General features: G+C 41.8%; 12 protein-coding genes across 22 annotated transcripts in view; 8 read left to right on the forward strand and 4 right to left on the reverse strand.

Moving 5' to 3' along the window:
• The first annotated feature begins 3,049 nt into the window (after positions 1-3,049).
• kcnn1a (potassium intermediate/small conductance calcium-activated channel, subfamily N, member 1a) lies at positions 3,050-26,273 on the forward strand. 5 transcript variants are annotated; one of them, XM_031563062.2, is made up of 11 exons: positions 3,050-3,354; positions 12,404-12,853; positions 15,406-15,501; positions 15,759-16,177; positions 17,318-17,326; positions 22,365-22,506; positions 22,755-22,865; positions 23,246-23,373; positions 23,854-23,862; positions 24,816-24,885; positions 25,100-26,273. In XM_031563062.2, exons 2-11 carry the CDS (start codon positions 12,491-12,493, stop codon positions 25,382-25,384), a joined length of 1,632 nt encoding a protein of 543 aa, XP_031418922.1. In that variant the 5' UTR covers positions 3,050-3,354; positions 12,404-12,490; the 3' UTR covers positions 25,385-26,273. The 5 variants fall into 5 exon arrangements, with proteins under 5 accessions (XP_031418922.1, XP_031418918.1, XP_031418920.1 ...); XM_031563058.2 differs by lacking the exon at positions 3,050-3,354 and adding an exon at positions 4,917-7,433; XM_031563060.2 differs by lacking the exons at positions 3,050-3,354; positions 23,854-23,862 and adding an exon at positions 4,917-7,433.
• A 5,440-nt stretch (positions 26,274-31,713) lies between these two features.
• LOC105900460 lies at positions 31,714-41,258 on the forward strand. The gene is given in 13 exon segments (XM_042703711.1): positions 31,714-31,835; positions 32,311-33,527; positions 34,272-34,465; positions 34,653-34,824; positions 34,961-35,011; positions 35,179-35,325; positions 36,922-37,680; positions 37,969-38,130; positions 39,375-39,517; positions 39,730-39,945; positions 40,026-40,224; positions 40,351-40,392; positions 40,562-41,258. Coding segments are annotated over 12 exon segments (3,324 nt in total). The 5' UTR covers positions 31,714-31,835; positions 32,311-32,390; the 3' UTR covers positions 40,664-41,258.
• On the reverse strand, positions 41,111-47,893 carry nr2f6a (nuclear receptor subfamily 2, group F, member 6a). 2 transcript variants are annotated; one of them, XM_031563057.2, is made up of 5 exons: positions 46,812-47,893; positions 45,831-46,482; positions 45,220-45,314; positions 43,813-44,415; positions 41,111-43,264 (listed from the first exon to the last, which is right to left on the reverse strand). In XM_031563057.2, the coding sequence occupies exons 2-5, from the start codon at positions 46,097-46,099 to the stop codon at positions 42,987-42,989; spliced, it is 1,245 nt and encodes a 414-aa protein (XP_031418917.1). In that variant the 5' UTR covers positions 46,100-46,482; positions 46,812-47,893; the 3' UTR covers positions 41,111-42,986. The 2 variants fall into 2 exon arrangements, with proteins under 2 accessions (XP_031418917.1, XP_031418916.1); XM_031563056.2 differs by having other exon boundaries at positions 43,813-44,418.
• A 2,707-nt stretch (positions 47,894-50,600) lies between these two features.
• Positions 50,601-55,349, forward strand: plvapa (plasmalemma vesicle associated protein a). Of its 3 annotated transcripts, none has more exons than XM_031563220.2 (6): positions 50,601-51,244; positions 52,207-52,282; positions 52,416-53,125; positions 53,253-53,451; positions 53,482-54,159; positions 54,265-55,349. In XM_031563220.2, exons 1-6 carry the CDS (start codon positions 50,858-50,860, stop codon positions 54,306-54,308), a joined length of 2,094 nt encoding a protein of 697 aa, XP_031419080.1. In that variant the 5' UTR covers positions 50,601-50,857; the 3' UTR covers positions 54,309-55,349. The 3 variants fall into 3 exon arrangements, with proteins under 3 accessions (XP_031419080.1, XP_031419081.1, XP_012683433.2); XM_031563221.2 differs by having other exon boundaries at positions 53,542-54,159; XM_012827979.3 differs by having other exon boundaries at positions 53,253-54,159.
• Positions 55,350-57,811: 2,462 nt separating this feature from the next.
• Positions 57,812-66,968, forward strand: ano8a (anoctamin 8a). Of its 2 annotated transcripts, XM_031562810.2 has the most exons (18): positions 57,812-58,650; positions 61,311-61,421; positions 61,574-61,706; positions 61,805-61,943; positions 62,040-62,136; positions 62,310-62,426; positions 62,543-62,670; positions 62,786-62,947; positions 63,045-63,197; positions 63,453-63,579; positions 63,774-63,829; positions 63,927-64,001; positions 64,150-64,839; positions 64,995-65,189; positions 65,358-65,489; positions 65,623-65,733; positions 65,998-66,181; positions 66,275-66,968. In XM_031562810.2, the coding sequence occupies exons 1-18, from the start codon at positions 58,632-58,634 to the stop codon at positions 66,607-66,609; spliced, it is 2,964 nt and encodes a 987-aa protein (XP_031418670.1). In that variant the 5' UTR covers positions 57,812-58,631; the 3' UTR covers positions 66,610-66,968. The 2 variants fall into 2 exon arrangements, with proteins under 2 accessions (XP_031418670.1, XP_031418669.1); XM_031562809.2 differs by having other exon boundaries at positions 65,998-66,968.
• A 404-nt stretch (positions 66,969-67,372) lies between these two features.
• Positions 67,373-71,334, reverse strand: LOC105900634 (DET1- and DDB1-associated protein 1). The gene is made up of 5 exons (XM_031562813.2): positions 70,788-71,334; positions 69,715-69,795; positions 69,326-69,377; positions 68,866-68,927; positions 67,373-68,738 (listed from the first exon to the last, which is right to left on the reverse strand). The coding sequence occupies exons 1-5, from the start codon at positions 70,794-70,796 to the stop codon at positions 68,634-68,636; spliced, it is 309 nt and encodes a 102-aa protein (XP_031418673.1). The 5' UTR covers positions 70,797-71,334; the 3' UTR covers positions 67,373-68,633.
• Positions 71,335-72,108: 774 nt separating this feature from the next.
• mrpl34 (mitochondrial ribosomal protein L34) lies at positions 72,109-73,375 on the reverse strand. Its single transcript, XM_012827870.3, has 2 exons — positions 73,113-73,375; positions 72,109-72,607 (listed from the first exon to the last, which is right to left on the reverse strand). The coding sequence occupies exons 1-2, from the start codon at positions 73,163-73,165 to the stop codon at positions 72,289-72,291; spliced, it is 372 nt and encodes a 123-aa protein (XP_012683324.1). The 5' UTR covers positions 73,166-73,375; the 3' UTR covers positions 72,109-72,288.
• A 226-nt stretch (positions 73,376-73,601) lies between these two features.
• On the forward strand, positions 73,602-81,171 carry trnau1apb (tRNA selenocysteine 1 associated protein 1b). Of its 2 annotated transcripts, none has more exons than XM_012827836.2 (9): positions 73,602-73,777; positions 74,736-74,833; positions 75,104-75,203; positions 75,615-75,667; positions 75,979-76,110; positions 76,605-76,724; positions 78,761-78,998; positions 80,153-80,198; positions 80,287-81,171. In XM_012827836.2, exons 1-9 carry the CDS (start codon positions 73,742-73,744, stop codon positions 80,424-80,426), a joined length of 963 nt encoding a protein of 320 aa, XP_012683290.1. In that variant the 5' UTR covers positions 73,602-73,741; the 3' UTR covers positions 80,427-81,171. The 2 variants fall into 2 exon arrangements, with proteins under 2 accessions (XP_012683290.1, XP_012683291.1); XM_012827837.2 differs by having other exon boundaries at positions 80,156-80,198.
• A 571-nt stretch (positions 81,172-81,742) lies between these two features.
• Positions 81,743-84,625, reverse strand: fitm1l (fat storage inducing transmembrane protein 1, like). Its single transcript, XM_031562811.1, has 2 exons — positions 82,809-84,625; positions 81,743-82,521 (listed from the first exon to the last, which is right to left on the reverse strand). The coding sequence occupies exons 1-2, from the start codon at positions 82,985-82,987 to the stop codon at positions 81,831-81,833; spliced, it is 870 nt and encodes a 289-aa protein (XP_031418671.1). The 5' UTR covers positions 82,988-84,625; the 3' UTR covers positions 81,743-81,830.
• Positions 84,626-94,695: 10,070 nt separating this feature from the next.
• On the forward strand, positions 94,696-106,179 carry LOC105900516 (myosin-7-like). 2 transcript variants are annotated; one of them, XM_031563376.2, is made up of 39 exons: positions 94,696-94,803; positions 94,995-95,055; positions 95,241-95,448; positions 95,772-95,915; positions 96,011-96,167; positions 96,260-96,287; positions 96,524-96,629; positions 96,743-96,835; positions 96,926-96,989; positions 97,195-97,293; positions 97,396-97,499; positions 97,691-97,829; positions 98,054-98,172; positions 98,260-98,409; positions 98,505-98,675; positions 98,779-99,088; positions 99,228-99,292; positions 99,433-99,638; positions 99,935-100,058; positions 100,147-100,283; positions 100,394-100,649; positions 100,757-100,999; positions 101,097-101,273; positions 101,388-101,533; positions 101,642-101,732; positions 101,837-102,226; positions 102,331-102,457; positions 102,546-102,664; positions 102,773-102,969; positions 103,120-103,303; positions 103,442-103,607; positions 103,688-103,812; positions 103,907-104,215; positions 104,303-104,506; positions 104,600-104,896; positions 105,176-105,280; positions 105,385-105,480; positions 105,565-105,699; positions 106,052-106,179. In XM_031563376.2, exons 3-39 carry the CDS (start codon positions 95,248-95,250, stop codon positions 106,070-106,072), a joined length of 5,805 nt encoding a protein of 1,934 aa, XP_031419236.1. In that variant the 5' UTR covers positions 94,696-94,803; positions 94,995-95,055; positions 95,241-95,247; the 3' UTR covers positions 106,073-106,179. The 2 variants fall into 2 exon arrangements, with proteins under 2 accessions (XP_031419236.1, XP_031419237.1); XM_031563377.2 differs by having other exon boundaries at positions 99,231-99,292.
• A 4,938-nt stretch (positions 106,180-111,117) lies between these two features.
• On the forward strand, positions 111,118-122,951 carry LOC105900517 (myosin-7). Its single transcript, XM_031562798.2, has 36 exons — positions 111,118-111,342; positions 111,593-111,736; positions 111,822-111,978; positions 112,248-112,275; positions 112,837-112,945; positions 113,036-113,128; positions 113,407-113,470; positions 113,571-113,669; positions 113,758-113,861; positions 113,959-114,097; positions 114,181-114,299; positions 114,400-114,549; positions 114,657-114,827; positions 115,543-115,863; positions 115,957-116,013; positions 116,117-116,322; positions 116,424-116,547; positions 116,675-116,811; positions 116,925-117,180; positions 117,275-117,517; positions 117,659-117,835; positions 117,982-118,127; positions 118,214-118,304; positions 118,429-118,818; positions 118,895-119,021; positions 119,253-119,371; positions 119,563-119,759; positions 119,986-120,169; positions 120,255-120,420; positions 120,513-120,637; positions 120,751-121,059; positions 121,281-121,484; positions 121,963-122,259; positions 122,347-122,451; positions 122,574-122,669; positions 122,775-122,951. Exons 1-36 carry the CDS (start codon positions 111,133-111,135, stop codon positions 122,934-122,936), a joined length of 5,826 nt encoding a protein of 1,941 aa, XP_031418658.2. The 5' UTR covers positions 111,118-111,132; the 3' UTR covers positions 122,937-122,951.
• A 6,603-nt stretch (positions 122,952-129,554) lies between these two features.
• Positions 129,555-139,903, forward strand: part of LOC105900463 (myosin-7-like) — a 13,492-nt gene continuing 3,143 nt past the window's right edge. Inside the window, exons 1-29 of the mRNA XM_031563378.1 lie at positions 129,555-129,755; positions 129,843-129,986; positions 130,072-130,228; positions 130,310-130,337; positions 130,459-130,564; positions 131,701-131,793; positions 131,874-131,937; positions 132,021-132,119; positions 132,220-132,323; positions 132,421-132,559; positions 132,652-132,770; positions 132,871-133,020; positions 133,128-133,298; positions 134,197-134,503; positions 134,631-134,698; positions 134,805-135,010; positions 135,171-135,294; positions 135,373-135,509; positions 135,595-135,850; positions 136,060-136,302; positions 136,387-136,563; positions 136,657-136,802; positions 136,896-136,986; positions 137,084-137,473; positions 137,566-137,692; positions 137,784-137,902; positions 138,188-138,384; positions 138,579-138,762; positions 138,847-139,012. Of these exons, the coding sequence (XP_031419238.1) occupies positions 129,555-129,755; positions 129,843-129,986; positions 130,072-130,228; positions 130,310-130,337; positions 130,459-130,564; positions 131,701-131,793; positions 131,874-131,937; positions 132,021-132,119; positions 132,220-132,323; positions 132,421-132,559; positions 132,652-132,770; positions 132,871-133,020; positions 133,128-133,298; positions 134,197-134,503; positions 134,631-134,698; positions 134,805-135,010; positions 135,171-135,294; positions 135,373-135,509; positions 135,595-135,850; positions 136,060-136,302; positions 136,387-136,563; positions 136,657-136,802; positions 136,896-136,986; positions 137,084-137,473; positions 137,566-137,692; positions 137,784-137,902; positions 138,188-138,384; positions 138,579-138,762; positions 138,847-139,012 (4,513 nt within the window). The remainder of the gene's footprint in view (positions 129,756-129,842; positions 129,987-130,071; positions 130,229-130,309; positions 130,338-130,458; positions 130,565-131,700; positions 131,794-131,873; positions 131,938-132,020; positions 132,120-132,219; positions 132,324-132,420; positions 132,560-132,651; positions 132,771-132,870; positions 133,021-133,127; positions 133,299-134,196; positions 134,504-134,630; positions 134,699-134,804; positions 135,011-135,170; positions 135,295-135,372; positions 135,510-135,594; positions 135,851-136,059; positions 136,303-136,386; positions 136,564-136,656; positions 136,803-136,895; positions 136,987-137,083; positions 137,474-137,565; positions 137,693-137,783; positions 137,903-138,187; positions 138,385-138,578; positions 138,763-138,846; positions 139,013-139,903) is intronic.

A 139,903-nucleotide genomic window follows, 5' to 3' on the forward strand; every position in this document is an offset into this window, starting at 1 on the left:
CAAATGTGTCACCATTCCTGTGCCAACCTGACCTTTTCTACATATACTATGCACACAGCCATATATCATCTCTGGTCATCTCTCCTCTCTTCTTCTCTCTTCTGAAGTCTGAGTATTTCACTGTAAGGAAGAGCCCTTCCTCATTGGATAGTCCTGCACAGGAAATACAAAGGAACTTGTTTTGCATTTACAAAAGGCTCCTATACTTTATCTGGAATGGGAAGTAAAAACATGCATGGCTGAGCAATGCGTTTGTGTCTGTAACCTGTGGCTGTTTTTCATTGGGTTTCAAAGGACTTCAGGGCTTTGTGAGAGATGAAGGACGAATAATTCACATGAACTGATTTGTCACAACTATACGGCTGTTTGACTGGCAAGGAAGACAAGCCATCACTGGGCTGCTGCCCTTCACATTTACTGTGAAAGTCAGTGGCTCATGGGATAAGCTATATTGGGACAGATCAGCACACACACACACTAACACAGACACAAATGTTGATGCATACATACACACATGTGCACAAACCCATCAGAAAATACATAGACACACACTCTTGATATTCTGTCAAATGCTGTCAAATGGTTGGTGCCATGTGTACAGTTAAAGATTAAGTCAGTGATTTTTGTTATAAAAATAAATTGCTTCTCAATCTCCAGTGGTAAGAATAATAGCTGACAACTGTTCCAATGCTGAGTTGGTGGTGGATTTACTGACAAGAGGGCCCGGACATGTAAACAAATAAATTAAAAAAGAGATTGAAACAAAGAATGCAAAAGTTATGGTCATATTGGGGCAGATTACTGTTCATTTGTCATGCATTCAGAATTACAATATGATTTTAAGTCCAGAAGAATTGTCACGTTTTGACTTACTGTACCTTTAATGTCATTTTTAGATGTTTGAGACACACATTTTTAGGCTGAAATATTTTACAGATAGTGAGTCTACAAATAAAAGCAGACACTCTCATGTCCTTTCCATAATCTATTTTTCTTGTATTCAGATTCTTCAGTCCAAAGTTACAATACCTTTACCATAACACTGTAGATGCACACTAATGGACTATGCTTTTGATTCTTTCAGACAGTATGGACTGTTTGTAATTATGAAATAAAACAACAATGTTATAAAAAAGCTTTTTGATAGCTCTTCAAAGCCATGCGCATGCTTCAGATTATATCTGAGCACACACTACTTAAAATCAGAATACCGTTGTAGTTTCATGACCTCACCTACTCATTAACCTGACCTCATTTTCATTACAATTGTGAGTGTGTGTGTGTGTGTGTGTGTGTGTGTGTGTGTGTGTGTGTGTGTGTGTGTGTGTATTTGTGTGTGTGTGTGTGTGTGTGTGTGTGTGTGTGTGTGTAACCTTAACCTTAACTTGGTTACTTGTAAATAAATGACCTCAACCAACAGCAACATATGACTATTTAAATGAACCAATTTGTATTGAGCTGCATGTCATACTCTACGATGGCATAGCAGTTTGTATCCTGCTGTTATCAATTTTTTCTGCAAAAATAGCAAAATATTTATTGTAATCTGTGAACAACAGCCCCATCCTCATCCCCAGCCCCAGCCCCAGCCCCAGCCCCAGCCCCAGCCCCAGCCCCAGCCCCAGCCCCAGCCCCAGTACCAGTACCAGCCCCAGTACCAGCCCCAGCCCCAGCCCCAGCCCCAGTACCAGTACCTGCCCCAGCCCCAGTACCAGCCCCAGCCCCAGTCCCAGTCCCAGTACCTGCCCCAGCCCCAGTACCAGCCCCAGCCTTTGCCGTCTCCTTCATTTCTTTCCCCGGTGTTCTCTGTGCGTATCTACCAGAACAGGAGTCATCCTGGAGTTCATTAACAAAAAACAATGCCTCTTAATTACCATAGATTCAGTTTCTATATTGAGAAGCCCAAAGGTGGTCTGGAGGATTAAAGGCCTTAATCATCCTACATATTTTTGCTTAAATGATTGTATTACAGAAGTGCTGTGGTTTAGATGACACTTTATATAAAACTAATTATAATTAAAATGCATAAACTTACCTCCTTGGGGTTGAGATGTTTCCAGAAATTTTGCAACATGAATGTTGTTGCAGTAAATCTGACAGTGACTTACATCAACAACCTACTCATTCACAGCTCTATCCTCCGAATCGGTGTCACTAAAACGCCTCATCTCCGGTGTCCTCCGTCTTTTGCATTTTTGCAATGTGGTGTCTGTCCTCAATGAGATATCAGTTGCTAGAGGGTTGTGTCAGAGGACAATGTTTTTTGCACAGAATGCTGAATGCTGTTTAGATAGGCATGGAATGACTGAGTAATATTCTTGTGACATCAACAACATTTATGTGTTTTTTAGGATTTGTGTCACGATATCAATATATTAAAAAAATTAAAAATATACTCCTGCTGTGATATTCAAATCATTTTAGGTGAACGGTAATGTACTGAAATGAACACCCCATCCTGCTGGAAAAGAGTTGTCTTTTTTATGTTTTTTACACGTTTGTGCATGCTCAAAAGGGGCGAAAATAGATAGGCTAGTATACGCTCGGTCGTGACTCAGACTGAGGTATCAATATTGCAATGGTGGGGATAAGGGTGGATCCAGAGTGGGAATATGCCAGAAATCCCCACAACCGTTTGACTTCTCAACATTCTAACATTTCTGGGACACTCACATTGAAAGCGCATCTGATTTGTGTGTTCTTTCCCTGTGTAATTCCATAGAAAATATCCGTAAAAGCAAATAAGCTTCCCGTTTTTCTGTCTCCATGTCAGTGTGTGCGTGAGGTTTTTTTCCCCCTCGCTGCAGTTGGAGGCTGAGTGGGAACCCCCGCGCCCCCACCTTTTCTCTCCACCCCCGCCTGTCTCTCGACAACCAAGCGCTAAAAATAGAACAGGGATCCCCCCCATCAATTTACAACACGTCACAAGGTCATATACGCCGCCTCTCTCGATTCACGATCATTTCTCAGAACATTTGTCTTGTGTCGTAGTCTAGGGACATCAATCCTTTATCCTCGGCCACTATTCTTTGCGTGCCTCAAATTGCCTTGTTATCTATGCGATGCGGTGTTTGGAAATTAAATTGCCTTTTCAGTGAGCTAGATACGTCTTCTTTTTTTCCGTCCACATGTTATACTAAACAGTTTGCACATCAGAATGTTAAAAGCTCCGCTAACTGGACCTATCCTTCAGTGCTGGGCTGTCACGTATACCATGTGAAAGGGAAACGTGTACGACTTTTGAGAAAAATAAATCCTTATGTGGTTTCCTACAGTGATCTCCTATTTTACTTATATTATCTGGCGGGTATTTATGATGCCATGGATACAGAAGAAACCTTCAAGCCTTAAAGGGTAAGCAAAACCTTACGTTTTATATGTAACTTTTATGCCAAGAAACCTATTCCTTACAGTCAGCTAATAATGATGTATACAATTACAATCATACAATTAAATAATTCAATTTAAAACTTTGATGTCTCTTATTTTCATACTGTAACTTTTAGTTCAGAAATTTGAAATAGAAGCCAGTAGCCTATCTCACAGCTTATCCAAGATGGTAGGAATTGCGTTTGACGCAAAAAGAAACAGCTCCATCGATTTCCAGTTTCCAGAACGTAAGGCCATTCCTACCTATTCTACTTCCTATGCCTGTTTGTTTTCTCAATACATTATGAATGGGCAATATCTGATGTAAGCCAAAGTACATGTCTGCCTTTTTACACACACACACACACACACACACACACACACACACACACACGCACAGAAAGAGAGAATCCATACTCGCATACACACAGATATACATAGATACAGAAAGTCCTCACAAAAGCAACACTAGTGGAGAGTGAACAAGATAATGCTGGTTTTCCCTGTTAAGAGCAACGTATGGAACTGTTCCTCGGTTTTGGCTATCCATGTCTGCAGGTGAAATAGTCGTGCATGATCTCAGTACACTACAGATAGGAAGCAAATATTGATTTGCTTTATCGTCATGACAAATGCCTCCAAGGAATTTGGGGGGAACTGTTCCCGTGGTCTTTCTGCAGCAGACTTGGCCCACTCATAAAGCATTTTGAGCAAAAAGGCCGTGGCTGCAACACGACTGTCGGTGAAGAGTAGCACATTCTTTATATCTTGTCGCGTTGGTTATGTTTGTGTTGTTGTATTTTCGAGAAGCGTAAATAGATCTGTGAGAGTCATGGTGATATTCTGACATGTGCAGTCTAAGAAAACCACCTATACAGTGATCAATCGTTTTAATTTCGAGTTGCTTGTGGGTGTTCTGTCAGTTTGTGGACTACTTGTAAGTTACTATGTTCGACTTGCCATTATTTGACTGACATTGCACTTCACGCACTACTGACATGCAACTATTTCCTGACAGTGGAATAGGATGCTTGGTGCAAATGCATAATCCACTGCAGTAATTCACAATACTAACATGCAGCAGGCAGACAAAATCAATCGTTCTTAGCTACACTACCTGGCGCAGCATTTTATCTGTCCTCGCCACATAAAACCACGACTTTTCTTTTCCTGGCTGCACCCTTCCAGTCCATTTTGAGATTTTTTTTGAGGCATTTTTGCCTCGTTGCTCTAAAGGCCGCGTTGCTGACATTGCTGTAGCTTGCTGCTCATGACTGTTCCAGCAGACAGACAGACACTCATACATGCAGCTTCAAGTCATGCTTGTATGAGTGTTATCTGACAGACTCAGTTTGGTCTTGGTTTGTTTATCGATTGGAAGTAACCAGGAGGTATTGGATACCATTTACCATAATCTTAATATAGGCCTACATACGATTGATACTAGAGCAGAATAAATTAGGAGTGTGGGCGAAATTGAATGGTTATGTATGTATTGTTGGTTAACATTGATTCAATAATTAATGTAACATTGCAATTCAAAACAGCAAATGAAACTTCATCTTACTCGGGCCCCATACAATACACAGTGGCTAATTACTTGATGAAAATGATCAGGTTTCTACTGCCGAGGTGCTCTATGACTGACTCGGCGTTTCTATGTCAATGACTGTAATTCTGGTCATGATGGCAAAAACTTAACATCCGAGTGTATTTCTTTTCTTTTCTTTTCTTTTTTGCAGAGAACAATGAAAAATGTACTCATTAATACATGTGCTACATATTTAATTAGTTAGTTTAGCATGTATGGATTGATTTGGTCATAAATTAATTCGCTCATTCATTCACTTGTTCATGAACCAGTAGGCCTCTCTATATTGACATGTAACCATAATGTGAGCGTATTGTGTACGTGGGCATTATAAACACTGTCGAGGCCTTGCATGTCTCCTCCCAACCAAATAGTCATGTAAAAACATTTTAGGCAATATTCAAAATGGGTAGTGTCGTGTCTTGGTCATTAGCCTATACCCTGTAGTAGCATGTAGTGTTATTGTATGGCTAATAAGAGGATATTTGATCGTTTGGTCATATAGGCGAATGTTCTTGAACACACACACACACCGATAAATGATCTCAGCACCATGGAGAGGTTTTGTCCATACGGTTAGTCGATGTTGTCCTAACTAACCAGGAGTTCCAGAAAAAAGAAGTTCCTCCTTTACCGAACCCTGTCAAAAGTGTTCCGATATCAAAAGGATCTTCATGCGTCTGTTTCCATGTTGTATCTGTAACACAAAACCTCTTGATGTGATTAAATATTTAAGTCGTACAAGTAGTCAAATAAACACACCTGGTGACCAGTTAATTTGCCAAGAACCTCTTAATCATACATATACAGATTAAGGAATATACTCCATCTCGATGCACATGTAGTATTGTAACTAAACTGCATGCATCTATGTAGACACTGTGACATGTTCCGTGCGGTCCAAACACATGTGTTCTCCACTTTAACACAGTAATTACAAGAAGTGTAATTACAGGACACCTAGTCATGACCTGCAGCATTATATATGATAGTCAAGGGCTGAATAGTGATATTGGTTATGGATAGGATACAACTTAAACCTGCATTTCGGTTTGTGTGTGCATGTTTCACACATAATACAAAAAATAACAATACAGTATCTGGTGTGTTGACGCGTACGTGTTTCAAGTTAAATGTACGGCCAATTTGCGAACGTGAGGAGCAATAGGCGGTGTTTTAGCCAGGGAGTGACGTTATGAGGCTGGTCTTGGTGAAATCTACCAATGAAACGAGCCAGTTCGATTCATCTGGGGTTGATCGCTATGAACGGGTGTCGGAGGTTTACAAGGCAAAGGAGCGACCACAACAAGACGCGGCTATTGAGGGGATGCGGCATCGATACGCGGGAGCTGTTCACCAGCACCAATTCCCCGACGCAGAACAACGCAACGCTCAGAGCAATTCAGCGACTTCTGAAAAAGGAAATTCGAGTCCAGTCGCACCCCTTTTCAGTTTGCCACCCCCTCCTCCATCGCAGAGAGAACGATCAACCTCCTCCTATCATCAGAACCACGATGACCTGCCTTGCCAGAATCAGTCAGCTACGCAGGCTGTCCACGTCCGTCAGTTGCAATTCGGCAAGTCCCCGTCTTTGACAAGTCAAGAGATTGTTCAGCGACCTGCACGCCAGGGTGGTCCATTTGAAACCCAGCTTACGCGGCCGCATGAGTCTTCTGGAGCATCGGTAGCCTCAACGCAATCGGAGGTGTTCCTTCTCGAGAGCCGCCACTGCAGTTTTTCTACGGAGGCGAACCATACTCATCAGCGCGAAGCCCACATTTGCCCGCAGCCCTCCCCTTCTCACCTGCCGCCGCCTCTGTTTTTGCAAAATCCTAGTCCGAGAGAGAATTTTCAGTATAGCGCTAATTACCAACACGGAGCCATTGCGCAACGGAAAGCGGGGGTTTTCGAGCACCGAGACCAAAAGCAATTGTTGCAGCAACAGCAGTGCAGCGCTATAGGGCTTCAACAAAAGAACACATTCTCACAATCAGTCACACAAAACTCATGTCATGGACAAATTAATGTATGTGAGCCAACGGTGACGAATCAGCGATTTTTTGAATCTCCGGCTCTGGACTTGCAGCAGCAACAGCCTCAATTGCGAGCTCAGCGTCAAATACTAGTAGGGAGCAGCCTCCCTATCAACTATTGCACCAAAGGCGCGGGAGAGCTGTGCAGAAATAACCAAGCACCGCCACTGCAACAACATTGGCAAGAGGACGTACGCGGACAGCATCTCCATTCGCTGCCGCAAATTCCGCAATCCAGTGGCCATGAGAGTGGCGAACTAAACGATACATTCAGCATACGGCAGGGGCAACAGTACCAGGCACCTGAACATATACGTCGACTGGTGAGAAACTCATCTGACACCAGTAGCAGCAACAGCAGCCCACCGTACGGATCCAGCAACCAACTGTGGCCAGAGCGCCATTATCAAGAGCGAAGGAGTCGAACCGATAAACAAAAGGTAAATATATATCAACTTCACCCGAAATAAGTCTGTGTTCGTATTGTAACCGAATAAACTGATTTAACTCGTAGCCACGCCTATCACACGCCGGGACACTTGTGTGTACATCATGATGGGGAATTGACACTCTGCTTTCAAAGTTAATGAAGGTATCATTTTAAAGAACACTCATCCATCTAAACGTATCTAATAAATACTAAATGTCCATTTCCAAGACATACAAACGTATCCCTCTCATACACACAGCCACACACTCACACATGTACACGCACTCACACATACCAAAATAATTATGCCTTAAAAACCTTTAGAGTTGTTCATATGATTCTCTGCTGTTCTATTATTCTCATTCAGACAAGGCATTTCTTATCTTGTTGATGTTTTGTCACAGTTAGGTCAGCAGTGTTCTGCAGGGCCTGGGTTTTGTCTTAGTGAAGGTGATGGATGAAGAGTTATTTTCCTTCTCTGTTAACATAATTTTTGTATGCTCATTCTTAAATGCTCACAGTCTCCTTGAAATTACTGATAGAAAATGTCAAAATATGGTACAAAATATGGTTTAATTCCACTCCCTTTAGATTAGAGATCTTTCCAAACACCTCAGACATGTCAGTTTCTTACTTCCAAGTGAGCCTGATATTTTCAGCCTGTTCATTTAAGTTCAAAATTGTGTAAGTTTTGTCGTCTTGCACAAAAGTATTCCCACATTAAATTCAGCATCATCCCTGTGAGCACCGGCAGTTGGCAGTGCCAGGTTTGCGGACTGTTAACTTGTCTTGTTGCCAGACCCTGCTGGAGGTCTATGTAGGTCTTGCATCCGAACATCTGGGAAGCTGCTCCCCTGCCTGTATGAAAGCCGGTGCGCCCCAGGCCTGCTGCAGTAGGCGAGCTCCAGGTGCTGAAGGTGCTTTACAACCATGCGCCCCGTGACACTTCTGTCTAAATGTCCGGAATAGCTGTGTGCAAATAAGCGACAGGTCAGAAGTAACGTGTTTTGTTTGTGTGTTGGGGTGATACACACAATACTAGGCACAATTTTAGTCGTTTTTTTTTTAAAAGACGCTGTTGGTCTTTCTGTGTATCAGTAGTGACTGAGTTTAGTGATTATCATAGTGACCCAGGCTGAGACTGACATGACAAACTAGTTGTGCAACGCAACTGAAATGTATACCATTACAGTATCCTGTGACACACAGTGAAACCCAATAGCCGTGCTGTATTGTTGAATGTGTGAAAATGTGTCCAGCCAGAGTGACACTATGATGTGAAAGGTACATTGCTGTTGCCATTGTGATTCATATGTAAGTACTCTTTAATGCCCATTGCAGATTAAAAGAGCTTCTTTAATGCTGACCTTCGGTCTGATAGGTGCCTTTCTAGAGCAAACTGCAAACTATGCAAACTCACTGGAAAACTGTAAAATAACAACCCTGTCCTGTCGCTTATTTGCATACCATTTTGTTTTGCATACCCATTTGTTTGTTTCTCTGATCATATGGATTAGAAAGTCAGACTAGTATTCAGAATGGCGTGATGCTCTGTTGGTAGAAAGGAAACCCATTTGTAGAAAAACCCATTAGTTTGGTTGGACCTCCTTGATCCTGTTGATGCACCAAATAAGAATGCTTACTTAATGTAAATGTACTCTGCACAGGTAAAATATATAAGATGTATGTACAAGAACCCATTTCCCGATATACGGACCATTCCAAGATACTTTAAATAAAATAGATTGTATAAACCTGTAATTTAGCTTACTCAATAGACGACATGAACCTCTATCAGAACATAGTGTTGGCTACAATGTTTGCAGAGCTGTTTTCTAAGTTGATCAGCTTTTGTACAAGGAAATTACTTTCTCGATTGTTTTTTAACCTTATTCTGCAATCAATTCCCATTTCTCCCCTTTTAGTAGCTCCTAAATAACTCTTAGACTAACTACCTTCACATCCAAGTCCCTCTGCGTAGGCAAGCATGCTTTTCTTCTGTGTTTATTGTCTTCCCAGGTTCTATGCTGTCCACCTGCTTGATATTTTTCCAGTGAGGAACAGTAGTCAGAGTGCTATCTGTTAGATATGTTAGTATCAGTAATTAAATGTACTGTCCACGATTCTGGCGAAAGGTTGTTAATACGTGAGTTCAATAGCCAATTAAATTACATGCTGTCTTACAGCCTCTTACAGGGTAATGTGTTGAATGAGTGAAGTTTGGGGGGGTCTATGGTTGGTGTACAATTTACAACCATCTTTCTGCTAGTTGACAGACCTTTTCCAAGTGAAACTGAACACTGAGTCAAATTCCCCACAAAAGAAGGCAGGGAAACTAGATGGCTCCAGCTGAATGCCTCTGAGGAGCATCTGCAAGGCCTGTTTGAATATGTGTGTGCATTTCCTTGCGTTGAAAAATAGACTCAAAACCTTTACTATGACTTAGTTCAATCAGCCTGATTACATCACCATTGATCACCTTTCTCTGATGGATTAGATTAGAAATTCAGACTAGTATTCAGAATGGTGTGATGCTCTGTTGGTAGAAAAGAACCCCATTTGTAGAAAAACCATTTGTTTGGTCGGACCTCCTTGATCCTGTTGATGCACCAAGTCTTTTTTCTTTTGTTCTCCGTTTATGTAATTCTGCAACCGGTGTCATCTGCAACCTACAAAGGCTGATGTAGCGGGTTTTGAGCCAGTCATATTGGTATAGCAAAAATGGGTTAGACAGGATTGTACAGCCCTCTGTGAAACCCCTTAGAGATCCTGTTGACAATGTAATATGTTGGTGGGACCGTGCAGATTTCTTTGGGTGGTGTGACAGATGCTCGGCCCATTTAGTTTCATCTTGAATGTGACTTAAAAGTGGAATGCTGACATTATGAAGTATGTTTGCCATTCAATTCCATCTCTTTTTAATTTAGTTTGTCCTTTGCAAATGGTGCCAAACAAAAGCTGCTACATTATCAGCGTCATCTCAGCTGGGTTTGAAGTCATTATCACAACCAGGAATTAATGTAATTATTAGGCGATTAGATGCAGTTTATGTATCTAATTAAGGATTACTGGGATTATTTTCCACAAATATCGCCCTAATGGTCACAGTGAGGCATTCAGTCCACAAGTATTCACAAAGATCTTTTTTTATGTGGACTTGCTCTTCCAGAGAGGCATAGCAAAGGCAGTCTTTTTGCTCTGTGTCATGGTCCCTTTGAAAGTAAAATTGCTTACTCACCTCAGGGCCTGCACCTGCGCCGAATCACTTGCTTTTGATTTACCCCAGAGCTTTCTAGTAAACGGGCCGTGTATCTCCAGAGAACACAAACGTGTTAGAGGGAGACAAATGACTGCATCTGCCTGAAAGAAACTGCTCTACTCTCTAAATCTTTTTTTTTTTTATGTTTGTTGGTTTGCTTCCTGTATTTTTTTTGCTTTTGCTTTTACACCAAAGGTTTCAAATTTGGATTTAAATCACATTATCGGGGCGAAGCAGGGCTGCACTTTGCCATCTGATTCACCCTGATATCATTTCACAATGAACCCATCCTGTGATCACCAAGGGCCAAAGGCTTCCCTGTTTCCAATAGTAACCCCCTTTCTGATTCTATAATGAAAGGAGACTGCAGAGGTCCAGCTGCGATCAAAGGGCATTGTAGCCTTTAACCCTTTAAAGCCCAAGAAAGGCGATTAATAACGTTTTTGTACCATTTACATTTACAGGCAATTTTCTGTGAAGCATCTTCTTAGGATAGCAGAACACATATTTGAAGTATGTATGAATAACCGTGACAGATGCTGGCCATGTAATGCCTGGTGCGTACGTGCTGTAGAGCCTTTATAGTAGCCTGGTGCAGGAGGCCCTTAACTCATCTCCTATGGCGAGCTGGAAAATCTGATTTAGTAAATGGATTCCCTTTGGAGGTGTCATTACATGTAAGTCACCATAAAAGGAGTGTTACTCATGGATAGATTTTTATATCGACTTCACCTTCATCCTATTTTTTGTATTTTACGACACAGTTTGATACGATTTGGTATTAATTTTTTTATTTTACTGCGCTAATTTTATGATATAGAAAAATGAGAAGACAGTGACTGCGGTATGTTTCTCTCCACTGTATATCTGCCTTTTTTGTGAGGCTCTGGCTGCCTTTTGCAATAAAAAGGGCAAGTGACATCGATGATCCAACTGTATTTTTATTTGTTGATAATAAACGTAAGGTAATTGACTATTGGCTAGACTTACTGAGCTTTACAATGTGTTGTACCAGCAGCAGAGAAGCTGTGAGAGATTGCATACTAAAATTCTGGGGTACATTTGGTCTCGTGGCGGAGTTGTTTTTAGATTTTGGGTTAAGAGACTCTCACCACATGTCAGCATTGACTGCTTACTATCCAAACCCCTGCCATTCGATACGTGTTGAGCTTCTGGAGGGCGGGCTTAGATGGCGGGAAACGTAGACCTACGTATATAACAGTGGATTTGTTTACCGTAGTCTTCATTAATGCTTAACCTTCCGATGCATTCTTATGAAAGGAGTCAGTGTCAGGTGATAGCTTCCAGTGGCTTTACGGGTTTCCGCTGTTGTGCACTTGCAAGTGGAAAAAAAAGCAGGGTATTGAGGGGGTGTTTTAGATTTATCATTAGTTTGTTGCTGTTGTATTGGGTTCTCAGAACACCATTGATGAATGAACTATTAATCAGCTCAACTGCTGTCGTATTGTTTCAGCATTTCTAGTGGCTGTCTCTGTGAACACCCTTTGACCCCAGTTGAACAGACACAACGGCACTTGTGCACTTTGGTATTAGTCAATGATAAATAAGACTTTACACTTTACAAATGACAAACAACCAGAGTACGGGTACATAAGCACAAAGGAGTATGTTTGTCATATTGTCCAGTCAGTGGTGACATGGCAGTGATGAAGTGCTGTACCCTCTAACCCGCTTCGCCTCTGGCTTCCTCCTTTGGACAGGTCAATGCTGAGACGACGAAGCTGAGCCATGCCGGATCCAAGCTCTCAGTCTCCGCGAGCAGCAGCCACTCGTTGCCTCAGATAGCCATGAACAGCTGCAAGTACAATGGGGGAGTGGTAAGACCACTGGGCAGCGTGGCGTCGTCACGGCGCAACCTGGCAGAGCACGACTCGGAGACCCAACCGCTGCAGACGCTGCACAGCTCCGGCCTGGAGGTGGTGGTCTCCAAGGGCAACAGCGATGAAAACAGCAAGGCGTCCAACGAAAGCCTGGTCGGAGAGGGCAGCGGAAACGGAAAGAAAAACAAGGACATCGGCTACAAGCTCGGCCACCGCAGGGCCCTGTTCGAGAAACGCAAGCGGCTCAGTGACTACGCCTTGATATTTGGCATGTTTGGGATTGTTGTCATGGTGACAGAGACTGAACTATCTTGGGGGGTTTATACAAAGGTAAGTGATGAAGCTGATCAATGAATCATTCTCTTTAAAATTTGAAGTATAAATATGAAAGTATTTATGGGTGTTCTGAGTGTAATACAAGGTGATCTCAGTTTGATGAAATCATGTTGCATATTATCCAACTCACAGACACCCTTCATTGCTCAAGAAAGCTATATAGTCTCTACACACAGTATATCTTATGTAATTATGGTGGGTCACATACATATTCCTGCCAGTCTGCCACGCATCATGTACATGAAATAACCTAGCACACATGGTCCCATGCTCTGTTAATACACGCATACAGAATTACAGACAGGGCCTTCCCGTGTAAATTAGCTAATATGCTTTGTGTTTTACTCTTAATTAGCTCTGAGCTGATTACTTGAACACCCAGCAGTGTCTTTCAACCTGGCACTGTAGAACAGCACATAAGGAAGATGCCACAAGCATCATTTGACCTTTCATTGGTTTTGAGCTGACAAATTGAACATGGCATCTGCTGGTGGGTCAAACTGATAGCCTGTATCAAAACACACAGAGATTCACACAGAGAGTTTTTATATCAATTTTGTTTTTCCGCTTGACATTGTCAGATTGTTATAAAAGGGTGTCTTACTAAAACAGGGACTTAGTAATGACAGTGTACTTTGCATGTTTCCACACCCTTGGGTAGGATTTACATAAAAAAGGGACCTTTGGGATGGCAGTCTTCAGACTAATGACAGGTGAATTAATTAGTTTATTCAATGTTATGTCACTAGGGAGGCTCAAAACAATTTCCCACATAATTGTGTCCTGAAAGACACTTGGGACCAGAGGTTAGGTGTGGGGAGACCAGGGGAGCAGTCTAGTTTCATTGTTAAAAATAAGTCCCCTAATTGGTAGGCTTTTCTGATAATGAAAAAGAGTCTTTGCATTTATTGAGATGCCGACAGCACCACTTGTAATTTCAAAAGAGGATAATATTTCCCTGGAATTGCCCTAAGTCCTAAAGCTGTGCAGTTTCCCTCAGCATTTACTGCATCTCTCAGATCTCTTTGCCTGGCGTTTCTGTCCAACTCGTTTCCAGCGCCTTTATTGTGGTTTGGATGCCCTCAATAGGGATTGGTTTGGGTTTGGGGCATTGATTATGGGAAAAGTCAAAATGGTCGAATTAGCTCGTAGTAAACTCGCCAAATGAAGCGTTAGGACTCAAAAAAAGACACCATGACCAAGACACCCTTCACCATGCCCACTCAAGGCTCCGCAAATATTAATTCACGATTACCATACACTTCAGATACAACAAACAAAAATGTGGCATCTCAAGTCTGCTTCAAGAGCTTTTTTAAATGGCTAGCTGATTTGCAAATGCTAATTCTTTGCGACAGTAGCGTGTAAATAATGGGTGTCCGTCAAAAATAGCTGTTTTTAACAAGATAGAATGGTTGAAAAAGAGATAGAATGGTTGAAAAAGATTGCAGTTCATTGTGGCTGTGGCGCTGATCTACCCACAGAACCATTAGACAAATTAGTGTCCAATACACAAGCACACCCATATTAAATTACATTTAATTGACAACAATGTCCTTTCTTCCCTTTTAGTTTGAATCTAAATTGAAAACGTTAACCGCATGTAAATAGAAAAGGGCACTACAAGAGAAATAGTAATGTGTGCTTTTTTATGCTCAGTTTTTGCTTCCTTACTTCCTTAATGCTGTGGGCCAACCTAACACCTACACCTAAACATGCACAGTGAACCATCATAAAAACACTTGGAGTGCAATGCTAACTACATGCACACCATATTAACCAGACAGCAGGGCTAAAAGCTAATCCATGAAGTAGCATTTAAAACTAAAAACCCGTGGAGTCTGGGGACCAGTCTGCCACTCAGCTCAGTTCTGCTATGATGTATGGGCCACACACAGATGTGCAGCACTAGCATATAAACCATCCAATTCATCACATCCCCCACCAGCCGTGATGTATTCCAGCTCGTGGAGCGCAGTGCACCGCAGAGGGGCACAGCGGTGGGGGAGATAAATGTTTGTGCCACAAGTAGATTCCACATTTTACAGTTCACTCCTCATTGTACACGGCCGTATTTCAACCGGGGTATTTGACTGAGCTTGGCCTCTTTCCAGGGAATACCGGCACGGAGCGAGGGTCATGATTCTGTCCCATGTTCTCTCTACACATACTGTCCATTACAGCTATATATCTATGGAGTAATGTCCATTATAGTTTCATTATGTATGGCATTCATCTAATAAAGTGTCACAGGGGGGGAGTGTGGCGAGCTGGAGTGGTTCACTGCCTCAGGGAACTCAGGCCCCCTTGGGGTAAGCCATTGCTGATGCAGATGGTTTAGACAGCATGCCTTAATGGAGGGAAATTACTGTATATAATTTGTGTAAAAACTGTCAGCTGACTTGACTGTGGCTTAACGACCACCTATGTATCATATTGTATATACTAATTAGGGAATTCTGAAGCACCATAAATTAATTGTTTCATCTCTTTGTTTCGGGCTCTTATTGTGCGCGTATGTTGTGTGTTTTTATCTCTCTCTGCAGGAATCCTCATATTCATTTGCACTGAAATGCCTTATCAGCCTCTCCACTGTTATTTTGCTTGGTCTTATTATAATGTACCATGCCCGGGAAATCCAGGTGAGACTTACCAAAAGACCAAAGATCACTTGTCCTTGAAATGTATTCTTCGATATATATTTATATACTATAATACATACTTCTAAGATGAGTGGAATTAAATATAAATAAATCTTAATACATCATAATACTACTTTTTCTAAATGAATGTAAATAAGAAAAAATACAATATGGAGAAAAGGGGGGTGAACTATTTCCATAAAAGTGCTCAGGTGAAATTCTGTGTCTCCCCCTTCCTGCTCTGTCCTCCCCGTCAGCTCTTCATGGTGGACAACGGTGCGGACGACTGGCGGATCGCCATGACGTACGAGCGCATCTTCTTCATTGTGCTGGAGCTGCTGGTGTGTGCCATCCACCCCATCCCGGGACAGTACGTCTTCACGTGGACGGCGCGCCTGGCCTTCACCTATGTGCCCTCGGTGGCGGACGCCGACGTGGACATCATCCTGTCCATCCCCATGTTCCTGCGGCTCTACCTGATCGGCCGCGTCATGCTGCTGCACAGCAAGCTGTTCACGGACGCGTCGTCGCGCAGCATCGGCGCGCTCAACAAGATCAACTTCAACACGCGCTTCGTCATGAAGACGCTCATGACCATCTGCCCCGGCACCGTGCTGCTGGTCTTCAGCATCTCCTCCTGGATCATCGCCGCCTGGACCGTGCGCGTCTGTGAGAGGTAGGTAGCGATGTGCGATTCGGCCCTCCGCCGTGATCCGACTGGCTACCATCCACCCACCGATCTACCAACCACCCCTCCATCTCTCCATCCCCCCATCCCTCCTCTTCTTAGCTCTATCCTTCTCCCACTCCTCTCCACCTCCACCTCTCACTCACTCACTCCTTTCTGCCCCTTCAGGAACATGAACAGCTACCGCCTCCAGAAGGGAAAGTGAAGGGGGAAGTGGTGGTGGTGGTGGTGGTTGTAGTCGTGTCTCATCCAGGCGTTGATTGTGTAAAAAAAAAAAGAAGTCCTCTCTTGTGTTGTTTAGCTGTATGAGCAGTCTATCAATAATTCATGAGTGTCTAACTGGTTGTTTGCTGAATGGTTTGTTTTGGTAATGCTGAACAGCCCCAAGGATGCCTATCTCTTCATCACGTTTCATCTCAAGGGGGACGGTGCAAATTTTAAAACTGATCTCTGCTCAGCAGGCAGAGGAGTTGAAGCAGTGCTCGTTTAAATCTTTTGCGTTGTTTAAACCAGAGGTCACCTATAAAGATTTTGCATCATGTGACTCATCTGAAATAGATTCATTTCAGTTGTCATGGAGAGACGCGTGTGTGTAGGTGAAGTATGAAATGGTGAATCTCCTTTATTTAGTTTTTTTAATTCTGCCGTACGACTGCAATTTTCCGCGCCTGCTTCGCCTCCTGTGGTTTTCCATCTTTCCACCCAGCTACCAGTCACTACTTCACCTTAACCACTTTGCAGTCTTCACCATGCGTCACAAGAGGCCAGAGAGAAGCCTGTTTCTAGCCACTCTATAGTTGAGGTGTCACAGAATATGACCTCCATGCACTGACCCCCCCCCCCCCACACCCCTCCCTGCCCTGCCCCTGGTGCCATCTGCAGAAGTGCACGCTAAAAGGCTAGCTTGCTTTTATTTAAAAAAAAAATGTGTGTGAATGTGAGTGTGAAACGAAGTGAAGTGTGTGTGTGCATAGGCGGGTGTGTGTACATACATTAAGTGTGTGTGAGTGCGTGTTTGTGTGTGTGTACGTGTGTGTGTATGTGTGTGTGTGTGTGTGTTGGTGTGTGTGTTGGTGTGTGTTTAATTCACTGTTGTACTTTCTATTTCCCCTCTATGCTGCTCCATAGGGATACCATGTGAGTCCTCGCTCTCTAGCCGTGGAGAAACCAAACCTACCATTGTTCATTGAGCTGGTGCCACTGCTACTCTCAAAGTTGGAGGGGTGGGCGTGGGAAGCTACAAACGGCAAAAAAAAAAAAAAACCTTTTAAAGAAACCATGTGCAAATGTGGCACCATCCTCATGAAAAGGACAAAGGGATGTCGATGGAAAATGCATTTGGGCTCTCGGTCACTCTCAGCGTAGGGGAACCTTTTATTCGAGCAGCACTGTAAATCAAGCGTCTTTTTTTAAATGGCTCTGTGATATATAAAGGAGGAGGCGGGAGCTCGTGCTAAAATGGAGCAGCTCCTTCAAATCACCTTCACAAACAGGCCTCAGGGTATATCAGCTATTATTGTTGTTCCTAAACCAATTATTAGAGACAACCTTAGACCTCAGAGACCTATTTCAAGAATAAGATGTTAATCTTCACGGTTTTGGTGTACTTTTGTCTTGTTTTTAACCTTACAACATTCTCAACATTCTTGTAAAGTAGAATGAGTAGCAAATCCATGTTTCTGTCAAACATATTTCAATATTTTCATGACAAATTGCTCCCATTTTACTCACGTACACACACACTCACACACACACACACACACACATACAAACACACACACAAACACACACATTCACTTTGATGTGAATAAGTTATGTGATTTTGGTTCATGCCGTGTGATCATGTGAGAGAATGGTGAGGGTAATGCTGTCCATTTTAGAACAAACTCTCAGGCAAAGGATAGAACTGCAGTGAACAGTGTTATATAAAAGCTCTCCTTTGTCCATTCTGTGCTTCAAACATGGTTTGAAAATAGGCTGGGTGCTCACCTTTGGTAAACAATGAAACAGCATGATGGTCTTCATGTTTACTTTTGTCAAGTAATTGCAAAGAGGCGTTACTTTAAGTGCTGCGGAGCTGGGTGGGTGGGTGTGGGAGTGGGGAGGGGGGGGTTGCAAGTGCTCTCTGCATCTATTAGCGTAAGCACACTGGCCAGCCTCAGGGCAGAGCGGTGTGAGACTGGACGAGCACGGAGTCCATCTGGAATGCATCTACAGGGTGGGAATGTGGAAAAGTTTCTTGTCGGGGTCTGGAAAATATATCACAAATGGCTGCGATAACAATGCCCATCACTTCTCGCGCCATTAGCTTACGGGAGGCCTTAACACGAGCTTATGACTACTGGATATGTGCCATGTAATCGCATTTTCTTCTTGTCTTGTCTGTTGTTCTGTTCCTTGACATTTCTTCACATTTCCTCTAGAAACACATTTGACAGAAGGAATAAATGCTATGAAATGTCTGATGGACATGGATGGCTAGCCGCCCAGGATTTCTCTCTTTCTGGATGGCCTACATAGCTACAGATCACTGAGAGAACATGTGTGTGATTGTAATTTGGTCTAACTAATCCACTAATAACCAAATGGCACTCACATTGCTTTGACAGCAGCGCCCATGAATTAGTTCGATTAGCGATGTACTACATGTGTGTGAACTGAGGAAACCTTGATGAGCTTCATGACAGGAGGTACATAATCTGTGATGGTATCCTGTGAAGTCCTAGAGAGACGCTACATCTCGCTACCTCGTCCACTTAATTCCTGGATTTAGGCCTTTTACTTTCAGTCGCTCACTAAAGAGTGAACCGGTAAACAGCAGCCCGGTAAACAACACGGTCCATTCTAAGTGTCTCAGCTTGTCTGTCATTCAAGTGAATGTCATCAGTAAATATTCATACGTTTGTGATATGTGTTTGTGTGTTGGTGTGTGTGGGTGTGTAGGGTGGGCTGATCTGTAGGGTGGGTGTGTGTGAATGCTGCCCGAATCTGTGGATCCTAAAAATACCCTTGGAGTATTGGTATGTGAGGATAAATATAACATCAGAGTATCAAAAGCTTTAGTCTTTCCATGCTCACAGGCTTTAACCATGGTGATGTGACCAGCTGATTAAAGTTGACACCAACTCTCTGTGGGAGAGGATAACTCATTTAGAAGCAGTTGCAGTTGTATACCCTAAACCACCCTGATCAGGCAAAACTTCACATGATTGTATCTTGGTCATCTGCTGGACCTCTGGATTGATCTCTCGTCCCAAATAATTAGATGAGAGAGAATATCAAGCCCATTTCGCACTCTTCTGCATTTTTAAGTTAAATTCAGACTATCGTCTACTGTGTCATGAGTATCTGAGTGTGCGAGTAAGGTATTACGGGTTGCCACTAAAAAACCTCTTGAAGGGATAGTCCACACTTCAGCTGTTTCTGTTGTTAAACTTGAGCGTTTTGCATTTCTGACGGATTCAAAACACGCTTAGGTTGTGCTCTCCTTCCTACCCTCTCCCTGTGTAGCGCCTGTGTCCTATCAGGGATGGATTCTGTACTAGTCTGCAGTAGCTCACAACAACAAAAAACATTCTTCTCGATTGATTGGGGAAAGAATCACATGGGGCTTTCAGGGAAATTCCTTAAGGTGGACCGTCTTTGCCAACGCTTACAATTCTGATCTAAGTTGAAGGTGGTGCCAGCTCTTCTCCATTTTATGCCAGAACTGCATACAGTATATTGAGAGCTTTGAATGTTAACCCCGAAACCTTACCCCTCTGTTCAAACCTGCAATGAGGCCATTTGTTATGTAGTAGCCCCCCTTGTTTAAAGTTAGCAAGCGATGGACCTTTCAAATGTAGGAAAAGAGGAATATCTTTATATTTTATAAACTGAAAGCAACATGTCAGCAGACTGTTATTGATTCATCTGTTTTTTTAGTTACCTCCTATGAATGAGGTCAGTTCATCAGTGTCAGGCAGAGCTTTGGGCCAATTTGACCATTTTTGAAAAGGCCCTCCTTGTAATGTCTAAAATGACAGGCCAGAGGCAGTTTAAGGTGCCCCCCTCTTTTCACGATCTAGGTAAGAACATGAAAAGCACAGGGAGATTTAACTAGAGTTAATCTCTCATAGATATACTAAGGTTGACATATGTGAACAAAAGCATAGTGGCGCTCTTTAATTTATGACATTCCAAAAGTGTCCCCTGTGAAGTGTTGCTTGCCTGACTTAGACAGACACTGACAGAGAGAGTTGGAGTGTAGAAAATACTTCAGTACTTCAATGGCAGGACCTAATATAAGGAAACTTATAACTTGTCCAGCATTTAACTGAAGACAGCGAGCTAGCTCTACCCTGAGATCTGACACCAGCTTCAAAAGAGATCAGCCCCTTATGGTGCAATTATGACATTTATTTTACATTATATGTGATTCTGGATCTTGCAACACAGTTTCACTATTTGGACGTCAACCACACTGTACAGTCAACATACGTACATAGACTTTAGGCCCGAATCTCTATATATCTCGTCAGCTCTGGTGGTTAAAGCGCACTAGCTGTTTGGTGGACTGCCCTGAGCAAAATGCCTTTTTTTAGAGTTTCTGGAGCTTCAGCACTGAACTGATTCTCTGTCTGAATTCTATTACTGACACAGTGTAGGGAATTCCAGATGAAGGCACACTGCCGAGATTTGTGTTCATTGGGCTTCCATTTTGACAGTGTCTAAGATGGCTTCCATTAACACCTTCTAGGCTTGATCATTTCCCCCATGGCTCTCAATATACTGGACTTTATCTCAGCATGCAGGGTGTGGAGATCTTTTTTTAAATGCCTGCATGGTATCTACTGCTTCGTTCGCATGTTCAAACTGGGCTTTTTTTTCCCAATCACTGTCTGGTTTTGATAGGAAACACTGTCTGGTATCTTCTGCTTCGTTCGCATGTTCAAAACTGGGCATACTTCCCCCAATCACTGTCTGGTCTTAATAGGGAAACCGGAGGTTGCTCTCACTCTCAGAGCATGTTTGCGGTGTCAGGCTGGGACAGAAATAGATAGGTCCAGCTAATGGCATGATACATCATGTGTGGAGAGTGAACTGTCTAGGAGGAACAGTCCAAGGAGGCTCCTTTTTAGAGACCCATTTTAAAATTCCAACCGAATGCAAAACCGTCTGCTCCAGGTGTTTTTCACACCATTTCACACCTAATTAAATCCAAATTTGTGGCCAATGCCAATTTACATGGTGGGTCACTGGCGGTCAGACTAGTCATTGGCAGTTCTCTGGCATGTTAAATTGCTTGTGCTGCACTCAAAGAGCAACTAAGTTTGCTTTTAAATATGCTCACGTACCACTATAAGACCCATTATGTGTCTCATTCAGAGTGCACTCTGATTGTTATTAATTGCTCAAAGCGAACCCTTATCCCCTGGTCTCCTTCTTGGACACATTATTGATCTAAGTGCGTAGCGCACTGGCGAGGTTGAGGTGAAAAGGTTGAAATGGGTTGTGTGTCTCCATCTTGGGCCTGTCCTCACTAGGCACAATGAATGAATGAAGCAATACATAGATAATTGAATGTCGCTGGATGTCCTTTTCGCAGGTCTTCTGTATGGATGCTTGCCATTTCTGATGCTCAACAAAGTGATGGTGTTTGGACCTTTGTTGGGTTATGTTTGACACGATTTTTTTGGGAATGCTTTTGTACCATCAGCACTGTTCATCCTATGCTTTATGTCAATCACAGTGGATGCTTGAAAGTTTTCACCACAAATGCAACAAATGCTTTTTCTAGAACTCATGTCTGTTGTAGCAGTCAAACATTATTCAGTTAGTTGCACATTAATGAAAAAAAAATTGTTACTGGTTTGCAGTTATTTTGTAATGCTACATAGTGTCCATAATACATTATGAAGGGTCTCTACCCTGCTACATTGACAGCAAAATGTGTTTTCTTTTGTTGTTACCTTTTTTTCTTCTTGTTTTTATTACACCAGTAGAATGTGTTAAGCGAGTTCAAACTTCAAGGATACTACATAGATACTCCTGTAAAATGTGTTATCACATTTTCATATCAATCGAAGGATTTTGTGTCCGGTTACATCTATGACCCTTCAGCTTCCCTGGCTACCTTCTCCAGTAGTCTGCTTCTCACCAACCGTATCTTTTGTCTGTCCTGTCACTATACCAGGTACCACGACAAACAGGAAGTGACCAGTAACTTCCTGGGGGCGATGTGGCTAATCTCTATAACTTTCCTCTCTATTGGCTATGGAGACATGGTCCCACACACATACTGTGGCAAAGGCGTGTGTCTGCTAACGGGAATCATGGTATGTCTTCTTTGGCCAGCATTAAAGGATAAATGAAAAAAGTAGTCATTATTTCATCACCAGAACATATAATGTCATAGATTTTGCTAGGGTTTAAACACATGCATAAATTAGGTTACATGCATAGCTTAAATCAGAAGTCTTTAAAAAAGAATGGGTGCTGTTTACGCACATTATACATTCACGGAAGAAAGGTGTGGTAGTTGATTTGGATACCATAACAGACATGACAACATGTTTTCCTACAGGGAGCTGGTTGCACTGCACTAGTGGTTGCCGTGGTAGCCAGGAAATTGGAACTCACCAAGGCTGAGAAACATGTCCACAACTTCATGATGGATACACAGCTCTGTAAACGAGTAAGCAACCTAAAGCACTGGTCTAGATTGGGCATCTGAAATATGAAGCGTTTGGAATTCCCCTATTGTAGAACACAACTGACTGTGTCTACTTGTCATTTTTATAACCATTGCACGGATGTTATCAGTTATCAGTGAAGGATTTGTTTTTTTCTCTCACCTGTAAGCTCTGTTACAGTCACATTTGAAGTTAATTTGAAGTTGAATCCTTCAAGATTTCTCTAAATCAGCAGTTATGTAATTAAGGTGGTGGTATCTAGTTCTCAGTGATACAGTGTCATTGCATCTGAGGTCTTTGACTTTTATTTTGTTTGTGTGATTTTCTCAGTGTATTTCCATATTCTAGGGACATGACTGTCATGTTCAACCTCTTCCTCTAGGTTAAGAACACAGCTGCCAATGTACTCAGGGAAACATGGCTCATCTACAAACACACAAAGTTAGTGAAGAAGATTGATCATGCCAAAGTGCGCAAACACCAGCGCAAGTTTCTACAGGCCATCCATCAGTGAGTATGACTCCGCAGAAGTAAAGAGCACAACGTCTGCTGCTGACAGTGCTAAGGGTGAAGGTGATAGTGATAACTTGATAGGGATAGCGTCTGAAAAGTAAGATCATTTTAAGGTTGACGGAATAGCTGAAGAGCAATTCACCTTGGAGAAATTGAGGGGTGGTAAACTTAATGACTTAATAGATTTAGCTACCTGTCTTCTTGCCTAGTGATTGAAAAAAAGAATTGTGCTCTTGCTGTTACCCCGAAACTATAGGGGTTTGTCGTCGGGTGGTGATTTGAAGCTGATTCACAGTTCATCTAGTTTATGTGTGATGTGAGAGTTGTGTTCTTTCCTCCCCCTCCCCTAACCCTTGCCCTGTGCTTATTGTGAGAAGTGTAATAGTTCATCGTGACTGTTGTTGTGTACTGAATGTTGTGGGGTTCTAAACTTGAACTGTGTTCTTGTTCTGTCTTTGTTTCGCTCTCTCACTGCAGAGCTCAGAAGTAAGTTGTGTCCTTGGTGTTCGCCCTTACTCTCTCCCTCGCATTCTCCTTTTCTGTATGTCACTTGCATGAGGTCTGAATATGGGCACCAGTTTTAATTTCCGACACACTCATGTTTTTAACGAATGAAAAATTCTTCCATTGCTCTACAGCACGTATATGAATACAAGCATTTTTGGCTTTAGGTTTGCTGTGCTCATACAAACACCATTAATCAGTGAGGTTGCCACTGTCTCCATATTAACTTGCACTCATAGCGGTGTTCTACTCATTTGTTGATGTCATGCTAAGGCAACCGAAGAGTAATCATACATGAGTCTTTAACGGTCAGATGCAAGGTGATATGGAGGGTTTAGTTTGCTTCAGAAAGAATACTGGCCCCGTCCTGCATTCAAATACATTATAAGCGTCTTCTACATTTCCACCAATAGATCAATTAAGAAAGATTAATTCACAAAAGGCAGGATAGAGTGGCAGACGTTCTTTCAATCTCACCCTGGAATGCAGAACATCCTTGCCTGCTATTTTCCTGGAAGATATATATACCCTGTTTTACATAGGAGTTAGAGGATACGTTAATATGCCATTCACACAAGTTTTCCCTTTGGTCTCATGTATGCCACCATCATAACTGTCTGCCGGTTCATGTGCCATCATCCATGAATGAGGCTCCCTGACATTCCCTTTTCGTTTTTTGGTGAATGGTTGGTGGACTGCAGAAATCTGACCTGATTCTATTAGCGTTTCTGAATGTGAAGCCAACAACGTTGAGTGGACTCTTTATGCTGCTCACTGCATGTGATGAAAAGGCCGAGAGGACTGTGAATGCTTGCATGCAGGTCAGACTCTCTCACCCACTGCCCCCTTTACAGCCCTCCTGACAGTACTGTGTTGCTCTTCCCCGGTGCCCCCGCCCCCCCACCCACCCAAATGTGCCCCCCACCCTTCCCCAGGCTTCGCAGTGTGAAGATGGAGCAGAGGAAACTCAATGACCAGGCAAACACCCTGGTGGACCTGGCTAAGGTAGACGTCTTAGCGTATATTTGATGTTGATTCATGAGGATGTGGTTCTAACACTAAATCTCAGGGTCCATATAGTGGATATCGCATATCAGAATATCAGACAATGCAACAAAGGCTTATCTCTCTCAGCTGCCTCTACATGTGCGTGTGGTGTTTTTAGTCAGATCATGTGTGGGTCTGTGTATCCCACCCTGATAGCCATTCTCTCCTGCAGACCCAAAACGTGATGTACGACCTGGTGTCGGAGCTGCAGGAGCGGAGCGAGGAGCTGGATAAGCGCATTGGCACGCTGGAGGACAAACTGGACTCAGTGACGGGCACCCTCCAGGCCCTGCCATGTCTCATCTCCCAAGCCATAACCCAGCAGCAGCAGGACCTCCTGGACAGCTTCATGCACCGCTACCGGCCTGCCTCGCTGGGTTCGGACCGCTCCTGGACCCCTTCTCGGCGCCGGAGGTCACCTTCCACGGCGCCACACACCTCCTCGGACAGTGGCTAGCCGACCCGGGATGGGTACTGGCACTGACACTGACACAGGGCGGATCGGATCTAAAGCTGCTGCAACTCCAGCACAGAATCTCCTACGACAAGCAGACAGCCAGCGACAACTGAGAACTTAACATCAAGTGACTGAACCCGATCATTAAAAAAATTTGTAGATTTATGGTTTATGTTTTGGCCATTGTATGGCTGTTCAAGTTAGCTTTTTTGTAAAGCCCTTGTATACCAATGGACTGAGTAGAAGTGTGCTGGAGAAAGATCTGAGGAAGGGATGAGCCGGAGGGAGCGTCCAACAGAATGGTCCAAAAAAATAGAAACAGGCAACAGCAAAGGAGGTTCACAGGAGGAGATCAGATCGACACACAGACTTCCCATCCATGAAACACACGATGCCGTTGTTTTCCGTGAGCCAAGGTGATGTGAGACGGCCTCGGACTTAAAGATAGGAGATGGCAGGAGGGGGAAGTACATGCCATTACTACTGCATAGGATATTTTACACAAAAATGCCAAGTTAAAAGGATTCTGTTCCCTTGTTCTTTTAAAGGGAAAATGGGGATGCGACTAACTTTTTTTAGTTATATATTGGCATGTTACTTTTTAGTGCCTGAATGTATAAAATTGTGGAGGGTTGTTAATTTACACATTTTTGGAGCGGGTTTTTTGTACACTGTTGATACGAGCATTGCATTCCTTTTTCAGATACATTCCTCTTCAGAGAACGCTGTCTTAATATGATGTTTACCATTACCTCCATTATGCAGTTTACTCTATGTTTCAAAATCTTTTTATATGTTTACTAACTGAGAGGCAAGGAAGTGAGACCAACGGAAAGAGAGAAAGAAAGACAGATTTGAACAAAGAAAGAAAGAAAGAAAGAAAGAAAAAGGTAAAGAAAGAAAGAAAGAACGAACGAAAGAAAGAAATATAAAGGTAGGAAGGCCATAGAAATGTAAAGTAAATGATCATCCAGTTTAACCTGAAACCTCATTGTCACAAATCAGAGCTTCCACAGGTCTTTGCATTCTGGCAAGGCTGCTTATTGTAGGCTACGGGAGTGCTCTTGGCTATGGTAGGCACAGATAAACCTAGCCCCAATGGCTACGGGAGTGCTCTTGGCTATGGTAGGCACAGATAAACCTAGCCCCAATGGCTACGGGAGTGCTCTTGGCTATGGTAGGCACAGATAAACCTAGCCCCAATGGCTACGGGAGTGCTCTTGGCTATGGTAGGCACAGATAAACCTAGCCCCAATGGCTACGGGAGTGCTCTTGGCTATGGTAGGCACAGATAAACCTAGCTCCAATGGCTACGGGAGTGCTCTTGGCTATGGTAGGCACAGGTAAACCTAGCCCCAATGCATGTATCAGTGCATCTTCGTGGTGAATGGCTACTTGATGGTTTTGGGGATATATTGTGTTAATTTTCTTGGTTGTTTTTTGCTTTTATACCAGGATCTTTTTATAAGTTTAGATTTGCAGATATCCTGATTAGAGGTGCAATACTGTGAGATCTAGCGATGCACCCTTATGATGACATTACTGAATTTGTAAGAGACAATGGATGTGTGTTAGCTGTAATGATCACTACGTTGAATGCTTCTGCAAGAGGATAAAGGACATCGCCCTCTTTTCTATCCCTTATTTTGATATTGATTGCTTTAAATGTGGAGGTATTCTGTTTAACTTTCAGGGTTTTGGATAACTCATGGTTTTTAGTTCGTTCATCTAAGGGCAGTATTTAATCGTTCTTTTTTTTTCAAAAAAGCCTTGTTAGCATCTATTACTTATTTTTGCTGCTTTTGCAGTTGAACACAAAGTTGGCTATGGAGAATGAATTACAGGGACATGTCAGTACAATTATTTAAACATTTTCTATGGCACTCACAGGGTAAGAGGTCTCGCGACAATGTCAAATGTCCCAAGGCCTTGGGCATGTATTAGTTTTTAAGTTTCCATAAGAAAGCAACTATCAGTTTCAGTGGAATCATGTCAAATTATGCATATACGCATACACCAAAACAAATCTTTACTTAAAGAATATCGGAAAGCACACGTGCACAGACGCACAAATTCCTACAAAGGCTAAATGTAATTTTGAGCTTTAAAGACATTTGAAGATATCTTAACGTTCTCACGGAAGGATCCTCTTATAAGGCCTCGGCACATGCTACAAATTGCATTACTCCTCTGGTTTGTCTTCAGACCCCCCCCCCCCTCCCTCCCCCCTTGTCAATAACATGAATAGCAAGCACACTTTTGAAAAGGATGTGGTGGAGATCTCGATCAATCAAACGGCACATAATCAATCGTGTCATGTAGGGGCAAATGAACCCCCTCACACCGTTTGCACCCAACCCCATGTTTCCCACTTTAGTGTCTTAGTTTTACAGTCACCAATTCCAATACGGTGACCCAAATCTAAGTAGTACAAGGACCATCCGAGGGGACCCTCAGAAGACAATGAGTAATTTCACAACTGATACAGGAGTGAGAGGAGAGAGTTAAGTGGCTCGTGTGAGGCTTAGTCTATTTTTATCTTTAGAATGACCATCTTTGTGACCTTCCTACAAATGGGATTGTGTAGAGCAAATAGTTTCTGATGTTCCCAGGGTACATGTACATAACGACATGAAGGCTTGTGATGGGGTCTCATGTCTTAAGATCTGTGATTTTGTACTTGCAGGAAGACGCTGCCCAAGAGACTTTGCCATACGATATGTTTCAAAGAATTACACATAAGTAACTAAATATAATGACTAAATGAGCCAATGAATAAAGCAAACCTCTTTGGAATGTCCATCTAGCAGGCGGTGGAGACTGGTAATATGTTTACATTATAGGCCATACTAAAATGGGAAAGATTCTTCCCCAACTCCCTCATTTTTACATTCCCAGTGGTTGACTCTGTATGAGTTGTAGGTATTTGTTGTTCTCTGATCTGTATAAAGACGATATAGAGGACTGAGTGAGCAGCTACAAAATTCAATTTCAAAAACCAAACTCTGATTAAATTAAGCAAGCAGAAAAAGCTCAGTCCCGTTACGTGAACGTAATCCACTTTTTACACTAAGGGATACTGAAATAGATCCATGCTTCATTTTGAGTGTTTCTGGAAGGGTGTATTTGCCCTCTATGAGGGCTTTTAAGAGTATACATTGGGGGGTGGGGGTGTCCTGAAAGCTTTACAGTATCTTTTGTTTAGTTTGCATCTTACCTTCCTGCCGTAGGCTTCTATTAGAAAGCCCTTCTTACAAAAACACCAGTAAATGACCAGTGGGTCACAGTACCAAGCAAGCATTTCTCTAAAGAACAAGATGATTACTGATCAAGTCAACAAGATACAGCAGAGATGTTTTGTAAAATTAGTCTACTTCTCTGTGCTGGCATTATATTGTATTCTGACTGGACATGATGAATAAAAAAAATCTGAAGTTGTATTACCATAGTTTTGTGTACACTGCCACATTGCTCATATGTAGTTGCACTGGAATAAATGACCTTGAGTAGATATATTTGTAAAGGCATGATCTCTGTGTCATTTGTTTTACCCTCATCTGTTTCTCTCCCTCTCTCTCTCTCTCTCTCTCTCTCTCTCTCTTTCTCTCTCTCTGTTTTCCTTTCTTCCAATGAAATATCTTCAAAGCGTTGATAAATTTGCACAGGCAATTACACACACGAGAAAGGATTTTCTGACAATGTAGATCCACTGCATCAGACTGAAACAATCTATATTAAATTACATTTGGTAATATTGAGTGTCTAATATGTGATGTTTCATAGTGTGCCATGCTCTGAGGGGAAAAGGCAACCAACATTAACACTGGCACAATCAACATTAACACGGGCACACTCAACATTAACACTGGCACCCTCAACATTAACACGGGCACACTCAACATTAACACTGGCACACTCAACATTAACACTGGCACACTCAACATTAACACTGGCACAACCAACATTAACACTGGCACAATCAACATTAACACTGGCACAACCAACATTAACACTGGCACACTCAACATTAACACTGGCACCCTCAACATTAACACTGGCACCCTCAACATTAACACTGGCACACTCAACATTAACACTGGCACACTCAACATTAACACTGGCACACTCAACATTAACACTGGCACACTCAACATTAACACTGGCACACTCAACATTAACACTGGCACAATCAACATTAACACTGGCACACTCAACATTAACACTGGCACACTCAACATTAACACTGGCACAACCAACATTAACACTGGCACAACCAACATTAACACTGGCACACTCAACATTAACACTGGCACACTCAACATTAACACTGGCACACTCAACATTAACACTGGCACACTCAACATTAACACTGGCACAATCAACATTAACACTGGCACAACCAACATTAACACTGGCACACTCAACATTAACACTGGCACAACCAACATTAACACTGGCACAATCAACATTAACACTGGCACACTCAACATTAACACTGGCACACTCAACATTAACACTGGCACAATCAACATTAACACTGGCACAACCAACATTAACACTGGCACAATCAACATTAACACTGGCACACTCATGATTAACACGGGCACAATCAACATTAACACTGGCACAACCAACATTAACACTGGCACACTCAACATTAACACTGGCACACTCAACATTAACACTGGCACAACCAACATTAACACGGGCACACTCAACATTAACACGGGCACACTCAACGGCTCAGCATTTTGTGCACCGAAATGCATTTACTGTAATGTGTAAAAAAAAGGCAGCCAGCAGAAGGGAGCAAAGTTTAGTCACTTTGAAGGAGCTTCCAGGGCCACAAGCACATTCCCTCTCCCAGTGACTTGTTGAGACAGACCTAGATCTTGGTTGGGAGATTTTTTGCAGTCGTCTCCCAGGAGGCCGTAAGGAAGTGGAGCACATCTAGCTGCCTCTGACAGTACAGAGGCGAGCATATGCCCATAATGAAACACGGCACTGCAGAGCTCATAAACATTTAATCAGGGCAAAATCAACATTAAAACGCAGGACAGTCATCAAGGGACCCGACAAAGCCTTTTGCATCCCACTCCAAGGTGATGTGATTCAGGGTCCACCACACCATAGCCGTGTCCTCACAAGGGGTTGACTTTAACCATCTCTACAGATGGATATTGTGCCAATGCACCTTGTCACAGAGGTGGTCACGAAAACGCCCCGTTCTCAGAGACCTTTTGATGCCTTGAAGTTTCCCTGCGGCACAGAGAGAGCCAGTGGGGCAGAGATATGGCTCATGTCCACTTATTAAATGATGTGTGCTAATGTGCCCTGAATAGAACTAGGAGAAGCAATATCTTAATGGCCCTCCAATCACATTCTAATGTAATTTTGAACACACTCTTGGAATGCCAATAAAGATATTTTATATTCAGTGAACATTCAGAACAGACACTCGGATTTTGTCTGGCCTCATTGGCCTGTATTTGTATTCAGTTACCTCTCTAAAATGGTTGAAGGAGGGGATGAGTAAAAAACGAAAGAAAAAAGTCTAAATGGTGCGCTGCTGACACTGAAAACCTAAACAACCACATCTGTTTTGCTCTACTGGATGTCCAAAAATTTCCCTCCGGATAAATGAAGTATCCATCTATCTATCTATCTTATCTATCTATCTATCTATCTATCTATCTATCTATCTATCTATCTATCTATCTTTCAAGAAGAAATTAAAACAGCAGCCTGACTCGGAAGGAGCAATGATGTGTGACAAGTGTAATCTGATCAATTTCACTATTGGTAGCCCAACATGTGATAGAGTTAAAGTTTGCAGAAAAAAAGAACGTACAGGGTTCATAATAATATGACATGGCTCTGTCTCAGTTCTCTGGGACACTCTTGCTGGAATGCATCAGATGTGGCTCAGGTATCTGCTGCCACCTAGTGGTGTGGCATAACCACTCTACATTTATGTTGATTATTTCAGTTCAAGGTGTTAGTATCAGGGTCAACGAAGACAGAGAAAAGTTTTTGTTTTTGCTTACATTACATTTGTTCATCATTGTGTTGTGGCTGACATATCAACACAATGTAAGTTTAAGTTCATGATTTTGGAAAGACAGCTGGTGTATAGCCATTAATGATAACTACATTTATTTTCTTCTGGGAAAACACAATAGTCTAAAGGCAGCCCACTCTGCCATGACCCATTTTGTTCCTCCTGAGTATGTAAATATTTATAGCAACTCCCCCAGAGATAAGCCATATCGCACCAGTCACCCTGCGCACCGAAACGCAAGCACCCAGGTTTAATAAGTAAGCTCTGTTCCACTTTCGGCCCACGGCGATAAAGCCTGAGTCACCTGAGAGGGCTGGTCAGGCCTGTTGTGAAAGTGGCCATTTTTGTTAGAGTGCGACTGCAGTACAACAGCTTGGCTTGGGCAAGAAGGTAAATACAGTTGTTATTGTTTTTTCGTCACCAGTACTTCACACTTAATCTGTGAAATTTCAAACCAGGGATTAGTTTCTTTGATGCCTGACTGCCAGAAATCACGAGAGAGAAACTTTATGGTCTAAAGTCCTTCCCTGAAGTGCGGTTTGGGATTCTTTATGACACCATATCAGATTTTTCTCGTGAACCAATTTTTAAATACTTTACTAAGAGGAAAATTCATGATTCTTATAGTGAACGGATGAAGTACTTTGTTTTACTGTTCTGCTTTTCTTCCTGAATCAACCTGTATCTCTATTGCTACCATGTGAAGAAGTCTGTTTCCTGCTTTAAGGCTCGTCTTAACATCCGTGTATGGGAGAAGTGCATGTTACTTGTTAATTTGTTTTAGCAATGATATCAAATTCAAAGCTGTTCTGCAGTGTACTCACATGAACAGCATTCATGAACTGTAATATTTCTCACCATGCAAAATCATGGATTTAAACTTCATAATATATCTTTCATTGGGCAACTAAGATTCCTGCGCAGCTGAACGACAACAGCCCAAGCATGCGAGGCTGGAGAAAGAGCCCAGCGATGGACATAGACTCCAACTGTGTGGACAGAGACGTGGACAGAGACTCCTCATCATGGAGCGAAGACGTGGACTCGACTCCAGGCAAACTGGAGGATGCTTCTGCCAGAAGTGACTCTTCACCCGGTCCCCCCCCCACGCCCAATCAGGGAGAGAGTGTTGAAGAGGAGAGGTCATTAACGCAGCAAATCAGATCTCTCTTCCCAAAGACACTGAGCGGCCTCTTTGAAAAATGGACGACGAACGGCGATGATGATGATGCTGACGTCAGTGATAATGATGATTATCACTTCAATCTCACAGGGATTAAAATCCTGCCTAACGGCACCAGGGTGAGCCCCCCCGTGAGCCCTTACCTGGAGAGACGCTGGGACCACCTGGGAGACTCACTGAGATCTAGTAAGGGCTCTCAGAAACCCTTGATAACCAGCGGCCCTCCAGACAATTACAGGGCTTACGAAGCTCTTGAGGGCTCTGAGTTGACGAGCCTTCATCCAGCGGAGTACTATGCTGAGAAGGTCGAGGTCTATAAGATGAAATACTCCTACTTAAAATCATGGCCTGGACTACTAAGGCTCTTGGCTGGACTAGAGCTCCTATTTGGGGGGATGGTCTTGGCATGTGTCTGTGCCTACATTCAGAAAGACAGCGAATGGTCAAACTACTATTTACCAACTAATCTGAACAGTTTCACTGGATCAGGGTCCAACTACAATGGACCTATGACGCCTTTCGTGATGGCGGTGATTGGTCTGACGTGGATAGTGACCATCGTCCTCCTGGTGCTGGGAATGACCATGTACTACCGCACCATCCTGCTGGACTCCCCCTGGTGGCCGGTCACCGAGGGTGTCATCAACGTAGCCCTCTTCCTGCTCTACATGGCAGCGGGCATTGTGTACATCAACGACCTGAACCGCGGCGGCCTGTGCTTCATGACAGTCGGAGTGAACCCCATCATGTCCAGCCTCTGCCGCGTGGACGGGGGACAGATGGCCGGCACGGCCTTCCTCTTCATCAACATGCTCATGTACCTGATCAGCTTCCTGGTGTGTCTGAAGATGTGGCGGCACGAGGCCGACCGCAGAGCAATCGAGGCCATGGGCAGCATGGTGGGTGACCAGTTGGGGAGTGACAAAGTGATGTTAAGAATTATCAGTGCATTTGCCCCGGCTGCGTTATATTTTCACGAGGCCGGGAAATGTGTTTTTAAGTGGGTATCAAGTCAGCAGGGCTCCTTGGTTCCTCAGATAAGCCTTTGATATGCTGATCTGGGTTAAAGCCAAGTCTGTGCAAAAGGCATCCACTGCGTGATTTAAATGAGCTGTGTTTACCAATTGCTGGGAGGCAAAAAAAATAAAATAATAGCACCTAGAATGGCCACTGTTGTGGTACAAAGCGTCTGAAAATGTAGCTCACGAGGCCAAACAGCTGCCACAGTGTATGGTTTCCATGCGAACACATGCTCTGTTGTGGCAAGGTTATTACTGTCGTAGCAAGATGGGAAGATTATCAGGTCTCCCAGGGAACCCACCTCTGGGCACAGGATAACAGACACCATTGTGTTTGATGTCAGATAGAACGAGTTGGGGTGCCTGGAGTGTACGTAGGCATTTCAAGCCAGCATCTGACTGATGCAGATAAAATCACGTTAATCACAGCCATCATCTGCCTGCAGGTATCACACCTCCTCAGCAACTCTAGAGCTGGGGGCAAAGAAAAGGCCCAATTAACAGAACTTCATTTTCTCATCCACATCTACATTGATAACATATGATTTTAAATTATACTAGACAATCTAAGTCATCGTTACACAACGGTTTTGTGACAAGCAAAAAAACACATACTTTCTCCAGACACAGGTACCTCCCTCTGTCGGCACCGCCAAAGCCAAGTCCAAGAGGATTGTGTTCAAGGATGAAATTGATCAGCCTGCAAGGAAAACCGACCAGACCCACATTCCGCAGAGAGCCGAGGGACCAGACACTCTGCGTGGATCCATTCCCAGCGGATACGTCCCAAAGCCTCGGGTCATTCCAGATTACATTATGTGAGTTTTAATTGGGCGTTCACACAAAACGAAAGCCCATGTGGAAAAACAGCAGGCCTGTTTGACACAAAGTGCTGAACGGTAGCAAAGGAGGATGTTTTTGCAAGTTAAGTTGGTTAAGTTGTGAAACTTAAGCAAAGGAAGTGCCAGGCATGTTTATGTTCTGCTTATGACTGTGGCCCTGCAGGAAGTATCCTGAGATCACGACGGTGGAGGACAGAGAGCAGTATAAAGCTGTGTTTAATGACCAGTATCAGGAATACAAAGAGCTTCACAAAGACATCAATGTCACTCTGGCTAAATTCAGTGAGCTGGATGCCATGATGAGCAAGCTGTTAAGGAACCTCAACACCTCAGAGGTCAGATCAGTAGATGTTTTAACAAATAATACCTTTCACTTTATGCGTATGAGATCATCTTGTGTCAAAATTAAGGAATATGAATGTACCAGCCACGCAAAGTTTGAGTGCTACATGTTTTCTGTCTCCAATACAGGACCAGAGAAGGATTAATCAAATGCTGAAAAAATTCGAACAAAAGAAAAATGTAAGTACCACATTCTATCGCTCAAATGTCAATTTTGTTCTAAAGAAATACTATAAATTCATACAAGCTATGTAATTGCTGTATTGGTAGACTCATATCCTTATGTCTGGAATATGACATGCTTAGATCTGGGATAACATATATTTCTATCTTGGGTACACCCTTAGGATCCCTCATTTTTAGAGAAAAAGGATCGCTGTGAGTATCTCAAAGCCAAACTCAGCCACATCAAGAACAGGATCAGGAATTTTGATGAGCAAATGTCAGACAACAGCAAAACATGATGAGATGCCACAATATTGCTCAGTAGCATGATAGTAAACTCTAAGATCAATATGGATACTACAGTCATTTTACTGCAAAGCATTTCCATCAAGGTGTTTGTTATATTTGTTCTGATGTACATACGAAATGTTTTTCTATATTTTTGAATAACTGAAAAGACTATGTGTCAAATTACACATTTCAAATTAATGACATTCATAACTGCAATATCAGACAATTCACTTATTTTTCAAATGTGTGGAATAAATTATTCAAATTTTAAATGTTTTTGTGTGCTTCTTTTCCTAAGTAGCTTTCAACTTTTGTTGAAGTGAAAGGGAACTGAAACTTTCGCGAAGTAATTCCCTGAAGGACACCACTCCAAGATTCTTAATAGAGGAGAGGCTACTTTAAGAATTAATATAATAGCTTTCAAAATGCATAACTGTGATCTTGGGTTCAATAGAAATCGTGTATAGCAATAACCTTATTTGATAATTCTGTAAGCAGTGGATTGAAACTCGATATCGTGATACCGCATTGTACTCATTCTAATGGCATGGGGAACATTTTTTTCTAGGTCACAATTATTTTTAAGTTCCTTGTTAAAGATGACATTTTGAACAGAACAGCTGTCTGGTCATAAAGCCACTTGTTTATCACTAATTTAATAGAGGGTTTTAATATATTGTGCTATCTTGAATGCCTTGGAAAAAGCCATCTAAATGATAATTGAGTGGAAACGACACTACACAAAACGAGAAAGCCTGACACCAGTCGGTGGAGACTTCTTGCTCGTTTGCAACACTGACTTTTGATCCTCCGTAAGCACGGGGCAAGAACATGCAGTCAGAGTCAACGGATAGGCAGTGACCGATCAATGAGCACCTGTTGGTTGGAAAGTTTATGTTCGCATATCGGAAATGGTGGTCAAATGTGAGGGGCAACAAGACGAGACTGAAGCCTGTTCGGAGACATCTCGGAGTTTTCAAACCAAGTATGAAGAAGGTATTTCACAGGTGCGTCAGGTGCTCATCTTCGTGGGAGACAGCACATCCATTTTTTTAAATTTAGTCTTAGACGTTCCTCTGTAATAAACGTGTAAGCTACAGGATAGCCAACTATTCATTTATAATAATGTTTTATAACATTTGTACAGAATGTGTAATCTGAAAACGTACTTTTAAGAGAGGTTAATATTACGCAGACGTGTAAATTGACGAAAGGGTTTGTAAGGTTACATTATTTCAGTTAGAAGTGTAAAGTTCTGTTTTGTTTAAACTAATACACGTTTATTTTCACATTGTACATTTGTTCAGTTATAGTTATGTAAGATATATGATACTAGGTAGGTTAAAGGAGATGGGGTGAAGAACAGTGTGGTGACCATTCCTTGCTGTGTGTGTGTTGCCCTATAATGTTTCCTTAAATTATTGACAAAGGCAGGGTAGGGTTACTGAGCGCTGGCTCTCTCATTTGTGCATCTGTGAATAACATGTCTGAAATGACATAGTGCCACGGTGAAATCAGTAAAGTAAAATTAGTATAAAAATGTCAGTCCTTATGTGCCCTCATTCTAGATTATTTGCAAATTCCATTTATTTTCCAGGTCTCCATTTACATGAATCATGCATGATCCACGGCAATACGACAGCCCACCCGTATACAGTCCACACTTCAGCACTCCCTCAGATAGGTTTTACACATCTAGGAATGTGCACTCCCCACGAACATACTACAGCCACGACCCAGCACCGCCTGAGCCACTGTACATGGATGGAAACCTGCAGCATTTCTACAGGTGGTTCTCGCCCCCAGGGATTGTGAAAATGATGGAGGGGGTCTGTGTGCTCCTTTGCTTCATCATCTTTGCGTGTGTCGCCTCCACGTTAGTCTGGGACATGCACGGCTACGAGGCCAGCATAGGAGGTTACGTGTCAGGCGGAGGAGGAGGAGGAGGGTTTGGTTACAACGGAGGGGTTGGAGCAGGCACAGGCTCAGGCTACTATGGAGGATCCTACGGATACCACAGCTCTTACATGACCCCCTATTCTGCAAAGAGCGCTATGATCTCTGTGGCAGCCATCAACTTCATAATTGCCTTGGTGTTCCTCGTGGCCAGCTTCTCCAAAACCCGCACTGTACACGGGCGCAGGTTCTACCTGACGGTGCTGGTGGTGGATGTGTGTCTGGGCATCCTGCAATGCATCATCAACATCATATTTGTCATCGGTGTCAATCCAATGGCACAGAGCTCTCAGAGCATGCTGTATAACCCCATACTGATGATGTGTCAGACGCCACAGAAGCCCAGCATCAGCGGAGGTGCAGGGGCAGGGTTTCCTGGCTCATATCCGATGTTTAACCAATATCTGCACCACTACTGTTACATGGATCCAGAGGAGGTCAGTGGCTGTATGTATGTATGTGTTTAAAAATATATACCCCCCCCCCCTTACACACACACACACATATATATATACATACATTCCATGTATGTATATATGTATACTGTATATGTATGTATATACGAGTCTAAATATATATATATATATATATATATATATATATATATATATATATATGTGTATTTAGACTCATACATACATACATACATACACACACACACATGCATATAGACACAATAATAACATAAAAATGGTTGATGACATGTTCTTAATATTTTGTTGCAGGCTGCTGCTCTGGTCTGTGGTATATTGGTTATGGTAGCACTGATTACTGCTGCCTACTTCTCCTATAAAACTCGCAGTAAGATCTGGTATCATGGTAAACCCAACATTATTTGGGAGGAGCCATTCCCCAGCCCAGTGGGGAGAGAAGGGCCAGCTGATTGGGTAAGTGGCCTTGTGGAGGAGAGCTCAGGTCAGAGGTCAGGAGAGCTCTACAATTAAGGCACATATTCACACACCTTTTCACTTTGATGTTAAGTCGGTTGACACATTTTCCCCTATTTACGTTGACAGGAACAAAAGGGATGTAAACTCAATCCCGCACCTGGTTTCAGTCTGATAAATCATTACCTATTGAATGAATAGCAGTTGTTTTCAGACCTCAGAGAAACAGATCACGTTGAGACTCTTCATAATGGAAATCATTAACCATTATGTTAATTGTTACTTCAGATATTTACTTGAATTTGTTCAAGTATACTATACTCAGTTAAATAGATACCCAATAGGTACACACAATAATGTCAAACTTTAGTTATTCTGGCTTCACAGTTGTCAGCATGATAATAAAGATCAAATCTGCCTGATTTCGGGAAAAGCGTGGCTTTGGTGAGCTTTGGAAAATGTCCAGCTTTAAAGGAGCAGATTTACACCTACGCTATTCTGACGTCAGTAGAAGTCTGTTTAGGGAGAATGCTCTCTCCCTCTCTCTCTCCTCTGGCTTACAGCTTTCCTGCACAATGGTCATGTTTTTTTTAAATTTGTTCTTGCCATCATGGTCCCACATTGACTCCTGACAACGAGTTTTAAGTCATTGTTTGAAATAAACAAAGAGCACCACCCAAACGTCTCAGGGACGTCAAAGGAAGGATCACTCACTGGCTCGGCCCAGAAATAATAATAACGGCGCCTGCACGTAGGCACTTTTACTGGACAGACTATTCCAACGTGTCTTCTGAACACATTACTCATCCAAACACATGCCAACATTTATAAGTGGAGCCTGTTATTGTCATTTCCATGGTCAGGAAATGCTTCCCGTCAAGACACCAGAAGAGGGCCATTCCAAGTAACAGTGGTTCAAAGGGTGACATTGTCTGATGGCTCTCCAAGATAGTATACATTAGAAAATGGCAGTGGCATAGGGCCAATTTACATAGGATGACCTAGAATTAGCTGAGGTTTGTTATTAGGCACACTTACACCCACCAGAATTCTATGTTCCAGACATATAGAGTGCAGCATTTTATGTTCTAGCCATATAAAGTGCTGGACCTCTAAATGCACCTCAGCTTGCTCCTCTGTCCTCTCTCTCGTAAACAATAAGAACTGTCACACAGGTGAAACTGCTGCCACACGGGTGAAACTGTCACACGGGTGAAAATGAACTGTCATGTTGTTGGTTGCAGTTGACTAGTGTGGGAAGCTCCCTTCTGCCCCCTGCAGTGGTGGTATCAGACAAGTCCACCCCTGACCTGAAGAAGGAGCCCAGCATCATATCCTCCCCGGACCAGACCGTCAGTGTGGTCAGCGGAACCACTTATGACACCGTGTGAGTGCACAGATCCTCTGAGTAGTTTACATTGAGCCATATGCTTGCCTGTATGACCTTTTGCTTTCTTTACCGTCTTAACATCCTGTGGATCTGCACCTTGCTGTGCAGTTAGTAATACACTCCCACTTGTGGAATGATCCGCAATAAAGTAATGTGACTCATTGTGTCCACTAAGCCTGTCCACTCACTATGGGCCCTTGTATCCTCAGTTACTCTGAGAACGTCTACAGCGCTCCTCCCGAGCCTTTGTACCAGGACAACGGGATCAGCTCCAGTGCTTTCGAAGTAGCTGAAGTCCAGTGGACCCCGGCTCAGGCCCCCAAAGCTCAGGGCCAGGCCTCGGCCTCAGAAGAAGAGCAGTATGAGGCTGGGTACTCCACGAGGACTGGGATGGCCCCTGAGCTGGACACAGACAGATGGGAGAGGTTAGTTTCAATGTGGTTCAAAGATATGATTTTTTTTTTAAATCATAGTGAAAAAATCTTGTCTTTAACTACGATTTCAGTAGTCAGGCCCATCTGTCGTTCAACAGCATGTATCCAGAGATCCGCTCAGATACACAGAGGCAGCAGTACAGGCGGGAGTTCGACTTGGACCTGGCTGAGTACAAGCGCCTCTGTGCCGAGATGGACGACATCGGTGACCAGATGAACAAATTGAGCAGGGAGCTCGACACCCTCCAGGAGGGATCCACCAAGTTCCAGGTCAGCTTGAGGGCTGAGCTCCCTCAAACTGTCTTAGTGAACCCGTGGCAATACTCCACAGCCTCAATACAAAACACATAGTCTTCATAATGTGTAATCTCTGAAGTCTTTGTCCTTGTATTTCAGGCTGTTGCTGAGGAATACAATCGACTCAAGGACTTGAAGCGGGTAAGTGAGAGAGCCTCCATCACATTCTTAAGGGAGTCTTGACCCTGTAGATGGTGGAGTATTAGACCAGTAGAGGTCTGTTTGGCTCTCCAGCACTCTTTATGTCAGATATCAGATAATTTTGTTCTCTGATTGACATACCCTGCCTACCCTTTTCTCTCCTGCCTAGGCCCCTGACTATCAGTCTAAGAAACTGCAGTGCAAGGAACTAAAGCAGAAATTGTCCCACATCAAGCGTTTGGTGAGGGAATATGATGAGGACTTTTCTTAGATGTGGAAATGTATGCCTGCCTGAAGGGCCATCCACTGGAACACTGCTCCATGATAGCCATCCCACGAGAGCCTGATACTCTTAGCCACGGGCCAGTCACTAGCACTGCTGAGGCACTGAAACCTCCCTCCACAGGAGCCGGAGGCTGCTTGGCCATCTGATCACGCTCTGCTCAGGCTACAGCTGTGTGTAAGTATTATCATCCTAGCACAGCGGTTGTAAAATTATCTTAGTTCATTATCGGTGTGTGGACTCATCAGGCTGTATATCTAACCACCTGAGTGTAACGAGAGCATCATAGGGGTATTTAGCTTAAGTCTCAACACCACCAAGTCAAAATGGGTCATATTAAAAAGCACTGTTTTGTTTGCATGAAGAAAGAAGTTCTTCCTTTACATTTTGTTGCTGTGATTTTCTTTTCTTTTTTTTTTAAATAAATAGGCAACGTCAAAGAAGTCATGAATTTATTCACATATATGTATATTTTGGACATTACACAGAATCTTTTTCATTACCAAACAAATTTGAGAAAGTGTTCCTGTTCACTATTATGGTATATTAATAAAATTCTGAGTTTATGAACACTCACATATCATAAAAATGACTTTCTTGAAAAACAGACCAATGTTTGGTTTTTAAATGGCAAATAATGTAGTGTATTTGTCTTTAGGTTGGTTTATCATATTTCAAAGGCCTTTTTAAAGTGAGGTAATTCTGAATCATATTCAGGATGTTTAAGGCAGACATAAACAAGTATGCCATGGCTATCACTTAAAAACGTTGAACATTGAATAGCACAGACAGGGGGGGAATCGATGCGATCAGTGCCAGAATATGAATCCAATATGACGCTCCCCCCACCCATGCAAGTGAAGCCACATAAACAGCGTTTAGGTACACGTCAGAGATGTAACATGGCAGTGAGGATCACCTTTGCTGCAGACTGTGGAATCTGACAGTGTCAAAGACACGTAAAATGACCAAAAAAAAATGAAGTTTATTGTGAAAATGCTGTATATTAACATGGTATGGCTGAGATGGTTCATTCACGTCTCAATGGACGACGAGGTATTTTCTGGTTAATATACATTAAAGTTAAGAGTCAGCTGTTCACCATTAGAAAAAAAAAGGTATGATCATTACAGTTGACATAGTAAGCACAGAAAGAAAAAAACTCCATGTCCACCACTTAACATGCTCCTCTGAAAGACAAAGCACGACTGTTTGATTTTTAAGCCATGTGGTTTTGTGCAACCCTCCCAAGCCTGTCAGTGTTATCATGCAACCATGGATGTGAAATGTACCGCTACCTCATACATTTCCATTTTATTTAATTGTTTTAATTTCAGATGATCTCGAGACCATCTGAGGCAAATGCATCCTGGAAATCGGCAAATGCTTTTAGCATTTCATTTTTTTAATATCACCTTTTACTCAACATAATTCATGGGTTCATAATTCATCATTGGTGCTTTGAAACCAAATTGTATTTGAGATTTCCTCTGTGAATGGAATTCGTTATATATCACCTTTTACGCAACATAATTCATGGGTTCATAATTAATCATTGGTTCTTTGAAACCAAATTGTATTTGAGATGTTTCTCTCTGAATGGAATTTGTTGAGTGGAAATCCAAATAGCTGCTGTCCATGGTAGGCAGAACTGGTATAGAGGACAGTGTCATAGCTAACCACTGGGCAGTGTTTGGAGAGTTGAACATTGGCTGCATTATGGCATGAGTACCAGAGTGTCAGTGTTCCAGGACTTAGGATTTAGTAACAAGAAACAGAAGTAACACGACTACTAGCCCTATTAGTGATGGAACTAATTCTTCAGAAACCAATAACTAGCATTTTCCACATTCTGTGAAAGTAAAAACCTCGCATAGTTTTTTTTTCCTTCCCCCAATGAACTTTGGCAAGCTAGTCAAAAGGTGTTTCCATATCTGACAATCACACTTGAGGAACGAGTACTTCGCCATCTGCAGCAGTCTTGTGCAGTACCTTTAGTGTTTATGCAACTGTAACAATCTCCAGTCCAGTAGTGTGAGCCCCCCCTCCCCCTCCCCTACGCCCCTCCAATTGTAAAATCATGTCCAGACTAACAAACATACACAAAGAAAACATTGATAAAAAAAGAAACCAGGCCCTCCTGGGCACATGACTGTTCAGGAGTTTAAAAAGATGAAGATTTAAGAAGAGGACCTGGTGCGGCCTCCAGAGGTACTCCCAGAGCCCCATATCTTCAGGCATCTCAGACGAGGGTGTGAAGCATGAGGTTCAGGCCCCCCCCCCCCCCCCCCCGCCCCCCCGTGCCCCTTCTCTACTGTTGTCCAGGGGCGTAAGGCCAGCTGATGGAGCTGCCCGAGAGCTGCATGTCTCGGATGAGCGTCTCGATGGGCGTCTTGCCCACCAGGCGCATGAAGAAGAGCTGGGAGATGAGCGAGGCGGGCACTGCGCGGAGCGCGGGCAGGCGCAGCAGCAGGCGGCCGAAGCGCTGGGGCTGGCTCGGGTACTGCATGCGCTCGTACTCCGTCAGCGCCACCTGAGCCTTCTCCTGTAGGCTCTCTACGTGCGCTGGGTCCGTCAGACCGCATGCGTCTGACACACACACACACACACACACACACACACACACACACACACACACACACACACACACACACACACACACAAACACAGAGGAGAAGGAAGGTTAGCAATATGCATGGACACGATTAACTCACATTTTCATTCTCATGTTTGCAAGTATTTGGTCTCTGAATCCTTTACTGTGAGAGCTCTTGAAATACAAGTCACATAATTCCAAAATGTCTTTGGACAAATCCAAGAGAAACTCTGGCTTCTCTTGAAATGAAGTAAGCTCAAAGGACCGTCTGACAATTGATATCATTCAGTGCTAGGGTTTATATTTAGAAAATCTCTAACACAATTTTTCCAACAGAGGGAGCACTGATCCCATGCTACTGATAAGACACTATGATTTTTTTTGCTGAGATTGTTATGCTGCAAAATGATTCTCCTTAAAAGTCACTGAAGATGAACATATATTCTATATATGCAAAGCTCGATCTCTCTAACATAGTGCAACTACCAAACTACAATCTGACAACTCCTGACTGCCTCTTGTCTTGACTGCCTCTCCTCACCTGGGGAGAACAAGGCGATGGCCTTGAGGCAGGCGTACTCGGCCGTGTCCACCTGCAGCCGCGTCAGCTTGTCCACCTGGTCCTGGAAGACGCGCACCTGGTCCATGAAGGAGACCACGCGCTCGGCGGACATCGGCGAGGAGTGGAACCCGGCGGCGGCCAGCAGCGGGGCGGTGTTGAGCGGCAGCGCCGACTGGGCCGCGTTCAGGATGAACAGCTCGCTCCAGCTCAGCCGCAGCAGCGCCACCTGCTCCGACACGGGCAGCTCGGGGAAGTAGGGGATGCTCCGGGACCACTCGATGATGCTGAAGAGCAGGCGGGCGGCCAGCTCGCAAATGTTGTCGATGCCCATGGACGTGCCGCCTCCGCCACCGCCGCCGCCGCCGCCGCCGCCACCCTGCAGCTGCTGGTTGTACTGGTGGGAGTAGCGGCTGCCCGGGTACGGCTCGGCACGCAGCAGCTGGGAGATCAGCTCAGACACCGGCTGGCCGTTGTAGAACTCGCCCACGCCGCCTCCGTCTCCTCCGACGCCGACGGCGCCAACCCCTATGGGTGTGTTTGGGCTAAGGCTGGGGTGGGATGGGGGGATGCGTCCACGCTGGACTGCTGCGGTAGAATAGAGAGCATGAGGATGGGCGGATGGATGGGGGAGAGATAGATGGAGGAGGGTCGAGTGGTGGCGAGGAGAGGGATTTGTGAAGAGGGGAAGAAGACAGAGGTTGAAAATGAATGAGGGAAGTTTGACAGATTGGGTGCGGACGGGCCTGGCAGGATTAGGCCCTCTGATTCCAGATTAAAGAGGGGGGGGGTCATAAGAGTTCACAAACCATTTCTTTCACAAACAGAGACAGATCTCTGTATCCACTTAAACCTGGAAAGAACACGCTACTTCGAGGAATGGGACTAAGACAGCATTATTTCATGCAGCACTTATTTACCGTTTCGAAAAGAATCAGCTTTCTTGAAATATCAAGTTGAATTCATCAGAGGGGGTAAACACTCTTGCTATTGCTACATTCTCTTGTAAGGGTAAACAGGAGCAGAAGTGTCAAATATCAGAAAAATAGTCGTGCTAAAAGCACACTACCACTGTAATTACTGATGTCACATACATGTCTACATACTGGTTCAAAGAACAGTAATTAATGCAGCCAAGTCATTACCACATCATGTATACCAACATGTCTGGTTCGATATAAAAAAAAACATACATGTGAGTAATTGAGCAGTCATCCGCTCAGCATTCATGGCCTAGATATCACGCTAATTTCTTTTGTAAATCACTGACGGACATTTATGCTCTACAATGAGTACAAATAGCACCATCATGAGACACTCTTGACACAGCATGCCTTGCCTTTGGCAGTATAAGCTTTTCATTTTAGTGAATCAAAGTAGAGGGGGTACCTTCTTTGCGCATTCCCACCCTTTCGCACTTCTTTAGTCGACAATACTGGCACTGATTACGGTGGTGTTGGTCAATCTGACAGTCCCGGTTTGACCTGCAGCAGAAATTGCACATTAAGAGATCAAAAGACCAAAGCTGTACCCAAATACCCCCCAAAACCTCCACAACAGTCGGTTTAGTCAGGCTCATATGTCTCGCTCAGGCCTCACAATCGAAAAACAATTTAACTAATCTAATGATTTACATTCTTGTATTGTCTTATATTCCATTGCTGTCAAGGCAAGTTCAAATACAACCTTTAAAAAAAAAGGTCTATTGTCACAGAGATGTTTTGCCCAAATATGTTCATAAGTGTAGTAAAAGTATTCCTGGTAGATATGTCTACCATGAAGGCCGTCATGTACTTTCAAACGACATCAAGCCAAAGGCAAAGTTGAGAAAGTACATCTACCACAACCGATTTTCATAATTTACGTTCATGTAAAGTCGTCCTGCTACCTTGGTGTCTGGTTCCCCATCCAGTAACTACTACTAGGTAAAACAGGCCCAGCTCATGTAGGTTCGGACCCAAACTCCCTCTCTGCACTGCCTGCCTGCCTTAGGTCCATACCTGCAGGTGTAGTTGAGGTTGCGCCGAACGCTCCTCTTGAAAAAGCTCTTGCAGCCCTCACAGGTGAACACGCCGTAGTGTTTGCCGCTGGACTTGTCCCCACACACCACGCAGTCCACAACGCAGGCTTTGTCATCATCCACCCCCTCCAAGTCACTGCCCCCCGCCTGGGGGGACTCGTCGCCCTCTTCCCCCCGGAGGTAGCCCTTATCCCCCAGACCGTTGGTCTCGCCGTTGGGATCTCCCCATCCCCCTCTCACCATGGCCATTGCTCAGTTGTCAGCCCCTAGCAAGAAGGGTCTGCTTGAAGGTGGCCTCCACCTGGACAGCTCAAATGATGCCGTCACTGGGAGGGTTTTTTGACAATGGGCTTAACTGATAAGCAAACTCAGAGGGTGTCAGAGCCAAGCCGATCTGCACGGCCTCATTGTTAAATGTTCAGACAGATGAGGTGAAGGACACAGGTCTGTGAAAATGGTCTTCCAGTGTTGTTTATGTTCAGGTTGTTTGCTGGCTCTTCGCTGATTGCTGACGGCTCAGGCTCATTCACTCTTTTGATGTTTCTCCTCCTTGGAGTGTCCTTCTGACCCTTGACTTTTCAGAGGCTTGCTAAGGCAGCAGAGAATGCTTCACAGCTCCATCAAAATACAACCTTTCATGAGAAACAAAATGTATTAAATCCAGACCAAATCATCAGGTTTGAAAGCACATTTACATGAGGTTGTCTTATTCGTTCCGCAGAATTCAATGGGTGTCAAACATGAGCTGTCTGTATTGTAAAAGCACATGGTTACTTTACTCATGTGTCATAGGCGAAAACTATACATTCTCATTTAAGAATAACATAAGGCACACTGCACACATACAATGAATATCACTCTTGGCTAGAAAAAAAATGCAGGATGGGTAGCCTAAAACTGAAAGACAAAAAAGAGACACGTAGCATATACAAATACAGACTGATACACAAACAGATCTTACCAAAAATTATTTTGCAGTCATATGAGAGCTCATCCATCGTTTTCTTTCATCAAAACGCGTCTCTTTCCTGCATGATCAGTTCGAGGAAGTAACTTGACGCTACGGTCTCCCACGTTTGTTGTTGTTAAATAAGGCCTTGCTCTGTCTTTGCTAACTAACGTTCTGTGATCAAAAATGGATAAAAGTCGGGGAATAGTAGCTTGCGTAAAAAATCCGGTTGGCTTTTTAGCCAGCCGTTTCTTAACATCGGTAGATGATTTCGTCTCAGCAAGCTTTTGTCAGTACATGTCTCCCAACGGCTTGCGGCCTACCTCTCCAGCGTTCTTTCCGTGAATCGAACCGGGGGATGGGTAAAGCTTCGCCTTGGTTCCACTTAGCGTAAATTCAATTAGGTGTTGGATACAAATGTATGCTAGGTAAGCCCAACAAACTTATTTTACTCCCCCAAAAATATTTCTGTGTGCATTTCTCGCATGAATCTCTATGACTAGGTCATAAACGCGCGAGAGGATTGACATGAATAAGGGAGGGAGGGAGAGGGTGAGCTGAGCTGGTAGTGAACGACTGCGCGCCTGCGTACAGTGATGGTGGTGGGGGGCGGTAAAAAAAAAAAAGGAAAAAAGAGGGGTGGGGGGCAGCTAGGGGATTTGACACTGCTATTCAAGCCCCGTGGTTGCCATGGTAGCCTCTGCCTTATATGGACACTGAAGTCAAAGAGCAAAAAAGGCTGCTGGGCTGGGCACACGAAGAATGTGGTGTTTCTCTCTTCTCAGAAAGATCTGACCTCGGGCCTGCATCAAAGAACACACGAATTAACCCTGTGTGTGCCCAGCACATTGAAGACCGAAATATCAAAGACGCAAAATGTACCCAGTCATCTGTATATAGGACAGCTGCTTCTTACTCACAACTGACGACAAATAAGCCTCCATTAAAATCGGGAGTTAGAAATACTTTTTCATGTTCCTGTATGGAATGGCTCAATATGTCATTACAGAAGGATCATAACTATGTAGAAGACCTAGAAAGCTATTGAGCTTTAAAAATAAATAAAAAAGAAAGAAAGAAAGAAAGAAAGAAAGAAAGAAAAACACCTGTTGTAGGTCTGCTGTGTTAGCTGTCTTAGTATTGATAGTCTACTTTTAACTTTTATTTGCATCATGGCGAAAAGCAGTGTAAAGAATTAAGAAACTGTAGTAGACATGTCCAAAAATGTTTATTACATCAAATCAAATATGTTGTTTATACTTTTTTGGATTGTATCAATCTTGTATGAACAAAACCAAGGAAGGTGTGTGATAAGACCCTTTAATTACACCAGCATATCTGGTGACTGTCAGCTCTACTGTTTGTATACAAGATAAGGCTTTTGTCTCTCAAGCTTTGCTTCAGAGTGTTATTTAGATGGGGGATGGGAGAATACTGTTTAGATGGGGCATTCTTCTCACACGGACTGTTTCTGGCAGTTTTCAAGCTCCTATCTCTCATTTATCCTTTTACTTACTTGAATTGACGCTTTGTAATACATAATGCCATTGTGTCTCTTGCGCACAATGTAACTGTACAACCCACATCATAACAAAGTAACAACAGTATTTTAAACAACCTGACAACCTGATTAGCCTGACAAAAAAATATATGTATAATAGCTTGACAAAATAAACTAATTATGTATATTTTATCCAATTCTAAATCATAAAAAAAATCCTCCCTGATATATTTTGTGTCTGTTCAGTGTGCACATACAGAAAGTAGGAAGAATGTATATGCACATGTTGGAAACTAGCCTACCGCAGAAGCCTGTCTGACTTACATCAGTTAAGGTTTCAAACAGATGAGGTTGAAAAATGCGTTGTGTTTAATCCATCCATTAAAATATTGTGTATGTGTGCATGTGTGCTTGTGTGTATGTGTGTTTGTGTGTGTGTGTGTATGTGTGTATGTGTGTTTGTTCGTTTGTGTGTATGTGTGCGTGTGTGCATGTGTGTTTGTGTGTGTGTGTATGTGTGTATGTGTGTTTGTGTGTGTGTGTATGTGTGCATGTGTGCTTGTGTGTATGTGTGTTTGTGTGTATGTGTGCATGTGTGTTTGTGTGTATATGTGTTTGTGTGTTTGTGTGTTTGTGTGTATGTGTGTACGTGTGCATGTGTGTTTGTGTGTATGTGTGTATGTGTGTTTGTGTGTATGTGTAGTGGGGGGACGGGCAGGATGGCCATTGAACTGGCTGTCAGGAATGTGGTTATTATTCTGGACACTCATTAGGCAACTAACAGGTAATGCCTGCCATACTGTGTCTACCCAGGTAATTCTAAATGACAGAAGCGAACACAGAATTTCAGGCACTTCTATGTAGCATTGATAATAGAGCTGAATTAAGATCAAGTTTAAGACCAAGAGGCACTTTCTAAATGTATTTGTACGCAGAAATAAATCAAGTTCACCTAAATATACTGTATACTGCATACTTAATCTTCAGGAGCACTGTTTTTTTTTTTGTGAAACTGTTTCAGTTTCACAAATAGTATGTCTGATAAATGTCTCCATCTATTGGACAGAACTGAGAGGGAATAAGCTGCAATGTCAGAAATGAATATCATGGTTGCTATGTATTCAGTGTGCAATTTGTTGATGAATGTAAATGAATCCTCAGAAATCCCAAAATATATTTCAGAATTTATTGAGCCATAACGGATTATTCCAGCAAAACTGTATTTGTCCTGTCATGAAAATTGTGTTTGGTCCTTGTCCATAGTCTGGGTCTTTAGTAACAGTTTGCAAACACACAAAACATGTACACATATAAAACCAATAAGATTGTTTAAAGTATTAAGACGTTCAATTATCTATATATGTATTATCTGTATGTCCTGGGAAAAAAACACACTGGTTTGGTTGTGGGAAATATCTCAGACATGGATATGTAACATGTATACATTGTCTACACTGTCTCTGTTTCTGTTTTCTATATTTGTGAAAGGATGCTGTATCAGTCACATATACAGTCATGTGTGGAATATATGACCAATCGTGACACCCAAATATGTTACGTTATGTTCAGTTCAATACAAGCTTTTGTTTTGGATACACATAAACAGGATAGTTGGCTTTAATAAACAAATTTGTGTTTGGTAAATATTTCCTACATTTGTTCTGTAGTTTATTTAAAATTTGTCCTGACAGAAACTTGGAGACTTGTCACTCTGCCACAGTAAAATGAATTACAGCTTCCTCTGAAGAGAGGTCGGCATATTAACAATGCCTGGCAGGAAAACCCCTGGCTTTCATAATGCTCCCATTTCCCTGTGCATGTACGCCAGGCAGGCTGCATCCAACGTCACTGCCCAGAGTATTCCAACATCAAAGATAATGGTCCATCACTGATCACCTTCTCTGTTGACGTCCTTAAGTGTTTCGTCTCAAAATATATTCAGCAAAGTAATTAGCATTGTCTGTGAGCTTAGTAACATTCAATAAAACTAAATTAGATGTGATTATTCCCCACATGGCTTAAGGTAGTTATTTTGTTTCCAATATGTCAGTCATTAGCTAGAAAATATTCACTTTATATAAAAAAAGTATAAAAAAATATGTAAAAATGTATTAAATCGATGTATAAAAATGTCTTGTTTGAAACAAAAGAGGATCTCATAAAGGATACATGCAGGGTTGTGTGTTCTCTCACGGTGATGTGCGTGTCCAAAACGTGCCGGATCACATGTGGTGGCATGTTGTCAAACAATGGGAAGTCTGCTGGAGGCGCAGCACAGACAGCACAGACCACCCACTCCTATGGGCTGAGAAGTCGTTCTAGCCTCTCAGAATAATGTCCACGACCAGGGCGGACCAGGAAACACTCATGCAGTGGGAGGGGGGTTATGGTGGCATTCATAAACCCTAACATCACAAGATGTTTTAGACAAGTCTCAGAAAGCAGAAGTAAATGTATCTGCCTGTAGGGCATTGGGGACATCTCTAAACTGTAAGCGTTGTGGCTTTTATTTTACCCCTCGTAAGAGAGGTCCATTTGGACCTCAGCCTTCACAGAAATGTACAACAACGGCTACACTCAATCTAAGCTTGGTGCGAGTGCCAAGAAGATCCACAGGGCCAAGGGCAAGAGTTGTGGCTACTACATGAAAATTGTCTTCTTTTTCTCCTCACTGATCCAGACACTGATCATTGTCAGCCTGGTTCTTTTTCTGGTCTACGGGCAACCAGATGAGTCTGCGGCAGAGAAAAGACTGCAAGTGCTTGACCCAATGCACAACCAGCTCAACATAAGATACGGACACCTTCAGGAGGAGACCAGAAATCTTACCTGGAAACTGAACATAACAAATCGGGAACTGGAAATTGTGCACAGGAATATGACCACCCTACGGAAATTGGCCAATGAGTCTACTTCTATCATCACAACTCTTCAAAAGAAAGTTGTAAGTAATATCTGATCACTTTTAATTATTGCTTGATCTAACATTTAACATTATCCACAACAACTATCAAAGAAACTGCTCATGTTATTTAGTTTTGGTTCAACATGGATTTGAAAAAAGGGGATAATTTGAAGGGCAAACTGTTAAAGCTGCGGAATAAGTACATTGAGAGCAATTAAACCCAGGAAAAATTCCTTGTATGTGGAAATGTACTTGGCCAATAAAAAGATGATTCTAAAAGATGATTCTGAATAGTTCCAGCACCGACAACACTGTTCACCATACAATAAAACTGCAACTCCCATAAAGCTTTGCACTAAATCTACTGAAGAAGATATTACCTGTAAAGTCTTTGTTAGGACATCACTGTGGTGTTGCAATATTCCGGGTCTGATAACATCTCAGCTGGTTTTGAAGTACTGGAATATTTTTCCTGAACCACACAACCAGAATCTCAAATGCAGCCACCTCACGCAGCCACTTAAATAGAATCCCCTTTTTAATTTTAACCTGCATTGTCTATAAACTGAACCTCTTTGCACACTGCATTAAGATATCAAATTAAGCAAGTGCATATTTCAAGCATTGTGAATTTGAGGGATAATTCATTTCAGGTCCAGTCTGAGTTCAGTGATAGACAGCACACATTTTACAGTCATTTTTGTCTATAGCTCACTCTCACAAATCTTACGTCATACATTGCTTCTATATATTTAATGTGAGAAACTCTCTCATTCAAATCTCAGACCTTGTTGATTTTATTTTCATAGAATTAAGAAATTAACCCAAGTTACAAAATAATAAAAAATAAATCTTCATGTAGAAACATATATATTTTACTGACAGATCAGTGACATTTGTGTATGTTTCATTATTTGCTGTTTTTTTTTCTTCAATACACACCTGCATGGCCATTAAAATGGTTGTAACTGTTACTTCTATAATGCTAATTCACCATACAGTTTCAATGCCAAACGTCTCCAACACCAACATGTAATTGCCCAAGAACGCCATTCCCGCCATCTACTCAATCAAATGGTAAGCTGATCAAACCAACATACAGTCATTTTTGCATTTCAACATCCATCAGTATTTTATCATTCAATAGTATTTTATTATTCTTGCTGTCTAACACTAATGCTATTATTTTACCTTACAAATGTCTAATCAGGCCAGGTAATGGCTCTACAATATGAAAACAACCAGCTGAAAAGATTGCTGCAAATTGTGCAAGGAAATTTTTCAGAAACTTTTCAAGTTTTGAAATTGGAACTGGACAGTGAAAACAAGGAAAGGGAATCTCTGAGGCTAGAGACAATCAAACTACGGCAAGAGAAGTCCTCTGTTGAGATGGAGATCGAATTGTTTAAGAAGAAGTGTGAGGAGGACTTCATCAAATCTTTGGAGGGAATCCCAGACATCGCCAGGGCATTCCGGCAGAAGATTGAAACCTTTATCCCACAATTGCTCCCTTTCCACATAACCTGTGCCAAGCAGCATGATCAGCTGGTGCAGATTCGGGATAATTGCAGTAGCCTATCAACGGAGGTGGAGAACAAGTTTCAGCTTTACTTGAATGACGTTGGATACAAAGTTTCAGCCACAGCTCACAAAGTGACCCATCTCGAGGCAAAAACAATACATCTGGATAGGAATCTGAAGGAATGCAAACAGAATCTAAGTTCAATGGAAGAAAAGAATAAGAAACATTTTAGAGAGTCCCAGCAGAGTCATGACAAGGACATGCAAAAAGTTCTGCTGGAGCAAAGGAAACTGCGCGGAGCGAAGGAGCTGATGGATGAAACCCTTAGGTTAAAGGAATCAGAAATCAACATGCTAAAAGAAAAGATAAACACCTCTCTGGCTAACTGTGCACACAGGGTATGAGTTAAATGGCAATTACTTAACAAATTCAGTTCAGTAAAAAAATGAATAAATGTATATATTTATATATATAGGTAATAACATCTAAGACATCTAACATTTTGTTTTCTTACTATCTTTCCAGCCGCCACCACCAAAGCCTTTTCCGGGGAATTCATTTCCAGCTGGGGTTGGAATAGGAACAGGAGTAACTGGGATGGGGAATACAGGATCAAGTGGATCAAGCTCTGGGAGATTCCCAACAGGGGGAGGGCCAAGTATTCCTGGGTCTGGCAGATCAGCATTAGGTGGAACAGGATTGGGTTCAGGGCCCTTTGGAGCAGGCGCTGGTAATGCTGGGGCCTTTGGAACAGGCGCTGGTAATGCTGGGGCCTTTGGAACAGGAGCTGGTAATGCTGGGGCCTTTGGAGCAGGCGCTGGTAATGCTGGGGCCTTTGGAACAGGCGCTGGTAATGCTGGGGCCTTTGGAGCAGGAGCTGGTAATGCTGGGCTGGCCAGAACAGGGGTTACAGGAGGAATGGGATCATCAGGTTTAGGAGTAGGAGTAGGTAGAACAGGAGTGGGTGGAGCAGGGTTACCCTCATCTGGTAGTATGGGATCAACTGGAGCTGGAATAAACACAGGCTCTCTTGGAACAGGAGCCGGTAGAACAGGAGCAGGTGGAGCAGCGTTTGGTGGAACAGGGTTTGGCTCATCTGGAGGTATGAGATCAACTGGAACAGGACATGGTGGGTTTGGTTCCGCTGGCAGTATGGGGCCTAGTGGAGCAGGAGGCAGTCGAGCTGCATCTGCTGGAACAGGGTCTAGTACTGCAGGATTGGGGAACATGGGCTTTGGAGGAGCCGGATCCAGCAGAACAGGGCCGAGTGGGACAGGGTATGGAGGGACCGGGGTAGGAGGCACAGGTGGGTTTGGAGGGACTGGCTCAGCAGGAACAGGAGCAGGTCGAACTGGGTTTGGTGCATCAGGATCTGGACGAGCAGGGGGGGTTGGCAGTACAGGGATGTACGGAGGAGGCTTTGGCGCCACAGGTGAGCCTGACTGCTATGTTTGATGAAATGGACATATATATCAACATGTAAATACTGATGATATGTATAAAGTTTGAAGTAACTGGTATATTCTGTGATCCACAGACAACATCGCAAATCACTTGAGAGAGCTCCAGAAGTGGCAGTGAGCTGCGTAGAGGTGTCAAATGAGGAGTTCCCCACAGAGGAGAGTTCTACAGTGGTGAAATGGTGAAACTTGGGTATTATTTCCACATTACTTACAGAAATATACAGTGGATGAATCAAAACCTGAGCTTCAACAAAAACTATGTGGTTGTAATAATTACCCCAAATGTGTACACTACTTTAAGCCTGTACATTTGCTTTGCAGATTGTGTTGCATTTTCTTGAGAGATGTTAAACAATCTGTCTAAAATGTATATAAATATATATTTCATATATATATAAAGAATATTGCAAAATAAACAGTAATGTTGTAAGCTGAAAATGCACTCCACCATGGTGTTCATGTGTTGTAAAGCACAATGCATTCTGATATCTTCGAAAGAGGTACTGTTGATAATCTGTTATGTTAAGTGACTACATACCCCTTTGTAAATTCTATTGTCTGTTATACCACGAGAGTTTTAACATATGGGTTTTAATGATTTATCACACTACTTACAGTATATCCAAAATGCTTCACATAAGTGTTTTCTTAACTGGCTTTGGCATTAGTTAACATGAACCCTTAATTTCAGCATCAATATAACATATGGTAAATTCTGAAGTATATGTTTTTTTTAATGTTGACAAATGAATGAAATGTCAATACACAGTCAACTTTAACAATCATTAACTCTAATATGAGCAAAAATTAAAAGTGCAACATGTGTTTCTTGCTGTCAAAAAGACAATGTGATTCTGAAAACAGAACCAACAGACACTGCTTGTTTCCTGCACTTTAAAGCATTTCTCAAATCTGTCTGGACTTGGATAGGATTCAAACAAAATGCATTTACACCTGAAACTAGAATAATGACATTAAGAATGACTTTTTGCTGTTCCTTCATTATGATTACTGTAACATTATGTCATTATGGTCAGAGGGGAAACAGCAAATATAAAAACATTGAATCACTAATATTGAATAATGTTTTAAATTTTGCCTGGGTTGCATTACTCATCAGTGACTGAAGATTGTTTAATAAAATATTAATATTCAAAAATGAGTGTATCCCAGTGATTAAAGTACACAAAGTACCCTAAACACTGCTCCAATTACCACCCATGAATTGAAATATCTATAATAATAATAATAACACTAATCAGAAAATAACAAGAAGAAGAAACAAATAATAACCACAATTAATTCATATTTAATTATTGATTTTTCATTAAAATTAGCATCAGATTCTGCCCTAAAAGAAATCAGTTTGAGCTCACAATTTTCCTATTTTTAATCTTCCACAGTAGCCCATCCCAGGCACTGTTTCTGTTTTACAAAAATGTTTACATTGGTCAGACAACCCTAAAATGTAAAAGGACAATGGGGACGGATGCAGGAGTAATGATAATGTTTACAAAGCAGGGCAAGGGTCCACCAGTGGTCAGAGCACAGGTGCTGAGGCAGATGCTGGAAGGAAAATGTGAAAGCTGCTCAGCTGAATTCCCCCACGATTTTTTTTTTTTTTAGCTCTGGCAGTTTTACAACAATTGTTATTGTTTTGCGTCAATGGGAAGCAAGTATTTAAAACAGTGCCCAAGCCAGCAGAAGGGCTATAACATAAGCAAACCATTGCTAGTCCAACCCGCCCATTCACATGACAGGAAAGTTTCATAACATGATGGAGAGACAAATAAGGTCTCTGCCCATCACACATATCTCTGCCCATCCTCAAATATAGTCTTTCTTCTATACTTGGATTCCATATGTTCTTTCATACAAGGTCAGATACAAGTTCATAGTTTGCCTCCTCACTTATAAATCCCCTCCATTTATAATTACCCTTCAGTGCGTGACCAACACTGAGAACAATCAAACGCCTTTCCCATGTTGATCACTAGCTTCCTGTCAGAGAAAACACCGAATGAGGCCTCCTCCCCCTGTCCCCTGTCCCCACAGGGCAACTGGGAGCCAATTAATAAATAGTGAAGCCAAGTAAAAAAGGCCACTCTATCCTGTTTAAAGGATATCCTTTGTTTATGATACATGTTTTTCCTATTTAGCTTCTTTAGATCTTAACCTCTCTCTTAAGGGTCTAGGCAGCCACTAGAGCCAGGAATCTATCCCTTATCTTAAATTGGCATTTTTATAACAATATGTCCCCCTTCATCACACCAATATCTCCCATTAAGTTGCCATTTAAAATGTTGATTTTTATTAAATATTTTTACACCTCTGGAAATGAATTCCAGACAAGCATTCACTGCAGAATATCGCATTTATTTCGGCCTATAGTTCATACACTGTATTTGCAGCCTTTCTTCAGACAAGCGAAATAGATTTCTGTAGGTTGACAAGGTACTGTTGTAAGCATGTTGTGATATAGTCAGGGGCAAATCTCCATACTCCGCCCTCAACAGTGGAAAGGAAAGGGTGTCTTCCTTCCTTCATGGGGTCATAGGACTATGAGACCCTTTGTCTCTGGTTTCTACTGTTCCCTATTCCCGACAAGTCCTAATTGCACTTCCTATTTTTCCTGCCCCCTCTTCAGTCTCAATACTTCCCATGTGCTTAAGACATTAGGGGGCACAACCCTCCTTTTGTTGATTTGTCCAGCAGACGTCAACCCGGGAACCTTTGGGCTAGACGCAACACGTGTATGCGTTTTCCAGGTCAGGCTCAACCTAAACTGACCTTGAACCTATAGAGCCTTATAGAATTCCACTCAGATGCAGGCGTACAGTATCCCTCTGGATTTCATATAAGAGATGCTGTCATTGGTCATATTTTCTCTTGCTTTGGACTCTCCTTTCTGATTAGATCATTATTTTTCAGAACCAGAATTTTACATGTGGTAAACCATGTCTGCATTTTTAGGTATAAATATACATAAAAAATATAAAGCAAAACACAATTTAATGTGACTCAATGTGTTGCCAAAATATCAGTGAAAATTAGGCTGCTTACTGTGACTGCCCCCTAGTGTCCGACAAAAAAGCGCTTAAAGGGGAGTATTAAGGGGGAGAGTATTAAGGGGGAGAGTAACCAGGTATTCTTACCCCGGTTTACACCAGATCAAATGAAAACAAGTTGGAAAAGTTTTTATGCTGAATACGCACATTATGGGTAAAAAAAACATAGTCAACTGCTTCATTCATGAACAAAAGGTCAAAGTGAACAAAAACACTTGCACACATGTGTGTGTGTGTGTGTGTGTGTGTGTATGTGTGTGTGTGTGTGTGTGTGTGTGAGAGAGAGAGAGAGAGAGAGAGAGAGAGGTAAAGAGAGAGAGACAGAGAGAGTATTCATTCACTTTGTATGTTTATGTGTTGTATGTTTGAATGTGTTATTGTGCTATTGCCTGAATATAAAACATATCAGTGGAAACAATGGGAAGAATAAATGTTCCACAATATATGCCATAAATTAACTGGGAAATCACTAAAATATCTTGAACAAATCAATGCAATGAGAGAGAGAGAGAGAGAGAGAGAGAGAGAGAGAGAGAGAGAGAGAGAGAGAGAGAGAGAGAGACATATAGGGACACAACCAAGACCAAACATAATAGGTCTTAGTGCATTAAAAAAAAAATGAATGTCACTGTCACCGGAGAGACTTGATATTCAAATATATTCACTAAAAATGAAAGAGCATCAGTATCGGCCGAGATACGACTCAGGAGGATCTCAATGACGTAAGCAGACTGCAAGCAGTGGGGACACCCGCGACAGCAAGGGTATAGGGAGCGCGAGATGACTTTGCGATCGAGGAAATAAAACTCAAAGCCATCATGACACGAAGGAACACAATTTCTGAATGTGCCATGCTAAAGCGTAGCTGGGGTGTGTCGAGGGGAGGGGCTGAAGTTGATCGCTAATGCAAGTGTTCATTTCAAACCTCATCAGAAATTAATTGAATATTGAATTGTCAGACAGTTTAAAAATAAAAAATAAAAATGCTGACATTGGAATTGGCCAGTCGACATATACCTGCTACATTTTTACCAGTAGCCACTCTTTCTGGGCGTCCGAAGAGCGTTGTGAATAAAATAAGAATGTCTATTCAGATGCGTATTGCTGAAACTGCGTGACCTCGGTTCGCTAAATTATGAGATCACATAGGCTATGAATGACATTCACCTAGTCATCTCGGTGGGGCACTGTAGCCTACTCCATGCATTTCTTGCTCCAAAAAAGGATGTAGTATATCGCGGGTCGTGTCGTGAAAATGTAAAGGTCCTTGATTTATATGCTGTCAAACAGAGAGCACAACCACTGCAGCCCACGATGGAGGATGGTGGTAACAACATTGCAGCATGCTGAAGGAATGATGCAAAGCGGCGGAAATGTCTTCAAAGGTCCTGAGTGAGTATAGTGTTGACACCTGTGCATGAATAATTTCTATATATGTATTCATTCAATCAGGTGATTCACAGTGTCCCAAACGGGGACTAAGCAACTGGACCGTTACCTCCCAAAACACCTGCTATATCGACCTGTCCGAAGAATTGCAGTATTTTTATTCCTGCAGCAATGAATCGTAGTCGTGCTCAGGTTTTAAATAGCCTGCATCCTTCAAATCAAAATCTTTGCAACAAGTAGACTAAACGTTATAGTTCTTGGATATTAAGAATGGCCAATGATAGTCTGTAATAGGTATCATTGTTGTCTGTTAAAGTCAGTTGGCTGTATGTTGTTCAAGGGCGTTACATTTTGAAAGGCTAGGCGGAACAGAATAGTGTTTGTTGTATAATATCCTCATTTGCTTTGAAGTTGGCTGAAGCCCATCTTTTATTTAATTTGTATTCATCTCACAGGACACTATTTGGCAACACTGCTACAATTGGCTCGAAAGTTATGCGTAAAAGAAAAGAAAACGTACAACTTTAGAGAAATGTTCAGTATACTTTCGAAGCCTTTCGTGGTTAATTGTTATGAGTTGTAGAATAAATTAAAATACATTTTCAGCTATCATATTGTGTTTCTGTAACGATGCCGTTACAACAGAGACACGTAACTTCTAAAACGGCCCAGTCTGCGGACCTCAAACAAAGCTGTAACTTTAAAAAGCAGATAGCATTTTGCAAAAAGCATTTACACAAAGCTGTGTACTGATTTGTGTGATGCAGACTGATTTAGTGCCCAAATAGTTATGTCTTTAGTTGAGGCTGAAAGGAAAATCCATGCGAACGTATCTCTCTGACCCAATTTTGAATATCAACATCAGATGCTTTATCTCTCATAAGTCTTGTGCTGGGTGACTCCCTGATTATCTGATAACCCAAATCAACAGATGAGAACAACTTCCCCTCTGCAGACTCAGGTTTTTTTGTTTTTTGTTTGCCCTAGACAACTCATGCACCAAGTTAAAAAAAAAAGTTTCATGCCTAGCAGTTATAGTTATGACAGCCATTGGTAACCATTTCAGTATGATAAGATCCACTCAGTGGATCATTGCATTTGACATGAAATAGCAGTCTAGAGGAAAGTGAAAGCCGTACAATTACTCATAAAATTACAAGAATTTCTCATGTTGCTTTTCAAAAACTGCTTAGTAGATATTACCCGTCAACGACATTTATCACTGTCAGCAGTTTTGCAATAGGTGGCAAAAACAAAGCACTTTTGGCCATCTGAAAATGTCAAAAATGCACATAGTAAGCAGCACTTCCACTTTCCAAGGCATTCGTCTTTGGTGTGTCTGTTATTCTTCCAGTGTTGCTTCAAATCCTTAAATTCACACTAATGCATGCCAATGTGAAATGTTAAAACTAAACTTCATCATGTAAACTTAGTGGAAACAACTGAACATAATCCGGTGTTGACCCATACGCGTTGCAGGCAACTCAAAAGGCAACCAAAGAGCACACACAGACCCTAATCCTCACTGTCTTTTCAATCCAAAGGCCACGTGATGTGCCAAGTTGTGGATGCCATCTGTGTTTTTCTAATTGAAACCTTTTGACATACACAATGAAAACAGATATAAGCACAAGATAAGCTAGGTTTGCTTAAAAGCTAAATATAATTATTTAATACAGCTATCCAACACACAGAGTATGTTGACTTGTCTATGAGTTGTCATAAATTTGTCGAAAGCTATACAGTCACTTCCTAAGTGACTGAAGGACTAGGCACTACATTGTGTATGTGATAGAGAGTGAGGAATTGATTGGATTATAAAACACAGGACATACATATGAGTTCCAAGGGGGAAAAAACAGGCTGGGCCTCGGAGCTGGATATGGACTCTCTCTGACATCCTCGTGCAGCCATGCCATACAGTAGATCAAATCCTAGAGAACCTATCGGGGGAAGCATTGCGATGACACATTAAATGTCTGAGAGATTACTTGTGAAGCTGGGTGATGGTTCACTAAACCAATTCAAAGGGACATAACTAATTCTAGCTGCAACCAATGAGACCAACACATTCCTTACAATTATGTTACTGCACGCATGATTTACTGCAAATGTGTTATGTAAAATAATGTGCTGCCATGCCTGAATTTTATACAATGAGTGTCACCATACTATCATACCAATCAAGAATATTCTTTGTCAACTGTTTGAATGCTACATTATCTTTTTTCTGGTTAAGCCTGTTTCCTTTGATGTGGTGTCATTTGGTGTTGACCTAATTAAGATGAAAAATTTGAATGGTTTCCTGTGGTTGCCCTACATGCAAAGGTTTCAGTGGTGAAAGTAGTTGTGGGCAGAAGGCCACGATTTTCGACCTGGGTTTTCCATTGCAATATTTCCTGTGTGAGAATGAATGTTAATAAATAAGAATGCCCGCTTAACACTTTTAATCAATAGAAGAAACGGTGAAATTAGGAAATGGGTGGCATGATGAAAATACTCAGGTTGTGGCACAGTTATGACATTCACAAATAAGTCTCATTCTTGCAACTCAGGTGAGATGTGTTGTAATTGGCACTTGAATCATGGGATAGACATAATGAACCTCATGTAGTGTTGCCCTGCACTGACATGTATCTCTCTTTTCTGCCTACCCGTTCAAGATAAATGGTTTGGGAGGCGGCTCTCTCAGGCCCGAGAGTACATCATGTATCACAAATCCCGACTGAAGCCGGTGCCCACTGAAGACTGTGACATCGTCATGACATTCCCAGGTGCTGCTGTAAAGACATGCCATGATCTGCACTAATAACAGTGAAAATGGTCCACGTCAGGGCAATTTTGTTTTGATATATTAGTACACATGCCTACTGTAGATTTGTCAGTGAAAATAACTACTGTGTTCATGTGCTCTTCCTCTACATAGATGACATAGATGACCATACTTTGTTATGGCTTCTCAACCAAATTAGACTGGGACTCCCACAAATCATCGTTCACATAAGACACCATAAACATATTCGGGGCTTTGCTTTCTTCATTACCACCACTTTTGAGAAGTAAGGTTGCACTCAAAGCTAGCAGTAGTATTATTTCTAAACTCAATTCCTTACCTAGATCTTGTGAATGTGTACTTATTGGTAACAATTTCTTGCAGCTTGTTAAGAGGGGCAGAGCAAATAGGGATGCCCAAACAGGTCAAATCCCAATATGGAGGTGGGACACGGCGATTTTCATGTGAAGAGGACACTATCTATGAAAACATAGAGAGTGAGCTATGTTTTTTCACATCACAGGTGAGTTTATTTTTTCCTCATTTCTGCTGTAAGGCAGACTATTCGTCATGTGAGTTTTAAGGTCTGTTTGCAATCTTCTTGTGGGTTATTTTTCAGGAACGCCAGACTATCATTAAGTATTGGCTGGACAATCTCCGAGCCAGACAAGGGGATGTCCTTCACAACATTCACTTCCTGGAAGGCCAGCCAATAAGTATGTGGTATCTGGCCACAATACTCTATAAATCTCTGGCTAATTTGTAATCCTGTATTATAATATGTAATATTATATAGTTACCTCACACTACAATTCCATTGTTATATCCTAAAAGAACATTCAGTAATTGTGTAAACCTTACACCAAAGTATTGTGTTTATTTCTTTTAGTACCAGAGCTGAACGCAAGAGGTGTAATCCTTCAGATGTTCCCTCTACATGAACCGCGGATTCTCAGCCAACTTATTACCTCCTGGGTTCAGGCTGTCTGTGAGAGACAACCCCTTGGTGAGGCCTACTTCCTATGCCTGATATAAAAAAAATTATCAGCTGATGAATTTCCACTACACGTGCCATTTTAATTTGGTTCCTTTGATCTCTCTGTGCTTTCCTTCCTCTGCTAGATGACATCTGTGGTTATTTTGGGGTTAAGATTGCCATGTACTTTGCCTGGTTGGGGTTCTACACCAGCTCCATGCTCTATCCTGCGGTTATTGGCTTACTGCTGTGGATGCTCTCAGAAGCAGATCAGGTGAGTAACGACATGCACCCTGTTAAGACTGTCAAAGTGAAAGTCAAATATTGCTCCAGTCATGGTAGCGCACAGCTCACCAATGACATGTGCACACTCAACTTCCCATACTCAGAAAAGCCAAGACATCTGCTGTGTCGTATTTGCCCTCTTCAATGTCATATGGGCGACACTCTTCCTGGAACGATGGAAGAGAAGAGAAGCAGAGCTGGCATTTCAATGGGGGACTCTTGACACCCCGGCAGAGTCCATTGAGGAGCCCCGACCACAGTTTCGAGTAAGACCAGCCACACCCGACTGCCATGCTCATCCTTGCACATCTTTGTTTTTCCACCTGAAACTTCAGACCATTAAGGAAGATATCATTTCAACAGGGCGTGAAGCGCTATAGTCCCGTGACTGGGTGTGAGGAGCTCTATCACCCTCCCTGGAAGAGAAATGTGTTCCGGTGGCTGGTCAGCCTCCCCGTCTGTCTCCTCTGTCTGTGCTTTGTGTTCTTGGCCATGTTTATCTGCCTCGAGCTTCAGGTAAGAGAAGCAGACAGTCTTCACTGCCCTCGGGCTCCAGGCAAGATTTTGAATTGTCGTGTTGAGCAAAGAAGAATATGACAAGATCACTTGCTCTTGTGTTTTGAAATGTCATATTTCATTACATTTGCCTGTGTCAGTTTGAAATTAGCTGTGGACAGCATGTTTGGTCTTGTTTTGGTTGACCCCGAAGTTGGCTGTTAGCATGGCATGGGCAAGGTTATCTTTTACTTCACAGTGTCTCCATATTTCCAGGAGTTCGTAACGGAAATGAAAGAGCTACCCGCCATCAGTAGATTCTTTCCCAAAATCTTACTTGCTGTAACAGTAACCACGTGTGATGAAGTATACAAGAAGATAGCCCTTTGGCTTAATGACATGGGTAAGATGTGAACCACTGAAGGAAATAACTTAAGAACTCTGATTGTAAATGTCAGTTTGTTTGTTTTAAACAGTATTTGGTCAGGAATGGCTTTAAATTATAGTTTGCATTTATTTAAGAGTTAAGGAAGCAGGTTAAATGACACAGCCATGAACTTGACAAAAGCATTTACGTATTTTCTTTTTTTCTGATAGAAAATTACAAACTGCAGAGTGCCTATGAGAATAATCTCATTATCAAACTCGTCTTTGTAAGTGAATCTAACAATATCTTCTAATTTACCAATGTTCACTATGCTAATTGCACTAAATCTCTAACAACTGCCTCAAAATATTGCTTCACTTTAGTTTCAGTTCATAAACTCATACCTAAGCCTATTCTACATTGGGTTCTACCTCAAAGATATGGAACGGCTAAAAGAGGTAAGTGGCAATTAGATGATAAAAACAGAGTAATCAACTATACTAGGAAGTTGCCTTGTAGTACTCTATAATATGAAGTCAAGGATATTCAAATGAATGTTTGTACAAAATAGGAATGGAAACTGAATAAACTCATTCTTCTATACAGATGCTGGCCACTCTCTTAATTATCCGTCAGTTCCTGCAAAATATTAAGGAGGTGCTACAACCCTACCTGTATGAACACCAAAAATTAGGTGAATTCACTTTAAGGACCCTGTGGGAGGTCCTGCAGACCTCCGTTTTCAAATATGGACGTGCAGTTTTAAGGAAGGCATGGTGGACCGGTGAGGCTCTGGATGAAAAGAAGAAGAAGAAGGCAGATGCGTCTGGGAAGCCTGAGAGGATGGAGAGGAAAAATCTTCTGGCTGGATACAGAAACACACAGGCTGAGGAAGATGACGATGAGAATATCCTCAAACAGAGGAAGGTCAGCTTCACCAAGAAGGCGGTGGTCAAACACAGAACCCCTGTCGTGAAGGCTGGGCGTAGCTTCCTGGACGATGGCAGTCCCACCCTTGTTGAGGAAGGAGCAGACCCTGACTCCATTTTTGACTCCATCTGTTACAGTGATTCTGACACAGACTCTTCGGAGGTCAGCAAGGATGCCCCAGGTAATTCTAACCCTGTATCTACGTCATCTGGGTCAAAAGACAATGTTGTTCTCCCTCTGAGACAAAAAGCAACTGGCGCTTCAGAAACAGAAAGCAAGAAAATATCCTGGATGGTCCCACCAGATAAAACTGAATCTACCACCCTGACCCAACCAGAGATTGAGAGCTGCATGCTGACGTATGAGGTATGCTTGTAGTAATATCAACACTTCTTTTATAAATGATATGGTCCACTATAATGAATAGTTAAAAATCCTTTGTAGCTGGCAGATGTAAAGTAAGTGGTCTCCGTATATGAGCTGTTGTGACTCCTGTGAGTTGTTTTTTTGGCTTTAATCAGCAGGACACCCTTCAGGATTACCAGGAGATGTTCATCCAGTTTGGATACGTTGTCCTGTTTTCCTCTGCATTTCCCTTGGCAGCCTTGTGTGCTCTTATCAACAACATCATTGAGATCCGCAGTGATGCTCTGAAGCTCTGCACTGGTCTGCAGAGGCCTTTCAGCCAGAGAGTGGAAAACATTGGCCAGTGGCAGGTCAGCAGTATACCTGGTGCTCACAACTGTCCAGTATCTTACCCACACATTTAATAATGTGATTAGTATTAGATTAGATTAGTGAGTAGAATTATTTAGTATGGCGGAAAAGAATAGGAGTTCCCTGGATACTCTTTTGAAATTGTCTTTGTGTCTCTTTCTGAGCAGACAGCAATGGAAGCAATGGGTCTGATTGCCATTATAGTTAACTGCTACCTGATTAGCCAGTGTGGTCAGATCCAGAGGCTGTTCCCTTGGCTGAGCCCTGAAATGACCATCATCTCCATCGTTATACTAGAGGTAAAGGCTGTTACTTAAACAATGTTACATAAAGCACACATATGATTTGGCTAGATTTGGGTGTTAAATTAAATTCCCATATTTACTCTTAATATATTGATTTTGAGATTACTTTGTGCATTTTTTTCTCCAGCACTTTGCCATTCTCCTCAAGTATGTCATTCATATGGCCATACCTGATATACCTGGCTGGGTTGCAGACGAGATGGCCAAACTCGAATACAAGCGTCGGGAGGCTTTGAAGGTGCGTTTAGTCTCAGTCTCACATAAATTAATAAACCCACAAAAGTGCTAATAACCACAAAATGTTAGATTTGTGGGGGGGGGGGGGGGGGGGGGGGGGGAGACCTCAGAGAAGACACATAACCCTCTGTGGAAAGAAAACATTACATCAAATCATGTAAGGCAAATTAAAATGCAAACATACTGTATATGGAAATGCTGAGATTCACCTAATATGTTCAAGTAGCAATGATTAAGAAACTACATTTGTGTTGGTCCCTTTCAGCGACATGAGCGTCAGGCTCAACAGCAGTACCAGCTGCAGCTGAGGAAGAAGAGAGAGGAAGAGGAGCTGAAAAGGGCCGAACAACAAGCCCGGCAGGAATGGGACCAAGAGAAGGCCGGGACTCCAGAATCCCCTGCAGGCGAAGACCCCCAGCATGACAGAGGGCTAGGAGTAGGGAAGCCTGGTGGGGACAAACCTAAGAGACCCAGTTCACTGTTGACCAGTAATAATGTAATGAAGCTGAAGCAGATGATGACGCCCGGCTCTTCTCCCACAGGCAGTGAACCCAAACTCCCAGGATTCCTCAACTTCAAATTCCTCAAAACTCCCGAGATGAAGAAAGACCCTGCAGCTGCCGTTTCCACGGTTGCAGCAGCCTCTTCCAATCAGGAAAAATCACAGTCTCCAAGCAAGTCCTTCAACCCAGGGAAGCTTTTCCATTTTACCAAGTCTGACGGGACAGATCAGCATTCTAAAGCAGTGGACAGCATAAAGACCACCAGTGTGCAACAATCACACAACCAGAATATAACACCAGAGCAGCCGCCCTCCCAGGAGGAAGATGCTGAAGCGTTCACAGATTCAGATACCAGCCCTTCCAAAAAACTGTGAAAATTAGAGTCCTCATATAGCTATGTATGTCTAGCAGCAATATATACGCAGTGGCAACACTGTAGTGCCAACCGATACCTTAGAATGTTAGCTTGCTTGAACAAGGCATGAAGAATTCAATGTAAAACTATAAACGTATGTATAATTGCATGGCACAGAACTGTTAAATACGCACAGAACACTGCAGTTGATCATCTCAGTGTTGATCACCAACACATTCCATATTTTTTTGTGCAAATTATTGAAAATATTCCATGAAATATGTATGCTGTACATTTTTTGATGAATATAGTTTAAAGACATTCTATTTTTCACTGATGTTTTTTTATTTACAATGATCAAAATAAAAAATACAAACTACTGTTTTTTTAAATGATAAATGATGCTATATAGTACTAAATAAAAAAGCGTTTTTTGTGGAATGTAGTGGGATGGAATACCATGATTAGCAGTGAATAACTAGAAAAATGCGAACAACTGTTAAGATCTTACTTTGGTGAAAATAATTTTTAATGAAAAAGATACATTCAGTACTAGACGATCAGTCAATATACTTTGTTTTTCCTACTTCAGCAACAAGTATATTTTGCATAAGGATAGCTCCCTGAAAAAAATTCCTTGGGTCTGTTAAAGTTGAAATACAAGATAATTTTAACTGCTTTTAGGCAACTCTAATGAAAATGTCTGACCACACAATTATGGTCAGATTCCTCACACAATGGAAAAGCCAGAATGAGACAGAATTGAAAAAGCATAAAAAAGATGACAAAATAAAGTATGTTTATTTAAAAATTCCAGCTTAAGTATAGTCTGATAAAATCCTTCACGAATGTCTGATATAGTTGTGGGTGACCAGAATAATGAGGGGTTTGTGAATTTCACATAATTGTAGCCTACACCTAAATTGTGATACTGATAAAATTCAATAATACCAACATGTATTGTCACAATGTTAAAATGCATTGTAGGACACAGGAAATGAAGAGGGTGAAGAAGCATGACCACCTTGCCCATCTTCACCAAAGGCCTGGCAAACATGCATGTTGCGTGTTATTTTAAGCAATCAGTAGAAACAGTGAGCAAATGACTACTGTAAGCAATCTTGGCAGTGGCACTCTGGTTTTTGCGTGCTACTCAAAACTTTTAAAGTCTAGAACAAAGACAAAAAAAACGGAGTGTTGTCAGACTTCCATCAGATTTCCATTTGGTAGGATCATGAGATACACACACACACAGAGGCATGAAAAAAAGCTATTGTGTTTTGTTTTTTTAACAGGTCTACTCTCCCACATAATGTATTTATATCCCGCACAAATTAAACCAACACTTTCCAACACTCATTAGAAGGATTACTCAAATGATTTAATTAAGGCTCATAATCAACTGCATTGTGTGTATGCATATCAAAACATGCCACGAAAGTCAGGAAATATTAGCACTGAAAAACACCAGAGTTAAATACGTCTAAGAAATATCGGCCTCTAACAAAACTCAGGAGCTGGACAGTGAGAAGACCTAAACACTTGACATGTAAACTCAAGCAACACTGCTTTCAGTATTTTAAATTAACATCTCTTGTGTACAGAAAGAATGGTACTTTATTCAGGTCTTCAATAAATTACTGAATGGATGAGAACAAGACAAAATATTACAGTGTGCTGAGCAGGTGCCGTCAGCCAAGGAAGGGCTACAGACCAGACCAGACCTGGTCAACATATCTTGCCAGTACTCCTGGACACTCAGTCAATACAAGACAACTGAGAAGAAATTAAATTTGTTGTCAAATCATACAAGACATTAAGCACACTGGAAAAAGTGAGAGTAATGAGTTGCACTTAAAGAAAAAGAAACACACTGAAATCTCAGGAAAACAAATCAGCTTCACAATCTCTGAGATAAAGCAAGCGCGGCTTTATCAATTGTCTGTATCCGCGGTCTTGGCCTGTGTGCTTGTTAATCCTTAAACGGCCACATCTAGGTGGTGGCCGCTTACATGTGGTGAAATGGAGTAAACCGGAAGACGATTAGGAGTCCTCGTTAAGCTCACGGCTGCCGGTCCGAGCGATTTTCCTTGGAGGAGCAGGGCTCTCTCCTTCAGCTTGTTCCTGTTCCCGTTTCTTGGCTGCATTCTGTAGAAAAACACAGGAGTGAAATATACATACTGTCAATCACTGTTCAAGGGAGGTAGGGAGTGGATTCTATTCAATCCTTCCACAAGACTGCAAAAAGGACTTTTGTGATGAAATTTTGACTTACTTTCTTGTCCCATTGTTGATGAAGGTATCGCAACAGAATGTTTGTTTTCTCAGTGACAATGACTGTTAAACACGAAAGCATGAAAATGTTGGTTAACATATGCAGGATTAATTAAATTCATTGTTTCTTTCTGACGAAGATAAGAGCATGAAATTGAAAGAGGGACTGTCGGGGACAGAAACAATTGCTGGCTTAATCAGGCCAAACTATTTATTCCTTAAAAGCTTGATCTTTAATAGACATCATGAAGACTGTAAAGCTAAATTAACCATTACAACAGAGTAAGACATAGAACTGATTACACATAATTCAGCAGAATGTGTTTGGCTTCCTGAATGAGGAGTATTTACAATTGACAGTGATAAACACATTTATTTAAATACATTTCAGATTCATTTAAATTTCAGATCCTCGTCACTTGAGAACAAAACATTTCTTTATTGACCAATGTGCTACTCACTCTGTTCTGAGGGAAACTCGCGTGTTGGGAGATAGACAGAGGGTCTCCTATTCTGAAGTATGAAGTGTGGGTGAGCAGGAGAAAATAAAAATATCAAACATATTAGAAAAAGGCAAACACAGCATAACTGCCTAATTTAGTTCAAAACACCAGATAAGCATCATATCTAACCACTGAATAATTTCACTTCATGTATTAATTAAAAAAAACTAGGCTTCCATTCCCCAGGCTGACCTTTTTACTTCATCACCCTGCTTGTCAATTAGAATTTTAAACCACTCTGTACAAAATTCTGCCCTAGACATCATAGACATGATACAAAAACACATGATGGAAATGATACAAAAACAGTCAGGCCCACGAGCTGAGGGCTGGCTTCAGACACTTACCGATGTTTTGCACACCGAATCTGAATGAAACTTGCTGAAATTGCTTTTATTGTAGACTGGCAGTCCTTTTAAAAAATCCGCCTGGAAGAAAAATAAGCCTACATTAAGTATCAGGTAATTGCCACCTTACCTTCAGGAGCTAACTAACATTAAAAACTCAAATATTTACAAAAATGTCAAATGTGCTCTTTTCTCTTCATTGACCTTAAATTAGTCCTAGTAAATTAAGTAAGCGGTATTTACATAGCCATTGTTGCAAAGAGGGCATTGGGTTCCAACCTTCAAAATGTCCCAACATAGCACATCATTGCCTTGGCATACCACAGTTGAATTCTGCTTTAATTTAAGGCTCAGGCCTAAAGTACAGAGGTCCGTGTCACTGATAATGTGTGTAACTGGATAGTTTGTCATATGTGTGTAGTGCAATGTTATATAACAACATGTGAACGCCAACTTATTTCACATACAGGGACATGCCAAAATGCCTATTATGAGGTGTTGCTTAATGGATAAGATCAGAACAAAGTTGAGTTGTTGATGCAACAGATTCTACACTCGCAAATGCCTTGTAAACACAAAGGCTACGAGCTGTCGTAACAGCAACAGGCAGTCAGCTTGCTAATAAGATATTTAAACTTCTGGAACCCCACCTGTCACAAACACCCACAGATAGACTAACGCTAGCTAAGCTAGTTTGTGTACTGAAACAAACCAACTAGCTTGCCAACATGCCATTTGCATAGTAGATATCGCTTGCTAGTTAAGAGATTATTTCTAGGTTTAAATCAAGAGTGTTAAATTACCATGTGCACTGTTTCGTACACTTTCAGTGTACCCTTAAACTTCCAGATAGGCAGTTAAAGTTAACTCTGGAGCATATCCAGCTAACCAACCCAAGTAGCGAGCTTTAGCAGAAAATGCAGGCATAACGTTAGCTAACGAGTGAGCTTGCATGTCCACACTGTTATGCTATGTCAGATGAAAAACTCTGTGAAATGTTAGCTTCTGATTCTCAAATTGGAAATAAGCTTAAGCAATATTCACTGAAAGGCTGAGGCGTTTGGTTAACTTACCTTATCCATGACTTGAAGATTTCGTGTAGCGTTGGCTGACAAGTTGGATATTTTAGCTGTTCAATGTATAGTCAACGCTAGCTGACAAGGAAAGCATTTGTAACGTTAGCTATCTGACGTTATCTACAACGCCACATACACCCAATCCGCTATGCCACACGAAAGCTTGAAGCTTGATCCAGGGATGGCTAGTATTAAGAAATATTAACAATGACGAGTAACGACCAAGGTATTGGTCGTTCTCTTAATAGCTAGGTAGCTAATTTACCTAGAACGTGGTCATTATTCGACAACAGGAGAAGGTTAATGTTGCTCGCTAGCTAACGACACAAGTCATCGCGATCACTGATTCTCATTATTTAGCAAAGGCCACATTCAAAACAGTCTCAGTGTTGCCTTTTTTCTAACAGTGACGCCACCAGAAAATATTATATTTATTTAGCTAACTAACGGGTATAGAGTAATGCAATTGTCTGGCCCTATCTGGTTGATATAGCGTGCTAGCAATCTTCACCCTCACCCTTCTCCTAACAGGGTAAAACAGCTACTACTACCGTCTGTGGAGGGAAATGCACATCCAGTGAGATTATGACGTCACTGTTCTGCGTTCAAAAAGATTTAACAATTTGCCTACAACCTCTCTTCAGTCTTCTATTGCTAATATTTTGAGATGATCAACATTATTCATTTTTTCCCGTGATGATACCCATGCAAGAATTTAACTGCATTATGGGCTTTTGTCTATTATCTTCCAGTTTTGATCACTTTGAAGATTAAGAGCCACTTTCTGCAAGATTCAGGCAGTTTACCATAAGGGCTGATACATTACAGTTTACAACTTTTTTCTGTGGCAAAACCTATGTTCTTTTCATCTTTGGAACCCTTCCTTGGAAAATTCCACCTAGCAGTTCCTTTATAAACACATGAGATTAGTCCTCTACTATACATTCAGTAAAATTGTTCATTGTTTACACCATAAAAGTACCAAACACCATTTATGTATATAGATGAACGGAATAAGAGAGGCCTGGTTCTGCAGGCAATTAGTGCCCCACGTTAGACTCAACAATGTGGATATGTTGCAAAAGTCTCCAGGCCATTCATTAATCAGTCAGCATTTCAGGGAGTCATAATGAGGGTGAACAGAGATATTTGAAGGTCCTTCATCCTGATTTCCCATTTTCTTCATATTTAGCCTCTAGCCCTCTAAAGAGCCACTGCATTTCAGAAGGGTTTCAAGGATTATAAAGACATTATTTATGTTGACCATATATGTACTACTGAAAAATCTATCTATCTATGTGACACACAGGACACATCATTTTATTGTAATTTATATTTCTTTATTTGCCAAGAATGAATAACTCACTAAACATTACAGAGATCCTCTTTCCCAAATAAACAAATCTAACTGTAGACAACTTGTTCAGTCCTTCAGAGGGTAATGTGTTAGGCAAAACAGCTTCAAAAATAGTCTTCAATCAGTCCATTCTGATGGCTCTCAGTGAGTGAGAGACTTTCGTCCTTTCAGCATTCTCCGCAAAATCACCTCAATTCCTCCTCGCGTGCTGAGCCTTTTGATCCAGCCATGGGTCCTTTTCCGTTTTATATTCTTGGGTTGGTATTCAGTGCCTCTCTTCACAGTGCGGATCTGCTGATGCTGCCAAGGGAGTTGCTTGAAAACTCCGGCTCCTTCAGTTTTTGTAAAGAGTAATCCCCTCCGAGACACCCTCTGCTCTGCACCAATATGCAACTGTGCCCATCCAGAAAGAGTTTGCTGCGGAGATGGAATCACTGATGGGGATTTCGCAAGACCTCCACTGTAACAACAAACAGTCATTAGAATGATTTCTGTCCTGTTATCAGATGCTCCAAGAACCATATAAATCAGACCAAATAAAAATCACAACACAAAAATATAATACTAAACAGCTGGTGATGGAATATATAACTCCTCCATACCTAATAGTATACCTACCTCATGTTTTTATAATGTCTTGTGTGAATTGCACAACAACATAACAATTGCCCTTTAGGAATCAATAAAGTTCTCTCTCTTACAGAACAACAATTACAGAATCAAGAGGATGCCATACAGTAACACCCTTGACATCTGACTATAGACGTGACAGTCACCAGTTACATACTGTAAAGCTAATTAACGTAAGCTATACTGGAAAAATGAGAATTGCTAGCCGATAATTTCTAAATATGTTAAGCTGATTAAACTACTGGCAACATGGAAACATCTTTACTTGCTACTAGCAAACTTGCTATATGCTATCAGGAAACCACCAAGATATAAGTACATTGTGATTAACCTACCGCAACAAGGCCAACCCACTGAACCGAAAAAACGTCGATTTAAAAATATTCATTTTAGTGAGTTATCGTAGATTTGTCTAATACCAAGAAAAACAAATCTAACTATGATGTACACACGTTTGTGTCATGCCAATGTCACCATCTTTTTTATCTACGTTGTGAGATTTGTCTTCGAGAAGTACGCCAAGTCATGTGCCTTACTGCAGCCTACTGGATGGGAGTGTAGATTGTCCAATACCGATAGTTTGGACCGATACGTGACAGAATGAATGAGAAATCTAGTGGCATGATTAGATACAAGCATAATTCTAATTTCCGGGTGAACTCTCTTACTTATTTCTGGTAAACTGTTCTTGCTGGTGGACATAAACAAATGTATTATTGGGATTGCAAGGCTCTACTTTTTGTTCTGCGTCACATCAAATAATTAACCTCCACAACACGTGGGGGCGACAAGTCTGTTTGTTGTAACATTTTGATTAACCTACGTTTGCGCATATGAAGTGCGCAATTAGATTTGAGGTCGAGGAAGCAACGTGAGCAGGCCATAGTGTCGCTGGGCAGTCGCTTTCAAAGTGTGATAAAAACGGAATAAGTCGTTTTTTGTTGGATCTACAATCAGTACAACGATGTTTAATCGGATGACAAGCCTTTGGATGGGTGATGTAAGATCTGAAATATTGCAATATTAACTGATTCGAAATCAAACACACTTGGCAATGTAGGCTAGCTGACATTAGCTTATCTATCTATCGCTAGGTAGCCCTAGCTAATATCATGTCGCTACGTATCAGTAGCATGTCCACATCGTAAGGCAAATGTCGTTAACTCTGAACATATTTGAATGTGCCACGTTATACATTATTTACAATATACTTACGTGTGACTTAATCGTTAACTTTTTAGCGCGGTTTAGTTTTGATTCCGATGGGGAAAAATGCATATTAGTTGCTGGTAGTGTAGGCTAACTCTCAGCTTGCTAACGTTAGCCATTAGTTAGGACTGAGGCGCGTTTAGGCCGCAGAGTTAGCGCATTTGTGTATTCAAATCGGTGAGCTAGCTAGCCAGGTTACCTGTGGCTTTGCGGAAACTAGCTCTATGGCAAATTTAACCACCAAGTAGCTATATTTGTCATTATTTTCTCAATTTACATTTGTAGAAATTGGGAAACAAGTTATGATGTGAATATATAACTTGAAGAGCAAGCGGTTTGCTCGGAAAGGCTAACGTTAAGTTGGTTAGCTAGCTAGTCTTCTTGCTAAGCTAGTCAGGCTGACGTTGCCGAAGAAAAACTTCATCCTTTTCACTTATATTTTCCACAAGTAGGCGTCAGCCAGTGGTACCCATAACATATATACCCAATTTAGAAAGTCTCAAGACTCACTGTGAGGTGTTATTTACAACTTACTGAATTCACTTTTGACAGACAACAACATTATTAAATGTCAATGCCATTGCTCCTAGCAACAAGGTGGCGCTGCTTCACATGTGCTCACACAGAAGTGGATCTCATTTCTGTCACTCACTCAATGAATTCATTTAAAAAAATAATAATAATAATTCTAACCTTGTCCAGTTGTTCTCTCCAATGACCAGTAATCCATCACCATATTTCTCTTACAGTTAGACCCATACATGGATGAAAATTTCATCAAGCAGGCATTCAGTAACATGGGAGAGACGGCATATGGGGTTAAAATTATAACACACAGAGTGACTGGGTAAGTAGAGTTATTCAGTGTGTATTTGTATTAGAGTATATGTGTTTGATGTAGCAACAAACCATAGAATTTCCTTCTGCTCTAGTAGCCTATACCAGCACCATGCATTTTCTCGTCTTGCACAGCTAGTTCAATTACATTGCAGGACCCGCATTGCATTACATGCAGCACCTGCATATATACTTTTGATGCAGTTTGTCAGTGTAGATATCTGATGACTTGGTGCCTCATGTTCTATGTGAAGATGTCTGACTGTTGTGTTCTATACAGAGGATCAGCAGGATACTGCTTTGTGGAAATGGCAGATGAAGCGAGTGTTGACCGCTGTGTACACAGACTCAACGGGAAACTGGTACCTGGTTCGAATCCAGTAAGTGCCTCTAAATGGAGTCTAGGCTACTTTACCACACAACAATGAATATTTTAACATGTCTGAACATCTTTATTGGTACATAAAGTGTAATCAAGATGGCCTCCACCTTGAACAAAATTATCTGAAAAGCTTTGTAGCTCCTGTTGGCAATTTTTTGCCATTTTTAATTTTCTGGTGGTGGTTGAGGCTGATTGTAAAATGATTCTTGTTTGAAGCTGCTGAATAAACTCTGTTAGGAACTAGGTGAGGAATGGGATAAAGCCTGTACTGAGTGGTGGAGGTATGTGTACATACAGAATGTTTCATCACTCCAGTAGTTTTTGTTTTTTTGTTAACCTAGCAATATAGACATAGTGCTCCACCGTTGCACTGAATGGAGGTAAACAAATTATCTCTCTCTCTGTGCAGCCCAGGAAGTTTAAGCTGAACTATGCTACATACGGGAAGAGGCCAGAGCCAGGGTGAGTAGTCAGTGCTGTTGCTCAATAAATATTTGGGACACGGGTCATCTGGAAATGATCTAGAACCACAAAAAATATTTGGTTGGAATCTCAATGAATAGCTATATTGTAATATTCTCTAACTCTGAGTTGTACTTCTGATAGTAAGTTATGGTTGCTGTCAGTATATCTCAGTACAACTTTAGTAGAAATTATAAATCTGTAATATGATGTATTCATATGCATGAATACTATTTCCTGGGCTGTAATAGGTAAACATGATGTAGTTATGAAGAAAAAGAGGGTTGCATTGAATTTGTCTCTTCTCCTAGCCCTGAATACTCAGTTTTTGTTGGGGACCTCACCTCCGAAGTTGACGATTACCAGCTCCACCAGTTCTTCTTGAAGAAATACCCGTCATGCAAAGGGGCCAAAGTTGTCACTGACCCGTATGGAAACTCAAGGTATGCCAGATACCTTTGTCCACTGTCACGACAGACTTATCTGGTCCTTCCTGTGATTTATGGCCATGTCAGAGTCAGTTTCAATGACTGCACTATGACGCTGATCAGGGATTGGGACCTCCAACAATATCTTGAAATATTGTCTCATTCTCAAGTCTCATGTCTACTGTCGTGTTTAATTATGGTTTTCTTTCGTTTCAACACCTGCTTTATTCCCTCCTTTCCCGAAAACGAGGACAGAGAAAATACGTGGTTGTGGTGTGTTACAGTTATGACAAATCTGCTAAAACTATTGTTTTCCCCATATAGGGTAAGCAAGAGCAACTCACAATTGAAGTGATGCTACTTCATATTAAAAGTAAAAAAAAAGTTTCAGTTCTACCATAAATAATTAATTTTTATTTCTTACAAATTTCGTATTTATTTTGCATGATACGGCATGCTCTGAGGGGGAAAGCGAGGCTGATGGCTCAGTGCTGTGTTTGCTCCCGTAGAGGCTACGGCTTTGTGAAGTTCGGAGATGAGAGCGAGCAGAAGAAAGCCCTGGAGGAGTTCCAGAACGCATCTGGACTAGGAGGGAAACCCATCAGGATAAGCATCGCCGTCAACAAGAGGTACGTTACGTCTCTTAAATCCAGCCAAAGAAGCTCCTTAAAGTTGCCGTTTTTAGTAGGAAAGTGTAAATGGCTTGGTAACTGTCAAGCACTCTTTACTGACATGTTGACATGTCGTCTTCTATCCTGCCTGTGTACATGTGACGACAACCATTCTCGCTAGGTCTTTGTGCAAGAACAAACACTAAACTCAAAATACTGTAATGGTGTTGTCACCTCCTTCTTTTATTTTTATTTATTTTTTGCATCACTCATTTTTGGCAAAAACAATTTGATTGCAGAAGTGGATTTGTTTTTCTCCATGTTTCACTCTCCAAAGAGACACAGAGGATACACTTTGCTTTCAAGTAATCCAGTTATTTTTTTTCAGAGAAGGCAGGGGATATAAGAAATGCAAGGGTATTATAACTAAGTTAAGGACGGAAATACCCATGTTGCGCAATGTCTACAATACTCTGCAGCTGTTTTGAGATTTCTGCACATATGTTATCGCTGCTGTTCTATAATGTAATGTGTCAAATGTGTTTCTTTGACATTTGGGCAGTGTTTCCTAGAATGAAGAAACACAATACAACACACATTTATTTTAGATGAATTTAGATCCAGTATAAGTTACTTACACAGTGCAGTTTGAACAGGTCTCTTTATCCTGTTCATTCAGCAAATCTCATCCAAGATTTTTTTGGACTTGAATGATAATTTAATTCGTAGTCAAGGCCAGCAAAAGCAGTCTTGATTTAAAATGCTGCAGGACACAATGCTAGACAGAACCAGATGACCAAAGGTAAGCACACTTATCTGTTGTGTCTATCTTGGGGAAAACTGCTGTGCGAAGGCGGTGCAGCATTAGCGCAGCATTAGCACGCCACCAGTGTAACATTCGAAAGAAATGGAGACCACATGGGACCTCACTGTGCTGCTAGCGTGTCTCAAACTGTAAGATATTTTATTTTATTGAGAAATACAATATTTTATTGAGAAATGAAATATTTAATTAACAATGTCAATACGCAAGTAAAGTTTGATATCCACGTTAATGAGGAAAGTAAACTTTAAAAGGAATTGTTGTAAAACAATTTAGATGTTTTATTTCTCTGATGGCTCTTTAAATCATTGGTTATTAGTGCTTTCAGTCATTTGGAGAACCTTTGTGCCATTCAGCTTATTTTACTTTAATTCTAACAGCCATATTAAACCAAGAGGATGGGGAGCGCTCATGTGCACGTGATGGCATCAGTTTGTGTCTTATCCAGCTTGGATGATTGAAACTGTTGGCCTGTGTAGTGCATATTGGCCTCTCATTGTCCTGCCTGATGGATGATTTTGGTGCTTTTAAACTTGACCTATATTTATACCGTAATGCTGTGGGAAATTATTTAGATTCCTCTCCATGAACAGTATTGCAAACCTACCTGCACTGGTCCTAGGGGGTTAATGTTAATTTGTATCGTACTGTGAAGGCTTTGCTTACATTTTTGCAGTGTGCTCTGTCCTGGACCACAAAACTGCTTAGGGCACAGCCTGTGTGGCTAGTGAGAGCGACAGGTGTATTTATCTGTCCTTCACAGGCCCTTGCATCATCAAAAGTAATTTGAAGTTGATACCAAAACTATTTGCTCATAAAGCATACCCCAGAAAGTGTCCGATTGTTGCTTTAAGCAGATTGCTAATGCTGATTTCAGTAGTGTTGAGATTTTTTAAGGACTTACGGTTGTAACCTTCAACAACATACAGACATTTTGACATTGCACGCAATTGAGCATTGATGCCTTCTTTCAAAGTTTCATGTACTTCCATGCTCGCTTGTTTCATTGTTCGACTGTAAGCCAGCTGTATTTTGAGACACTGCTAGTTGAACTTTGTTAATGATCCTCGGGCCCTGATTGGTTTTATCGTAGTGTACTTCTGATAAATGTCGGTTCCATTTTTGGTTGTAACGGACAGATTTAAAAGCACTGACATGTCTAAAAATAAACAAAGCATCGAACTTATCCTTGAAAATAAATTCACCCAGCCCTTGTGTTTTTTTCATCCAGCAACAAATCCAACAACTATCACAACCAGAATCATAACTACAACAACTACCAGCAGCAGTATTATCAGCAGCCCTACCAGAACTACTACCCACAGTGGGGCTACGATCAGTACAGCAACTATGGAAACTATGGCTACGGCCCCTATGGCAACCCTCCACCTATGCCACCACATGGGATGATGCCTCCACCCCCCATGGGAATGCCCCCAGTGCCCCCAGACACGCAGCCCACCACAGAGGTAAGAGCCGTTCAGTATTACTTCTATAGTTGCGGGGCTTCTGCAAAAAGTGTACATTGTATCACTGATGATGTTGTCCTCTTGACCTGCATTTTCCCTGGTCAAGCAACATTAAAAATAATATTTCCGGTCTCGAAAGTCAACAAGGTTTCCTTTTCTGTTGGCAGTTAATGGCCTTTGCAGTTGCTGCTATTGTGCTGTTTTTGTTTATAGTGATTGCTTGCCCTCCAGCGCCGCTAAAGGCACCCCTAGGTCATGTTAAGCCATGGGCATTGTTTATTATTTACATGCTGTTTAGTGTTACTATTAGGGATGGGCACGCTTAAACGGTTTACCGTTAAAACGTAAATTAATTCCTGACCGTTTAGTTAGGAACTTTCTTCAAAAAAAGTCTTTGGTATGCACTGATACCACTTTTTCCAGTACGAGTACTGACATTTGTGTACTTGCTGATACAGAGTACCAATATGGGTACTTAATTAGCTTATGCTCAATTTCTCCTACCCAACTGTTTCCAGGTCTGATAGGGCAGCAAAAATGCCAGACAGTCATAAAATAAAAGTGTAATGTTGCCATGAAGTGGTATTGGTGTGTGGTGTCAGAACTTTAATGAGGTATATGAGCACAGTATTGGCCCAATGCCGGTATCAGTGCAACCCTATAAATAACCAATACAACTGATAGGTCCATGATAACAATTGTATGCCTACCAGTGATGTGCGGGTCCACTTACAAACAACCCAAGTCGCCCAACACATTAATGAAATCCGACTGCAACTCAAACCGCTAATACAAGGCAAAATTACACCCTACTTACTACCCATGTGGTGCTTTTTCCAAAAAGTGTGGACTTGGTTGCATTCATTTGTGTGTTCTTTGGGCTAGACAAAATATCTGCTTTTAAACAGGAGCAGAATGCCCTCTCGCATGTCAGCTAAGCCTACCTGGAGTATTCATGACAGCATTTGGCGAAACAACTTCAGCACAAACCCTAAACATTCTCTTAAATTCGACACGGCTATAAGGCTAGGAGAAGCACGATCTGGAACCCTTGAATTTGTGAAAGCCAGTTGAGTGTGCACAGTGCATGGCTGTCTCTTCTGTTTAATATTATTCCTAATTCTTTTTTTTTTTTCCTTCATTTCTCCCTGAAGCAGCCTCAAGAGTCCACAGAGGAAGGCGAAGAGGATAACGCTGAGGGTAAGACTGACCTCAACTGACTCATAACTGCACATGTTACATTTTCCAGGTCCGTTCTCCGTTAAAACTGAATGTCTGTTCTCTCTAGACCCCAACCCCCATATGGATGTGGACACTCTGAATAGGCAATACATGGATCGCAGCGAGGAGCTCTACGACTCCCTGATGAACTGCCACTGGCAGCCGCTGGACAGCATCACGTCAGAGATCCCAACAACCAGCTCGTGATGTGTCCCATCGTCTCCGACCTGAAACCTGGCCCGGTCTTTTTACGAAACATCCCTTTTTAAAACGCAAACAATAGCTGAACACTTTACAGACAACGTCCAGTGTTTTCTTTCTCTTTTTTTCTTTTTTTTTTAATTCAGTTAGGATTGAGGGTCAACTCCACATGTTTGTGACCATATTATATCCCTGATTAATGTATGTACAGATTTCTTGATTTTTCTTTTTTTTTGGAAGAACTGCATTATAAACATGTCAGATTTTGATTGGGAATGGCCTGGGGGGGTGGGGTTGCCCTCTGTTTATGACGGTGCAATGCAAAATCCAGTGGTTTGCCATACTGTGTGTTAGATTTATGTTTCCCTGAAGTGAAGACTAATTTGGTAATCCAGTGTGATTATTGAGATAAACACGCATGTCTTTTGTGATTGAAGTATTGTAATAGACATGTACAGTGGATTTAGCTTTTAAGAAATTCAGTTTTTGTCTTTCGCGATGCAAGTGTTAATGTCTGGCTGATTATTTTACATCAACATTAGGACTTGTATGAAATATCAGAGAGTCCAAATCTTGGCACATTAACAACTGAACTTGCAACTGAATGGTCCCACCCCTCTAAAAAAATATATATTTCCCTTCATGATGTCATGCCATTTTGTGTTAAATTTTATTACGTTTTGAAAATATTTTTGTAATAAAACTCAAACGTTAATTGGTGGATAACATTAAAAGAACACTTTAATATGCATTCATTGTTTACTGTTTTGTTCATTTGTTGAAAAGGATCACCATGTAAATTGAAGAAAAACTATTTGAATTGACTCATTCAGAATATCTATTGATGCATGTAGGACGCTATGTATTCGGAATTTTAATGTAAATAAGGACTGTTGTACATTAGAATGCCACAACCTCATACATAAGGGCAATACATTTCCTCAACGTGCATACTGATGAAAACTGAACCAATAGAAGGTAGAGCAGTAACTCCATTTAGATGCGGTCTTGACAAAACGGCTCGATGCTTATTTGATAGTGGATGTTGTGCTATTAGCTAGGCTGTTCGGTCTCAATAAGATTAAGTTGTAAGCTGATCTAGTGTTACCTCAGTAGTTTTGACCCTCATCATATTCGAATTTTGAGCTGTTTGACACTCAGTGGGCATGCTGTTTTGCTGAGTTGCTGTCATCTGAATACACTGGCCTTTTTCCCAAAGTCAACAGACCATGGCGTACTAGTTTACATGTTGGTAGGGCCAAGGTGTTAACAGTCGCCTCACTTTCTTTACTAGGCATGTTCTCAGACTTGTTACAAACAAAGAAGATCAAAATGCAGTAGACACTGCAGCTTTATTGTACCATTGGCTTGAGAAGAGAAGTGGACCACTGGTTCATGTGTGAGTGGCCTCTACTTGTGTTTAGCATCGTTTTCTTGGCCTGGCCCCACAGGCTTCCCATCCTCATTCTTCTTCTCAGTGGACAGCAGTCCCACGCCTGGCCTTCCTGGGCAGTACCAACTGGGTCCTAGCCGGTACCAGCCTTGGTAGAGTGCCCGCCAGCTCAGGCAACCCAGGGCACCTCCTAGTAACTGGGTGGGGAACTGAGGGAAGTAGGCCAGGAGGCAGAGTAGCAGGAAGATCCAGAGGCCCAGCAGCAGCACACAGAAGAGGAAAATGAAGCGCAGGGGACCCCCAGAGGGCCCACCCAGGCGCAGGTAGGGCCCGAAGACGGCCGTCTCCTCGGCCAGCAGCAGGCAGCACAGGCACAGCAGGAAGGTGTCCTCCGAGACTTCGTACCCGCGCCACACCATGCCAGCGTTCAGGCATGCTGCTTTGCTCGCGTCCTCCCGCAGCACCAAGAGAGGCTGGGTAGCCCCGCTACCCTCCTCGGGGCTGTTGAGGAGCTCGTAGCAGCTACCCGTGGTGTTCTCCAGCACGCTCAGAACTTTCCGGAAACCCTGCCACAGACCTCCGGCCACGGCCAGCCGTGAGAGGTGGCGCAGGGAGAGGGTGATGGAGCGACGGACGGAGAAAGAGAGGAGGAAGACGAAGGAGCCCACGAGGACACAGGTCCATCCCCATCCTGACCGCAGAAACATTCTTTACAGAGAAAAGGGATACGTGAAGTAGATCTCATTAGTTCTCAGTAGTCAGGTTACAGTGTATCTGGCAGTGAATGTGATGCCAAAATTTGGCCTTAATCCTAAACCAGTGATAAACACTTTCATGTTAGCCGTCAGAGTTTATTGGCTCTACTCACGCAGTGTGGCTTGAGATTGCCAAATGCATACAAGTACAAGTTATATTACTGTCACATACATTTGCTATGGATATTTTAAAAGCTCTGTGTAGTACTAATAATGTTGTGTGTATAATGTTGTCCTCACCTGTAAAGAAAATGGGTCTTCTTTGCGAAGACACTATATGGGGAGACCCACATGCTTAGTGCAGGTCCAAAGATGACAAGACCTGCCATCAACAAATGAAAATGGCGGCGAAATGAGACATGGCCAAGGAGACCGGCTGCCAGGTCAGTTATGACCGCCAGGAAAGTGTATAGAAACATCTGTATTTCAGATGACAAGAACCTTTGATATTCTGAAATGGAGAAAGTGGTTTTATCCTAATTTCCACCAAAAAGGTCTCACAAAACGCACAGATAGTTGATCAGTTTTGAATTTCAAAGGCCTTGTGACTGCAGAGTGAGCAATCTCCCAGAGGTATGTTACATGGAAAAAAAAAAAGAAGTTAAAGTATCACAAAAGTGTAAGGCATGTAGTAGGTAGAATCCAGTAGCTAGTGGTGGAGAAGAAGCACACACTGACAGTTGTCTTTTTGAATGCTTCACATTTCAGGCACGTCAGGGCCGTTGTCATCTGCATCAAGAGTGTCTTTTTGTTTATTCCAGAGCCATACTCCAGAAAGCAATTCCTGGTTATTTCCTGTTGTGTTTGTCTTTGTTTTTCAGATGTCTGTGCTGACCTTCACACGTGTTCCACCCTTGGTTCCACTTCTTAGCCTGCAGTTTGTCCTCCCAAACGTCACCTCCCACAGTCAATCACTTGCTGCCAATATTCCAATCCACCAAAGAGGGCAGAGGATCACAAATCCAACATGCTTTGGCTCTTTTAACGATTCCTTTCCCCTTCATTCACAACCTCCAGTCTGCACAGTCAGAGCATATCTCTCGCTGCGGCCATCCTACTGCGGACTCTCCCCACCCCCAGGCTCCTCTCTCAGGCAGTAACAGAAAAAGACACATGTTCGCGCCTCCAGTGTAGCCCCACACTGCAGGTGTCACATTCTGCCTCAAAAGGTCAGAGGTTGCTAAATGACTGTGACTAATTATTCGCCATTTTCTGTGTGGAGATGCATATTCTAGACAAGCATACAACAAGCCTTAAATGTCCTTAAGTGTTACATGATTACAAAGTGCAAAGGCTGGGTTACAAATCCAGTGGAAGCAGAGAGACATTTAAATTTTTTTTTTGGTTAGAATACATTTGGACTCTTTCAATAAAGCAACTGAAATTGATCGGGAAATGTTCATTCGGAAAATACTAGAATGATGTTACACTACCCAGACGACATATAAATATCGGATGACTAGCATACAGTAAATAGGGCTCCATCTAAATTTAGCCGTAGCCTCTGTATAGTATCTGTGGGTCCCCTCTGTCACTGCAGTTCTCTCCATTCTTAGACGCAGCTGTTGGTGTCGAGGCCTGTTTCTGCCAATCACTGGACCCTCCTCACTGCTTTATCCACCCTAACAGTTGTCCTGAACAATGCCTCCCCTCTGTTCCAACCAATCACATCTCACAGCCAATCTCAATCACAGCTAAGACCTACAGCGTCAGCCATAAAGTGCAAAATGAAAAGGTGCCCGGGCACCAACAGCGGCAGCAAAACATAAAAGGGCCGGTTCAAATGTCCATCCTCAATCCTCACATGGGTTACAGTAAATTCTCAATCCTCACATGGTATACAGTATACATGAGTGATCTTACTTTGAGTAGGTTAATGAAGTGCTTAAAAGCACTGTGTGCTCAGACCTACAGTGTGAAATATGTTACAAAAGCAAGTGTCCAGTAAGTATTAAAAGCTGAACTATGTTCACATTATGTTTTCTGTTATCCCTTCATCTGTGTATTAAAACCATTCACTGGCACCAGTTTTTGATATCTAAAATCCTAAAGTCTTATCTAAAAGTAATGTAAAATAAGTAATGTATACAGCAAATCAGGGTAAGACATCAGTACATGACATTTACAGACATTTCAGACATCGGTATACATGAGCAGGATATGTAGGTAGAGCAGTAAACTATGACGTCTTAATATCCTTGTGTCATTGTTGGCCGCTATCTCCCAGTTCTAAGTGACATTGCACATGTTGAATCCTGAAAGGGGTTCTCTAGTGCTCCCTAGTGGACATAATATGCCACTGCATCACACATTCATAGGGCTGAGAGACATCGCTTCCTTGTTTTACTTGAACAAAGAAATATGTAGTAGCAAAGAAGGGAGGCCATGGCAAATGTTAAATAATAATGTCAAAATAGCTAAGATCCATCAAACCATAATTTCCTACAAAATCTGTGATCAAGTAGCTCATGTACTGCTTCAGATAACAAGGACATGGCTACATCATGTGGTCAGCTTTTGAACTGCATGTAAAGATCCAGCTTTAGAAATGTCACATTGCTTCAGAGTTTTCTGACATAGAGAAACATCAGAACCAGATTCCTAATCTTTAATACAATTACATTTTACTTATATAGCGCCAAAACAATACAATGATCTCTTGGCGCTTCACAGAGCCCAGGGCCTGAGCCTCTAAATAGCCGTTGCATATTTTTTCAGCTTTGTGGAGAGTCCACAAGGTGGCGCTGAACCATGTGAGACTTGCAGAGCACATGTTGAGAGTAAAGGGTTTGTTCACAAAGAATGCAAAACATTTCTCAGCTGTTGTTCTAATATAAAAATAAATATCTGACAATGGTCATGTTTCATTTGTCTTCAATACCTCCCCTGAGTGTTAGAAAAACTGTGTGCTCAAACAGTGAGATCAAACTAATATTTACCGTCCCTTCTCCAGTTTTTACAGACCTATGAATTGTTGGAAACATTTTTAATGCACATTTATGCCTTCCACTCAAGCACCACTGTCAATAACAAAGAAAAAAGACAACTACACGGTACTAGGTTCATTTAGCATTTTTACAGTATATTTTTTTTTACTGAATGGTTTAACTTGGTAAAAGCATTGAGGTAAAACATGAAAAATGCACTGTGTTTAACAGCAAAAATCAGTTTACATTCTGTGCATTTTACTCTGAAAGGTAAAATACTGTATGTCGTTTTTGTTGTCAAAAGCAAAATGTTACTTTCTTTTTTTTTCACAATTCTGAAGACACATTTATTTATTTTTTTACAGGATTGCCGTACATTCTGATTATCTGGACTCCATTGATTGCAATTTATAAATAACATTCATAAATATTTGCACTTATGAAGTTATTACATAAAAAACAGGAGACAAAGAACCAGGATACATAGAATACACAGTAATATTGGGAAACACTACCATTTCCAGACCCTCAGACCTGCATCTTTTAGATGGATTTTTCAACTTTTACATCAACAACTCCACATCACAGCTTTCAAGGCATCACAGAAACCTGTTGATGGATTCTGAGGCAAACACCAAACACTTGCACCAAGCACAAGGCATAGCATCTAAACCAGGCAAGTAGTAAAGACAGCTTGAATCAGTCATGAGGTAGCCAGAGATGAATGACATCTGCACACAGGGGCGTTTCTAGGATTCAAAGAAAGGGGGGGCTTAGCCCCAAGGGGAGTGGCATGTTTGCGCGCTGCAATTTTTTTTTTTAAGGCCCATTTGGGGCCGCGGATATCCATTGTTTCAGACAGTTCATAGATTGGTTTAATCAGAAAGAGTGTGATTTTTCTCTGTAGTTTTGCTTGCATTCAGTATAACACAAGAGACAGAATGACAGGGTCATAGTGAAATTTGACAACACAAATATACCAGCTGTGGTGAAATGACCTGTTCTGAGCACCAAAACTGTCCTGTGGGTAGCTCTTCAGCTTAACCTGTCTGGGCCCTGTGTCTTTTTCACCTAAATCATTAGTTGCTGCAGCTGCTTGGTCTGTCTCTTCCTCTCTCTGACTCTCTGCCTCAGCCTCTCCTTCTGCATGACCCTTTAAGATAAGTTCAAACATTGAAACATTAACTGATCGAAATCCAGAAGCCAATTTTATGACTTGGCATAAAAATATCATGTAATAATCTAGTTTAGGCTAACCCTTGGAGTAGCCTAGGCCTGACAACAAATGCCTATACATTTCTACCACAGTAGAAGAAAATTAAAAAAACTCCACTCATTTCCTTCTAGACCTGTAGACCACTAACCTCCATCACACCGGCTCCTTCAGCCCTGTCAATCTCCTGCTTCTCTCTCTCATCTGACTGGGCGGAGCTACCACCTCTCCTAAAGAATGTTCTTATATCCATCTGGTCAATGAATTGGATGATATACCGGTACAATAGCGTTATGAGGGACACTATGACATTTAGTTTTCACTAGCATTAACTGATTATAAATAACAACATTCTATAGGGACTGATAATATTGTTTTGGAATACTAGAGAGATATATCAATGCAAAGAATAGAGAGATAGTTATTTCTTGTATTTCGAATTCGCTCGTTCACACTCTTGCTAACTGGTGACAGTTTCTAACAAAGTAGCAAGCTAGCTTAGTTTTAACATAGCCCACTACAATATTCGCTTTCATTTGCCTCATATCAAGTAAACCTAAAGCAGGTAACACTCGTTAACAACTACAGATAGCCACATTCTATAACTTCTTGTACTTACAATTTCACTCCGTGCATAATTTACTTTGAACTCCTTGTATATAATACTGGCTGTCGTTGACGAGAGACGGTACTAGTGCCCGGGGTTTATATCGTAAAGTATGATGAAAGGCTATTGGAGTATAATTTGAAGGGGGAGTAAACATACAAACCAGAACGCACGCATATAAGTAGCATGTTAGAGTTATAATTAACTTGTCCGTGTGAGAAACAATAGTTTAATTTTTTTTATTAAATTTTTTTTTAAGCCAATAATGCCAAATGATTTGGGGGGGCTGAAGAACATTTTAGGGGGGCTTCAGCCCCCCTAAAATAGGCCTAACGACGCCCCTGTCTGCACAGATGAATAGATTGATGACGTCAGGAACTCTAATCTAACGCACAGAACAGACAGTGGCGGGTTGTTTACTTTATGACTGCCCCCTTCTGATAATCATATGAGCTTAAAGGAGCATTATTTCATTACTTGATAGCAGGGGACAGGGGCGGAGATCCCATTTCATTGTAGGGGGGGACAATACATGGTCAAATTTCAGAGTGTAATTCCGGGGGGGGGGACATGAAAAAATTGCTTTCACGAGAGCTAGCATAAACTGCTAAATACCGAATTCTCTTATCACATTTACAAACAGAAATTCGAAGTCATTTTAGAATTATCTAAACAGCATTAAATGTACTAACACGAAATATCTATTCACAGACAAATAAAGTCCAAAGTTCAAGAGAACTTGATGCTCAAAATAAGTTATAAAACAGGTCACCAGGGAATCGAATTTGCAACCTTTTGATTACAATACGACTTCTCTACCTCATACGCCACTGTCACTCCATATTACTATACCAGCATAGTTCATGGACCGCACAAAAAGATGACATTAATTTAACTTCAGATAATTTAACAAATCTGGAGAGGCACTGAGATGTAGACCTACGTTTATTAACTAGCATGAACCTGCCCTGACAGGACATTGTCCTAGACTTAGCTAGCTATCTTAACTGTGTTAATTACCGGCATGCGTGTGTTATCGGCAAACGTTCACGTTGTCATGCCAATCCATGAATAAGCTTATGTATACTTGTGCATATCGATTGGAACTTCATAAATGGAGTTTAGAAAACAACTTCTTCTTTACATGTTCTTACTGCGTTCGAGAATGAGGTAAATCTCTTTACATATCGTGTATCATAGCGGCAGCGACAGGGGACAGAGGAGGAAACAGTCTGACAATCTGACCGTGTAGGCTACTGGGCTGATTAACTGAAACACGGAGCTGCCGGTAGCCCTGCCCGTTGGAAACAGCATGTGAACCAAACCACTTTGAGGAATAGGGGGAACATGATTTTTCAACACTTAAAAACACATTTTTTTACGTCTATAATTAGCACCGCTTGTGTCGTCGTATTTTTATTAAAAAAAAAAAATCAAAAAATATATATATTTTTTTTAGTTTTCAATGATTGTTGGGGGGGACAACTTTATGGTAGGGGGGGACACGTCCCCCCCGTCCCCCCCGGGATCTCCGCCTATGCCAGGGAATTCATTATATTTTCTGGGGTACAAATAAAGCACTTCAATTTCACAGGTGGTACTGTAAAGAACCACTTTCCAGACCAACGACGGAACAGGGAGTGGGCGAAGGTTTCTGCATGTTTGTCTTTCTGCACTTTGCTGAAATACAATATTTTATTAAAAGGACCCTGTCCTGTACATTTTCACTCAAATTAGTAACTCAGCCTTAGTCCCTGTTCTTTTAATGCTATATTGCTACTCCTTTGGTAAACTGACCTAGGGTCATTTCTTTTGGATGCCTATAATCTGTTATGACCAATACCCCTGTTACTTCTGGGAAGAGTGTGACTCAGGATATTGCCACAGCCGTTTTCTAGATTTTGGCATTTTCCACGGACACAACCTGTTACTAGTTCTGGAGAAGAGCTCAGAGGCTACAGTGCAGCATGTTAGACCGATCCGGTTCAGGGACCGAGTGATCTCAGTATAACCATTCGGTCTAATGCAGAGGATGGGCGGCAATCCAGCGTTGTATAATACAATGTAACAGTTCTGCTGCAGTGTGTCCAGCCCAGGTGATTAGCCTGGTACCTCAAGATTTACATCACTTCTTTTTGGTTTGAAACTACACCTAGTCATTGCAGAAACACCATTACAGAGTAATACAACCCCAAATCAAAAAAAGATGGGGCAGTATGGAAAATGCAAATAAAAAAAGAAAGCAGTGATTTATAAATTGACCTTGACTTGTGTTGCATTGCAGACAGTATGAACACAAGATATTTCATGTTTTGTCTGTTCAACTTCATTTAATTTGTAAATATACATCCATTCCTGCCATTTAGGCCTGCAACACATTCCAAAAAAAGGTGGGACAGGGGCAATGTAGGGGTTGTAATGAGGTAGAATAATTAAATAATGATGTGATTTGAAACAAGAGATGTCAACAGGTCATTGTAATCATGATTTGGTACAAAAGCAGTTTCCAGGAAAGGCCTAGTCCCTTTAGGAGCAAAGACTGGCTGCGGTTCTCCAGTTTGCCAACAAATGCATGAGCAAATTATTGAAATGGTTAAAAACAATGTTTCTCAAAGAAAGATAGGAAGGGATTTGGATATTTCACCCTCCCCGGTGCATAACATAATTCAAAGATTCAAGGAATCGGGAGGAATTTAAGTGCGTAAAGGGCAAGGTCGCAAGCCTAAGTTGAATAACCGTGATATCCGGTCCCTCAGACAGCACTGCATCAAGAACCGTCATTCATCTATAAGCGATATAACCACATGGGCTCAGGATGACTTTGGCAAACTTTTGTCAAGCACAATACATAGTTACATCCATAAATGCCAGTTAAAACTTCACTGTGCCAAAAGGAAGCCTTATGTTAACCGTGTCCAGAAGCGCTGTCGACTTCTCTGGGCTCGGAGGCATCTGGGATGGACCATCACACAGTGGAAACATGTATTATGGTCAGACGAATCAGTATTTCAGGTCTTTTTTGGAAGAAATGGACGCCGTGTGCTCTGGCCCAAAAAAAGAAAAGGACCATCCAGACTGTTACCAGCAACAAGTCCAAAAGCCAGGGCATGTCATGGTATGGGGTTGTGTCAGTGCCCTTGGGAAAGGTAACGTATACTTCTGTGATGGCACCATTAATGCCGAAAAGTACATAGAGATTTTGGAGCAACATATGCTGCCTTCAAGACGACCTCCTTTCCAGGGACGTCCATGCATACCTCAACAGGACAATGCAAAACCACATTCTGCACACATTTCAAAGGCATGGCTGAGGAAGAAGAGTGTGCGGATGCTGGACTGGCCTGCCTGTAGTCCTCGCTTGTCCCCAATAAAGAATGTGTGGCGCATTTTGAAACGCAAAATGCGAGAATGAAGACCCTGTACCCTTGCACGCCTTAAGACTTGTTTAGAGGAAGAATGGGACAAAGTTACACCTGAAACGTTTCATCACTTGGTGTCTTCAGTCCTAAAACATCTTTAGTGTTGTGAAAATGAATGGCAAAATTATAAAGTGGCAAATGCTTTACTGTCCCAACTTTTTATTAAATATGTTGCAAGAATCGAAATTGAATTAAGTGTTTGTTTTGATAAAACAATATAATTCATGACATCAAATAATGTGCTGTTGTATTGTTTTCAATGTAATACAGGTCAAAGAGAATTTACAAATCACTGTTTTCAGTTTTAATCTTAATTTAACATGCCATCCCAACTTTTTCTGATTTGGGGTTGTACTTCTCTTGCTAATAATTGCTTGAGTGGCCACAGTGGATCAGAGCATCACAATTTATTTGTCAGGTGTAAGTTACTAATTCAGTTACACATTCAAACTAGTCCTAAATTAATAATCTAAACTTACAAATATATAAGAGAAGGCATAAGGAAACATCCAAACATTCAGAGTATGAGCATACCAGGCTGCTCAGAGGATGATGGCTACACACATAGAGTGTGGGAGTCTCTGGCCACTCCAAGACCTTTGACTTATCTTCCCCCTAAATACCCAATTGATTTAGTCCTATATCTGGTATAATAATTCATCACACGGACTTTGATGTTTACTGATAGGATCACACAGACAAATGGAGGGGCTTGTCACCTTCTGGGGGGGATTACCTGCAGCCCACGGAGACCAGAATTCCCATGTTTCTGAGATCAATGTTAAAACGAATCTATTCAGCTGCAGGAGTGAGACCACTGTACCACTCAGACTGAGACCAGTCCAATGAACCCAAACATGACAAAGAAATAATCGTACAATGCAATACAACACTTAGTACCCTTTATTCCATTTCCCTGCCTTTAGTTTAACCTTTGTGTTGAAGCACAGGGAGAGAACCAGAGACAGAGGGTAAAGCCAAGAACATCAGGAGGGGGGGGGGGGGGGTGAGAAAAGTCAACCTAGTGGAACAATGCACCTCTGGGATGGTTTAAGAGACATAATCTGTAAACAACTGACCCACACCTAATTACTGCAGAGTAATTCTAACTAGAAGGCAATCTGTGTTTTACAACCCAAAGACTTTCGGCCTGCAACTTAGAGCCTCAGAGCATAAACAGGGAAAACAGCAGTAATTTAGTACCCTTGTTACCTCGTCTTGCCCCGTCTCGTCTTGTCCCAAGACTATGACGAAGGCGTTGTGCTAGAGTCTCTGAACAACCATCCAAAGAACTTACCTCTAATCCTCTGCTGGCCCTTTGATTGACATTGGCCAGCCGTGCTCCGCAGTGGTGATACGCTAAAAATAGCTGCTAAGTCCCCCGCTGCAGTCATAGGATAACACAGATGCCCCAATGACTTGCATGAGGCCATTTAACCCATCACGCTCATGGATGAAGAACAGTTCCATTTCAAAAGTACCTCCAATAAGAAAAACCTAAATCAAATGTCAGCAACTAAATTGAAACCTTAAAATGTTTTCTGAATGAAATGAGTATAATTTCTGAAGACGTATCTTACATACTTTACCATACTTGTTTGCATTTCAAACTGAATATTAAAAACAATCCTTGCTTTTTCAAATAACCTCTTCATTATTAATGGTTGTAGGAAATCAATCAGAATTATTATCCTCAAGCAACAAGGTCCTCTGATGTTGAGGTACCAAATGAGTTGGCCAGCTTATGGTATGAAGGTATTACAAGATTCTGAGAAAATGCTTTTTTTAAAGAACCTTTTCATCAATAATTGCTATTTTTAATGAATTATTATCTTCATGCTGGGATGCAAATGAAATGGTCAGCACTTTATCTATGCTCAAGCGTGTACAAAGCCATTAGATACTGCTTTGACATGTTGTCACCATTCAAAAGATTTATCAGTGTCACTATCACTATTTAAATGACATGCCACTGTTTGTACATAAGCTTCTGGTAATAAAGCGGTCTTGTTGTACATTGTTTAAAAATACTAGACATGGCGTGAGGGACTAGGAAGGTCCTGCTACCAGTATGCCCCCCCCCCCCCCCCCCCCCCCCCGCCTGTCAGAATTGGTGCCAGGGTCCATATACCCCAGATGGGAATATCAGGAACATGAAGCATGCACTGCAGCAGTGCTGTTCAATGTCTGGACTGCTTCCTGAATAGATCCCGCATTCACTTCCACTCTGGATAGCACGGCCATTAGCTACTCAACACCTCACCCAGGGTCATCTCCCCTACCTGGCACTATGTCTAGCCTCCGTGCTGGGGTTACAGATTTAACTGGCTGAAAATCGAAACCGCAAACAACACGGTACAACAATGCAGGAAGACAACAGAGCAAGATGTCATGGTGAGGATTTACCAATTAGTTTGGTTGCTGGAGACACAATATAGAGCAACCTATTCTTTGGACTATGTGACAAACAAGGAGAGGTTAGAGACCACTTACAGGCACTTGACCCCATCAAACTAATCGCCCAAGAAAGCGTCACTGATACGGCTCCTGCTACCCTGTGACGAGCCAGTGACAGGTCGGAGAAAAGTCTCTTCAGAGAGCAGACGGTGTTGGCTCCGGGTCCTGACCATATCCTGATAACTAGATGAGAGCTATCAACACACTGAGCTGTGGTCACCTCCATACTCACCGCCCTGGCGCAGGACTTTTATGGGCAATTATTCCAAGCCTAAAAATACACTCTGTGTACATCTGATGTTTCTCTTTTTGTTTGTTTGTTTGTTTGTTTGTTTATTTTGAGTGATGGTCAACTAGGGCCAAGATCTGCTCATACAGTACATGGCGGACTATAAGAAAACATTCAACTGTAAACTGTAGACAGAGAAACCTTGAGAAAGAACATGATATCCTGGGGGCGACAGTGGTACAGGAGGTAAAGAAGTCGTTTAGTAATCAGTAAGGTTGCTAGATCGATTCCCTGTCGAAGCGTCCTTGAGCAAGACACTGAACCCCTAATTGCTCCTGATGTGCAGTGTGCCATCAGTGTAAATGTAAACTGTGTATACATTGTAAGTCGCACATATGTAAGTCGCTTTGGATAAAAGAGTCTGTTAAATGACTAAATACATTTTTTTTTTGTTTAAATAAAAAATCCTCTAATACTGCAAATGAATCAGGACATGAAGACTCACTGGCAGTATATCATTAGGGCACCACCTGAAACATGGCACATTACTGAGAGGCCATGTTCATTTAAAATACGATACGCTTTCACTATTGAGCGACAGGTATTTTTAAAAGATCTGGTAATAAGAGTTCCAGTATGAAGTAATGAGTCAGCCACTTAGCCCCAACCCAGGTGTCAGTCAGACAGCCTATCCAAGTGTGCGAGGAATGTGCACTTTTTTGGGGGTTATAAATAAACCTCCAGACACAGTAATATAAAAACGACCACACTAAAAAGGTACTCCCGCTCCTTATTGTACACTGTTGTGACAACAAATGTGACCTTGGAGGTCCCAGGAGAACAGAGGCCAGACAAGCTCGGTGGAGAGGTTTCTAGGAGCCAGAGAGGAGAGCAGGAGAGGGGCGCGACCAAGGAAAATGGTTGAAATCTGCTCTGTGATACACAGCACAGCTTAGCTGAACATATATGTAAAAGGTACGATATGTCAAACCTGTGGGAGAGGAAAGCAGAATGACATGCAAAGTACTGCTGTATCAAAGATGGAGAGCTAGTACACGTCACTGACTCTTAGGAGAGATAGGCGGCATTCCTGGCTGTCGGCCTGAAGAGCAGGGAAAGGGAGAACGGGATCGTTGTGTGTGTGTGTGTGTGTGTGTGTGTGTGTGGTGGGGGTGGGGGGAGGGGACACCTCTGAGTGCCACAACACCTATAGGTGATTTGGGTGATGAGTGGCTGGTGCCAAGGAGGGGTGCCCTTAGGATGATTGTGTCCTTGGCCTTATAGGGCAGGGGCAGCAGGGGTTATATATCTGATGCCTGCCATCACGGGAGACCTTACTGCAGCCCAACACAGTACAGTCGTCGCTCTTGACCTTGCGTTAGAGTGAGTCCTCCTTCTGTGTGTTTGCATTGTGTTTTGTTTTGTTTTGTTTTGTTTTGTGTTGTTTTGTGTGCAGTCTTAGTTTAAGAGAAATCTCTCCTGCAGTGCATATGTGTATGGTGACACCTGCTATACGGCAATTATGGTTAAAAGATGTTGACCATCCTTTGACTTTTGACCTCTGTCATTTTCAGGGTAGAGCACCACATCTCGGCAGTCTCCTTTCATCTGTTTGGTGGGCTTTGAGCCAAAAAGGTAAAGTATTCAGTTGTTTTCAGCAAGTTTTTAACGATGTCAGATATCATACCTTTTTTTTTTTAAATGTCTATCTACTCCTACAGTGGGTAACAACCAAAACACATTAGTATTATGTTTTTGACAGAACCACAGAATGATAAGAGTTAAAAAGAGTGGTGCACATTTGAAATATTCGTTCCCAGGCTAATCATGGGGGATGCGGAGCTGTCTGCGTTCGGAGCCGCGGCTCCATTCCTACGCAAGTCGGACAAAGAGCGACTGGAGGCGCAGACGAAGATCTTCGACATGAAGAAAGAATGCTTTATACCCGACCCCGTGGAGGAGTTCGTCAAAGCTTCAGTCACCAGCCGGGAGGGAAACACAGTCACTGTAGATACCGCAAATGGGAAGGTCAGTGTTGAGGGGCAAATCAGAAATCTAGATGACCATCTTTGTTTCATTTGAGCTTTGTATTCACACACAAGGAATACCACATGTGAAATTATGTTGTGAATTTCCACTTTGTCACATTAACAATTTCACAAACATATTGTAGTCTAACTACATGTATATGCAGTTACATATAGTATATATATCCACAAATATATAGCACATAAAATCTAGAAGAATTTTTATATATATATATATTTATGCAATGTGTAATCAGTATTTCATTATTCAGAATCCTACCACTAAATGAGCCAACAACTTGTTTGTTTCTTTAAAAATAATAGACTGTCACAGTCAAGGAAGACCAGATTATGCAACAGAATCCTCCAAAGTTTGACAAGATCGAGGACATGGCCATGCTAACTTTCCTCCATGAGCCTGCTGTGCTGTTTAACCTCAAAGAGCGTTACGCAGCATGGATGATCTACGTGAGTCCAGAAACAAATATGCCTCCAGGGTTTATCTATTCTGTCACATCAAACAAGGTAAAACAATGTACCTTTATCCAATCTCTCCTCTACAGACCTACTCTGGGCTTTTCTGTGTGACTGTCAACCCCTACAAGTGGCTGCCAGTGTACGACCAGTACGTTGTTGAAGCCTACAGAGGCAAGAAGAGGCAAGAAGCTCCTCCTCATATCTTCTCCATCTCTGACAATGGTTACCAGTACATGTTGGCAGGTAAGAGGAAATTATTGTACCACATAAACAACAATCATTTTGGATTCAAAAATTCTATGTCAAATTACCTTGTGGTTATGATTTATGTGCAGATCGAGAGAACCAGTCAATCCTGATCACGTGAGTTCAGCACCTTTGACAACCTAAAGCAGAGTTTGAAAATATTTAACGCTTAAGTTCAGCAAACAACTTACATTTCCTCACCATGTGTGTCCATTTTCACAACAGTTACATGTACAACAGTAACAGTATAACATGTACAATTGTTCAATGATCAGTTTTAAAGTTGGCATTCTCAAAGTGCACTTCCAATGCAGACGTTGATGTGGATTTCACTTGTGTATTGTACCATCCAGTGGAGAATCTGGTGCAGGAAAGACTGTGAACACAAAGAGAGTCATCCAGTACTTTGCTAGCATTGCAGCCAGTGGCGGCAAGAAGGATGCAGCCGCTAAAAATAAGGTTCCTAATTTTGAAGATACCATGTCTTTGTAAAGCAAACTGAAAACATACAGTCTTCACCTCATATGCCTTAAATTCATAATTCATAACTATGGTCTTTATATGTTTTGCAGGGTACCCTAGAGGATCAAATCATCCAGGCAAACCCAGCTCTTGAGGCGTTTGGTAATGCGAAGACCATCAGAAATGACAACTCCTCAAGATTTGTAAGTCATTTAGTATTTTGAAGTATTTGATGACCTTAAATACATAATTACAAGGCTTAAATACGCCTCACTGGCCTCCTTCCTTTCCAGGGTAAATTCATCCGAATCCACTTTGACACCAGAGGAAAGCTGGCTTCGGCTGACATTGAGACATGTATGTTTCTTTCAGATCTCATAACATATACAAATGCAAACACAGTAGGAAAGCATTAGTTACAACAGTTGAATTTATTAATGTTTATTCTTACCAAAGTTAAGTTTGCCTATGTAAAGAATGTATTTACTAATGTTAGGTATTGGGACCTTCATGTAAAGGGGTACTGCATTACTGTGAAGGAGTACTGTTTTGTGTGTTTTAGATCTCCTTGAGAAGTCCCGTGTCACCTTTCAGCTCAAAGCTGAGAGAGACTACCACATCTTCTATCAGATATTGTCAAACAAGAAACCTGAACTACTCGGTAAGTGTCTAACAGAATTCTGAATGTTGTACAATATATATTTGGTTTTCAGCAGTTTGGAGTTGAATCTAAACCACAGCCCATTTCCTCTCTCTATTGCAGAAATGCTGCTGGTAACAGCAAACCCCTATGACTACGCATTCATCTCCCAGGGGGAGACCACAGTGACCTCCATTGATGACACTGTAGAGCTAATGGCAACCGACGTGAGTCACCACACCTCAGGAACCACATGAGGTTTCATCAATACAGAATCAATAGAAGTAGTTGCATTAATACCACGTTACCATGGTTTGTGTTTAAAATGCATAACGGATAAGGTTTTTCCTTCATATTTACTTTTTGAGCTGTGTACACCATACAGAAAGATTGGGTTGAATTTTTTTCTTTTCTTTAGGAAGCTTTTGATGTACTGGGCTTTACTCAAGAAGAGAAGAACAGCATCTACAAGCTGACTGGAGCCATAATGCACTACGGCAACATGAAGTTCAAGCAGAGGCAGCGTGAGGAGCAGGCAGAGGCTGATGGCACTGAGGGTGAGCCCAAGGTTCACTGGACCAAGGATCAATCAAATGGAGATTGAATTATACCATAGAGAGAGATGGAGTGGAATCTGGGTTCACAGACACATTCAGTAGTCAAAGTGAAGTCTATGTGTGTATATATTAGTCATCATGCCACCAATAGCACGAAAAGCCTTTAAAATGCGATTTCAGTGAAAACGGTATTTGATTACGGTATTATTTTTCCTTTGCTACAGATGCTGATAAATCAGCGTACCTGATGGGCCTGAACTCTGCTGACCTCATCAAGGGTCTGTGTCACCCGAGGGTCAAAGTAGGAAACGAGTGGGTCACCAAAGGGCAGAGTGTAAATCAGGTACGTCCAAATCCAAAGCAGAATACTTGACTTTGTTATTATGTCTATTGTGACTATAGATAATGCTGATTTGTTTTGTCTCCACAGGTGTATTACGGTATTGGTGCACTCTCTAAATCAATCTATGAGAAGATGTTTCTGTGGATGGTGGTGAGAATCAACCAGTCACTGGAGACAAAACAGCCAAGACAGTACTTCATTGGCGTGCTGGATATTGCTGGCTTTGAGATCTTTGATGTATGTCATTACATATTTATACAGCTGATGCCCAGTATTGATTTTATACAGATTTGATTCAAATGGTCTTATAATGCACTTCACCTTTTTTGCAGTTTAACACTTTTGAGCAACTTTGCATCAACTTCACCAATGAGAAACTGCAACAGTTTTTCAACCACCACATGTTCATTCTGGAACAAGAGGAGTACAAGAAGGAAGGAATTGAATGGGAATTCATTGACTTTGGCATGGACTTGCAGGCCTGTATTGATCTCATTGAGAAGGTATCTCAATTATATTAGAGCATTATTAGCACGCATTTGTAAAATGATTTTGTGATGACAGTAAACAATGTAAAATGTTATGTGGACATTCCCCTCTTTTCAGCCTATGGGTATCATGTCCATCCTTGAAGAGGAGTGCATGTTCCCTAAAGCCAGTGATGCCACATTTAAAGCAAAGCTTTATGACAATCATCTGGGGAAATCCAACAATTTCCAGAAGCCAAGAAATGTCAAAGGTAGACCAGAGGCCCATTTCTCCCTGGTTCACTATGCTGGCACTGTGGACTACAACATCAACAACTGGTTGGTGAAGAACAAGGACCCTCTGAATGAGACGGTTGTTGGACTCTACCAGAAATCCTCTATGAAGGTCCTTTCAACCCTATTTGCAAATTACGCTGGTGCAGATGCAGGTATGTTTAGTAATAAAAGTCCACGCACAATACTTCTTATTGTTGAATAGATTGTTGTTTCATTCAGAAAAATAACATTTAATTCTGGATAAAATATATATATATTTAAAAGAATAAGTGTCATCATTGTTTGCACCAGCAGATGCGGCAAAGGGAAAGAAGAAAAAGGGATCATCCTTTCAGACAGTGTCTGCACTTCACAGGGTAAAAGAAACATATTTTGGCAGAGATTTAATCACACAACCATCATCATAACACCAATATTACTGGTGCAGGAAAATCTCAATAAACTGATGACGAATTTGTGGCAAGACACTGTTGACATTGACTGTCACTCGTTACAGGAAAACTTAAACAAGTTGATGACGAACTTGAGGTCCACTCACCCCCACTTTGTGCGCTGCCTCATCCCCAATGAGACCAAGACTCCTGGGGCGATGGACAACCCTCTGGTGATGCACCAGCTGCGCTGTAACGGTGTGCTGGAAGGCATCAGGATCTGCAGAAAGGGCTTCCCCAACAGGATTCTGTACGGGGACTTCAAACAGAGGTGACACTATTTTAAATATTATAAAAAACTTTTACAATACATAGTTCCATACACTGTTTTATGTATAATATCCTTCTAGCTACACAGTGTATGAAACTGTACTTCCTTTAATAATAATGAAATAACTCCTATTTCTGAGAACATACTGTAGAAATGTATGATTTCATGTATACATTCTGTACGGGGTCTTCAAACAGTGGTACTGTGTGTGACATCACTTGTTGTCTGAATTCATTATTTACTTGATCAAATGATCTACATGAATGATTTGACTTCTATGTTCTTCAACTGGACAGATACCGCATCTTGAACCCTAACGCAATTCCTGAGGGGCAGTTCTGTGACAGCAAGAAAAGTGCAGAAAAGTTACTGGCAACTCTGGATATTGAACACAACCAGTACAAATTTGGACATACAAAGGTGCTACTGTTTAAGTTTGAAATTCTTGTTTGACTTGAAAAACACATGGCAAATTAAAGAAGCATCTAAATGCTTTTATTTTTCATAGGTGTTTTTCAAAGCTGGTCTCCTGGGTCAACTGGAGGAGATGAGAGATGAACGTCTTTCTAAAATTATCACCTTAATCCAAGCCAGGTCCCGTGGTCTTCTTTCAAGAGCTGAATACCTGAAGATGGTTGAACGCAGGTATTTGAAGAAGGCTTGTCAAACCATTGCACAGGCAGGAACCATGGAGTATTCCAGATCCGTGTAATTCTAATATTTACTGTATCAACACAATTCACTTTTTCCCTAAGGGATGCCTTACTTGTCATCCAATGGAATGTACGAGCCTTCATGTCCGTCAAGAATTGGCCATGGATGAAGCTCTTCTTCAAGATCAAGCCCTTATTGAGGTCGGCTGAGTCTGAGAAGGAGATGGCCAACATGAAGGATGAATTTGAGAAGTTAAAAGAGGCTTATGCCAAATCTGAGGCTCGCAGAAAGGAATTAGAGGAAAAGATGGTCACGCTTCTCCAAGAGAAGAATGACCTTCAGCTTCAAGTCCAGACTGTGAGCTCTCAATATACTCATGTCAACACACATAGTTCCCTGTTACCATGAACATCATAAACATAATGTACACTTTTACATACTTTCACTGGTCTGTGTTAAAACAGGAGCAAGATAACCTTGGTGATGCTGAAGAGAGGTGTGAGGGGCTGATCAAGAGTAAGATCCAGATTGAGGGCAAAATCAAAGAGCTGACCGAGAGACTGGAGGATGAGGAGGAGATGAATGCTGATATGACAGCAAAGAAGAGGAAGCTGGAAGATGAGTGCTCTGAGCTCAAGAAGGACATTGATGACCTGGAGCTCACCTTGGCTAAAGTGGAGAAAGAAAAGCACGCCACTGAGAACAAAGTTTGTGTTTTTTTGATGACCTGAACTGACCAATACACTAACCAATGTCCATGTTAAAAATACAAGAGTAAGGGGGTTAATCACTCTATCACTATAGGTAAAGAACCTGACTGAGGAAATGGCAGGCCAAGATGACATCATTGCCAAGCTGACCAAGGAAAAGAAAGCTCTACAAGAGGCACATCAGCAAACTCTAGATGATCTGCAAAGTGAGGAGGACAAAGTCAACACCCTCACCAAGGCCAAAGTCAAGCTGGAGCAGCAAGTGGATGATGTGAGTCTCTTAAAAAAATGTACAAAACTCTTGCAACTATGTAAGGCTTGCAAACCTTTATTTATTTACCATTCTGTCATTATTAGTAATGGTTTATCTGTGCTTCTGCACCAGCTTGAAGCTTCTCTTGAACAAGAGAAGAAAGTACGGATGGACCTTGAACGATCCAAGAGGAAGCTGGAGGGTGACTTAAAGATGACCCAAGAGAGTGTGATGGACCTGGAAAATGACAAACAACAGCTGGAAGAAAGGATTAAAAAGTATGATTCTTAGACATTGAATTTGACATGCAAGTTACTTCTTAGAACCTAGCCAACGCTTCTGACACTGCATGATTGAAAGTTCTAACAGATAACTCTATTTCTCAGGAAAGATTTTGAAGTTAGCCAACTCAGTAGCAAAATTGAAGATGAACAATCCATTGTTCTGCAGCTCCAAAAGAAACTGAAGGAACTTCAGGTAATTTAAGTGAACTGATACATACACATACTTAATTATCATCATGAATACATTCATAAATTGTATTTACAATTTTAAGCCATATTTTTTTTATGTTATCATAGGCACGAGTAGAGGAGCTGGAGGAAGAGCTTGAGGCAGAGCGAGCTGCCAGAGCTAAAGTAGAGAAACAGAGAGCAGACCTGGCCAGAGAGCTGGAAGAGATCAGTGAGAGGCTGGAGGAGGCTGGTGGATCCACTGCTGCCCAGATTGAGATGAACAAGAAGAGGGAGGCCGAGTTCCAGAAGCTACGCAGAGACCTTGAAGAGGCAACTCTGCACCACGAAGCTACGTCCGCCACCCTCAGGAAGAAACAAGCCGACAGTGTGGCTGACCTGGGAGAGCAGATAGACAACCTGCAGAGAGTCAAGCAGAAGCTGGAGAAGGAGAAGAGTGAGCTCAGGCTGGAGCTGGATGATGTGGTCTCAAGTATGGAACATATTGTTAAGAATAAGGTACATTCCTTAAAGCAGCTCTTAATATTGACACTCCAATCTATTCTCTTTATGAGCAGGTTTTATGCTGCCTCTTTTGATACTAACTCTACCTCTCATTGTAGAGTAACCTGGAGAAGTTGTGCAGAAGTTTAGAAGACCAAGTCAACGAATTCAGGAACAAAGGAGAGGATAGCCAAAGATCTTTAAATGATTTTACAACCCAGAAAGCCAAACTTTCGGCAGAAAATGGTGAGTAGAATGACTATACTCGTGGCATTGATACATGCATATATAAGAAACAACTTACAAAATTCCACCTCACGTTGCATTGTTGTAGATGAGTTGGGAAGACAACTGGAAGAAAAAGAATCTCTAATCTCACAACTGACAAGAGGCAAGAACTCTTACAATCAACAGCTTGAAGATCTCAGAAGACAGCTGGATGAGGAAGTAAAGGTAATTCACATGAACATGTTTGCCCTAAAATAATCAACAATTTCAACAATCACTAACACTTCCCCAGCTGATTTCCTAGTCCTGATGCCCCTTTTTGTCTTTTCTAAGGCCAAGAACGCTCTTGCTCATGCAGTGCAGTCTTCTCGCCATGACTGTGACCTGCTCAGAGAGCAGTTTGAAGAGGAGCAGGAGGCCAAGGCTGAGCTGCAGAGATCCATGTCCAAGGCCAACTCTGAGGTGGCTCAGTGGAGAACCAAGTACGAGACTGATGCCATCCAGAAGACTGAGGAGCTAGAGGAGGCAAAGTAAGGCATTCAACGGATTTGTAATTTTATTGACTAAATATTGTATTGAGCTGCTTCAGCTACCATTAATTATACAAAAAACAGAGCCATTGGTGTATAAACATGACATCCAACCAGGTTGACCACAATGTTACTGACTTGCCCTTCTAGGAAGAAACTGGCTATGCGCTTGCAAGATGCTGAGGAGGCTGTGGAGGCTGTAAATGCTAAATGCTCTTCCTTGGAGAAGACCAAACACAGGCTCCAGAATGAGATTGAAGATCTCATGGTGGACGTTGAGAAATCCAATGCAGCAGCTGCCAATCTTGATAAAAAGCAAAGAAACTTTGACAAAGTAAGTCTAGCCTTTATCTAAACAGATTTTATTTGTCATTACTTTTTTTATTATAAATCATCATTATATAGAACATATATTGCCATTACAAAATCATGTCCTTCTATCCATACCAAATTTGTGGACCCTCTCCACAAGGTCTTGTCAGAGTGGAAGCAGAAGTATGAGGAGTCTCAGTGTGAACTGGAGGGCTCCCAGAAGGAAGCCAGATCCCTGAGCACTGAACTTTTTAAACTCAAGAACTCATACGAGGAGGCCCTGGATCACCTTGAGACACTTAAGAGAGAAAACAAGATTCTCCAAGGTATAATGCTCATTCATATCTGCATTTAAGGCATCTTTGCTGTCTTGCACTCTAATCTTCAATGATGCTTGTTTGTTCAGAGGAAATTTCTGATATAACCGAGCAACTCGGTGAGGGAGCTAAAACAACCCATGAACTGGAGAAGATTCGTAAACAACTGGAGCAAGAGAAATCTGAGATTCAAGCTGCTCTGGAGGAGGCAGAGGTACAGTATGCACCAAGATTATCTCTAAATTGTTCATAAAACGTTGAGGTTTGTAGTTATGTCCCGTGCTTTACCAAGTTGTCTTGCATGTTAGGGTTCCTTGGAGCATGAGGAAGGTAAAATCCTGAGGATCCAGCTGGAATTCAACCAGGTGAAAGCTGACATTGAGCGCAAACTGTCTGAGAAGGACGAGGAAATGGAACAATGCAAAAAAAATATGCAAAGAACCATTGACACCCTTCAAAGCTCTCTGGAGGCAGAGACTCGCAGCAGGAATGAGGCCCTCAGGGTTAAGAAGAAGATGGAGGGCGACCTCAATGAGATGGAGATCCAACTGAGTCAGGCCAACAGGCAGGCAGCAGAGGCCCAGAAGCAGCTCAAATCTGTCCAGGCTCACCTGAAGGTGGGTAGAAATCCACTTGTGTTATTAAAGGTAAGTGGAATACATCAGTGATTCAAATAAGTAACCCCTGCTGCTGATGGGTTTCAGGATTCACAGCTGCAGTTGGATGACTCTCTACGTTCCGCTGATGATCTAAAGGAGAACATTGCGATTGTAGAGAGACGTAACAACCTAATGCAAGCAGAGCTGGAAGAACTCAGGAACTTGGTGGAGCAGACTGAGAGAGGCCGGAAACTGTCTGAGCAAGAGCTGCTTGACATTTCTGAGCGAGTTCAACTGCTTCATTCACAGGTGAGTTTATGAATATGAATTATTGATGAGCTTGAACCTTGGATTGCATGATCATCATCTACATCTTACTGTTGCTGCTCTCTCTGTGTACAGAACACCAGTCTCCTGAACCAGAAGAAGAAGCTGGACAGTGACATAACTCAACTTCAGGGTGAGGTAGAGGATTCAATTCAGGAGTGCAGAAATGCTGAGGAGAAGGCCAAGAAGGCCATCACTGATGCTGCCATGATGGCTGAGGAGCTGAAGAAGGAGCAGGACACCAGTGCTCACCTGGAGCGCATGAAGAAGAACATGGAGCAGACCATTAAGGACCTGCAGCACCGCCTTGATGAGGCAGAACAAATCGCCATGAAGGGAGGCAGGAAGCAAATTCAGAAGCTGGAGGCTAGGGTAAGTGTTAACTAAAAGGTATTTTCTGTCCATGATTTATTTTGTCCTCAGAAAAAGGTGTAGGTGGTATTTAGCGTCACCCTCTAAGAGGTTCAATTTCCAGCCGCTGCAGGATGCCTTTGTCGCTTTGGATAAAAGTGTCTGTTAAATACCAAACCTTTACCATAGAAAAAGAATACTTCTACAGTTATGCTTATTCCCGCTGAATGTGCAAGTACATCCAAATCAAATCAAGAGAGATCATTGGAAAACTGTTTCACTACACATGTTACTTGGCAGGTGAGAGAACTGGAGATTGAGGTAGAGAACGAGCAGAAGAGATCCACTGAGACCGTGAAGGGTATCCGTAAATATGAACGCCGCATCAAAGAGCTCACCTACCAGGTAGAACAGCCTTCACCACTCACATGTTCTTGCCATGTCATTTTGAATTAGGTAGACGAAATCAGAATAACTGAAATGGTGACTCCATGTTGTGTGATATGTAGACTGACGAGGACAAGAAGAACCTGGCCCGTCTGCAAGACCTGGTAGACAAACTTCAGCTGAAGGTCAAGTCTTACAAGAGATCTGCAGAGGAGGCTGTAAGTAAAACCTTCACTCAAACTCTGTTGAATTTACCACAGTGATTTAAGAGCAATGCTTAAACGTGTGTATCTGATATACAGGAGGAACAGGCTAATGTACATCTTGGCAAGTTCCGCAAAATGCAGCATGAGATGGATGAGGCCTCAGAGAGAGCCGACATCGCTGAGTCTCAAGTCAACAAGCTGCGTGCCAAGAGCAGGGATGTGGGCTCTAAGGTTAGTTCATGGCGTTTAGAATAGAAATGATTACCATTCTAAACATTGTACACTGCTTGAGTTAGAGGGATTTTGGACAGGTTGAACATACAGGACATGTACCAAGAGAATCCCTGAATGACCATGAGAATGGCTTAAAGTCTTACTGACCAGTGTGGCAGTTGTAGGTTAGGAGTTTGGATGTTATGGGTTTTTTTAGCTTTAAAATTAAATGTTGGTTAAATGGCAGATGGAGCCAAGTGGGAGAAAATACAACGAATGTGGAGAACTTTCACAGCTTCAAAATGAAAATGTTTGTTTTATTTTGTTTATTGTTTATTTTGTCTACTTTTTTCCCTCCTTACTACAACAGAAAGGGTTTGTTGAAGAGTGAAGCTCTACACCATCTCTGAAGAATCCCCCCTGCGGAGTGCAGCAGATGCCTCCTCTAAAACCACTGTCCTCTTATATCTGTGTGGAATAAAAATCACCTGCAGCAAACTGACTCTTGTGTCTGATCTTGTTTCATAGTCCTGCACTAAATGTCCTAACAGTTTCCTAGCAAAGCTAGTTAGAAGCTGCTGTTAGTAATGTGTAGTAAAAAAACCCGAACAGCTAGTTTAGCACTTTGACAGTAACTGAATGAAAGAAATGCACATACAATATGTGGTCATGGGGCATGCATGGTAGCATGACTTAGCAGTCAGTAATTACAGTGTTAAAATGTTAAAGATGTTATTTCACCATATACTGTAACTTTCCCCACTACATCAATAGCATCAAGAGCAGAGAGAGCAGAGATTTCAGCTATGATGTGTGTGTGTGTGTGTGTGTGTGTGTGTTTGTGTGTGTGTGTGTGTGTGTGTGTGTGTGTGTGTGTGTGTGTGTGTGTGTGTGTCTGTGTGTGTCTGTGTGTGTGTGTGTGTGTGTGTGTGTGTGTGTGTGTGTGTGTCTGTGTGTGGCAATGCACAGGAAAACAGATGGACTGAAATTGGAGGATTAAGGGGGATTGTGAGTACTTGAAGGAGAGGTGATGATAGTTAAAATAGAGCGATAAAACAAATCCGCTTCTCAAAATAGAGTGCTTGGAAAAGGAAAGATTCAGGGCGTCATGGTCAGGAGGCCTAAGGCTATCATGTCTGTAACACCTGGCAGCTGGGATAAGCCCTCTGTGCCAATCAAACAGGTTTCCATTATGACAGATTTGAGTAAATATACTTCATATAGAGATTCATAGGACAGACAAAAAAAAGCAGATTCATAATGATATCTCATTTAATCATATCTCACTTTAAAAAAACTGTGGAAATCTGTATTCTCAAATCTACACATCACAATCAAATATCTGGAGATAAAGAAGACAACGGTTGTGATGTAAAGGCATATTTGACTGAAAATCAAATAATATAGGCATATGAACTATGCAATTCAACTATCCATCTCTCCATACAGACACCATATTTAATGAAACCCATCTTTAGGTTCTTTTTTTTTTTTTTTTTCAACAAATAGTTGAGGTGACATCAATTCTGAACTTCAGATTGCATTCAGTCTATTTTTTCCATCATTAATAATGGAGAGAGCATGAACAGGCAAGAGCACTTACCTCTGAGTGCCCGCTCTGCTCCGCCAGCAGTGTGGCTGTCCTGGAGTGCTCTCCCTCAGAGGGGGGCGTCCTGTTCCTCAGGCCTCAGAGTCCATCTCGCGTGTCTGGAGACTGACTTACAGCCTGGACCCGCTGCCGGAGAGGAAGGAGACAGGTGGACGATTCAAATGAGAGACCTGCATATGTCAGGTGCTAATCATGTCAAGAAAAGCAATGGCTCCTATAGGGTCTCTGATAGACCTGTTTGTTGAGCCATGTACACGTTCAGGCATGTTTGTCAGTTGGGCTCTAAGAAAATTGTATCCGTGCAGCACTCACCAAAACTCACCTTTGAAAGCTTTTATTTGGGACTGCAATGCAGCTGATTACATGTACCTTTGATAGTATTTTAAAACATAGCTATTGTTAAAAATATAGTTGCTATATACCTAATATAGGACATTTAAAAATAATTTCCAGGGAACGTAGCAATAACCAGAGGGTATAGGCAACTATGACTAGAACTCTTAGCTCTCAACAGTCAATTTGGAGAAGAACAGAATGCCCTAATGACAGCTGCCATTAACATAATGAGCTCCACAGTGACATTAAGGGACTCTGTACATGAGCCCCCCTGTGACCAGTTGATGGGAGGAGAAAGCTAAAACCGTACTTGGAAGTCTGGCATATCCATACCTTAGTCTATGCTCTTCAGTCACGTTCCACAGGACCACCACTGTTGTAACCTCTGGCTTCTGCCAATGTGATAGATCCCTGTTATCTTAAACAGTTCTTCCGCCTTGGGTTGGCATTTCTCACTTCCATTTACCACTTAAGCACTATTCAGGGTATGGGGAGGCTGTGGGAGGCATGGTGTTGCATGCTATCAGCATGGAAAGAGTCTTGCCACTCAGCACAGGTACTTAACTCGTCATTTATCTCATGACCTCTCGGCTGCTAGTGACTCAATGAAGAACAAAGCTGGTTTCTTTAGTCAACGTAACTTCTATTCGTTACAATTAAGCTAGTTGGTTATCAGACCTTCACTAAGTTACGAACATCTTCTAATCTCCAGATGATCTCAATACGCGTAAACACAAGAAGTGGTCCACATCACGTTTTCACTGTACACACAAGTGCTGTTTATATTCTGATGTTTTAGCGTTCTATATTGATCATTCGAAATAGCCACCTTATTGTGTCGTAAACTGTGAGAGAAGAGGCATTCGGACAATTTGCCAGTTGAGTCAACAATGACTCAGAGTGTGATGAGAGTGATGTGTGTCTTTCACCACGTGGTGATGGATGACATTCTAAGCATAGCAACCTTAGTGACACCACAGAATAGACATACTGGAGACTTCTGACCTGCAGAGCCAACCGCTGACTCCACACCACTCGCAGAATTTTAAATGTTACATAAAATATTGATGCGTAGCACCACATAAATGTCACTAACACTTTATTTATGTGAAGGGCAATCTTTGACTGGCCAGGTCACGGGCTACAGTTCATCCCACACACAGACACTAGGAGAGGTATAAAAGCCCGACCGCCTGGCGCAAGCTGTCCTCCTCAATCAGTGTGAGGCACTCAGTAGGTATTTCACAGGGTTATCTTTGTACTCAAACAAAGCCATGTCAACAAGGCTCGGTCTGAGCGGGCAGTAAAGGCTTTCACTTGCTTTTGCAGCAGCAGCAGCGGAGTGTCCTTGGCTTAACATTGGCCTGCCGGCTCTGGGTATAGGGAGGGGGGTCTCCCTTTATTATCATCATTATCATCTTTTAAAGCGCGTCACCTGTGACAGAGCTCTGTCTGTGGTGCCTGACACTTGCCCCCTGGTTAATCTCCCAGACTGCATGTCCTTTATATAGCTGCTGACACACACAAGCGCATCTGACATCGGTGTACGGCTCCTGTAAAGTTGGGCCTATTACCACAAAACACAATATGTTACCAATGTTGCACATTAGCTGCTGTTAAGCTCTGGGGGTAATTGACACCCCACAGGGGTGTGCTTTTCATTCAGATCACCTCTCTGGAATCCAGCATCTGTATAAACACCACCAGCAGATACCCACAGACATAGATCATTTGGTTTGTCAATAGGGAATTTTATCTTCACAGATTAGCGTAATACACTTAAAATGGTGTTTTACAATTAGATATAAACATAATGTGAACTACATGTCACAAATCAGAGAATGTAATGGCTTACCAAAGCATAACTGTGATAACAATTGCTCAATATCTCCGGTAAGTAAAATACAAACACTATGAGCTGAATTGTAGCAGTGAACTAAAATTCATATGATATCCATAATAAAAGACCAACTTCAAAAAGATCAACTTGAAAACTATTCAACACAAATTAATTCATTATTACATAACTGTTTTTGATACAATGTTCCAAATGTTAGAATTATTGAATTTGTGATGACATGGTAACACTGCACTTTTGAATTGAAACATCTCCCCCTAGATTATGATTGAGACAAAAGATTATGGGCAAATTAGGGTTCAAATGGCATGAATCACCACCCTATATGTCACTTTTCCAAGAATATATATCTACATATATCTCAATACCATGGCCAATATTCCTCCATTAAACTCATTATGGAGCAAATGTGGGGAATTAAGCCATACTGTTCCTCTTAATTAGCATTTCACATGAAACATGACGGCATCAGTGTAGACGAGATGCCCACTACCTCACTTCTCTGGAAGGGGAAGCCTTCTATGGAGCAGGAAGAAATTTGATCCCCATGTCATTTGTTTTACTGTTCTTTGTGACTAATACCCACCCGCACCCTTCTGGTACCCCAACCCAGCTCAGACACAATAACATTCCTGGCAACTGACATGCCATGGCCGAATTTGGAAGAGGGATTTCCTTTATAAGGAGGAACGATGGTCACAATAACGGATGGCCATCACATTATCTGAAGGTAAGATGTGAGGAAGAACCCTCTGATTGTTTAGTTTTAAAAAAAGGGGGTATGTTTAATTACCTTTTAAAGTCTTGGGAAACATTTAAAGGAAGAGCACCCTGAAAAGGCTCAGAGGATGCTACACTCAGTCATACATTCAGCCAGAGTAGATGTACATGGTTTCAAAGTGTGACAGAGCCAGAGTGACTTTTATTTTCTCTTCATAGCGCAAGCGAAGCACCACTCCTCTTTGCTTGGGTACACAGTATAAGGTAAGATCTCTTCTCTGAATTGTTATGTACTGCTCATGTGAAGACAACAATGGATAACAGTGTCATGTGGCAAGAGTTTATTTGAGTTCTGCTTAAGAAATAACAGACAATAGTGCTATAGACAATAGACAATAATCATCAAAGTTGTATTCACATTTCTGTCCAAAAGCAATGCAAAAATATATAAATTCATATGGAGGAATATGATCTTAATATGGTGTGTAATATATATATAATACTTTGGATCAGCATGATTGTCAATGTGTCTCTGTGTATCAGAATTAATCAAACATTGTGCGAATGACAACACAGGAGAACAACATAACTGAATTATAAATATAGATTATTAATATCATTGATGATACTACGTAATGGAGACAAGTGCAGGAGGTATGGCATTAATCTGAACACACTGTATTCATTAGTATGACGGGGTGGGTAGTTCAACGTCTAGATTACAGAAAGAGTGAGTCTCTCTGCTGCTGCCCTGAAGTGGCAGAGGGCATCAGTTCAACCTGGATTAGCAGGAAGTGCCAGGACTGCCATGGGTGGCATTGGCTTTAAAGACACCCTACCTCTGGTAACACTTGAGCTGTGTTCACAAACAACGCCCATCTGTTTTAGTTGTACAGATTCAGGTTGCCAATCCAGGCCAGCATACAGCATGTCGGAGATAGGAGACCTCGCCATGAAGGAGTTTGGGGTAGCGGCTCCATTCTTGAGGAAGTCGGACCTCGAGCGCCTGGAGGCACAAACGCGCCCCTTCGACATGAAGAGGGAGTGCTTTGTGCCCGACCCTGAAGAGGAGTACGTCAAGGCTTCCATCATCAGCAGAGATGGTGACAAAGTCACTGTTGAAACTGCAAAGGGAAAGGTAGGTTTACCCCCCAAGACAGTGAATGAAACAGTCCAAACTACAGAACACAAAACACTGGTTAAACAACAATAAAATGATTACAATTGATTCCAGTACCCAAGTTAAGGCACCTGTACCACATAAAGTACTTAAGCAGAGCAGTGTTTCACTGGTCAAGCTGATATTTGAAGAACTGTTTGGCAGTGCGGCTTCATCTGTGTGTTTACACGCTTTCCCAGTGTATACAACCATTGTACCTTTCCAACAGAGTGTAGTGGTGAAGGACGCAGACGTCCTCCCTCAGAACCCGCCCAAGTTTGATAAAATTGAAGACATGGTGATGTTCACCTTCCTCCATGAGCCTGCTGTGCTGTTTAACCTCAAAGAGCGTTACGCAGCATGGATGATCTACGTGAGTACACTTAAGTCATGCAGCCTTAGAGAGTACTGGGACTGCAGTATGAACCATTTCTAACTTCTTTCTCCTTCCTCTACAGACCTACTCTGGGCTTTTCTGTGTAACTGTAAACCCCTACAAGTGGCTGCCAGTGTACGACCAGGAGGTGGTTAATGCCTACAGAGGCAAGAAGAGGCAAGAAGCTCCTCCTCATATCTTCTCCATCTCTGACAATGCTTACCAGTATATGTTGGCAGGTAACTTCCTCAGAAAACAAACAAATACAATTAAGATAGATTATAGGATATACAAGGTGTTAAACAAAGTGATAGTTTTCCAAACATTGTTTCCAAATTCCAATATCATTAGACAGCATGTGTTATCGAAAAGACATAAGTCTCAGTCAAGACCACAACAGGCATCCCACGGTGACATCACAGCCTATAACCAGTGGGAACCCATTTTTTGGGGGGACACCTCTGTTGTACCTCACATAGTTACTGTGTCCTATGTCATTCCCTCACAGACAGGGAGAATCAGTCTGTTCTTATCACGTGAGTAATGCACTATGAGTCAATCATTAAGAGTATTTATGTTTAATAAACATCAGCTGTAACACAGATTAACACATCGAGTGATAGAGCTAATTATTTTTATCTAACTCTAATAATCAAATAATCTGTCATTTTAGTAGCAAACATGGTATGATAACATGCTATAAAATGCATTTTGAAGCTTGTGATAACACATACATGATATGTCTTGATATACACGACATACACGATAACATTCTAATAACTTCTAGTTGACTTGTTGGCTATGTACCAGTGTTCTGCATCAATATCCTCCTGGGAACCAAGAAGAATGAACAGAATAGCTCAAAAGAGTAAGAGGGTATGCATGACAAAACAAATGTCAACTACAGAGGACACAAGTGTGTGGGTTGGTTCTCAGGAGGTTACACCAAAAATGTGTCTGGGAGTGACGTTGAGTGGAGGAAAGATGAGGTAATATGTCTTGTAATGACAATAAATGTGTCTGGGAGTGACGTTGAGAGGAGTGAAGATGGGGTAATATGTCTTGTAATGAGAATAAATGTGTCTTGCTGACCTCAGGGGAGAATCTGGTGCTGGGAAGACTGTCAACACAAAGAGAGTAATTCAGTACTTTGCCAGCATTGCTGCATCTGGACCCTCTTCAAAGAAGGATGGCTCTGAGAAAAAGGTATACACTGTATGTTTTTTATATGGGTGAAATCCGGGCCACAGTACACCTCTGGCTAAATACTAATACATCTCTGACATCTAATTACAGGGAACCCTGGAGGATCAAATCATCCAGGCTAATCCTGCTCTTGAGGCCTTTGGCAATGCCAAAACTATCAGAAATGACAACTCCTCAAGATTTGTAAGTGAATGCCCATCAGTTGACAGAGAACGCCAATAAATAGGGCATTTAAGTTTAGATTTCTATAAGGACGGTTAAAACATGTTTGACAATATTGTGAATTTCAAAAACAAATGTTGTGAATTCCTACAACAATTATTTGCATATATACTGTATATATACAGCTTATTATATGAGAACTGATACAATTCAGTTTTCACTAAACATTTATGTACTTAATATAAGTATCAATGCATTCATGCAAGCATCCATTTATTTTCCGTCTTATCTGCTTTCAGGGCAAATTCATCCGAATTCATTTTGCCGCCAGTGGAAAGCTAGCTTCTGCTGATATTGAGACCTGTAAGGTGCCATTACAATAGTACAGCAGTAATGTTTTTTACAAATAATGTTTTTCTTCTGTCTGGACAACTCCTTTTGTTTTTTATTAACACCTTTCCAGACTTGCTGGAGAAGTCTCGTGTCACCTTTCAGCTCAAAGCTGAGAGAGACTACCACATTTTCTACCAGATCCTGTCTCAAAAGAAACCTGAACTCTTGGGTGCGACCTCATTGATGGATACTTTATTACTTTAAACGGATTCGAAAATAACATTAGAGCAGTCTGACTCCTTTCTTTTCTTCGTTAGAAATGCTGCTCATCACCAACAACCCCTATGACTACTCCTTCATCTCCCAAGGAGAGACGACCGTAGCCTCCATCAATGACGCTGACGAGCTCATGGCCACTGATGTGAGAAAACATACTTTAACAAAACCTACACCAGGTAAAATGAGCAGTTTACTGTGACAGTTTTAAACAAGACCAATAATGGTTTATTTCCTTACAGGAAGCTTTTGATGTCCTGGGCTTCACTGTGGAAGAGAAGAACAGTATCTACAAGCTGACTGGTGCCATAATGCACTACGGCAACATGAGGTTCAAGCAGAAGCAGCGTGAGGAGCAGGCAGAGGCTGACGGCACTGAGAGTGAGTTTGATTCACTGACTGGAACAGATGAGCTCACAGGGTCTTTCTAGAGGCTCACGATCTGTTTCCTTTCAAATCCGCAGTTGCTGACAAATCAGCGTACCTGATGGGCCTGAACTCTGCTGACCTCATCAAGGGTCTGTGTCACCCGAGGGTCAAAGTAGGAAACGAGTGGGTCACCAAAGGACAGAGTGTCCAACAGGTGAGAAGAATGACATTAAATGAATGATGACCATAAACTTCAGGGAATGTTTATCTAAACAACAACACACCCAAACTCACCACCCCACCCTTTTGTCCAGGTGTACTACGCCATGGGGGCACTGGCTAAGTCAGTGTATGAGAAGATGTTCCTGTGGATGGTGGTGAGAATCAACCAGTCCCTGGACACCAGACAACCTCGTCAGTATTTCATAGGAGTGCTGGACATTGCTGGTTTTGAGATCTTTGATGTGAGAGCTTTTTTAAAAATACCCGTTCAGTCTTAAAAATATCATGTATACGCCTCTTTTCATTAGCATCCTGATATCAAAAACTAACCAAGCTATTTCTGTTACAGTATAACACTTTTGAGCAGCTATGCATCAACTTCACCAATGAGAAACTGCAACAGTTTTTCAATCATCACATGTTTGTGCTGGAGCAAGAAGAGTATAAGAAAGAAGGCATTGAGTGGACATTCATAGATTTCGGAATGGACTTGCAAGCTTGTATTGACCTCATAGAAAAGGTTTGTGTCGACTACAGGAAATGTTCATAAAGCTCTACAACTAAAGGAAAACTTCTGGATTTGTTTAAGATGGGCCCTATTTTTAGATATTTTTGGGTTCAAAGTTTTACTAGAGGTCACTGCATTTACCATCATTGTTTTATCTGTCTCTTCTTCTAGGCTCTGACATAGCAAGCCATTCAGTGTCTGTAGTCGATTACTTCTCCTTTTGTAAACATTAGGAAACAGCCACCCACTGCAATAATCAACTACAGGCACTGAGTGGGGTGCTACGTCACAGACAGGAACTAGAGAAAAGTAAACCAATGAGAGTAGAAACAGTCATTTTCTACAGTTTCTTTATAGTTACTGAGGTAAACTCTTTATCTCTGTAGGGAACATTTCCATGTTGTCAGACCCTTACAATAACATTTATGATCCTTAAAACAAGCGGTTCACTTGAGGCAGGGGCTTGCCTCGTAGGATTCCATTGTATAGCCATTTTGCGGTTGCTGGTTTTAGCGTTCTGACTTAATACTGGACCGATTTCGATTGTTAAGTGTCCCTTTCGATCATTAAGGGCCCAGGTTAAACAATCTCAAAGTTTTCCTTTAAGATGCACATCTCTATATGACATGCCCGGTTTTGGGATCTTTATATACCGCATAATCAATTATACATACTCAGTCCAATCACCCTCACCATAACTAATATAACCATACTCTTTTCTTTTCAGCCTATGGGTATCATGTCCATCCTTGAAGAGGAGTGCATGTTCCCTAAAGCCAGTGATGCCACATTTAAAGAAAAGCTTTATGACAATCATCTGGGGAAATCCAACAACTTCCAGAAACCGAGAGTTGTGAAAGGCAAACCGGAGGCCCATTTCTCCCTGGTTCATTATGCTGGCAGTGTGGACTACAACATCAACAACTGGTTGGTGAAGAACAAGGACCCTCTGAATGAGACGGTTGTTGGACTTTACCAAAAGTCCACCCTCAAACTCCTGGGAGTGCTCTTTGCAAACTATGCTGGGGAGTCAGGTAATGTTCAAAGTGTAGTAAACTTAGTCCAAACTTTAAAAGAATACATGGAATATGTTTTTGTTTTGTTTTGATTGTTTTGCTTTGTTTGTTTTTCAGATTCAAAGGGCAAAGGAGCAAAAAAGAAGGGCTCCTCTTTCCAAACTGTGTCTGCTTTGCATAGGGTAAGTATTTAAACTATACTTGTATTTAGTCATAATTATCAGATTATTTCCTCCCTTTCAAATGTGCCAATACACTGTTGACATTGACTGTCACTTGTTACAGGAAAACTTAAACAAGTTGATGACGAACTTGAGGTCCACTCACCCCCACTTTGTGCGCTGCCTCATCCCCAATGAGACCAAGACTCCTGGGGCGATGGACAACCCTCTGGTGATGCACCAGCTGCGCTGTAACGGTGTGCTGGAAGGCATCAGGATCTGCAGAAAGGGCTTCCCCAACAGGATTCTGTACGGGGACTTCAAACAGAGGTGACAATGAACACTTCTCTAAAATGGAGAGCTGGAGCTCTTATGCATCAGAGATCAAATCTCAGATTATAATCATTGATTTTATTATTTTAATTTTATAGATATCGTATTCTGAACCCAGCAGCAATTCCAGATGGACAGTTTATTGACAGCAAAAAGGGGGCAGAGAAGTTACTCGGATCTCTCGATATTGACCACAATCAGTACAAGTTTGGACACACAAAGGTAAAAACACGATCATAACATACAACAGTACAGAATGCACTCAAGTGAACACAACTGATCCATGTTTCATCAACAGGGTAGAGCTAACCATTAGCACAGAACTGTAATTCCTTTAAATATCATTTAGGTGTTCTTCAAGGCTGGTCTGCTGGGTCTACTGGAAGAAATGAGAGATGAACGACTAGCACTCATTATAACAGCAATACAGGCTAAATCACGGGGGCTTCTTGCAAGACTTGAGTTCCAGAAGATTGTTGAGCGCAGGTTAGTATTCCGAAGTGTGTACCCTGTCTGGTAAACTAAAACCATGTTACTTTTACAGACTAGTAGTAATGACAGTGGGTCACTATTGGACACCTGTTGAATTTGCTCTGCAGGGATTCCTTACTTGTTATCCAGTGGAATGTGCGTGCTTTCATGGGGGTCAAGAATTGGCCTTGGATGAGGCTTTTCTTCAAGATCAAGCCCTTACTGAGGTCAGCTGAGGCTGAGAAGGAGATGGCTAACATGAAGGAAGAATTCCTTAAATTGAAAGAGGCCTATGCAAAATCTGAAACTCGTAGGAAGGAGCTGGAAGAGAAAATGGTCTCTCTTCTCCAAGAGAAGAATGACCTCAATCTCCAAGTTCAGGCAGTAAGTTAGAAATATCGACATCATCGTTTTACAACATGAAGATAATTCTACATGATTCTAAGGGTAAACTCACCAACCTCTGTCATTCGTTCAGGAACAAGATAATCTTTGTGATGCTGAAGAGCGGTGTGACCAACTGATTAAGCATAAAATTCAAATGGAGGCCAAAATCAAAGAGATGACCGAGAGACTGGAGGATGAGGAGGAGATGAATTCTGATATGACAGCAAAGAAGAGGAAGCTGGAAGATGAGTGCTCTGAGCTCAAGAAGGACATTGATGACCTGGAGCTCACCTTGGCTAAAGTGGAGAAAGAAAAGCATGCCACTGAGAACAAGGTTTGTTTTCCTGTCAGTGAGTGTGTGTGGACAGTGTGGGCAGTGTGGACAGTGTGTTTTTTCTTTCTTTTTTTTTTTTTTGAGAAACCACAATTTCTGGTACTGGTTCTGATTTGTACTAAATGTGTTTTATACGTTCAGGTGAAAAATCTGACTGAGGAAATGGCAGGTCTTGATGAAATCATTGCCAAGCTGACCAAGGAAAAGAAAGCTCTACAAGAAGCACATCAGCAAACTCTAGATGATCTGCAAAGTGAGGAGGACAAAGTCAACAACCTCACCAAGGCCAAAGCCAAGCTGGAGCAGCAAGTGGATGATGTGAGTATTTCAGATGACAATCACATGATGTAAATAACTTAATATTATAAACAAAAGCCTTTAAAAAGGCATAGTATGCAGAAATGTATCTTCGTCATCGTGATCATTATCATCATCAATATCAATACTTTTGCTATTCCAACTAGCTTGAGGGCTCTCTGGAGCAAGAGAAGAAGGTGAGGATGGATCTGGAAAGAGCCAAGAGGAAGCTGGAGGGTGACTTAAAGTTGGCCCAGGAGAGTGTGATGGACCTGGAAAATGACAAACAACAACTGGTGGAGTGCCTGAAAAAGTAAATTAACTATTTACTTTTATATCTATACAAACAGAGAGAACATGAAGCTGCATTTTGTGTGATCTGACTAAATGTGCTTACAGGAAGGACTTTGAGATCAGCCAGGTCAATGGGAAGATAGAAGATGAGCAAATTATCAGCATTCAGCTCCAGAAGAAAATGAAGGAGTTGCAGGTCATTAAACAGCATCAAATTATACTCATATATACAGTACTTATATACTGTAATTCTGTTTAAAACTAAATACATTTTATAGTGATGGGACCCAAATGAACTATGTATGATTATTATCTACCAGGCTCGTATAGAGGAGCTGGAGGAAGAGCTTGAGGCAGAGCGAGCTGCCAGAGCTAAAGTAGAGAAACAGAGAGCAGACCTGGCCAGAGAGCTGGAGGAGATCAGTGAGAGGCTGGAGGAGGCTGGTGGAGCCACTGCTTCCCAGATTGAGATGAACAAGAAAAGGGAAGCCGAGTTCCACAGGCTACGCAGAGACCTTGAAGAGGCAACTCTGCACCACGAAGCTACGTCCGCCACCCTCAGGAAGAAACAAGCCGACAGTGTGGCCGACCTGGGAGAGCAGATAGACAACCTGCAGAGAGTCAAGCAGAAGCTGGAGAAGGAGAAGAGTGAGCTCAGGCTGGAGCTGGATGATGTGGTCTCCAACATGGAACATGTTGTTAAGACCAAGGTATGAGAGTATTTCCATTGCATTATGTTTTAATTTGAAGATAAACTGATACTAATGAAATTTTCCATAATTCAAGGCAAATCTGGAAAAGGCAAACAGGACATTAGAAGACCAGATGAACGAATACAAGACTAAATTTGAGGAGGGTCAACGTACGATTAATGATTTCACCATGCATAAGGCAAAGCTGCAAGCTGAAAATGGTAACAGCAAACACTTTCTCTTCTCCTTTCCATTTTGTTCTCCTTTCAGCCAAACACCAGAAACCATTAGCTGTTAAAGTGTATATCGTGTTACTGTTAATCGTGTCCAGTGTGTGTTCAGTACTGATAATCGTGTCCAGTGTGTGTTCAGTACTGTTGTGTTGTTTGGGTTTATTTTTTTTATGTTTGTGTAAACTAATCTGTGGCTAAATGCTACGTTAATATCAACAGGTGAGCTTACGAGACAGATGGAGGAAAAGGACTCTCTAGTCTCTCAGCTGACCAGAAGCAAGCAGTCCTACACCCAACAAACTGAGGATCTTAAAAGACAACTGGAAGAGGAAGTCAAGGTATGAAATAGAGTTATACAATATCATTACTGATTTGCTCACACACACACAGACACACACAGACACACACAGACACACTTTTTCCAAAGAATCAAGAAGAATACACATTTCCTTACTCCTCCTCTTGTTATCTCTTGATTAGTTATGTTCTTTTTAAATGTCACCACCTATCTGTATCTAACACTTCCCAGGCCAAGAACGCTCTTGCTCATGCAGTGCAGTCTGCTCGCCATGACTGTGACCTGCTCAGAGAGCAGTATGAAGAGGAGCAGGAGGCCAAGGCTGAGCTGCAGAGATCCATGTCCAAGGCCAACTCTGAGGTGGCTCAGTGGAGAACCAAGTACGAGACTGATGCCATCCAGAGAACTGAGGACCTGGAGGAGGCAAAGTAAGACGTGAACAAAAAAATCCAGAAATCCGTTCTGAAACGTGTAACAGAGTTCCCCTCTCCTGACAGATAGGCTTTTTGTTGGTATTATGTTTCACTTATGAAGGTTTGTCTGTTAGCTGATCAAGCTACTATAAAAACAGTGATCTACTTGTGTGAAAACATTACAGCATCCAAACTCGATTAGTCAAAACGTTTTTTCATATTATCTCTCTTACCCTTCCAGGAAGAAATTAACTCAGCGCTTGCAAGATGCGGAGGAGGCTGTAGAAGCTGTCAATGCAAAATGTTCTTCTTTGGAGAAGACCAAACACAGGCTCCAGAATGAGATTGAAGATCTCATGGTGGACATAGATAGAGCAAATGCAGCCGCGGCTGCCCTAGACAAAAAGCAAAGGAACTTTGACAAGGTACAGAGAACACTGATGACTCTTGGTAAAAAGGTGGTTTGATTAGGAGTACAGCACGTTAAATACACCACAATTTCAAATCTAGGTCTTGGCGGAGTGGAAGCAGAAGTTTGAGGAGTCCCAGACAGAGCTGGAGGGCTCCCAGAAGGAGGCCAGGGCTTTGAGCACAGAGCTGTTCAAACTGAAGAACTCCTATGAAGAAGCTCTGGATCACTTGGAGACAATGAAGAGGGAGAACAAGAACCTTCAAGGTAAGGCAAAATGGTGATGACCGTAAACCACATTTTGTAACTCACAGTGATGGTAAATGTCTGAATAATGCCATGTATCGTGTGGTTCCCAGGGGAGATCTCAGATTTGACTGAGCAACTGGCTGTGGGAGGGAAGAGCATCCACGAACTGGAGAAAATAAGAAAACAGTTGGAACAGGAGAAGAGTGAAATCCAGTCAGCTCTAGAGGAGGCAGAAGTAAATAAACTCACATGAATTGAATGGTTGAGCTAAATTATGTCCTACACTAGCTACACAGAGATCTTTTGGTGATTTTCACTTGTGACAGTAGAATGTCTTCCAATCAACAGGCCTCTCTTGAACATGAGGAGGGTAAGATCCTGAGGGCCCAGCTCGAGTTCAATCAGGTAAAGGCTGAGATGGAGCGCAAACTTGCTGAGAAGGATGAGGAGATGGAGCAGTCAAAGAGGAACCTTCAAAGGACCATTGACACCCTTCAAAGCTCTCTGGAGTCAGAGACTCGCAGCAGGAATGAGGCCCTCAGGATTAAGAAGAAGATGGAGGGTGACCTCAATGAGATGGAGATCCAGTTGAGTCAGGCCAACAGGCAGGCAGCAGAGTCCCAGAAACAGCTCAAAGTTGTTCAGGCTCATCTGAAGGTACGCACAATTCATCTACACAGGTGTCGAATCACACCTATACCAGTATATGATGTAAGAGTGTACAGCCTATGTGAGAAAACTGGGTTGGATTCTATGGCCAGTATAAATATAGACTTGACATGCGACATGCTAATTACTTTTATTATTTTATTAATTGATAATTCTCATCTGCTACATAAATAACCTTAACCTTAAATATCTAAACATTTCCATTTCAGGATGCTCAACTTCAGCTTGACGACTCTTTAAGAAGCAATGATGATCTGAAGGAGAACATAGCTATAGTGGAGAGGCGTAATAACCTGCTTCAGGCAGAACTGGAGGAGCTGAGAGCCACACTGGAGCAGACCGAGAGAGGTCGCAAGCTGGCGGAGCAGGAGCTGCTGGACACCAGCGAGAGGGTTCAGCTGCTCCACTCACAGGTGAGGAAGGGTTCCTGACAGACGTAAATCCAACTCAGATTAAATACAGTACCTTGTCGGACATACCTGAAAATAGGCCAAGGTTAGGCTATAATGTAAAAATCATGATGGATCATTTGTTTGTTTCGATTAGCCTACTCGGGGTAGTAGCTCACCCGATTGAACAGGAGAGGATTATGATCCATATCTCCCTGGTTACCGTGGTTTGGACTCGAGTAGCTTTTTAGGCTACTCTCACATTAATCCCCGATGACAGTCCTTATCTCTCTCGAGATTCAAGACCTACCATTAATAGCTGGACTGCGGTGCTCCTCAGGCTGTAGTTCGCTGTGTGTATCGCTGTGACAAAGCGGCTGCCGCTATGAAAAAGTAAACAGACTAGCTGTGGAATTATATGAAAGATGAATTACAAGCACAAGACTCATTGTCAATAGCAGCGGTTATTATTTTTTACTTAGAACCAGTTTATTATCTACAGAACACCAGCCTTTTGAACCAGAAGAAGAAGCTGGAGAACGACACAAGCCAGCTTCAGACTGAGGTGGAAGAGGCAGTTCAGGAGTGCCGGAATGCTGAGGAGAAGGCCAAGAAGGCCATCACTGATGCTGCCATGATGGCTGAGGAGCTGAAGAAGGAGCAGGACACCAGTGCTCACCTGGAGCGCATGAAGAAGAACATGGAGCAGACCATTAAGGACCTGCAGCACCGCCTTGATGAGGCAGAACAAATCGCCATGAAGGGAGGAAAGAAGCAAATTCAGAAGCTGGAGACTAGGGTAGGCATAGTAATAATTAATGACAAAACAAACCATTTATATATCCACTTATCTTGATAACTACATATCTGCTACTGTGGTGAACAGGTCAGAGAACTGGAGAATGAAGTTGAATCTGAACAGAAGAAAAGTGGTGAAGCTATCAAAGGAATTCGTAAATATGAAAGACGCATCAAAGAGCTGTCATACCAGGTCCTTTCATATTTCTTTCTGACTGAATATGAGTGAAGTTGTATTCAATAATAAAATATTATATTTAATGTTTTTTTTTTTTTTTTTTTAAATGTTCTGCTTGTTCTTTTGCATTTCAAAAGACTGAGGAGGACAAGAAGAATCTAACCCGACTGCAAGATCTGGTGGACAAGCTGCAGCTGAAGGTCAAAGCCTACAAGAGGAATGCAGAGGAGGCTGTAAGCATCATGTCATCCACTTTCAGACATTTTGTGTGTTTGAATATTCTCCTCAGGTCAACAGCACAAGTTAATTCATTACTGATGCTGTGTATCATCCCCTAGGAGGAACAGTCCAACACCAACATGGGCAAGTTCCGGAAGATTCAGCATGAGCTGGATGAGGCTGAGGAGAGAGCCGACATCGCAGAGTCTCAAGTCAACAAGCTGCGTGCCAAGAGCAGGGACGTGGGCTCCAAGGTTAGTGTTGCTGTTCAAAGATCATAATTACTTTTTACAACCATGTCTATACTGACATATTTCGTCACCTGCCCTAATCACACTGGAGAGAGGTATAAGGAAATAGTATCTCCCTTGAACAAAGTTCATACAGAACAGCTTCTATAGAGAATAATTCATCTGGATGAAGAGGCAGCAGGACCGATGTAATGGTCATTCTCAGCTCTCTCAAATTTGTAATCCTATGTAATATATACAGAATGGATATCCTATAGAACACTGAATGTATAAATTGCAACCACAAATTATAGAGGAGAATAGTTCTATGGTGAAAAACGGTAGAAAACCTTACACAAATAGCAGGAATTCTTTAATACCTGCTTAATAAAATGAACATAAACATTATATAAATGTATCGCTGGACTTTAGTTCTTTCCTTATTGAAACGTATTCAAGGCTACAGTGAGTCTGCGTTCATGTTTGACTGTTGGGTGATACAGAGATACAGTGTAAGCTTGAGTGATATTAATGGACTGATAAGCCCTGTGCTGGAATGGCCGTGTCATCTGAGGCCTGTTAATTCCCTTCTCTGAAAGAGAGACTAAGTACACAAAGGGTTATTGAGGTGGACAACAGACCCAAAACAGTTTTTATGTTACCCGTGATAACACAGTGACAAGCGTTTGACAGAAAAAAGCATTTTTTCCCCGGAATCTTACATATAAATACCTACTGCTGCATTGCCTCCAGATGAATATATGCCCTTCTGTGTGTATATTTACAGAGAATAACCCTTAACTATACTAATCATAATCTTCCACAATCCATGCTATAAGCCTTGGTCATTCTGTTTGTGTACAAACTGATGGACAAAACAAGTTCATATTACCATAACACCATTTAGGCCCTAGCATTAAAGGTATTAGTCATCCAGACAACATCTGAATAAAATGTGTTACATCAGCATCATACCATCATCACTATTTTGGATTACTGATTATAAACTGGGATAAGCACTTGAAATGAATATCTGAGAGGCATGACAAATACGTTTTTTAATATCACTTCAAAGTCAATGTAATCAAAAGGCTTTAAGAAGGAATCCCTGCTGTACCTAATCTGATTCTCTCTCTTTTGTCTCCCTCTGCTGCTGCTCCCGACCCCAGAAAGGGCACGATGAGGAGTGAAGCTCTGACACGGCCTCTGTGGAGTCTACAGTGCCCTCGTATTTGCCTTGTGTTTTTTCATTTCCTCATGTCTTAAAGACAACGTAGAATAAAGATGAAATGCATAACAGTCATTTGTGCTGAGTGTTTTTTTTTTAACGATTCTGCAATCTTAAAGGAGTCTAGGTCGCAGTCAGAGCCAAAAATCACATATCTTTCAAGTGAGCATTTCATATCTAAGAACAAAAACAACCAATCATTAAGGGTATCAAGCAAGCTCTACATATGCATTCAAGAAGTCCAAACAATTACAGGAATAATTCAATATCTATGAATGAAGATTAATATTATATTATAAACCCTAATTTGTGGTTATCCTGGAGTTATACCTAAACATCAGATATAAAAATCTCTTTAATATTCAATTGTACTGTATGATGGCAAGTATTCTTAGTGCAGGCTGGATTCACTTTGAGTTTAGCTTAAGCTGGATATAAAATATGATTGAACTTCAAGACTTTTGTTATGTAGTACAGTGTTTTCTCAGTTTTAAGCAGGGTGAAATGTATTTCTTCATACTTCATACTCTATTCATACTGCAAGTTTTCCATTCCATTGAAAATACAGAGATGGCTTGGAAATATTTACTGCAGTAACAGACAGACAGACACACACACACACACACACACACATATCTATCTCTCTCTATATATATTTATATAAACATTAATACATATAAATAGCTAGCATCTTTTTCATTGTCATTATTCACTGCTTAGGTCATGGTAAGTGATGTAAAGAAACCATTAAAGCAACACTTTGCCGCAATTTGCCACTTTCTGAGGTATGTTTTATAGGTAACAAGTTTTGGTATCATCTTCAAATGAATATTGATGGCATGTGGACATGGAAAAAAAAAAGCATTCCCACAAGTCACCCAGCCTATGCACTCTCTAGTTCTATGGTCTGGGATGGACCATCCTGCGGAAATGTAGGAAATGCTCAGTGTATATAAATATATCAAATATTCATTGCTGAAATCAATGCTTTATGCATATTAACTATGGCATCAAATCATTTTTAGTTATGGGAACCTTTACGCCAAGAACTTGAAAGACTAACAGATTTTATATTAATTAATTCATATATTTAATATCAAGACTTCACTGATGCTGTACCTCAATGCATTACAAAATGCCTCTTCCAATGAGGTTTGCATGAGAATCCTTCGTTTAAAGGAGAGGCCAGATGGCCAAATGATCCCTAGCAACAGTAACACAGACAAACGAGCACGTAGTAATCAACTTTCAAACACATGGTCAAGACACAAGGACTTGTCCTGCATATCATAGGGTCCAAATAATTACACGATAAAAAGTGATTACTACATAATAATAAAACAAGAAAATATTTTCAGAGTCATGGTTCATGGTTCATAGCTGAACGTTTAAAAGAAACCAAAGCCAAAATCACAAGCCAAATTAATTTAGGACGTTGAAACAGGAACAATATGTTTGAAGAAACAAAAGAATGTGAGAAAAATGTATCACTTGAATCTTTTACGTACTAAGACATAGATGAACGATAGCAAACGTTTAGGCCGGATTCATAAACAAATACCGAATTATTGGACCTACATGGGCCTTTACAAAGGTCAAAAATACGAAAATAATATATATGACATAGGTATATGAAACACTGACCCCCTAACGTATTTGAATATTCACACATTATTTGTATCTGAATATTGAATACTGAGCTGTGAACCCATTTGCAGTTACCCATGGGGCATCCACAAAACACAGAGGTTTCATCCACTGTTAAACAAACATCACACCATATGTCAAACAAATATTTAAAATTCTCATCATATTGTTCGAATACATACTGAAATTAGCAATAGTAACCAGTAATAAATAATAAAAGCCTCATTAAGATCTCTATTGCAGTAAGTTCAGAGAGCTCTTACCCTGCCGGCCCTACCGCATGCTGTCTGTGTGAATGACCCACAGCACCCAGCAGGTCCTGCACATCTAACCCAAGGGCAGCAGGAGGGACTCTGCTAACAATCCTCAGTGTGAATTTTCACACTTCTGAATATAGTTCTTAAATGACATGACCACACTAAGGAGCCCCCACGCGACTTGTCCATCAAAGTAGGTAACTTGACAGGTGCGGTGTTTTACGTGCTCTCGTAAGCCAAACCAATGGGGTGTCCGTTCTTGTGTTACACAGTTAACATGCTTTAGTACTATGGTTCAGGATACATGAGATGTACTTACATTAACATAGCACTCATATTCTGAAACCTGCTGCATTTCATTGCATACGTCCCCTGTATAACCTCTGGGTACTGTCTGTTAACAACGTTTACAGTATGTAGTGCTTAGAGACATGGATATGGGTCCTTCCATGGGAAATCAACAGAGGCCTCCCAACTGACCACCTTGAATTTGCTGCATACTTTATGACTGCCAACAACTAGGGTGCAAAATGATTTAAAGTCTGTATCGTCTTTAGTATCTGAGATAACGAGCCTTTAAAAAGAGACTATGGGGGACACTGTGGCGCAAGCTGATAAGCCCCCCATTTACGGGCTTCATTGCCCGCGGGGACACAGGTTCAAATCAGGCCTGCTGTCGTTCTCCCGATCCTCTCCCCACGTCTTCTCCGCCTCGCTTCCTGTCCACAACGCTTCACTGTCCTGTCCAAATAAAGGCATAAAAGCCCCCCAAAAAAAAAAAAAAAGAGGCTATAGCCCTAATTTTGCTGCTACAAAAAAAATCTATTCCACTAGTCTTAACTTTTGAATTATTCATGCTAGATGCTTGAAATTTCAACACTCTACTTCTACACCATTATATATCTTTAACTTCTAAAATAGTTGGCCCATAGTTGTATGGTTGCCCAGTTATGGCTTGCTGAACATTGTATTAATACAAAATAAAATGTATTTTGTGCTTTGGAGCAACTTTTGCCCGCTATATCTTCACACCACACATTAGATGTTTTACATTTTGATAAATAATCCTTTTGTTCTAGTTCTTTCTTAATGTTATTACAATACAAGCATTTGACATAAGGATGCAATCTACTGTATGGCAGAGACAATGAGTCAATTAGCGCATGGTAACATGTTCTCAGATATTATGATTGTCACTTCATCTGCACACCAATATTTCTAAACATTAATACCCTTGCCTCAGAGTTTACTGAATGCAAAAGGCAATTTGCATTATCGGCAAGTCAAGGATCAATGAAGGTGAAGTAGTTTCCTCTTTCCATGAAGTGAAGGGTTGGGGGATCAATCCTCTCCAATAATAGCCCTCCTTTCAGAGCAGCAGACTCACATTTCTGCACCATGACAGGCAACCTTCAGGGGGGCTTGTAATGTGGGGGGTCTGAATGGCTGGGAAACCACTGTCGCCTAGGCCTTGCTTAAGAGAGATGCGATGAGGAGATAATGGGAGTGATGATATAAGTTAGGTGTGACCCCTTGACACAAGGTCACAGTAGCACATGCATATCTGTGCAAAGGGACAGGATGATGACTGAAGTGACTGTAAATCTCATCACACCGCGGTGGCAGACTGGCAGTTGTACTGAACTGACATAGACACTTCCTCTGAAATGATTTATAGCGTCTGCGATTATACCACAACAGACTCACGCCCAAGACAGCCTTAATGAGTTCAAATAACCACTGTCTGCCATACAGTTCCACAAGTCAAATAATGTTAGGTTAAATTGTTATCTATAGTCAAACAAGTAAGTTTGCAGATCTCAGTATACTAACCTTCACTTTGTTTTACATTGTATTGCTTTGAATGCAGTCATTTAGTTGAGTTTTTGAGTATGACATGACATTCAACACGCCACTTCTAGTGGTTCTTTTAAAAAAAATGCAAAGTGTAGAGTTGTGCAGTGATTTAAGAAGACACCTAAGATCCCCACAGACCAGCACCAGAGGCCTGCCTCAGGCTCTTGATTTATGCTCACCGAGAGGCAGATCACCTGTTCATGCTCGTCCCACGCAGACAAAGACGGGGTTCAGAGATCAAAGTGCCCAACAAGCTGCCTGTCTCTATCAGTGAGAGTAACCCGGGCAAGAATTTCACAGGGTTATCTTTGTCCTCAAGGCTAAAGGGGAAAGAAACGATGCCGTGTAAACAAGATGAGGCTGAGGATAGGTCTTTCATTGGCCATTAAGTCACCAGTGGAGAATGAGCCAACAGCGACCTTGCCTTAGATCTCAACAAGGAACAGCTGCAGCTCCCTGCTGCTTCATACGTTCCTTCTGACGCTTATGCCATTCCCTGTCACTCCTGGCATGCTCAAACTAATTTCTGACACTTATAACGTTATTAATCCCTTTGTCCACACTGCCCATTTCAGCTGATAGGCTGCGCATACATGAGATGCATTTGCTTTATCACATCACTCATATTCTGACACCGGTGCATTTCATTTCACACGCTTCCACTGTGTCCTGTCATTTCTGGGTTCTGCTAACAACTTTTGTGTAGAGCGAAAATACACTGGCATTTGATAGGCTACTGCCCAATAAATGGTAATGCCATTCCAACTGAACAAACACAAGAGCAAACCTTTAAATATCCGTTAAACATAAATACTTGAATTTTATGTTTTAGACAACAGGGTCAAAGGATCACTATGGAAATAGACAGACGGCTGCCCATTTCTTAATGATGTTGTGAAATGCATGGCATGTACATAAAGGCATCCCTAATAAGGGACGCACAGTGATGCTGAAGGGACAGTCTGGTGCCTCATCCTGCCCCCCTCCCTCTGTCTCACTTGAACTTCTCTCCAGCCCATTGTTCCTCCCAGCTTTGTCTCAGCCTATTGTTTTGTCAAAGGGTAAGTACCGAACACCCAGAAACCCATCCCTCTGGCAAATAGGGCTCTTCTTTTTCTAATCTACCACACTAATACCTTAGGTCTATTGCCATATTTGGGAAACCAGCCTTTCTATATAAAGAGAGGCAACAGTCTGAAAAACATAGAGTAGACAATCCCACCAAGGTAGGAACAAGGAGAGAGCCTTTTTGTATGATGAGGGAACCATATCATATTAAGGGGTCAAAGTATTTCTTGACTGACAAGTGATAGATTGTTATTATACTTTACATCAATAATATAGTTGATTATTAATATGGATCCCTGTAGCTTTATAACCGCCAGAACACAAATTGAAGTACATCATGCCTAACTACTTTCTTCTTCTCTCCAGGATCAGTCACACATTTTGATCTACTTGGGGTGAAAGGGCAGCAGGTGAGAGTTTAAGTCTTATAAATGCAGTCTAGGATGGTATTAAACAATATTAATCACAGGTGAGAGTTTAAGTCTTATAAACAGAGTCTAGGATGGTATTAAACAATATTAATCACAGGTGAGAGTTTAAGTCTTATAAACAGAGTCTAGGATGGTATTAAACAATATTAATCACAGGACCTCAAACTCCACAGAAACAAAGATGGGAGACGCCGTCATGAGGGAGTTCGGGAAGGCAGCCTCCTTTCTCCGAAAGTCTGACAGGGAACGTCTGGAGGCTCAGACCCGTGTGTTCGACATGAAGAAGGAGTGCTTTGTGCCCGACCCTGAGGTGGAGTATGTGAAGGCCTCCGTCACCAGCAGGGATGGTGACAAAGTCACTGTCCTGACTGAGACGGGAAAGGTAAAGCGACTACTCCACAAGATATATGGATGTTAAAACTACGGCACAGCAGCTTTTGACTGCATTTGCGTTTGGTCCCTTTGACAGTCTGTGACGGTGAAGGAGGAAGATGTCCTTCCTCAGAACCCGCCCAAGTTTGATAAAATTGAAGACATGGCGATGTTCACCTTCCTCCATGAGCCTGCTGTGCTGTTTAACCTCAAAGAGCGTTACGCAGCATGGATGATCTACGTGAGTACACCTAAGTAATGCAGCCTTAGAGACTACTGGGACTGCAGTATGGACCATTTCTAACCTCTTTCTCCTTCCTCTACAGACCTACTCTGGGCTTTTCTGTGTGACTGTCAACCCCTACAAGTGGCTGCCAGTGTACGACCAGTACGTGGTTAATGCCTACAGAGGCAAGAAGAGGACTGAAGCTCCACCTCATATCTTCTCCATCTCTGACAATGCTTACCAGTATATGTTGGCAGGTGATTATATCTAACTGCTCTGGCAAGTGCTCAATAAAACTTAGCAACCAGCATCTAATATGTGCTATGTGTTATTTACAGACAGAGAAAACCAGTCAGTCCTAATCACGTAAGTTTTATTCAAATCAGCAGTCACTATTCATTATCTTTCTGCCATAATTCTGTTTCTGTTTTACTGTTACTGTTTCCCTTGATGATTTTTTTCCTGGTTCCTCCCTTTCACAAATAAGTGGAGAATCTGGTGCTGGGAAGACTGTCAATACCAAAAGAGTCATTCAGTACTTTGCTAGTATTGCAGCAGTATCTGGAAAAAAGGATGCAGCCTCCGAGAAAAAAGTAAGTCCCTGGCTGTTTATTTATTTAATTCACGACTCCACACTACATACGCCTGAACACCTACTAATAAACCTAAAAATACCGTATATTCTACCGTGTATGCTGTGAACAGTAAGTAAAACAAACTCTGACACAGATATACAACACACATGGCTGGAGAAATTCTTCCAGCACCAGCTGTGCATTGTAGAAGTCAGCTCATAAGTCAGTTCAGAATATCTGCCTCAGGACATACAACCAGCTGTGAAATATAGCTGGAAAACACTCCATCCATCATGCTCCGACACACTCTGACTGTGGGCAGCCTATGGTGCTGAAATAATGACTATAGGCACTTCTGTATGGGAGAAAGGAGGTCAGCTAATGTCACTTTTGGTAAGGATGGGGATGGAACTCCATTTCTAATATCCCTCACTATTTTTAAGTGTCAACAATGGAATTCCATTTCTAATATCCCTCACTATTCTGACATGTCAACAATGGAATTCCATTTCTAATATCCCTCACTATTCTGACATGTCAACAATGGAATTCCATTTCTAATATCCCTCACTATTCTGACATGTCAACAATGGAATTCCATTTCTAATATCCCTCACTATTCTGACATGTCAACAATGGAATCCCATTTCTAATATCCCTCACTATTCTGACATGTCAACAATGGAATTCCATTTCTAATATCCCTCACTATTCTGACATGTCAACAGTGGAATTGCTATGCATAGCTCGTAGATGGCTACGGCTACCTTTAAGAAGCTCTTGAAGACCCAACTCTTCAGAGAGCACCTCCTTTCCTAACTTGCATTTCCTCTTCCTTCCTCTACCTCTCCTTATCCTTCCTCTAATGCTATCTCCTCTAACTAGTACCTAAGTTACACTCACAGTATTTATTTATTGTTGCATTAGGTCTCTATTGCTCGAAGCTTGATTGTTCTCTCCTTTGTATGTCGCTTTGGATAAAAGCGTCTGCTAAATTACTAAATGTAATTTAAATGTAAAGAGATTGAGCTAACTGGGTTTAGTCACAGGAAGATGTGTATGTATTTGTAACACAGTGTATACACTATTCATGGCAGCGTATCTACATTTACGTAATGACTATATTGAGTCTATTTTTTTACCTTCAATATTAGGGTACCCTAGAGGATCAAATCATCCAGGCTAACCCAGCTCTTGAGGCTTTTGGTAATGCAAAGACCATCAGAAATGACAACTCGTCAAGATTTGTAAGTATTGCGTAACATATCAGACTGAGATCTCATCTGTCCTCCACTGCATGGTGTTTTATCTGTTCTTTGTTTATCAGGGCAAGTTCATCCGAATTCATTTTGCCGCCAGTGGAAAGCTAGCTTCTGCTGACATTGAGACCTGTAAGTAAATTGCAATTAATATATTTGATCAATCTCTTCAATTGAAAGAGAATTTCATTGTGCTCCATAAATGTCTCCTTCAGACCTGCTGGAAAAATCTCGAGTCACATACCAGCTAAAGGCTGAAAGAGACTACCATATTTTCTACCAAATCCTGTCCCAGAAGAAGCCTGAGTTGCTTGGTGAGACCTGAAATGCAGACACAAGAATGTATTGCTGTTCAGTTGTTTTAAAACACATCTAACCACCGATGTGTAACGACTGTGTTTGAATCTCGACCAGAAATGCTGCTCATCACCAGCAACCCCTTTGACTACGCCTACATCTCCCAAGGAGAGACGACCGTAGCCTCCATCAATGACGCTGACGAGCTCATGTCCACTGATGTGAGAAAACATACTTTAACTAAACCTACACCGGGTCAAATGAGCAGTTTACTGTGACAGTTTGAAACAAGACCAATAATGGTTTATTTCCTTACAGGAAGCTTTTGATGTCCTGGGCTTCACTGTGGAAGAGAAGAACAGCATCTACAAGCTGACTGGAGCCATAATGCACCACGGCAACATGAAGTTCAAGCAGAAACAGCGTGAGGAGCAGGCAGAGGCTGATGGCACTGAGGGTGAGTTTGATTCACTGACCGGTACAGGTGACCCTCACAAGGTCTTTTTTGGGAGGCTCACGATCTGTAAGAGTTTCCTTTCAAATCCACAGATGCTGACAAATCAGCGTACCTGATGGGCCTGAACTCTGCTGACCTCCTCAAGGGTGTGTGTCACCCGAGGGTCAAAGTAGGAAACGAGTGGGTCACCAAAGGACAGAGTGTCCAACAGGTGAGAAGAATGAGATTAAATTAATGATGACCATAAACTTCAGGGAATGTTTATCTAAACAACAACACACCCAAACTCCCCACCCCACCCTTTTGTCCAGGTGTACTACGGCATTAGTGCACTTGCTAAGTCAGTGTATGAGAAGATGTTCCTGTGGATGGTGGTGAGAATCAACCAGTCCCTGGACACCAGACAACCTCGTCAGTATTTCATAGGAGTGCTGGACATTGCTGGTTTTGAGATCTTTGATGTGAGAGCTTTTTTAAGAATACCCGTTCAGTCTTAAAAATATCATGTAGATGTCTCTTTTCCTTAGCATCCTGATATCAAAAACTAACCAAGCTATTTCTGTTACAGTATAACACTTTTGAGCAGCTATGCATCAACTTCACGAATGAGAAACTGCAACAGTTTTTCAATCATCACATGTTTGTGCTGGAGCAAGAGGAGTATAAGAAAGAAGGCATTGAGTGGACATTCATAGATTTCGGAATGGACCTGCAAGCCTGTATTGACCTCATTGAAAAGGTTTGTGCTGACAACAGGAAATGTTCATAAAGCTCTACACCTAAAAGAAAACCCTATTTTTATATCTGTTTCGGTTCAAAGTTGTACTAGGGACACTTAACAATTGAAATCGGTCCAGTATTGAGTTAGAGCGCTGAAACCAGCAACCGCAAAACGGAACAATGGAATCCTGTGAGGCAAGCATCTGCGTCCAAATAGACCACTTGAGGTTACCGTGACGGGCTCCTCAACGTTATTACAAGTGTCTGACAGGATCCAAACAGAGAAACACCTGCATCTGTTTACCTCAATAACTGTAAAGAAACTCAAGAAAGCGACTGCATGTACCATCATTGTTTTATCTGTCTCTTCTTCTGGGCTCTGACATAGCAAGCCATTCAGTGTCTGTAGTCGATTACTTCTCCTTTTGTAAACATTAGGAAACAGCCACCCACTGCAATAATGGACTACAGGGCCTGAGTGGGGTGCTACGTCACAGACAGGAACTAGACAAAAGTAAACCACTGACAGTAGAAACAGTAATTTTCTACAGTTTCTTTATAGTTACTGGGGTAAACTCTGTATCTCTGTAGGGATTCTTTCCATGTTGTCAGACCCTTACAATAACATTCATGAGCCTTAAAACAAGCGGTTTACTTGATGCAGAGGCTCGCCTAATAAGATTCCATTGTATAGCTTTTTTGCGGTTGCTGGTTTTAGCGCTCTGACTCAATACTGGACCTATTTTGATTGTTAAGTGTCCCTTAAAAGGGCCCAGGCTCAAAAATCTCAAAGTTTTCCTTTAAGATGCACATCTCTATATGACATGCCCAGTTTTGCGATCTTCATATAATAAATTATACATACTCAGTCCAATCCCCTCAACATAACTAATATAAACATACTCTTTTCTTGTCAGCCTATGGGTATCATGTCCATCCTTGAAGAGGAGTGCATGTTCCCTAAAGCTAGTGATGCCACATTTAAAGCAAAGCTTTATGACAATCATCTGGGGAAATCCAACAACTTCCAGAAGCCAAGAGTTGTGAAAGGCAAACCGGAGGCCCATTTCTCCCTGGTTCATTATGCTGGCACTGTGGACTACAACATTTACAACTGGTTGGTGAAGAACAAGGACCCTCTGAATGAGACGGTTGTTGGACTTTACCAGAAATCCTCTCTAAAGTTACTTTCAATCCTATTTGCAAACTATGCTGGGGAGTCAGGTAATGTTCAAAGTGTAGTGAACTTAGTCCAAATTTTAGCAGAACACATGGACGATGTGTTTTGTGTGTTTTTTTTTTTTTTACAGATATCCAATTTCAGTTAACATTTGCTTTGTTTGTTTTTCAGATTCAAAGGGCAAAGGTGGAGCAAAGAAGAAGGGCTCTTCTTTCCAAACTGTGTCTGCTTTGCATAGGGTAAGTATCTAAACTATACATTTATTTAGTCTCAATTGTAATATAATTTCCTCCCTTTTCAAATGTGGCAAAAGACTCTGTTGACATTGACTGTCACTTGTTACAGGAAAACTTAAACAAGTTGATGACGAACTTGAGGTCCACTCACCCCCACTTTGTGCGCTGCCTCATCCCCAATGAGACCAAGACTCCTGGGGCGATGGAAAACCCTCTGGTGATGCACCAGCTGCGCTGTAACGGTGTGCTGGAAGGCATCAGGATCTGCAGAAAGGGCTTCCCCAACAGGATTCTGTACGGGGACTTCAAACAGAGGTAAATAAATGTGTTAGGTCTAATAATATTTATCTTATTCTAATGCATAGTCCCATACACCGTTTTATGTAAAAGGTCCTTCTAGCTACACAGTCTATGAAACTGTACTATCTTTAATAATAATGAAATAACATGTATGATCTCATGTATACATTCACAGATACCGAATTCTAAATCCATCTTCCATCCCGGAGGGGCAATTCATAGACAGCAAAAAGTCTGCGGAGAAACTACTGGGTTCTCTGGATATTGACCATAACCAGTACAAATTAGGTCATACCAAGGTAAGAAATTGTGACATAAATGGTGGCTGTCATTTGGTGACTGACAGAGGTGACAAAACTGTTTATGTTCACATGTAGGTTTTCTTTAAAGCTGGCTTGCTTGGTCTGCTTGAGGAAATGCGAGATGACAGACTGGCTCTGATCATCACATCAATACAGGCTAGATCAAGAGGTCTCCTGGCAAGAGTTGAATTCCAAAAGATCCTTGAGCGCAGGTCGGTGAAATCAAAGGCAGAATACATTTCAAAATGGTCATGTTTCACATTTCTTCAGTGTTAAACTTGTCATATTTAACAACAGGGATTCTCTGTTGGTGATTAAATGGAATATTCGTGCCTTCATGGGAGTGAAGAACTGGCCCTGGATGATGCTTTATTTCAAGATTAAGCCTCTCTTAAAATCAGCAGAAACTGAGAAGGAGATGGCAAACATGAAAGAAGAGTTCACAAAGCTCAAAGAAGCCTTTGCTAAATCTGAAGTACGCAGAAAGGAATTGGAAGAAAAAATGGTCTCAGTTCTCCAAGAGAAGAATGACCTCCAACTATCAGTTCAGGCAGTACGTTTGTAATCAATTGTTATATGTGTTTAGTCGTGAAGTAATTAATTGATTCAATGCACTTAATGAAGTGAAGTAGCTTGATTTTCTTTGCTGTTAAGCACTTTGAACTGCATTGTTTTGTATGAAATGTGGTATACAAATAAAGTTTATTATTATTATTATCAAGATAAGTACCAAGGCAATGTTTTACTCTGACTCATTGGCAGGAGCAAGATAATCTCTCAGATGCGGAAGAAAGGTGTGAGGGGCTGATTAGGAGTAAGATCCAGTTTGAGGCCAAAATCAAAGAGCTGACCGAGAGACTGGAGGATGAGGAGGAGATGAATTCTGATATGACAGCAAAGAAGAGGAAGCTGGAAGATGAGTGCTCTGAGCTCAAGAAGGACATTGATGACCTGGAGCTCACCTTGGCTAAAGTGGAGAAAGAAAAGCACGCCACTGAGAACAAGGTTTGTGTTTGAAGAAAGTCACCAATACGTTTTTGTCAGTGTTTTGAGTACACTAGTAAAAGGATAAAAACTTTGTTACCACAGGCAAAGAACCTGACTGAAGAAATGGTAGGTCTTGATGAAATCATTGCCAAGCTGACCAAGGAAAAGAAAGCTCTACAAGAAGCACATCAACAAAGTCTAGATGATCTGCAAAGTGAGGAGGTCAAAGTCAACACCCTCACCAAGGCCAAAGCCAAGCTGGAGCAGCAAGTGGATGATGTAAGTACACCAATACACCATCCTACGTATATTTTGTGTGGATGTGAGACACGGTTAAAAAAAAAAAAAATGTCTTCTTCTTCTCTCAAACAGCTTGAAGGCTCTCTAGAACAAGAAAAGAAGGTTAGAATGGACCTTGAAAGGGCCAAGAGGAAGTTGGAGGGTGACTTGAAGTTGACCCAGGAGAGTCTCATGGACTTAGAGAATGACAAGCAACAATTAGAAGAGCAGCTGAAGAAGTAAGCATAGAATTCAAATGGAGTAAACATTTCACCACATTTTGTTAAGGTTTTATTTGTCCTTCAATGATGCACAACATTTGCTCTCCACAGAAAAGACTTTGAAATGAGTCAACTCACCAGCAAGATTGAGGATGAACAGACAATGGTCATTCAGCTCCAGAAAAAATGGAAGGAGTTACAGGTAATATTGTCAATATGAACTTAAATATACAAAACCATTTCAACCAAAAAATGTGAGGTTTCTACTTTCTAAGTATCATCTGTTGTATCGATGCAAGGCCCGTATAGAGGAGCTGGAGGAAGAGCTTGAGGCAGAGCGAGCTGCCAGAGCTAAAGTAGAGAAACAGAGAGCAGACCTGGCCAGAGAGCTGGAGGAGATCAGTGAGAGGCTGGAGGAGGCCGGTGGAGCCACTGCTTCCCAGATTGAGATGAACAAGAAGAGGGAGGCAGAGTTCCAGAAGCTACGCAGAGACCTTGAAGAGGCAACTCTGCAGCACGAAACTACGGCCGCCACCCTCAGGAAGAAACAAGCCGACAGTGTGGCTGACCTGGGAGAGCAGATAGACAACCTGCAGAGAGTCAAGCAGAAGCTGGAGAAGGAGAAGAGTGAGCTCAGACTGGAGCTGGATGATGTGGTCTCAAGTATGGAACATGTTGTTAAGAATAAGGTAAGTCTAAAAAACATCTTAACATAACTTGTGAAAGCAAAATACATCACAGACATAAAACAAAACTAAATATAATTCAATTATACCACCAGGCGAACCTAGAGAAGATGTGCAGAACCCTAGAGGACCAGATGAATGAGTTCAGAACCCGGGCAGAGGAAGGCCAGCGCAGCATCAGTGATTTTAACATGCAAAGAGCCAGGCTTCAGACTGAAAATGGTATACCATTAGCCTATTACATATCTTTGCAATTGTCTCCGTCATCCTATTATTTTCTTGTTCTTCTAAAACGTGTTTTCCTTTGATGTAGCTGAGCTGTCAAGGCAGGTTGAGGAAAAGGACTCTCTAGTTTCTCAGTTGACCAGAGGCAAGCTGTCCTACACCCAACAAATTGAGGACCTAAAAAGACAGCTGGAGGAGGAGGTCAAGGTATGAAATGGAACAACACATATATGGCTCTTGGGCTGGTACACACAAAAGCAAAAGAAAAGAAATCGTTTAGTTACACTCTGATGCAGTGACATCAGGGATTCATGTTCTTTTAAAAGTTTAAATGATTAAAAGTACAGCAAGATCTACTTACCACTCAAAATATAGGCTAATTTGATTGATGTAGTAAAATATGTCTGGAAGATAAACAGGTAGAAGTGTAAAGCAGCACTAACCATATTAGCTTGGCTTCTGATTGGGTAATGAATTTTGCTTCATTTCCAGGCCAAGAACGCTCTTGCTCATGCAGTGCAGTCTGCTCGCCATGACTGTGACCTGCTCAGAGAGCAGTATGAAGAGGAGCAGGAGGCCAAGGCTGAGCTGCAGAGATCCATGTCCAAGGCCAACTCTGAGGTGGCTCAGTGGAGAACCAAGTACGAGACTGATGCCATCCAGAGGACTGAGGAGCTGGAGGATAGCAAGTAAGGATGTGAAGTTTTCTGTGTGTTTACTTGTACATACATACATGATCTACTAAGTAAATCAACGAGACATCTTCGAATATGCAAAAAAAAAAGATCTTCAAGTGCTTGAAATTACCGTAACACTACTCCTTTTTTATTGTTAAAAAGATGCTAGTTGTATGTTTCAATATTTGATGCTAACTGTCATATAGGAAGAAACTGGCTCAGCGCTTGCAAGATGCTGAGGAAGCTGTGGAGGCTGTAAATGCTAAATGCTCTTCCTTGGAGAAGACCAAACACAGGCTCCACAATGAGATTGAAGATCTCATGGTAGATGTTGAAAGATCCAATGCTGCAGCTGCTGTCTTAGACAAGAAACAAAGGAACTTTGACAAGGTATATAGGACGCATACTTTTGTTGGTCGAAAGTGATTATAAGGAGGGTATGACATGTAGAATAAAAGATTATTTCCTATTTAGGTCTTGGCAGAGTGGAAGCAGAAGTTTGAAGAGTCCCAGACAGAGCTGGAGAGCTCCCAGAAGGAGGCCAGGGCTTTGAGCACAGAGCTCTTCAAACTGAAAAACTCCTATGAAGAAGCTCTGGATCACTTGGAGACAATGAAGAGGGAGAACAAGAACCTTCAAGGTGAGAGACAGCGTCAGGCAGTCAAGACTGATAACTTAGCCTGTATCCAAGCAGAGCAGTAGCAACATTCCAGCACAATTGTATAGCTCGCAATGTATCTGATTCTTCAGAAAGAAAATTCACTCTTTATCTAGCAATGGCCCTCTGTTGTTTAATAATACAGTATGTTAATGCAGTGGACTGCGCTGTCAAGCAAATGTGGGCTAAAATAGTCATGGCAATATCGTATTTGTTCCCATTTACCAACAAGCCAGCTAGCCTATGCACCACCAATGCACCCAAAAGGCATGCAGGCTATGCAACAGGGAGCTTAGCTAGCCTACTGAGGAAAAGTTAAGCTATCTAGCTTCCAGCTTTATAATTAGGCTACTAGCAGACACATATATTTACAACGCTCCCGCTCGTTGAATCTTCGGATTTCGTTTCTTCGGAGGGTATATAACCAAAGACGCTATACGGACTAATAAGGACTTTGATGTGACCCAAACCGTGAATGAAAGTAGCCTAATTCTACTATTTACAAGAAATCAATAACCAGAATGAGTGAGTTATTACGGTGCAAACCCATGACAGCGACGCGATACGCTTCCATCACTTTGAGTGGGCGTGTTGTAACGTGTGGAAATAGCATTTTCAAACTGTCAGAGACGACACCAAACATTCTGATTGGCCGCTGCGGGAAAAATCGCTCCTCATTTGCATAGGATTCAACATTTTTCAACTTTTATCGGTCGCGTCGCCCAAAAAGGTGGTCTACGTCACAATGGATTGGCTCCCGTTGAAATGCATGGGATTAGAATATCGCGTCGCTCGTAACGGTGTCATGGGTTTCCACGTTACTGAATGACGCCGCCTGATGGCATGGCTGCCTGCTCAGCAAAACTATGACAC

This window comes from Clupea harengus, chromosome 25 (assembly GCF_900700415.2).
Source record: "Clupea harengus chromosome 25, Ch_v2.0.2, whole genome shotgun sequence".
NCBI classification, from domain to species: Eukaryota; Metazoa; Chordata; class Actinopteri; order Clupeiformes; family Clupeidae; genus Clupea; species Clupea harengus.

Bases quoted from the DNA above. Each gene is read 5' to 3' on its own strand.
- kcnn1a (XM_031563058.2), top strand. From the start codon at position 6,156: ATGAGGCTGGTCTTGGTGAAATCTACCAATGAAACGAGCCAGTTCGAT. The intron at 12,854-15,405 runs GTAAGTGATGAA...CTCTCTCTGCAG, and splicing joins CTTGGGGGGTTTATACAAAG to GAATCCTCATATTCATTTGC. The intron at 15,502-15,758 runs GTGAGACTTACC...CCTCCCCGTCAG, and splicing joins ACCATGCCCGGGAAATCCAG to CTCTTCATGGTGGACAACGG.
- nr2f6a (XM_031563056.2), bottom strand. From the start codon at position 46,099: ATGGCCATGGTGAGAGGGGGATGGGGAGATCCCAACGGCGAGACCAAC. The intron at 45,315-45,830 runs GTATGGACCTAA...TTTCTGCTGCAG, and splicing joins AACCTCAACTACACCTGCAG to GTCAAACCGGGACTGTCAGA. The intron at 43,265-43,812 runs GTGAGGAGAGGC...TGTGTGTGTCAG, and splicing joins CATCGCCTTGTTCTCCCCAG to ACGCATGCGGTCTGACGGAC.
- plvapa (XM_012827979.3), top strand. From the start codon at position 50,858: ATGTACAACAACGGCTACACTCAATCTAAGCTTGGTGCGAGTGCCAAG. The intron at 51,245-52,206 runs GTAAGTAATATC...TTCACCATACAG, and splicing joins CAACTCTTCAAAAGAAAGTT to TTTCAATGCCAAACGTCTCC. The intron at 53,126-53,252 runs GTATGAGTTAAA...CTATCTTTCCAG, and splicing joins TGGCTAACTGTGCACACAGG to CCGCCACCACCAAAGCCTTT.
- ano8a (XM_031562809.2), top strand. The intron at 63,198-63,452 runs GTAAGAGAAGCA...CCATATTTCCAG, and splicing joins TTATCTGCCTCGAGCTTCAG to GAGTTCGTAACGGAAATGAA. The intron at 63,580-63,773 runs GTAAGATGTGAA...TTTTTCTGATAG, and splicing joins CCTTTGGCTTAATGACATGG to AAAATTACAAACTGCAGAGT.
- LOC105900634 (XM_031562813.2), bottom strand. The intron at 68,928-69,325 runs GTGAGTAGCACA...CGTGTTTAACAG, and splicing joins CGAGTTTCCCTCAGAACAGA to TCATTGTCACTGAGAAAACA. The intron at 68,739-68,865 runs GTAAGTCAAAAT...GTTTTTCTACAG, and splicing joins ATCAACAATGGGACAAGAAA to AATGCAGCCAAGAAACGGGA.
- mrpl34 (XM_012827870.3), bottom strand. From the start codon at position 73,165: ATGAATATTTTTAAATCGACGTTTTTTCGGTTCAGTGGGTTGGCCTTG. The intron at 72,608-73,112 runs GTAGGTTAATCA...TTGTTGTTACAG, and splicing joins AGTGGGTTGGCCTTGTTGCG to TGGAGGTCTTGCGAAATCCC.
- trnau1apb (XM_012827836.2), top strand. From the start codon at position 73,742: ATGTTTAATCGGATGACAAGCCTTTGGATGGGTGAT. The intron at 75,204-75,614 runs GTAAGTGCCTCT...CTCTCTGTGCAG, and splicing joins TGGTACCTGGTTCGAATCCA to CCCAGGAAGTTTAAGCTGAA. The intron at 76,111-76,604 runs GTATGCCAGATA...TTGCTCCCGTAG, and splicing joins GACCCGTATGGAAACTCAAG to AGGCTACGGCTTTGTGAAGT.
- fitm1l (XM_031562811.1), bottom strand. From the start codon at position 82,987: ATGTTTCTATACACTTTCCTGGCGGTCATAACTGACCTGGCAGCCGGT. The intron at 82,522-82,808 runs GTGAGGACAACA...TTCTCTGTAAAG, and splicing joins AAGACCCATTTTCTTTACAG to AATGTTTCTGCGGTCAGGAT.
- LOC105900516 (XM_031563376.2), top strand. From the start codon at position 95,248: ATGGGGGATGCGGAGCTGTCTGCGTTCGGAGCCGCGGCTCCATTCCTA. The intron at 99,089-99,227 runs GTATGTTTAGTA...TGTTTGCACCAG, and splicing joins TTACGCTGGTGCAGATGCAG to CAGATGCGGCAAAGGGAAAG. The intron at 102,665-102,772 runs GTAATTCACATG...GTCTTTTCTAAG, and splicing joins AGCTGGATGAGGAAGTAAAG to GCCAAGAACGCTCTTGCTCA.
- LOC105900517 (XM_031562798.2), top strand. From the start codon at position 111,133: ATGTCGGAGATAGGAGACCTCGCCATGAAGGAGTTTGGGGTAGCGGCT. The intron at 111,343-111,592 runs GTAGGTTTACCC...CCTTTCCAACAG, and splicing joins TTGAAACTGCAAAGGGAAAG to AGTGTAGTGGTGAAGGACGC. The intron at 120,170-120,254 runs GTACAGAGAACA...TTTCAAATCTAG, and splicing joins AGCAAAGGAACTTTGACAAG to GTCTTGGCGGAGTGGAAGCA.